Source organism: Coregonus lavaretus, assembly GCF_964263955.1.
Source record: "Coregonus lavaretus genome assembly, chromosome: 21".
Classification (NCBI taxonomy): Eukaryota; Metazoa; Chordata; class Actinopteri; order Salmoniformes; family Salmonidae; genus Coregonus; species Coregonus lavaretus.
Window position 1 is genome coordinate 47,645,244 of NC_140008.1, and position 144,179 is coordinate 47,789,422.

Here is a 144,179-nt window from a genome sequence, read left to right on the forward strand (position 1 = left end):
GCATCCTGTTTCCATTGACAATCCTTGAGATGTTTCTACAACTTGATTGGAGTCCACCTGTGGTAAATTCAATTGATTGGACATGAGTTGGAAAGGCTCACACCTGTCTATATAAGGTCCCACAGTTGACAGTGCATGTCAGAGCAGGATTGTGTCGAGGCACAGCTATGGGGAAGGGTACCAAAACATTTCTGCAGCATTGAAGGTCCCCAAGAACACAGTGGTCTCAGTCATTCTTTAATGGAAGAAGTTTGGAACCACCAAGACTCTTCCTAGAGCTGGCATGCCGCCCAAATTGAGCAATCGGGGGGAAGGGCCTTGGTCAGGGAGGTGACCAAGAACCTGATGGTCACTGACAGAGCTCCAGAGTTCCGTCTGTGGAGATGGGAAAACCTTCCAGAAGGACAACCATCTCTTCAGCACTCCACCAATCAGCCTTTATGGTAGAGTGGCCACTCTACAGTAAAAGGCATGGGACAGCCCGCTTGGAGTTAGCCAAAAGGGACATAAAGGACTCTGATCATGAGAAACAAGATTATCTGGTCTTAAAAACCTGTTTTTGCTTTTTCATTATGGGGTATTGTGTGTAGATTGATGAGGGAAAACAACAATTTAATCAATTTTAGTATAAGGCTGTAACTTAACAAAATGTGGAAAAGGTCAAGGGGTCTGAATACTTTCCGAAGGCACTGTATGTCAGGGCAATGGAGGGAATGTAATGAAATCACCCCTTAAACATAATCATCTCTTCAATGTAAATAATACTATTATGAATGTGGCTAAGCTGAAGCCTTAAAAACACACGCAGATGAATTAATCACGCTTTTTAATCCATCAGATGTAATTCCATAATCTGTTTCTTACTCTTTCAAATGAAGCCAAACTGAATATTTGATTGAATGAGATGAACTTTGATAGTACATAATCTATATTTCTATTTCTTCTATTTCTCATCAATCTTATATTACTGCAGGCTGGCTAGATCTCTGTCACAGCGGGAGACTGGACACATTGACATGCGTTCTGGTAATCCCTCCATGCATAGAGCAGCATACAGTATAGGCGGAAATTTCATCCTACACTCTTAAAAAAAAGTGTTCCAAAAGGATTCTTCGGCTGTCCCCATAGGAGAGCCCTATTTGGTTCCAGGTAGAACCAGTTTGGGTTCCATGGAGAGTTCTACATGGAACCAAAAGTGTTCTAACTGGAACCAAAAAGGGTTCTTCAAAGGGTTCTCCTATGGGGACAGCCGAAGAACCCTTTTAGGTTCTAGATAGCACCTTTTTTTCTAAGAACGTACAGCCATGGCCATAGATCATTGGGTAAGAAACTGAATGGAGAGCATTCTATATTCTATATTCTATATGTTCTCAGTGTTGTGAAGGCTATGTCTCCAAGGTAATTGCACCACCCTGTTGATATTTAGACATGGCGTAGTTAGACTAATTTTGCTTACATACGAAACCCTGGAATATGTGCTAGTTGTTTAATGAGATCCAAGATAACAAAACTGTCCCATTTTAAAGGAGCAAGTCTCCTAAATAATGAAGGTCGGACTCCGACTGAAGGGGGAAAACACATTATATGTTTTTATTTTAATGGTCTCTATGTGAGGGACGCTACATGAGAGGGAGAGATTGAACAATTTTAAAGAGATAGGCTTCAGTGGTACCTAAATGGCTAGTGTAGCTGTTGGGCATGTTGACGGCCCTTTGATGTGGGGCCTAACCAGCTTTAAGCTCAGCTCTATGGATATATGGAGCTTCATGCTGCTTCGCTGCTCTGCCTGACTGATGTGAGGATTCCATTTATAAGAGGGCCACTCAGTCACCAACCTCAACTGTACCTTTTAATTTGAAATTCTGTAATGTCTCCGATGCGGTGACATTAAAGGGATATAGCCCCATTAGTGATATTGTAGAATGTTCTAGAATTGAAATTCAAACATTTATGAATTCGCTTGAATGTCAAACTGTTGGAATGTTGTCATATTTATCAATACGGCCCATAATAGGATCAGATCTTATTTACATGTCAGATCAAAATTGCCAGAGGAGAGCATTAAATATTGAAAACATGGTTTGATGTGTGGTGTTGACTGAAAGCCACTCCATGCCCAGTAAACATAATTATGCCCCCCCCCGAAAAAAATAATAATATATGTTTTTGGGGGAAGGTCCACAAATGGTCAATGCCATGTAATGTCATAGTGGAATAAATCAATAAATAAACAAGTGCCCTGTGCAGCACATCTACAGTTTGCAGCAAATTCATTCATTTGTAACTAATCAGCCTCCAGTGTGCATTTACAGTAACAAGCCTGTGGCATAGTCAGTAGTGCTGCTTGTTACCAGCCGCTGGTTTAGCCCACCAGTGGGGTATACTCTACAAGAGGACAACATAGGGAAGAGATCCAGCACTGTACATGTTAGCACATTTACCTGGGGCGTGTTTTCTCTTGACATAGCAGTTCTACCTAACATTCATTGTTAATATCTCACTATGGTGTGTAGAGCAGCTTCCTATTGTCAAGGGGTTAATTGGTTTGACAACGTGCATTACAGAGGTCACGTTCTTTGTGTTCTGGCATGCAACGGTGTGTTTGTGTGTGCGTGTGTGTGCGTGACATGTTGATGGATGGCACCACACTGACACTGACTATAGTTTTGAAGAGGGTAACAATGCTGTTACATTATTAGTCTAATAGATGGTTAATATGATAAACAATACCATTTAATTTAAGACAAAATATATTCAAAGAGAGCCTTGAGTGACATCTAGTTTGTCCTCAGTAGCAAGATAAGAAATATAAGATATGCAATAGAAGAGCTCCAGTTTTGAAGACTGAGTCTAAGTGATAATATTTTGTATCTTTGCAAATCTAAACCTGTGATAGCAGAGAAACCCAAAATAGGATAGCTACTTTTCTAAACATACCTCAAGTTACGGCTCTTTTTTATTCGCAATAAACTGAAAGGTAGCTACAATAAACGTAGACCCTTATAAAGGTGTCCCTCTGTATATACAAGTATTTCCATTCGACGATGTTCTAATAAATGTATCAAATATCCTGGTATCTCTATGTTTTATATACAGTCTTTGAGTGAGGAACCCAGAGAACAATACAGCTCTTTTAATTGGCCTCTTAACGGGTGCTAAGGAAGTTGGTTTTACAGGACTGCACTTATTCTAAAATGGATTAAATAGTTACATTACATATGCACAGACAATTAGGACTTTAAAGGCAGACTTTGAAAATGTAAACAATATTTAAAATATATATTTTACTGTGATACTTTAATGCTAGCACCCTCATTATCCCATTGAGTTCCTTGGAGTGTCTAGTAGGGGACCGAACACTAACACACTCCCATCAAACCATACACACACCGATGAGCCTAGTGATAACAAATCTTCTGGTATCTAAGTGGTTAACTTAACATGCTCCACACATTTCTATACTGCACAAAAAAATAAACACAACATGTAAAGTGGTGGTCCCATGCTTCATGAGCTGAAATAAAAGATCCCAGAAATATTCCATATGCACATTAGCTTATTTCTCTAAAATGTTGTGCACAAATTTGTTTACATCCCTGTTAGTGAGGATTTCTCCTTTACCAAGAAATCCTGTGGCATATCAAGAAGCTGATTATACAGCACAATTATTACACATGTGCACCTTGTGCTGGGGACAATAAAAGGTCACTCTAAAATGTGCAGTTTTGTCACACAACACTTTTGCCTGAGAATTTTAAGTTAATTTCTCTACCATAAGCTGCCTCCCACAGAGTTCTCACAGAGAATTTGGCAGCATGTCCAACCGGCCTGACAACCCCAGACCACATGTATGGCATTGTGTCGGCGAGCGGTTTGCTGATAACATTGTGAACAGAATGTCCCATGGTGGCGGTGGGGTTATGGGCAGGCATAAGCTACGGACAACGAATACAATTGCATTTGATCTATGACAATTTGAATGCACAGAGATACCGTGATGAGATCCTGAGGCCCATTGTCGTGCCATTCATCCGCCGCCATCACCTCATGTTTCAGTATGATAACGCACAGCCCCATGTCACAAAGATCTGTAAACATTTCCTGGAAACTGAAAATGTCACAGTTCTTATATGGCCTGCACACGCACCAGACATGTCACCCGTTGAGCATGTTTGGGATGCTCTGGATCGACGTGTACGACAGCGTGTTCCAGTTCCCGCCAATACCCAGCAACTCCGTACAGCCATTGAAGAGTGGGACAACATTCCACAAGCCACAATTAACAGCCTGATCAACTCTATGCGAAGGAGATGTGTTGTGCTGCATGAGGAAAATGGTGGTCACACCCGATACTGACTGGTTTTCTGATCCACGCCCCTACTTTCTTTAAAGGTATCTGTAGCCAACAGATGCATATCTGTGTTCCCAGTTATGTGAAATCCATATATTAGGGCCTAATGAATTCATTTCAATTGACTGATTTCCTTATATGTACTGTAACTCAGCAAAATCTTTGAAATTGTTGCATGTTGCATTTATACAGTGCATTCAGAAAGTATTCAGACCCCTTGACTTTTTCCACATTTTGTTACATCACAGCCTTATTCTAAAATTGTTTGGAACCACCAATACTCTTCCTAGAGCTGGCTGCCCAGCCAAACTGAGCAATCAAGGGAGAAGGGCCTTCGTCAGGGAGATGACAAAGAACCCAATGGTCACTCTTATAGAGTTCCAGAGTTCCTCTGTGGAGATGGGAGAATCTTCCAGAAGGACAACCATCTTTGCAGCACTCCACCAATCAGGCCTTTATGGTAGAGTGGCCAAACAGAAGCCACTCCTCAGTAAAAGGCAAATGACAGCCCACTTGGAGTTTGCCAAAAGGCAACTAAAGGACTCTCAGACAATGAGAAACATGGATTCTCTGGTCTGATGAAACCAAGATTGAACTCTTTGGCCTGAATGCCAAGCGTCACGTCTCAAGGAAACCTGGCACCATCCCTACGGTGAAGGATGGTGGTGGCAGCATCATGCTGTGGGGATGTTTTTCAGCGGCAGGGACTGGGAGACTAGTCAGCATCGAGGGAAAGATGAACGGAGCAAAGCACAGAGATATCCTTGATGACAACCTGCTCCAGAGTTCTTAGGATTTCAGACTGGGGCGAAGGTTCACCTTTTAACAGGACAACGACCCTAAGCACACAGCCAAGACAACGCAGGAGTGGCTTCGGGACAAGTCTCTGAATGTCCTTGAGGAGCCCAGCCAGAGCCCGGACTTGAACCCGATCTAACATCTCTTGAGAGACCTGAAAATAGCTGTGCAGCGACGCTCCCCATCTAACCTAACAGAGCTTGAGAGGATCTGCAGAGAAGAATGGGAGAAACTCCCCAAATACAGGTGTGCCAAGCTTGTAGAGTAATACCCAAGAAGACTCAAGGCTGTAATCACTGCCAAAGTTGCTTCAACAAAGTACTGAGTAAAGGATCTGAATACTTATGTAAATGTGATATTTCAGTATATATATTTTCATAAATGTGCAAAAATGTTTTAAAAAAATTGCTTTTGCTTTGTCATTACGGTGTAATGAATACTCAGGGAGAAAAAGGTGTAGATTCACGCGCAGAGCGTGGCAGGTGTTCATTTAACCTTTGCAGAAGGCTGGAGTCGTGGTCACAAGCATTCAATGGTCATACACAGGTAGGCAAACAGGCAGGTGAAACAAAACTAGGACTCAAGGCTATAACTGATTCTCACAAACGAGCTAGGAAAAGGCTTAGTAGAGTCAAAACAAACAATACCTCACAAGGCACAAACAGAAAGAACTGAACTAAATAAGGAGCTGATGAGACCAGGTGAGTAACTAACACAGGTGAAATCAATGAACAAAAATGAAAGACAGGGCTACGTTCAAGAACACAAAGAAACAGGGCTACGTTCAAGAACACAAGTTTGACTAAGAAAATCAATACAGAACCTTACATATGGGTATTGTGTGTAAGTTTGAGAGGGAAAAACTATTTAATCCATTTTAGAATAAGGCTGTAACGTAACAAAATGTGGAAAAAGTCAAGGGGTCTGAATACTTTCCTATTGCACTGTATTTTTGCTCAGTACATTTGATAGAAAAGCAACCTGTTTTAACTAACTGCTCCTACCACTCGTGTTGAAATTAGGAAGCCCTTGGCGTAATTAGATCTACATGTTCATTTGGTATATTAACAGAGGCACACAGTTAAAGGTAGACTCAGCGATATGATGTAGAGTAAACAGCATAGTGGGTCAATTTCCGCAACAACTTAGATGCAGAAAGTAAACAGCATAGTGGGTCAATTTCCGCAACAACTTAGAGCGTTGAAGCTCGAGGCTCAACTTTTCTGCTGTTTTGGTGCCCTGGTTACCATGCTGTAACAGCATGAAGCGAACCCATGCACGTAAGAGCAAAGTCTTGCATCTCGCTCATCTCAATATCTGCGGTGCTGCTCGTGGCAACATAATTTTGAAGAGTCTACATTTAAAGAGTGTTCATAACAATTGTAAATCCGTGCCCTGGAGCCCCTGCACCCAGGCGTTGGATTACATGAGGTCTGTGCTCCCGGACAGCACAGACCATCTGATTGCAGGTCCAGCACGGCCTAATTAATTTTATTAGAAAGTGAATTAAGCAGGAATTAATATTTTGAGTGTCATGTTGCCAATTCATTTCCCTCTTAATTAGCTCAGAGAAGACATGTTGCTTGGGCAATAGAGGACTCTTTAATTATCAGCTTGGATAAATTTGAAAATGGTTATGCCTAAGGGTTGAGTTAATTAAAACCTGCATTATTTTAACTTTAATTAGCTAGCTCCCATCTTTGTTTTGCCTTACCATATGGCCATGTCCTGTAGTCTAATTTACTTAATTAAGCTTATTAGGCTAATAATTGTAATTACTCAATACTGGTAATAGGATGACTGCAACTTTATAGCCAAGTGGTTGTTTTTCATTAAGTTGAAGTGGCAGTTATTTCTGATTGCAGTTGGCAGAGAGAGAGAGAGAGAGAGAGAGAGAGGCATGGCAGAGAAGAGTTAGGGATGGAGAGGGGGATGTGACAGACTGAGATTTTAAGGCTGAAGCCTAATTGCATTCCTTGATAAAAGATAAAAAAACGAGAGAGAAATCACCCGACAACAACATGTCACTAGTCTAGTATCACCACTCTTTTAGAGGAGGAAATCATTTTCTTCAACATCTTTTAGTATTCTGTGTGATCTTGAATTCCATCAGATTAAATGATAAACACTCCTGTTGAAGAGCTTGCTTCTTATTGGCCATGGCTCCTTTCTGACCTGTAATCTATTCCACAGCCATTAATAAGAGTTTATCAGACACAGTTTTGACGTTCCTTGGTGTTATTTTACTCATTCCTCTCTTTGTGCAATGTCTTCCGTGTTGACCATGACCCATACCTTTCCTGCAGTCAAATGACCAAATCGTCCTCTAGTGGCCTCATGGGTGGAATGTATGGTGTCAAATCGTCCTCTAGTGGCCTCATGGGTGGAATGTATGGTGTCAAATCGGCCTCTAAAGTCCACTGAGCGCGAGATGGCACTGTGGAGCAAGATGAACGTCATTGAGCGATCAAACACTTGAGTCGAGAGAGAATAAATGTGGTCGAGCGAGCAGAGGACAGGTGCTGCGAGTGCAGGCCAATGTGGTGCACACAAATTAAACTTAAGAGCTTGCGAGTGGGAATTTGAGCGAGCACAACTGCAGTTCCACACGCAGTAAATTTATTCGAGAGCAGAGATATTTGTTAATCTGAAGAAATACTTAAATACTTGTCAAGACTCAGAAATTACTGCACACTCACAAATACGCCGCATCACCACAAGGATATATTTTCTCCCTCACACCAATTTTCCAGTTTGCTTTCCAAAATCTATTTTGCTCTCGCAACTGCTTAATATAATTTTATAACTGGGAAATTCTACACAACGAACATAGCCTGTAGCATTCTACTGAAACACATTTGGTCAGGTTTTTGGACCAATCACGGGTTGACTGCTGTCTAACTGGATTTTTGGCCACAAAGATGAAAGGGGGTGGTGAAAGATGACTATAATAAAGAGGTAAGTTTGATAGTTCAGTAGAGAAACTAGCTAACCATCTAGCTAGCTAATCAACAATGATTTTAATATTGAAATTGAAGTTATTTGGTTATTTAGTTATATATTATTTGGTTATTTAGTTATTTGGTCTTCTGTTATTAAAGCAGGTTATTGATGAGGCAAGCTAGGGTAGCGTCAGCTAGCAAGGAAGTTAACTAACATTAGCTAGCTAATGTTTAACCATGTGTTTTTTTTATTTTTTTTACATTAACCCCTTTTTCTCTCCAATTGCTAGTCCCTATGGACTCAGGAGAGGCGACGGTCGAGAGCCATGTGTCCTCCAAAACATGACCCTGCTTCTTGACACACTACTCGCCTAACCCGGAAGCCAGCCGCATCAATGTGTCAGAGGAAACACCAACCAACTGGCAACCGAAGTCAGCTTGCAGGCGCTCGGCCCGCGACAAGGAGTCGCTAGAGCGCGATGGGACAAGGAAATCCCGGCCGGCCAAACCCTTACCTGACCCGGACGACACTGGGCCAATTGTGCGCCCCCTCATGGGTCTCCCAGTCATGGCCGGCTGTGACACAGCCTTGGATCGAACCCAGGGCTTTAGTGACGCCTCAAGCACTGTGATGCAGTGCCTTAGACCGCTGCCCAGGAAAGGGCAATTTAAGTGTAGGAAAGGATGATACAATGTCTGTGCCACCAGTAAATACAGGTAGTAGTGTTAATCCACCTGCACAGTCCCTGCAGCCGGACAATTTTCTCATGGCTTCTGGAAAGATATGCTGTCGGCATGTTTAACCGGTGTTGCTCATTCAGCCGATATAAACTTTCAACCGGTTTACCCCACTAAGCAATGAGTCGGAGTCAGAACCGGAGCCTTCTCAGGTCTCTCCTCCATCCGTTATGGGGTCTAAGCCGCCGAAGCCTCCCACTATTACCTCGGACAAATTGAAAACCCCGGTCATTGCCGACTCTATTAACCGCAATGTTAGACTTAAATAGAATCATCCAGCAATCATACATTGTTTACCAGGGGGCAGGGCTACCAACATAAAGGCTAATCTGAAGATGGTGCTGGCGGACGCTAAAACTGGCGAGTGTAGATGGTATAGGGATATTGTTATCCAAGTCAGCACCAACGATGTTAGGATGAAACCGTCAGAGGTCACGAAGTACAACATAACTTCAATGTGTAACTTAGCTAGAAACATGTGTTGGCATCGAGTAATTGTCTCTGGCCCCCTCCCAGTTAGGGGGAGTGATGAGCTCTACAGCAGACTCGCACAACTCAATCGCTGGTGGAAAACTGTTTCCTGCCCCTCCCAAAATATAGAATTTGTAGATAACTGGCCCTCTTTCTGGGACTCCCCCACAAACAGGACCAAGCCTGGCCTGCTGAGGAGTGACGGACTCCATCCAAGCTGGAGGGGTGATCTCATCTTATCTATCAACATAGACAGGGCTCTAACTCCTCTAGCTCCACAATGAGGGTGCATGCCAGACAGCAGGCTGTTAGCCAGCTTGCCAGCTTAGTGGAGTCTAAACTTGGTTTTGTACGCCTTAGCAATCTCACTGGAATAAAGACCTCCTCCATTCCTGTCATTATTGAAAGAGATTGTGATAATATCTCACATCGGAAAATAGGACAACTTAATGTTAGATCCCTCACTTCCAAGGCAGTCATAGTCAATGAACTAATCACTGATCATAACCTTGATGTGATTGGCCTGACTGAAACATGGCTCAAGGCTGATGAATTTACTGTGTTAAATGAGGCCTCTCCTCCTGATTACACTAGAGACCATATCCCCTGCGCATCCCGCAAAGGCGGAGGTGTTGCTAACATTTACAAGAAAAAAAAAGACTGCGTTTTCATCATTTGAGCTTCTAGTCATGAAATCTATACAGCCTACTCAATCACTTTTTTTGCTACTGTTTACAGACCTCCTGGGCCGTATACAGCGTTCCTCACTGAGTTCCCTGAATTCCTATCGGACGTCGTAGTCATGGCAGATAATATTCACATTTTTGGTGGCTTTAATATTCACATGGAAAAGTCCACAGACCCACTCCAAAAGGCTTTCGGGCCTTCATCGACTCAGTGGGTTTTGTCCATCATGTCTCTTGACCTACGGATTGCCACAGTTATACCCTGGATCTAGTTTTGTCACGTGGAATAAACACTGTGGATCGAAATGTTTTTCCTCATAGACATGAACTATCGGACCTCCATCTTATTACGTATGCAATCGCAACAAAGAATATGCACAGACCCCAACCAAGGATTATCAAAAGCAGCGCTATAAATTCAGTGGTGGAAAAAGTACCCAATTGCCATACTTGAGTAAAAGTAAAGATACCTTAATAGAAAATGACTCAAGTAAAAGTGAAAGTCACCCAGTAAAATACTACTTGTGTAAAAGTCTAAAAGTATTTTGTTTTAAATATACTTAAGTATCAGAAGTAAATGTAATTTCATAAATATACTTAAGTATCAAAAGTAAAAGTAAACGTTTAAATCATTTCAAATTGCTAATATTAAGCAAACCAGATGGCACAATTGTCTTGTTTTTTCAATTTACGGATAGCCAGGGGCACAGTACAACATGCAGACATAATTTACAAACAAAGCATTTGTGTTTAGTGAGTCCGTCAGACCAGAGGCAGTAGGGATGACCAGGGATGTCCTCTTGTTAAGTGTGTGAATTGGACCATGTTCCTGTCCTGCTAAGCATTCAAAATACTTTTGGGTGTCAAGGAAAATGTATGGAGTAAAAAGTACATTATTTTCTTCAGGAATGGAGTGAAGTAAAAGTAAAATTTTTACTTAAGTACTTTACACCACTGTATACATTATTGGACAACCCAAAGATTCCTAGATGCCTTTCAAGACTTCATTCACCTACCCAAGGACTTCGGAGTACAAAAATATGTTAACCACCTAATCGAGGATCTAAACTTAACCTTGCTTAATACCCAAGCTGCAGTCGCACCTCTGTAGCGCAGCTGGTAGAGCACAGCGCTTGTAACACCAAGGTAGTGGGTTCGATCCCCGGGACCACCCATACATAAAATGTATGCATGCATGACTGTAAGTTGCTTTGGATAAAAGCGTCTGCTAAATGGCATATATTTATTTTTTTTATTTACAAGAAATTAGCTCCCTAGTATACAGAGAATACCCGAGCCCTGAAGCAAACTTCCAGACAATTGAAACAGAAATGACGCTTCACCAAACTGAAAGTTTTCTGACTGTAATTCATGAACTTCTTCTACGAAAATATCATGATCATTAGAAAGCAAATTACGGACTCCTCTTTGAATCTGCATATTTCTCCAAAACTCAGTTGTCCTGAGTCTGCACAGAACTGCCAGGACCTAGCATCAATGGAGACACTCAAGTTTTTTAATCCTTTATCTCTCAACACATTCATGAAAATAGTCATGGCCTCTAAACCTTCCAGCTGCCTTCTGGACCCTATTCCAACTAAACTACTGAAAGAGCTAATTCCTGTTCTTGGCCCTCCTATTTTGAACATAATAAATGGCTCCCTATCCTCTGGAAAATTAAAAAACTATCGGCCTACATCGAATTTCCCATTGCTCTCAATTTTTCATTGCCTTCCTGAAGACAAATAATGTACACAAAGCAATCCAGTCTGGTTTTAGACCCCAAGATAGTACTGACACTGCACTTGTGAAGGTATAAATTACCTTTTAATGACGTCAGACCAAGGCTCTGCATCTGTCCTCGTGCTCCTAGACCTTGGTGCTGCTTTTGACACCATCGGTCACCACATTCTCTTGGAGAGATTGGAAACCCTAATTCGTCTACACGGACAAGTTCTTGCCTTGTTTAGACTTATCTGTCGGAAAGATATCAGTTTGTCTCTGTGGATGGTTTGTCCTCTGACAAATCAATGTTAAGTTTCAGTGTTCCTCAAGGTTCCATTTTAGGACCACTATTGTTTTCACTATCTTGGTGATTTTCGGAAACAGCTGTACATTTCGATGAAACATGGTGAAGCCCCAGAATTTCCTACCCTGGAAGCCTGTGTTTCAGACATAAAGAAGTGGATGGCGGCAAATTGTTCAAATGTTTAGTTTATTTTTACTTTTAAACTCGGACAAAACAGATGCTAGTTCTAGGTCCCAAGAAACAAAGAGATCTGCTGTTTGAGCTGACAATTAATCTTGATGGTTGTACAGTCGTCACAAATACAACTGTGAAGGACCTCAGTGTTACTCTGTACCCTGATCTCATATCAAGAACATTTCAAGGGCAGCTTTTTTCCATCTTCGTAACATTGCAAAAATAAGAAACTTTTTGTCCAAAAATTATGCAGAAATCTAATCCATGCTTTTGTCACTTCTAGATTAGATTACTGCAATGCTCTACTCTCCGGCTACCTGGATAAAGCACTAAATAAACTTCAATTAGTGCTAAATACAGCTGCTAGAATCTTGACTAGAACCAAAAATTTGAACACATTACTCCAGTGCTAGTATCTCTACACTGGATTCCTGTTAAGGCTAGGGCTGATTTCAAGGTTTAACTGACTAACCTAAAAATAATGACATGGACTTGCTCCTACCTATCTCTCTGATTTGGTCCTGCCATACATACCTACACGTACGCTACGGTCACAAGACTTAGGCCTCCTTCTTGTCCAAAGAATGTCTAAGCAAAAAGCTGGAGGCAGGGCTTTCTCCTATAGAGCTAAATTTGTATGGAATGGTCTGCCTATCCATGTGAGAGACGCAGACTTGGTCTCGACCTTTACGTCTTTACTGAATACTCATCTCTTCAGTAGGTCCTATGATTGAGTGTAGTCTGGCCCAGGGGTGCGAAGATGAATGGTAAGGCACTGGAGTGACGAACCACCCTTGCTGTCTCTGCCTGGCCGGCTCCCCTCTCTCCACTGGGATTCTCTGCCTCTGACACTATTACGGTGGATGAATCACTGGTTTTCTAGTGCTCTCCCATGCCGTCCCTAGGAGGGGTGTGTCTCGTCATGCCAGGCTTTTTTCGCTATACTCAATTTGAGTGGGTTGAGTCACAGACATGATCTTCCTGTCCTGTTTTGCGCCCCCTCGTGATAGTGCGGTGGAGGAGATCTTCGTGGGCTATACTCAGCCTTGTCTCAGGGTAGGGCCCCGTGTAGCTCAGTTGGTAGAGCATGGTGCTTGCAACCCCAGGGTTGTGGGTTCGATTCCCACGGGGGGCCAGTATGAAAAATGTATGCACTCACTAACTGTAAGTCGCTCTGGATAAGAGCGTCTGCTAAATGACTAAAATGGTAGTAAGTTGGTGGTCTGTTGATATCCCTCTTGTGGTGTGGGGGCTGTGCTTTGGCAAAGTGGGTGTGTCCCCTGTCTCGGGCCTCAGTATCTATGCTGTAAAAGTCTATGTGCCGGTGAGCTAGGGTCAATCTGTCCTATCTGGTGTAATTATCCTGTCTCATCTGGTGTCCTGTGTGAACTTTAAAAAAAAAATATTATGCCATTTAGCAGACGCTTTTATCCAAAGCGACTTACAGTCATGCGTGCATACATTTTTTTTTGTATATGAAGCATTCTCCCATCTCTCTCTCCCCTCCCGGAGGACCTGAGTTCTAGGACCATGCCTCAGGACTACCTGACCTGATGACTACTGGCTGTCCCTGTCCCCAGTCCATCTGGTTGTGCTGCGGATCCAGTTTCTGCTGTTTTACCTGTGGCTATGGAACTCTGACCTGTTCACCAGACGTACTACCTTGTCGTGCTGCTGCTCCAGTTTCAACTGTTCTGCCTGCGGCTATAGAACCCTGACCTGTTCACGGGATGTGCCACCTTGTCCCGGACCTGCTGTTTTCGACCTTCTCCCTCTCTCTCTCTCACTCGCTCTCTCTCCCTCTCTACCGCACCTGCTGTCTCGACCTCTGTATGCTCGGCCATGAAAAGCCAACTGACATTTACTCTTGAGGTGCTGACCTGTTGCACCTTCTACAACCACTGTCATTATTATTTGACCCTGCTGGCCATCTATTAATGTTTGAACATTTTGAAGAACGATCTGGCCGTAATGGTCATGTACTCTTATATTTTCCACCCAGCACAGCCAGAAGAGGACTGGCCACCCCTCAGAGCCTGGTCTCTCTAGGTTTCTTCCTAGGTTCCTGCTTTTCTAGGGAGTTTTCCTAGCCACGGTTTCTACATCTGCATTGCTTACTGTTTGGGGTTTAGGTGTGGATGGAGCAGGGGTATGAGTGAGGGTCAGCCTGGATGTGGGTCTCTGTGGGCTTGGAGGGTAGAGGGGGAGAGCAGCTGTGCATCAGGCTGATGTTCTGAGTACAGACTCTGCCCTTTAAAAAGAGCAAGGCCTAGCTGACAGATGCCGGGGCGAAACGCAATAATGAAATAATACTGGGAGACATCATGTCCATGGTTTCCATCATTGTTAAAAGATTTTGGTATCGGAGTACCCCCGTTTAAGTAATTAGTTTCTGTGTATAATCCTATTGGGCACAATTAAATTAAACCAACTGTTCATTTCAGTTTCGAGCCTATAAATAACTGTTTGTCATGTTCATGGCGCAGTGTGTGTGCGTCCATGCATGTGTGTGTGTGTGTGCGTGTCTGTGTGTGTGTGTGTCTCATCTGATTAAAGGGGAAGCACTTAATAATTCTAAGTGAAAAAGGTGACCTTGCTAGTCAGGTGACCTCAGTATTCTGCCACACATATGGCCCTGGCTGCCAAACGCAATATAAGTAATGTCTGTCCCTAACCTATTTTCACTGGCCATATCCAGAAGAGGCCACTCTCTGCAAATTGTTTTGGACAAATGTTGATGTGTAGCACAATGGCCAACGTGTGGTGAACCAACAACCCACCTTTGTTTACATTGTCAAGAGTTGTTACCATGGCTAGAGTCATGGTTACTGAGATGAAAAGAGATATCTGTCTTCTCTGTTGTCATGAGACCTTGGCTATGTTCGAAATGGCACCCTATGCCCTTTATTGTGCACTACTTTTAACTAGGGGCCTTTTCATAAGTAGTGCACTATATAGGGAATAGGGTGCCCATTTGGGCCACAACCCAGACTAGTTAGTTCGTCACCAGAGGGCCAGAGGGCCTCACTGCAGTGTCTGATCCAGGGTCACGGCCAACATCCTAAGGGGAGGGGCCTCCAGCCTTCTCATAACTGTACTGCAGGCTCACAGTGCAATGTGACACTGGTCACCCCTTGCTCTGTACACCCTGGTCACCCTATTCCGTAACTAGTGCACTACTTTCGACCAGAGCCCTATACGTGTAAATCTCATGGGGTAGAGAAGAATACTGAGGGCCTGGGGCAAGGACTAGGCTACCTTCTAAATGGACATACAGGGATATAATGGTTATTGGCCAGTTTGATTTAAGTCCATCTGTGTGGAAATTACAAAAATGGCTATATTTAGTGATACTTTATATTAACCTATTTTGGGGTGAACTAGCTATCCTTTTAATGCAGACGGACATTCCATTTAACCATGACAATATTGTGTATATTAGCACATCTGAAAAAGGCTCTGTTTGATAATAACAGGTAAACCTCTTAGAATGGCATGTTGTGATAAATATCCATTTATGATCTATTGTATGAGAATTGGTTGTGGGGGAGGGGGTTTGAATTTACTGGTAGGTGATGATACATCTGAAACATACCACTTTTTATCTCTCATCTGTTACCAGTAAAACACATAACAGTGAGGGAATACAGTGTGCTTTATATTTCAATATATCAATGAAGGCTAATTATTTATTGTAGTCGATGATTTCTGGTAGTTAAAATAAGTCAAAGATCTTTATAAAATTAAGCCTTGGGCTTGCTGACATTGGCCTGTATGGTCTTGTCACAGCCATTGTTTTTTCTTTTACACGTCTCAGTGCCAATTCCGGTTGAGGTGCAGTACTATATATTGTCAGACCACACCCCCTAACCTACTCACCCCTCACTCCCTAACCCAGGCCAGAAGATCTCAGTGAGTAGAGGCTTAATAGATTAGGTGACAGAAGGGGACCAGCCAGCGCAGAGCAGAGAAGCAGCGAGGAGCATCTGCTCAATGGCCATCTCCCCACCATCTCTCCGCTACAACCCGAGCCACCATCTCCAGAGGAACTAGGGATGGTGCCTCCTCTGTCTTAACAAGGCTCCTTGCTAATTTGAACCACCCCCCCCCCCCTCCCCCCTCCACACACACACACACACACACACACACACACAATTTGGGCGGCTAATTAGGGCAATGCATTTATTTATGACTGCGCTCATTAAACAGGGAGAAGGAGATGAGATGTCCATCTGTCGCTCCAACACCACAATGCTCCCCTACAAAACACACTCCCTGTGAGGTCATCAGTCCTCCTCAAGCTGTCTCAGGTCACAGACTTTAAGCCGTAGTGACACACATATACAGTATAATGTGTCCCAGATGGCACTGAAAAATAGGTGCCTCCAACAGTTGTAAGGGGAAATATTCAGCAGGAGGCAGGCAGCTAGAGGTGTAAATGGTGGCTGAATTTATTCACACAGCACTGGTGTTTCCTAGATGACGGTGATATTTACAAATACAGTGCATTCGGAAAGTATTCAGGCCCCTTGAATTCTTCCACATTTTGTGACGTTACAGCCTTATTCTGAAATTGATTAAATTGTTTTTTTTCCTAATCAATATACACACAATACCCCATAATGACAAAGCAAAAACTGGTTTATAGAATTTTTTTCAACAACAAAATAAATAAATTAAATATAATATTTACATAAGTATTCAGACCCTTTACTCAGTACATTATTGAAGCACCTTTGGCAGCGATTACAGACTAGAGTCTTCTTGGGTATGACGCTACAAGCTTGGCACACCTGTATTTGGGGAGTTTCTTCCATTCTTCTCTGCAGATCCTCTCAAGCTCTGTCAGGTTGGATGGGGAGCGTCGCTGAACAGCTATTTTCAGGTCTCTCCAGAGAGTGGCTACGCCACTCAAGGACATTAGGAGACTTGTCCCGGTGCGGTCTGCGTTGGGCAGACCGCACCACTCTCTGGAGAACCCAGCGGTTTCGGGCGCTGCAGTTGCCATACCAGGCGGCGATACAGCCCGACAGGATGCTCTCAATTGTACATCTGTAAAAGGTTGTGAGGGTTTTGTAACATGGAGGGTACTTCCTTCACATGGAATCTCTTAAACACTATAATGAAATGATTAGAAAAACTTTTAGCAAGCTGGGCCCAGGAATTTAGACAGGGTGAAGTTGTGGAATCCAAAGAGAGATGAGTGCTTCTCTTGGGTACGTGGCTCCAAGGTGCAGGAGTGTGTGTGTGTGTGTGTGTGTGTGTGTGTGTGTGTGTGTGTGTGTGTGTGTGTGTGCACATGCGTGTGTGTGTGTGTGTGTCATAGGTGGCACCACAGGTTAAAAAGTGGTGTGGCAAAATCTGTACGTCTTTTCTGGGGCCTGGAGTTTTTCTGATCTCTCGGTCCTATTCGTAGGCTATGACAAAATATTATTATTATGCTATAATTATAGGGCTGGGTTTTTTCTTGTCGGGTCATATGAAATAGAAAACACTCCTGACCTAAGGTGGATAAAACCCTTCCAAAGTACCACAAACCTTATTATTCATTCTGAATCAGATATCAAAAGAGCAAGATACAACAATTTCAATGGACAACATACTCTGTAGTTTAGTGAACTACTATAGCAGGGCTGAACGTTATGCAAAGAATGGTTAAAATGTCTTTACACATTAAATTTACTCTATACACACACAATTTTAAGCAGTGGACTATGAAAAAAAAGACAGACAGGTTTCAATGTAGAAAATATTTTAATTGTATGTTAATTTTATGTGTAAGTCATATAACCATTAACCTTGTGTTGTTGGCCTGGTCTTCATCTGGACCACCAGAGGTTGGTTCCCTGGCACTCACTGTAGGAACTGATTGCCTGTAAAATCCATATAGTCAATCATTACTGTAAATAAACTCCTTTCAACATTTTCATTTAAAATAATATCCCCCTTTTCATGAAGTGGATTTTATTGAATGTCACTCATTCTATTGCACTTTATTCTAACCAAACCTGCATTACCAGATCATATGATGTCCTCCGGATCTGATGAAACCTGTTTATAGCTTTGTTTGTTGTCTGTGTTCTATGTTCTGTGTTTTGCATTGTTTTTACTGTGGCTTGCGAAAGCAGCCACACTTTAAATATTGTACGATATATTTCTGACTTATAGTTCTTATTATTCTTTACAAAGCTACTCTTGTACCGTTTAACCTAGAAACGGCAATCAAACTTTAGAATGTGCAGACTGGTCTGGAATAGTGTGCTTGTATACAACTTTTTGATAGTATTTATATATTTTAAACTATTAAACTTTTATTAAACTTATTAAACTTTAGCCACTTTCATGGGATTTCTTCAAAATTCTAAAGCTTCCATTGTGACATCATGACTTCAAACATTACATTCACTGTCCCAGCACTAGACAAAAACTTAGATGGTATGACATGTTGGTCTACTCCTCTGCTATTCAAATCTGGAATCAGAACAGAATGATCTGCAATCAATAAAAAGTTACAACTGTTTGTCAGAGTTTAAAGTGACGAAAAGTAGCTAGCTAATGCCAGCTAAGAACTTTCTTGTGTCTCCTCATTGAGCAGCCCAAACGGAGCCGTTGCCATGGATAACAATACATTTTAATGGCAAAAAAAATTGCCATTGTCTATAATGGTAAATATATTCTAAGACCTACTGTAGCTCCTCTTTCACAATTTAAGCTATCAATTCCAAACCAACGTTGAGATCTTCAGACCTACTTAGATTGCTTGTCAAAATAAAAAAATTCTATATGTGCCCACATTAGCATAAAATAACCCACCAACAGTAACTCTTGAACCGTTCAAGCTAGAGACACCATACCAACTTTCACATGATCAAGCTATCCTATCCACTTCCACAAAAATTATTTCAAAGAGCTGAGGCAAGTTACAAAATATTTCTTCATGGAACATTTCCGTCTCGTTATTATTATTATTATTATTATTATTATTATTATTATTATTATTATTATTATCATTATTATTATTATTATTTGTATTATTTTTGCGCCTTAGGTGTGAGAAAAGATCTTTAGAAATTAAATTAATTATTATTATATCAGTAGGTGTCACTATGCACTAGCTAGTCAAAAAATACTGATGTCCTGACGGCCCCTGTCTCTGTATTTGTGAAAGTTATGGTGGTTCTAAAATTCATAAATTCTCTCTTTCTGCATTAGCCATCCATCTGTTATGGTTGGACACGTGTTCATATTTTCTGTGTAGACTGCTCTATGGCAGAATTTGTAGATTTTCTATTTCTAAGACAGTGATATTTGCTCTGCAAACATTTGTGAATAACCACCAGCAGTGGAAATCAAATAATATGACAACATTACAGGACTAACAAACTGGCTGACTAACCTTTTCAGGAACTTCAGTATCCCTTGTTCTTGTGTAGCAGCAGCAGATCTTTTCATCTTCTTTATCCTGTGCCAAACACATTTATTCAGTGAGTCTAAAATATGTTACGTATTTGCAATACATGCAAAATGTTACAAATTTGCAAAATGTTATAATATGTTACGAATTCCAATTTGTTGTGGCTAACGTTAGCAAGGTGGCTAGGTAGCTAACACTAACATTAGCTAGCTCCAGGGGTTAGGGGTTAAGGTTAGGGTTAAGGTTAGGAGTTAGGGTTAAGGCTAGGGGAAGGGTTAGCTAAAATGGTTAAGGTTAGGGTTAGGGGAAGGGTTAGATAACATGCTAAGTAGTAGCAAGTATTTGCAAAGTTGCTAATTAGCAAAAATTCTAAAATTGTCTGTGATTAAATTCGAACACCCCACCTTTGGCTTGCTAGACGTTCGCGTTATAAGCGTTATAAGCATTCCTTTTGTTTTTGCCTTAAGTAACTTTCTATCTTATGTAACCATACCAAACATAACATAGCATACTAATTTCAGTGTCCCGGATTTACGTTTACTATGTTACATCTAGTCTATGAGACCAGTCTGCCAGATTAGTGACCAGAAGCACTTGTTAATTTTCTCCGGTTTTGCCTGCAAAAACAGAGTAGCCTACCTAAATGAATATTATCCGTATGAAGTACTGTTTAGCAATCTGATATGGACGCATCTTTTCCACAACAATAGGATGGTGATTTCATTGATAATTTCCATATTTCAGATATGCCCAGTTTGGGTGGGTTATAATTATATACCTCAGTGGTACTGACTATATGTCTGAAGATAGTTGTAACATCATGCTACCTTCAATACATGGGATAAAGATGTAACATATTTGGACAAATAAATTATGGAAAGATGTAACATATTTGGACAAATAAATTATGATATTTGGGTCCCTGCTTTAAATGACGTGCAGCTTATAAAGCCTTCATAATGCCTTCATATACACTACATGAATGTGTTACAAATCATCTATAACCGTATGTCATGCTTTATAAAGGCTTCATAAATGTGGCATAACTCTGTGACATAATCACCTATGTCAAATGTGACATAACTCTCTTTGTCAAATTTAACATTAACCTGTGCTTTATAAAGGCTGGCAAAAGCACCGCTTAATAAAGGCCTTATGAATAATTTTAAATTGAGGCTTCACAAAGCATTTATAACCCTGTCATGCATCTTGGTAGAGCATTACAACACCAGGATATTGGGTTCGATTCCCGGGACCACCCATAAGTAAAAAATTATTCACGCATGACTGTAAATCGCTTTGGATAAAAGTGTCTGCTAAATTTGATATATTAGATTAGATTTCACTAAAACACTTATAGGATGGCCCAACCTTTTTCCCTCTTCAGTGCATAGTCAATATTCGACCTGACCTCAACTTTCCCCAAAATGCTGTGCCGCAGGATGACACACACTCTAAAGTGCAGTCATGCACAGCAAAACACCTTGGTAGGGACTTTTAAAATCTGTTTATATGTTTTGCATACTTCAGTTTTTTTCCCAAATTCAGTTTTCTTCGTTTTGTTTTTCCATGTTTCGGATGTACAATCTTTTTTCTAGATTAAACCAGTTTCTTCGCACTATTTGTTATAGAAAAACAACAAAATTGGATTTTCTGTGTTCACAACAATGCTTGAACCACACCAGAGGATGACTTTTGAGGTCTGGGAAAAATTGAATAAACTTTTGAATGTAGTTGGCCTTTAATTCAGTGAGCATGCCCTGCACTGTTGTTTGGTTAGCGGGTTTTCTGTAGGTCAGTAAGCGCACATGTGATGTGATTCGGCCTCCAATGGAATGGGTGGAGTAAAAGGACAGCAACACTCCATATTATTCAGAGCCCCATGAAATGACACCATTTACAGTGCATTCGGAAAGTATTTGGACCCCTTGACTTTTTCCACATTTTGTTACGTTACAGACTTATTCTAAAATTGATTAAATTGTTATCTTTCCTCATCAATCTACACACAATACACCATAATGACAAAGCAAAACTGGTTTTTAGAAATGTTTGCAAATGTATTAAAAATAAAAAACGGAAATATCACGTTTACATAAGCATGCAGACCTTTTCCTCAGTACTTTGTTGAAGCAGCTTTGGCAGCAATTACAGCCTTGAATCTTCTTGGGTATGACACTACAAGCTTGGCACGCCTGTATTTGGGGAGTTTCTCACATTCTTCTATGCAGATCCTCTGAAGCTCTGTCAGGTTGGATGGGGAGCGTCGCTGAACAGCTATTTTCAGGTCTCTCCAGAGAGTGGCTGAGCCACTCAAGGACATTAGGAGACTTGTCCCGAAGCCACTCCTATGTTGTCCTGGTTGTGTGTTTATGGTCGTTGTCCTGTTGGACCTTCACCCCAGACTGAGGTCCTGAGCACTCTGGAGCAGGTTTTCATCAAAGATCTCTCTGTACTTTACTCCGTTCATCTTTCCCTAGATCCTGAATTGTCTCCCAGTCCCAGCCGCTGAAAAACATCCCCACAGCATGATGCTGCCACCAGCATGCTTCACTGTAGGGATGGTGCCAGGTTTCCTCCAGACGTGACACTTGGCATTCAGGCCAAAGTGTTCAATCTTGGTTTCATCAGATCAAATAATCTTATTTCTCATGGTCTGAGAGTCCTTTAGGTGCCTTTTGGCAAACTCCATGCGGGCTGTCATGTGCCTTTTTCTGAGTAGTGGCTTCCGTCTGGCCACTCTAAAATAAAGGCCTGATTGGTGGAGTGCTGCAGAGATGGTTGTTCTTCTGGAAGGTTCTCCCATATCCACAGAAGAACACTGGAGCTCTGTCAGAGTGACCATCGGGTTTTTGGTCACCTCCCAGACCATGGCCCTTCTACCCCTATTGCTCAGTTTCGGCCAGGCGGCCAGCTATAGGAAGAGTCTTGGTGGTTCAAAACTGCTTCCATTTAAGAATGACGCCGGTCTACTGAGCCACAGGTCTGAGCGCACTTTCTCGGCAACACCGGAATGGAAACCCAACGCACCCTAATCACCTCCAGCGTACCTGCACCTCATCATCTCATCACCTCCCCTATATAGCCCTGGACTGTTCAGTGTTGTGTTGTGTGTGATTATTAGTGTCATGTCGTGTACTCGCTCTTTATTGTTCTCTTGCGCAGTGTTAAGTAAACCTTTACATTGTTGATTCCTGCGTCTGCATCCTACCTCTTCGTATCCTCAGTACTCGTCACAGAATCACACACCTCACGAAGATGGATGCAGCAGGTAATCCTCCTGGAGTTTCCCAGTGCTTCGACCAGCACCAGCAGCAGATTGCCCAGCTGAACGCCTCCATGCAGGAAGTGCTCCAAACGCTGCATAAACTGACCATCGCTCCGGTTCCACCTCAGGTAGCGGTGAGTGCACCCAGTCCACCTCCTCCCGTGCTATCACCAACGTCTGAGGGACCACTCGCCCTGCCGGAGCGCTATGACGGGAAAACAACGAAATGTAGAGTCTTTCTGCTACAGGTTTCACTGTATCTGGCACATCAGTGTGGGGCATCTCTATTGGACCAAGCCAGGATAGCGCTGGTGATTTCGCTATTGAAAGGAAAGGCGCTGGATTGGGCCACGGTAGTCTGGAAAAGGAGGTGAGGCCGTGGCACTTCCCTACTCCACCTTCCTCGATCGGTTCAGGACGGTGTTCGATCATCCCATGGAGGGAAAGGACGGGGTTGAGCATCTCCTCTGGCTACAACAGGGAGAGGAGGCCGCGTTCGAGTACACCCTTAGCTTTCGCACGCATGGACCTTGATAACCTCAGAGGGGAACCTTACCAATAGGGAGCTGGTCTCTGAATAGGGGTTGCCCACCGTGCCACTGCCTTCTCCGTTACACGTCACCTCGCTGGACAATAAACCACTTGAATAAGGCACCATTACGCACATCACTCTCCCCATCACCATCACCATTCCCATACTACCGGAGCACCACGAGAAGCTGTCCATCCACATCGTCACGTCACCCCTTCACCGGATCGTCTTCGGATTGCCCTGGCTCAGACTACACAACCCCACCATCAATTGGATCACCAAGAGGATCACAGCCTGGTCCCCCTCATGCCGGAGGACCTGCCTGCCGGTGGTTTGTTGTTCCACGTCAGTGGAGAGTCTGGAGTCCGCCCTCCAGCCCAACATTCCACGTGAGTATGCAGATCTCTCTGATGTCTTCTCTGCCTCCAAGGCTAAGTGTCTCCCTCCTCACAGGCCCTGGGACTGTGCCGTTGACCTGCTGGAGGGACTACACCCCCCGAAGAGTCGCATTTACTCCCTTTCCATAGCGGAGACTGAGGCCATGGAGAAGTATGTGGCGGAGACCCTGAAACAGAGGTTCATCAGATGCTCTACCTCTCCTGCCTCCACCAGCTTCTTCTTCGTGGCCAAAAAAGATGGAGGACTGAGGCCGTGCATTGACTACCGGGGGCTGAACGCAGTCGCTAGCAAGTACTGGTACCCCCTCCCTCTGGTTCCGTCGGCCATCGAGCAGCTGCGAGGGGCACATTACTTTACCAAGTTGGACCTGAGGAGTGCCTACAACCTGATTTGAATCTGGGAAGGAGACGAGTGGAAGACGGCATTCAGCATACCTCATACTGCGTCATGCCCTACTGCCTCGCCAATGCACCTTCCGTGTTCCAGTCCTTCGTCAATGACGTGTTCCGAGACATGCTGAGTAGACAGGTAGTGGTGTATATCGACAATATCCTGATCTACTCGGCTACGGTCGAGGAGGATGTCAGGGACATCCGAGCGGTCCTACTCCGCCTCCAGGAACATATCCTGTTGGTGAAGGGGGAGAAATGTGAATTCCACCAACAGGCCATCTCCTTCCTGGGATACAGGATCAGTCCTCAGGGGGTGTTCATGGAAAGAGTGAAGACGGACACCGTCAGGTCATGGCCAGTCCCCACCACCAACAAGGGCATACAGAACTTCCTGGGCTTTGCAAATTTCTACCGGCATTTCATCAGGTCCTTCAGCTCCATTGCCACCCCGCTCACCTTTCTCCTTGAGGGTGGGCCTCAGAAGCTGGCCTGGAACCCTGAGGCTGATGCTGCCTTGAAGAGGCTGAAGGAGAAGTTCACCACAGCACCCCTCCTAAAACACCCAGATCCAGCTCGTCCTTTCATCCTGGAGGTGGACGCATCTGAGGAGGGCTTGAGTGGGGTCCTCTCCCAGTGGCAAGGTAAGCCAGAAAAATGTATCCCTGTGCCTTTTTCTCTAAAAAGCTTAACCCCGCAGAGAGGAACTATGGAGTTGGAGACAGGGAGCTGTTGGTGGTGGTCCTTGCTCTGGAGGAATGGAGACACTGGCTGGAGGGCGCAGTCCATCCATTCCGGATTCTCACTGACCACCGGAATTTGGAGCACATACGGGCAGTGAAACGGATGAACTCTCGTCAAGCCAGGTGGGCCCAATTTCTTACTCGCTTTCAGTTTATTCTGTCCTACTGTCCAGGATCCCAGAACGTGAAAGCCGATGCACTCTCCAGGATGCACCATACCGAAGAAAGGAAGGATCTGGGGGGTCCTATCCTGCCTCCGTCTCTCATCGTGGCACCTGTCGTTTGGGATGTGGACGAAGACATCCGCCTGGATGTTCCAACGTCTAGTGGAAAGCCTTCCCAGAAGAGTGGAGGCTGTTATATCAGCAAAGGGGAGACCAACTCCATATTACTGCCCATGATTTTGGAATGAGATGTTCGACGAGTAGGTGACCACATACTTTTGGTCATGTAACGTATAAGAAAGCTCTATAGCTCTATATTTTTACCCATATTTAACCTATTTTTTGGCACTAAAGTGCTTCCATAAAAAGTATACTTTAATAAAACAATGTAACTGTTACTGGGTTACCTTCAGACGAGTGTTGTGTGTTCGTGAGAGTCTCACCTTTCGATGGTGGGGTCATATTAGTGTGTAGCCCAAACCGTTCAGATGCTACAGATAAAAGTTGGCACATCGGCGGTACCAACTTCAAACGAGTCCCGTGACGCTTGTGAGGGACCTAGCAAAACGGAAAACACCATTAAGTTTGTGAATGTCTCGTCTTTCCATAGAGGGCTCATAATAGCTTGCAGCCCAAACTTTTCGGACGCTACAGATGTTTTTGTGAGATGGATGTCTCCTGGTCTGACAAACACTGCTGTACCTCTGCCACCTTCCACCGTATATGCGGAATGCTGACACGGCGGATGAGGTGGATTGAAATGCAGCCCATGCAAAAAAATCTAGCTTAAACAGACGGAATTTGATGACAATTTATTTTGTGCGAATTCAATTTCCGCGGGTGGGTTTTAAGAAACTTTATGTTGGTGTTTCCTTTATTTTGGCAGTTACCTGTACAAATCATTAAGGACACATTCCTAATATTGAGTTGCCTGCAATTCGTATGGCATGGACTACAAGGTGTCGAAAGCGTTCCACAGGGATGCTAGCCCATGTTGACTCCAATGCTTCCCAATCCTGGATGTCCTTTGTGTGGTGGACCATTCTTGATACACATGGGAAACTGATGAGTATGAAAAACCCAACCCAGCAGCGTTGCAGTTCTTGACACAAACCAGTGCGCCTGGCAACTACTACCATACCCTGTTCAAAGGCACTTAAATATTTTGTCTTGCCCATTCACCCCCTGAATGGCACACATACACAATCCATGTCTCAATTGTCTTAAGGCTTAAACATCCTTCTTTAACCTGTCTCATCCCCTTCATCTACACTGATTTAAGTGGATTTAACAAGTGACATCAATAAGGGATCATAGCTTTCACCTGGATTCACCTTGTCAGTCTATGTCATACAAAGAGCAGGTGTCCTTAATGTTTTGTACACTCAGTGTGTATTTAACTATGTGACACATTACTCACTGGCAACACTTTCCCCACACAAAATGCTTATTAGGTAATGAGCATATTTTCCCTCCTTTATATTTTGTTCCTTTTCAGTAAGGGAAACTGAAATTATGATATCTTATAAAACATTGCAATCTATGAGTGGGAAAAGTTTTGTTATTGAGTGCACAAACCTCTACGAACCACAAGAGAACAAGTCTTCATCTTAACAGCCATACCATTCTATATCAGTATGGCTGAATTACATAAAACAGTTGGTGACCTTTGGTGTTCTTATGGAAGGTTTAGCCCTCTGTTCAGAGGTGGCAGGCCCACTCTCTGGTGGCTTTGCCCTTTGTTGCCCACTTCCATATGGCATCCTTTCCCTAGGGGAGCTTTAGTGCTTCAGAGTGCCCATAAGCTCAGTATTCACAGTTTGATGAAGTTATCCAAGACAGTTATGCCAGGACGGCTGGTAGGGTATTGTTTCTCTCCCACTCTGACTGCCCCCTCTCTTGCAGGGCACCAGGCAAGGATGCCCTTATGGCCCCCATATCTTTCAGGCCCAAATCCAAAGATGTGTACACTTAGCTCAGACTCTTGTGTAAATGCATTGATGTCAATGAAAGATTTGTGTGGAAACTCAAGTTACTCACGCCGATCTCAACTTAGTATCAAAGCCTTAGCACTAGACAATATCTACACAGCTCCAAAAGCACACAGGTGCTAGGTAGCTATCTTTCAAGGCCAATATCACCTCATACAGTATTACAGTAGTAATATTAACTCTTTCCTACTTCCCCCATTTGAGATGGTATCAACCCCAACCCACTCCCACTTTGAGTTATTTTTCTGATTCGTGTGTGTGTTTGTGCATGCCTGCGTGAGTGAGCGTGTTCGTTTGTTTCTCTCTCTCTGTGTGTGTGTGTGTGTGTGTGTGTGTGTGTGTGTGTGTTTGTGTGGTTTCTCCAAAGAAGTCGGCAGCAGAGAGACAATGCTTTCACCGGCCGTCACTCCGACTGGTTCAGCACTTAAGAAGAGACTCTGAGTGTTGTAGAGTGGTTTAGGACGCTTAATGCATTATTATTGTTACGACAATGTTACACAGAACGGTCCAAGGGGGAAAATGGACCAGAAATGCTTTTCAACAGTCCAGTCGGAGAAAATGTAAAGCTAAATATAGATAGCTTTATGGCCATTCTGTATGAGGACAGTGCTATAGCTTGCTATATCAATGTAGCACTTTATAAAGTATGATGTCCATCTAAAGAAGACATGTAGTAACAATGTAGTGACATTATTGTCAGCATTGCCTTATTTCAAAGTTTGATCGCTTATATAATTTCCTTTCACACCTACAATTAAATTATTCTGTTGTAATTACAATTAAATGTGCACACGCATTAATACTTTATACACTATATATATTGTATAATGTAATGTACTGTATAGCAGCATAGATTTCCAGAATTTGCTTACAATGTCATTAATATTTGATACTGCTGTCAACAGCATGAGAAACCTCCAAAAAGGTTATTCAATGATTGGTTCTCCTTTGTGAAGAGGGTGGTAGAAAGTACATGGGAGTAGGGTGTCCCATGTGAAGGGGAGGTGTCACTCTTTTTTTGTTATTAGGAAAAATAATGCGGTATCCGGTAAAATGCCTGCTACTTCGAGTACATGAGTGCCTCAAGGGAAAGAAAGAACACGAGAGAAGGAATGGGTTGATGGGGTGGGGGTTGCTTTCAATGTCATCGTATTACGAGTGCATTTACACAACGAAGGAAGGACAAGCTATGAGAATAGTGAGCCTCTCATCATCGTCAGAAGGTACTAGGCCCAAACCTTTTAACAGCAGAAAGCCACGATGTCTCCCCCTTCTTTCCCTAAGCGCCTCACAGGCAGCACTAGAGTTCACAACCCTCATAATGGAGGGGGTAGTGTTACCTTCTACTTTAGGGCAAACGGGATTAATTGTCTTACCAATATTTGCATGTCCCTCTCCGTGTTATTGAACACCGTGCTAAGTAATTGAGCACCAGTCACTGAGCAGAGGCACTATTTCAAGTTGTTTGCAGTCGCAGATGCCTTGGAGGGTGGCAGGTAGCTTAGTGAGTAAGAGCGTTGTGCCAGTAACCGAAAGGTCGCTGGTTCTAATCCCCGAGCCGACTAGGTGAAAAATCTGTCGATGTGCCCTTAAGCAAGGCACTTAACCCTAAAATTCTCCTGTAAGTCGCTCTGGATAAGAGCGTCTGCTAAATGACTTAAATGTAAAATGAGGGCTGTTGAAACAGGACAATTACTAAGCAGGTTTCACCCTGTAATAGACATCTTAAAGGGTTAAAACGGAATGCAACGGAGGAGGGACTGGGTTTGTTACTCAGTAGATATGGTGTACTGTATACCACCACCAAACACATAGAGTACAGTCTCTGGTGTAGTGCATACCACCAAAAACATAAGGGCCTGGTAAAAACTGGGAATACAGGGAATAGGGTGCCATGTCTAAAGGAGCCAAATACAGACATCCCAAGGCTGAGACCTTGATTAGTGTTTAACTCATTGAAGACTAAGACCTCTCTGGTTTGGTCTGGTCTGATCTGGTCTGCAGACAGACTTACAGTGCCTTGAGAAAGTATTCACACCCCTTGACCTTTTCCACATTTTGTTATTTTACAGCCTGAATTTAAAATGGATTAAATTGAGATTTGTTGGTCACTGGCCTACACACAATACCCCATAATGTCAAAGTGGAATTATGTTTTTTGACATTTTTACAAATTAATTTAAAATGAAAAGCTGAAATGTCTTGAGTCAATAAGTATTCAACCCCTTTGTTATGGCAAGCCTAAATTAATTCAGGAGTAAAAATGTGCTTAGCAAGTCACATAGTGAGTTATGGACTCACTCTGTGTGCAATAGTAGTGTTTAACATGATTTTTGAATAACTATCCCATCTCCGTACCCCACACATGCAATTATCTGTAAGTTCCCTTAGTCAAGCACTGAATTTCAAACACAGATTCAACCACAAAGACCAGGGAGGTTTTCCAATGCCTCGCAAAGAAGGAAACCTATTGGTAGATGGTTAAAAAAAAAGCAGACATTGAATATCTCTTTCAGCATGGTGAAGTTAATAATTACACTTTGGATGGTGTATCAATACACCCAGTCATTACAAAGATACAGGCGTCTTTCCGAACTCAGTTGCCAGAGAGGAAGGAAAACACTCAGGGATTTCACCATGAGGCCGATGGTGACTTTAAAACAGTTACAGAGTTTAATGGCTGTGATAGGAGAAAACTGAGGATGGATCATCAACATTGTAGTTACTCCACAATACTAACCTAATTGACAGAGTGAAAAGAAAGAAGCCTGTTAGGAATACCGTTTTCAGGATAAAAATAAACAAAATGGAGCTAAGCACAGGCAAAATCCTTGAGGAAAACCTTGTTCAGTCCGCTTTCCATCAGACACTGGCAGATGAATTCACCTTTCAGCAGGACAATAGCCTAAAACACAAGGCCAAATCTACTCTGGAGTTGCTTACCAAGAAGACAATGAATGTTGCTGAGAGGCCAAGTTACAGTTTTGACTTAAATCTACTTGAAAATCTATGGCAAGACCTGAAAAAGGTTGTCTAGCAATGACCAACAACCAATTTGACAGAGTTTGAAGAATTGTTGCACAGTCCAGGTGTGGAAAGCGCTTAGAGACTTACCCAGAAAGACTCAGAGCTGTAATCGCTGCCAAAGTTGCTTCTACAAAGTATTGACTAATCGGTGTGAATACTTATGTAAATGAGATATTTCTGTATTTCATTTTCAATCAATTTGCCAACATTTCTAAATACATGTTTTCACTTTGTTATTACAGGGTATTGTGTGTAGATGGGTGACAGAAAAAAAAAATTATTTATTCATTTTTGAATTCAGGCTGTAATACAACAAAATGTGGAAGAAGTCAACTAATAAGTCTGAAGGCACTGCATGTGTTTAACACAGTTTAATAAGGAGGTGGATGAAAAGACAATCGTCAACTAGTTGAATTATTGAGTATATATTTTATGGCTATATTACGGGCAGCGTAAGGAAGTAACACTTTCCAGAGACCTGCTTTTTTTTCCTTCAGTAGAAGTACCACAGACCATTCTAGCCAGCTGGCTTTCAGCATATTAATGACAGCGCAGGGTTTAGTTGCTCTGTAATTTTTGTCATTTAGCAGACATTCTTATCCAGAGCGACTTACATGAGCAATTAGGGTTAAGTGCCTTGCTTAAGGGCACATCGACAGATTTTTTCAACCTAGTCGGCTGGGGGATTAGAACCAGCGACCTTTCGGTTACTGGCACAACGCTCTTACCCACTAAGCCACCTGCCGTACTGTCAACATCCCTTAATTTACTAGTTTCACTTGATCACCTTATTGTCACCTAGTTGAATTGTCCAATTAGTCTTTAGAAGATGCTTTATTCTATTCAAACCGCTGTCATTATGTTTTTTTTCTTGAAGTTTGTAACCCACATACATAAAACACAAAATACTATTCTTCAATTGAGCTTAGTGTTAATTTACAAAGCTTTATGTCATTCAAAAGACTTTGTATCACTTTTTTTTCTTTATGGCACCAATAAAGCTTTGTTTCAATTAAAAGGCCTCTGCTAAATGATGATGTCACAATATGACAAAACTACACTCACCTACTGTACTACCAGTGTGCCCCCATTACCAGAGTCCCTATTGGCAGAGAGGAGCTCAAGTTTGAGAGCAAAGTGATTCCACTGAGGCAGACATGGAATTTAATTGTGTTCTATTGTTGTGGGTGAGATCCATTAGGCTTCTCGCTGGTATGGCACATGAAAGCCCTGTCCCGGCATATCGATTACGTGCACATGAATGACATCTGAAAAACCTGACATTGGAGATAGGGGTGAAACTGAGCACATGGCTCAGAGTGTCATTGTTAAATGTGTTCAGATTAATGGCCTGTATGAACAGTAATTTATTAAACCATACAGTAGGTTTACACACAGAGAGATATACTGTAGGCTTACACACAAAGATACATTCCAATGCAGAGTGGCTCACTGTCTTGATGTACCTTCTGGGGATGGGAATCGTCATCATCTGATCTTTACAAAGACTAGTAAAAAATTGTTTTCTGCAGACTATAATTTAAAACAACACTAAAATAATTGAAAGCAGAAATACAGTGGTACAAATGATTGATAATATGTCACTGAATCACCCTGACTCGGCATGTCTGTAGATTTTGACTTGCCAGATACCCCATGACCAGTTTGCGACCTCTCCAGCTTTAAATGATGTTCAGTTTATAAAGGCATCATAAAGCCTTCATAATGCCTTCATAAGCACTACATAAATGTGTTACAAAGCATCTATAACCATATGTCATGCTTTATAAAGGGTTCATAAATGTGGCATAACTGTGTGACATAATCACCAATGTCAAATGTGACATATTCCACTATGTCGAATATGATATAAACATGTGCTTTATAAAGGGTGACATGTTGTGCTGAAGGATGGCATACGCTTTAAAGTGATGTCATGTTAGTCACATTACACTTAATCTCATTCCCAGACACTTCTGCCCAAATGCGCGGAAGGTCTGGTGGACCAACGCATCAAACTTGGCTTTCATTAGTTAGGGTTAGGTTTAAAATCACATTTTAAGAAGATAAATTGTGGAAATGGGCAGGGTTTAGCAATAATTATGACTTTTTGACTGTGTTAAGTACTGATGTTGACAAATACTTTACTCAGTAAGGTTACTCCTACAGAATTATATGGTCACTCCAATTAAGGCCAACTTTGAATGGTTGATATTCCAGGCTTATATGTGCTGTGTGTGCAATAGCCTGGGGACGACGTTACACCAAGAAACGCTTACCTTGATGAAATCCCCCAACCTAAAGAAATTGAAAGTTGCTTTCTTCTGTAACCAAGTTCCTCAGTACACAAACACGCACACAACAAAAATGAGCCATATCGCGAGGTGCTGGGCCTAGTTAGGTCTTTGACACATTCACCCACTCCCACACTGAAAGATCAGCCACGAAATATTGCCACCATTGTAACAGGTTGTAATCAAGCCCTGGTCTCCAGCATGGGAAGAGAAGAGGAATACCTGGTGGGGTAGTCGCAGATTGGACTACTCCAAATCATCTTGGTTCTGACATACAGACAACGCAAGCTTGCAGGTCTATCAACCCATTTAAATACCTCTCTCACCCTACAGTAACCTGTGGATCATGAGAGAACCTTCATAAATCAGCAGAACGTAAATAACCTATTTATTGACACTTTTATGCAGTATCCTGTAATACTTAGTTTGAAGTGAGACACCTTCGGTCATTCATAACACTTCTATAAAAACTCTATATCGCATGACGCTGTACTTAATTTGAAATCAGACCCCTTTTGTCATTTATAAGACATACATAAATGCCTTGTATCATATGATGCTGTACTTATTGTAAAGTCAGACACTGTTGGTCATTCATAAAACTTGCACAAAGGCTTAATGATGTAAACACAAATGTATTAACACTTATTATCACCAACAGTTAAAACAAATGAACATTAAAGGCATGTTTAAATCATACATTTCCTTTTATTTGTCCATTTTTAAAACAATACAAATACATGAAGTTTCAAAAAGTTCAGCAATGCAATTACATTGAACATTACACAGGACTGTGGATAGTGCAGCTTGTCCCTGAGCTGTCGGACAAATAGTTATTGCGTCTTCCTGCTGGAGGTACTGCATCTTGGTTCCAACCTTAAAAGTAACAACAAAGAAAGTTAGCAGGTCTGTTAGGAAATGCCTTTGGCATTTATTTCTGTGCTGCGCCAGAAACTCTAAATGGGAAGATGGGAAACTCCATTCAATTCACATCATTATATTCCTCTTTCATTTACAAATCTCATGACGTGGGGGGATTTGTATTTAGCTGAGCCTGCTAGCTAGCTACATTTCGGCTAGCTAGCAATTGCTGTGAAGTCACCAAAATTAAACTACATGACCAAAAGTATTTGGACACCTGCTCGTCGAACATCTCATTCCAAAATCATGGGCATTAATATGGAGTTGGTCCCCCTTTTGCTGCTATAACAGCCTTCACTCTTCTGGGAAGGCTTTCCACTAGATGTTGGAACATTGCTGAGGGGACTTACTTCCATTCAGCCACAAGAGCATTAGTGAGGTTGGGCACTGATGTTGGGCGAGTAGGCCTTGCTCGCAGTTGGCGTTCCAATTCATCTCAAAGGTGTTCGAAGGGGTTGAGGTCAGGGCTCTGTGCAGGCCAATCAAGTTCTTCCACACCGATCTTGACAAACAATTTCTGTATGGACCTTGCTTTGTGCACAAGGGCATTGTCATGCTGAAACAAGAAAGGGCCTTCCCCAAACTGTTGCCACAAAGTTGGAAGCATGGAATTGTCCAGAATGTCATCGTTTGCTGTAGTGTTAAGATTTCCCTTCACTGGAACCAAGGGGCCAAGCCCGAACCATGAAAAACAGCCCCAGACCATTATTCCTCATCCACCAAACTTTACAGTTGGCACCATGCAGTGGGGCAGGTAGCGTTCTCCTGGCATCCGCCAAACCCAGATTCGTCCGTCGGACTGCCAGATGGTGAAGTGCATTCATCACTCCAGAGAACTCGTTTCCACTGCTCCAGAGTCCAATGGCGGCGAGCTTTACACCACTCCAGCCTACGTTTGGCATTGCGCATGGTGAACTTAGTCTCATGGGCGGCTGCTCGGCCATGGAAACCCATTTCATGAAGCTCCCAACGAACAGTTCTTGTGCTGACGTCGCTTCCAGACGCAGTTTTGTACTCGGTAGTGAGTGTTGCAACCGATGACAGACGTTTTTACGCGGTACGGGCTTCAGCACTCGGCAGTCTCGTTCTGTGAGCTTGTGTGGTCTACTACTTCGCGGCTGAGCCGTTGTTGCTCCTAGATGTTTCCACTTCACAATAACAACACTTACAGTTGACCGGGAAGCTCTAGCAGGGCAGAACTTTGATGAACTGACTTGTTGGAAAGCTGGCATCCTATGACGGTGCCACATTCAGTAAGGCCATTCTACTGCAAATGTTTGTCTATAGAGATTGCATGGCTGTGTGCTCGATTTTATACACCTTTCAGTAACGTGTGTGGCTGAAATAGCCGAATCAGCTAATAGGAAGGGGTGTCCATATACTTTTGTATATGTAGTGTATTTGTAATACCAATCGAGGTAGCTACAGTATGTAATCAAACTCAACACTTAACTACCACAAACTAATTTCAATTACAATAAAGTTTAACTTACTTTTTTTTCGCTGTCCAGTGGCAGCACAAGTGGGGCATTTGATTTGTGAACTCATCACATGATCAGCGTCTCGTCAGCAATACAAAAAAAGTACTTCTGGTTCACGGAATTTCTGAAATTTTCGAAATAAAAGTCCCCCACGTAATAGTAGAAAAGTGTCGATAACGATTCACGATAAATGAAAAATTATTGTTTTTACATTAACAACGATTCATATTTGTTCATATTTAAATGACATTTGCATTACATTTGGGTTTTGAAACATGTTCCAAGGTCAAATAAATGCCCCCAATGTGAGGCACTGTATAATGGAGTACATATTGGCTTAGAGCAATAACTATTCTGGGTGCTGCAGTAAAAGTATTGTAGGGAATACTCAGTAGGGTCTGTTGAATATATGGAGTCATTTCATGGGGCTCTGAATAATATGGAATGTTTCTGGCCTTTTACTCCACCCATTCTATAGGCGGCCGAGTCACATCACATGTGCGCTTACTGCACTACAGAAAACCCACTAACCAAACAAGAGTGCAAGGCATGCTCACTGAATTAAAGGGCAACTACACTCTAAAACCAAAGTTTCTTAGATTTGTACCACACCTCAAATGTCATCCCCTGATGTGGTTTAATCATTGTTGTGAACACAGAAAATCCAATTTTGTTGTTTTTCTATTAAAAGTGTGAAAAAAACAGAACTAGGCAAAAAATATAAATGGATTTTAAAAGGCCCTACCAATGTTTTTTTTCCTGTGCATGACTGCAGTTTAGAGTGTGTGTCATCCTGCAGCACAGCATTTTGAGGGAAATTGAAGGTCAGGTCCAATAATATTATTGACCATGCACCCAAGAGGGAAAGATGTTGGGCCATCCTAGAAATGTTAAAGTGAAATATAACATAATATATTACATTTAGCAGACACTTTTATCCAAAGAGACTTATAATCATGCTTGAATACATTTTTATGTTTGGGTGGTCCTGGGAATCAAAGCCAATATCCTGACGTTGCAATGCTCTACCAAGATGCGTGACAGGGTTAAAAATGCTTTGTGAAGCCTGCATTTAATATGATTCATAAGGCCTTTATTAAATGGCGCTTATGCCACCCTTTATAAAGCACATGTGTATGTCATATTTGACATAGTGGGTTATGTCACATTTGACATTGGTGGTTATGTCACACAGTTATGCCACATTTATTAACCCTTTATATAAAGCATTAAATACAGTTATAGATTATTTGCAACACATTTATTTAGTGTTTATGAAGGCTTTATGAAGTGGGACCAAATAACCACTAACTGTATAACTGACTCACTTGCTCAGCAAGTAAAATGGGAACTCGAATGACACCATGGGTAAATATTGTGTTCTTGCCTAACCTCCAACAAAACTCCAACAACTCCTGGTTTGAGTCAAGACTGGCCTCCTCTATGTTTTATTGCAATTGAAAGTACAGGCGTTCTGTTAAATCAATGTCTGAGAGAGCTTGAAACAGGGGTGATTTAGATTTTGGATGCTTTTCAGTGAGAAGGAAAGACAACATTGCTACACCTGTTCTAACAACATATTTCATAAAGGAAAACATGTTTTTAGCATTTGACTGCAAGTGGCAAACCATTATATGTGATAGAGGTCAGTTCAGTTTTTCTCTGAGTTCACCTAGATTTCTGCAACGTAGATTGTGTGGGAGTGAGAGAGAGAGAGAGAGAGAGAGAGAGAGAGAGAGAGAGAGAGAGAGAGAGAGAGAGAGAGAGAGAGAGAGAGAGAGAGAGAGAGAGAGAGAGAGAGAGAGAGAGAGAGAGAGAGAGAGAGAGAGAGAGAGAGAGAGAGAAAGAATACGAGAGAAAACAGAGAGAGAGAATCAAAATTCCGAGACAGAATAAAAAATACCTAAAGCCAGTTTTGAAAAAGGGCCTCTTTCATTACTTCAATTACTTATTTGACTATTTTGGTAACTGAAGTCACATCCTTATACCCCGAGGCTAGACGACTGGCACCAGTGTGAATGTACTAGCTGTGACTGTCACTGTCTGGACAGTAGGAATGCGTCCCAAATGGCACCCTATTTTCTTAATAGTGCACTACTGACTCAAAGCCCTATGGGCCCTGGTCAAAAGCACTATATAGGGAATAGGGTGCAATTTGGGACACAACAACTGTGGATAAGCATGGCAGCATGTTGGCCATTACTGGGCTCCTTCCTTCCTCAGACACATTAGGTCTTACAATGACTTCAAACACCATTTTTTTGCAAATAGCCCATTCAATTTGTGCCCGCCAAGGACAGACACCTTTCCCTCTCCATTCCCTCTCTCACTTTCTCTCTGTCTTGGCAGTAATTGAATCTTCAAAGGGACATTTTCCTCCACTTCCACCAGGCATTAGGGTTGATGAATAGAAAATGTTCATTTGATCAGGAAAGAGATAAAATACATGGTTATCCATTTTCAGTTCATTTAGATGCTCCTCGTCATCAGAACAGCTAATTGCTATGCTGGAAACTACTACTGCTTTTTTCAATATTACTAATGTGAGCAGTTACATAATGAAGAACTAGCATGAAAGAGAGGAGTACCTGGATGCTGAATGAGATTCAATGTAGTTATTACCCCCTTGCTTTTGGACTGAAAGGAGGGTTGCTAAAATAAATTAGCTTTGGAAATGTAATCAAATAACAAAAAGGATGACAATAATGGATCAATTATAGTGTAATACGAAATGTAATCCCCCTAGACATATAGTAAATTGAAGGACTAAAACACAAAACGAATAAAGTATACTGTGTGTACAGAAGTTCAAGCCAATTTCAGTCATTTTCATCACTGGCAAACTGCCAGGAGTAAAATGTTATCAGCTATTAATGAAGTTGGACACGGCATGGGTAAAATAAAGTGAATAACTGCCAGCAGGAAGTTGAAGAAACTTTTCTTTATCTTAATTTTTTGTATTAATGAAATACACCATACTGGAGCAAATGACTTATAGGGTTGGTGAAAATCTCTACATTGCTAACTATGAGTATCTTTATTTTGTTTAGCTATGGGTCCCGGTTTGTTTTGAGAGGAGAGGAATAGGGGTTAAGAACAAAACACATTGTGCCGACAAACGGATAAAAGCAGCGGATGGCCGTCCTATCGCCTCTGACCAGAACATCGGTCATCATTTCCTTTTCATTTTCCGACGATTCTACATGTTGAATCGCTACCGTTCATCAACACCCAGCAGGTGATTGCTAACAAACTGCGGCCACCCACTGCTTTTAGCCGTTGGTCAGCACGGTGTGTCTCGTCCTTTAGGCTGTGTGTCAGGAGTAGAATGTGCTGTAGCCATGTCGGGACAGAAACATTTACAGGCAGAAATACATGGTAGTTTTACAAATACACCAAGAGTGCTCATCATGATTTTTGTTTTCCACAAATAAGCCACGGATACTTCTTAACCCAGTCTTCTTTTATATACCACTGAAATCGAAACACATTCCCTTAAAATATGGAACGAGGAAATACCCATGTTGTAAGTAAAGGAGGATATAAAAGAAACATAGGAACAAACAAATAAAAAGGAGACAGTAGTTTCTTTCCCCAATACTTTTTTAAAAACAAATGTGATGCTGTCTACAGATTTGAAAAACAACTGCAACTTGATTAGCTTAATTTGTATTTTCCTCTCTCTCTCTCTATCTCTATTTTTGTCCATCCGTCCTCAGCTCAGTTCCTCTTCTCATCTTTCTTTATGTCCCTCCAGTTCTGATAAAGTCACTTTTTAGTCCAGGGTCAGAATCACATCTCAGGCGCATCATGTGCACAAGGGTATCCGCCCGTAAAGGGGAGTAGGGGTGGGGGCTCGGGTGAGTATTGTTCTGAGAGAAGCAGTGGTATTGGTAGATTGAAGAGGTTGCCTGGGGGCTCAGGTAAGAGTCTGGGGGCCTGGAAAGCACGGGGGCCTGGGGGCAGGGCCAGAGGGGCAGGATGGTGATCTGAAAAAGTCTTGGGTGACAATGGCTGAGGGCAAAATGAAGGCACGCGACATGCTTCTTGCACACCTCCCTCCTAACACACCTGAGGGACAGGAACAAAGAGAGAAGAAATGTTAGAAGTTGCGAAATGTTGCAATAGGGCATAATAATGAGTATCTTTGACAGTCAAACTAGCTTTAAAAAAATTTAACCGATTGAAAAGATTTGAACAGTTTACCTGAAAAGTAAACTGTTACATGACAACAACAATAAAGTCAATATTCACTCCTCCTGTCTGTCTGATATCGCAAACAGAAGCAACGTTTCAAAATCGCTTTTGCCAGCTCCTTTAAAGCATGAGCTTAATTTATTGATCAGTGAGGCTTTATGAGCCATCTGCTACCGTATGTCCTCTGCATTAACTTTGAAGCACATTTATAAAGTATGTTTTTCCTTATAATTCTAACAACGGTCCTAAAAGAGAAAACGTAATCAGCTAAAAATTATTCCAGTAAATTCAATGTGTCCGTCACAGGACTTGAAACTGGTGTGAAAGCGGGCAACCCAACTTCCTTCATGAGCAATCTTTTGGAAGAACTGTTCAGGCAGGAGAAGCTGGGTCCACTCTGCAACTGCTCTCGCTCTATGATCGTACGGATCTACAGTTTTGAAGTTAAGCAGCAAATTGTTCGCCTTGCAGCGGAATCCGGGGGTCTGACCTATGCAGGGAAGAGGATCAGCATCTACACAGACTTGATTGCCGAACTGCTAAAACAGAGGGAGACGAACAATGAGTTGAGATCAGCTACGCAAGCTAAACCTGAGAAGCAGCTTCATCCACCCAGCAAAACTCATCTTGACCTTCCAGAACACAACACACACATTTTCCGTTGCCAAGGAAGCTCAATACTTCTTCGATAAGCACATCAAACCCAACACACAAGGGGACAAGCCGACAGATGGAACCCCATGAGTGGCTCATTATTCAGGTATGTTATCCATGCACAATCATGTAGCCTAGCCTATGGCTATGATGTTGCCCTCAGCATAAGACAATGATGAGGACACCCCTCATGTTTGGGTACAAGGAACAATATTGCTATTATTGCTGAGCATTGAACTTGTTATAATTATGTTGCCTACGGTCCAGGACATTTACACAGTGATTACTCCATGCCAATTAATGAACAATGGACAATATATGGAGGTGTCATATGTACTCTGACTGTTTTCTTGTGTGGCTCAATGTGGGCTAAATATGGCAAAATAAGTTGGTAGCTATCCCCCTACACATTTTTGTTTCATTTGGGCTACAACTACACAATTTCTTTTTTTGCTTTTGTTTGCTTTTTCTTCCTGTTGATTGCTGTCCCCCTCTGTTTATGCTACTGAATATATCGCACAGGGAGGACTTGCGCTACAGGCAATGATGAACTGTTATATAAGATCTAGAGTATATACTTAACTTTTTGCACATACCCTCTTCTTTTGTTAGTAGCTAGTATAGAGCACTTAAAGGAAAGCACATTTTGATTTAAGGTCATTTAAAGCATAGTGCGATTAATAAATGAAGGTAATGGATTAAGGGCTATTGGTTCTACAGTTATCCTATTTCTGATGGTTTAGGCATTAGGCATATCTGTCATATCTTTGTTTTCATTCTCAGTCTTTTTCCTCATTACCAACCCTTACTCATCAAGTCTGCTAACTTAATTGTAAAGGTCTGAATTCGTTACTTATTTTGTTTTACTTTATTCTTATTATATTTTAATACCTTAAGACCAAAAATATGCTGCTTAAGAGACTCCATATGTAAGGCTGACACTCGTCATTATGCTACAACCCTGTAATGATTGTGCAGGGTGGGGGGAACCGGGGAATAGGGGCTGGGGGCTAGGGAGGAGGAGGGAGGCTGGGGAAAGGGGGTAGGGAAGTGGGGTGGCAGGGAATAGTTTATAGAGAGAGTCTTCTGGGTGGGGAGTGACCAATGCGTGGGTTTCCCTGTGGGTCCTGCTTTTTCTTTTACATCAACACTAACAATAACAATTACAGTTTAGAAAAAACTATTGAATACTATTCTCTCGTGGAATTTGAAAGCCCTTAATAGTCCTATCAAATGTTCCAGCTGTCTTTATATTCTAGCAAGAAACTATATTGATATAACAATGCTCCAAGAAACACACCTGTTCCAAAAGGACGCACATTGAACAGAGAACCATTTTTACAAACTGGCTGCTTTTTCATCAGCCCCAAAACAAAACAAAGGGTGTAATCCTAATCATACATAAGAAACTCCAAATCCCCAGCCTTGATGAAGGCGAAGACCAATAATGCAGAATCCCTTTCCTTAAATGTATCCATAATGGGAAGAAAATTGCCATTATTAATGTGTATGATCCAAATTCATATGATCCTACGTTTTTTGATTCTCTGAACAGCATATTGTTAGAATTAACTGAATTCCAACTGGTTATTGGAACAGACAGAACGCCATTCTGGACATGCGGGACAAATCTAATAAGACCAACTACAATCCACAGGCAACCAAGGCTCTCCAACATTTACTCTCGGATTACCACCTCATCAATGCCTGGCAAACTCATAACCCTAAAGCAAAATAATACACTTTCTATTCAAACAGGCACAAAACATTTGTAGATAAAAGAAGGAAGGGATGCGCTGCTGCTAAGGCACACAATAGTGGGTCTTTGTAGAAAGAAGGTGCTCTTTGGTGAAAGTGGTGAATTGGACATCAAAAAGAAAGGAGGACCAAGGCACTCTTCCTGTAATTAATTAAAATGCCTTTATTTGTATGGCATATTCAATGGAAACAAAGATTTAAAATGTTCCAATCAACCCTGATTTGAAGAGGGAGTGGTTACAGAATTCATTGGACAACCCCTAGTAAACAATACTATACATAAAAAAGTGAAATAGATATGTTATTAAAATGCAAATCAAGGCTAGACGCATTAGAACCACGAGAAAATACAGATATTCTAGCCTTGAATAGGACTGGGCAAATTGGTGAGAGTTGAGAGCCATATATTTTAGAGTACACTAGATCACAGCAAACATGGACCACAGCAGTCCAAAAATAGCAGAGGGCAATAAAGCAATATGCCCACTAGATGACAGCAAAGGTATTTTTTGAAGGTTGTACTGATTATGATGAGCTAATGCTAAGCTATTTGTCAGCAATGTGTGGCGCCATGTTTGCTGACATCATACAATGCATTCTGCTTGTCACGTAAGCGTCTGTCAGACCAAATATGTTATAACAAAACGAGGTGAAGGAATGGTTCACTCGGTTGACTTATGGTGTTTTCAAGACAATTGGGAACTCTGAAAAATACGAGGTCAAATCATGACGTCAGTGATCTTCAGGTCGGAAAGTCGGAGCTCTAGAAAGAAGCCGGAGTTCCCTTGTTGGAATTCCAAGTTGGATGACCGTTCAAAAATAATTTTCCCAGAAGGACCTCGTTTTTTCTTGAGTTCCCAGTTGTCTTGAAAGCACTGAAGTCTGAGATTTCCCAGTTCCCGGTTGTTTTGAATGCAGCATCAGATTGTAACTATGCTACGTCAGGGTTGCCAGCTCAGACCCCCCTTTCCAGGGGTTTTATTTAGCGTATAAACTTCTCCTGTGTTTGCCCCCCCCATCCAAAGCAGAATACCTTTAATACAGTTAATGAAATGCTTGACTAAATACTATGTTTTAGAAGCTGTGTCAACAAGATACTTTTTCTGTGCAATATTTCTGCAACGGTTGCGCTGGTTGCATTTAAAAGAACCCCTGGGTTTGTGGTCTAGCCAAGTCTTTTGAGTCACCAGGAAGGTAGCTGTCGACTAATTTGTCATTTAGGGTAGGACATCTATTAAAGCTTATGACTGGTGGCTCTGAGAAGACATAGTAGCATATCACTTTGGATGATTCCCCAATTGTTTTTAATGATTATTTCTGTCAAGTTGTCCGGCCATTGTTCCTGTGTCTTTCAGGACCTGACTGCTATACCCCCTGCTCAATTCAGCAGATTTGACACAGTAGTCTGTTCCCTGATCACAAATTCTGCAGACTCTTTGGAATTGGCCATTTGGGGTGGAAACCGTCTCCATGAATGACATTCCCATCTGTAGGCTTCCTAAAGATTGATGTGTGCAAACAGCCTTTCTCATTTCTACTGATGTCAAGGTCAAAAAAATTAATGTTATCCTTGCTGTACTCCATAATTAGTTTGATGTTAGGGTCATAAGTACAATGGCGCCGGAGGGGACGGCTGCCGTTTTACGGACTCCTAACCAACTGTGCTATTTCGTGTGTTTTTTCGCATTGTTTGTAACTTATTTTGTACATAATGTTGCTGCTACCGTCTCTTATGACCGAAAAGAGCTTCTGGATTTCAGAACGGCGATTACTCACCTCAATGGCGATTACTCACACTCTCCGAACCAGTGACACAAGCCTACCAGACGAGCTAAATTACTTCTATGCTCGCTTTGAGGCAAGTAACACTGAAACATGCATGAGAGCATCAGCTGTTCCGGACGACTGTGTGATCACGCTCTCCGTAGCCGATGTGAGCAAGACCTTTAAACAGCTCAACATTCACAAGGCGGATTACCAGGACGTGTACTCAGAGCATGATCGGACCAACTGGCAAGTGTCTTCACTGACATTTTCAACCTCTCCCTTACCGAGTCTGTAATACCTACATGTTTCAAGCAGACCACCATAGTCCCTGTGCCCAAGAACACTAAAGTAACCTGCCTAAATGACTACCAACCCGTAGCACTCACGTCGATAGCCATGAAGTGCTTTGAAAGGCTGGTCATGGCTCACATCAACACCATCATCCCGGAAACCCTAGACCCTCTCCAATTCGCATACCGCCCCATCAGATCCACAGATGACACAATCTCAATCGCACTCCACAGTGCCCTTTCCCACCTGGACAAAAGGAACACTTATGGGAGAATGCTGTTCATTGACTACAGCTCAGCGTTCAACACCATAGTACCCACAAAGCTCATCACTAAGCTAAGGACCCTGGGACTAAACACCTCCCTCTGCAACTGGATTCTGGACTTCCTGAAGGGCCACCTACAGGTGGTAAGGGAACGCAACAACACATCTGCCACGCTGATCCTCAACACGGGGGCCCCTCAGGGGTGCATGCTTAGTCCCCTCCTGTACTCCGTGTTCACCCACGACTGCGTGGCCAAGCATGACTCCAACACCATCATTAAGTTTGGTGATGACACAATGGTGGTAGGCCTGATCACCGACAATGATGAGACAGCCTATAGGGAGGAGGTCAGAGACCTGGCAGTGGGGTGCCAGGATAACAAACTCTCCCTCAACGTGAGCAAGACAAAGGAGATGATCGTGGACTACAGGAAAAGGAGGGCCGAACACGCCCCCATTCACATCGATGGGGCTGTAATGGAGTGGATCGAGAGTTTCAAGTTCCTTGGTGTCCACATCACCAACAAACTATCATGGTCCAAACACACTAAGAAAGTCGTGAAATGGGCACGACAATGCCTTTTCCCCCTCAGGAGATTTGGCATGGGTCCCCAGTTCCTCAAAAAGTTATATAGCTGCACCATCGAGAGCATCCTGACCGGTTGCATCACCGCCTGGTATGGCAACTGCTCGGCATCCGACCGTAAGGCTCTACAGAGGGTAGTGCGTACAGCTCAGTACTATGTACTAGGCGGTGTCAGAGGAAGGCCCAAAAAATTGTCAAAGACTCTAGTCACCCAAGTCATAGACTGTTCTCTCTGCTACTGCACGGCAAGCGGTACCGAAGTCTAGGTCCAAAAGGCTCTTTAACACCTTCTACCCCCAAGTCATAAGACTGCTGAATAATTAATCAAATGGCTACCCAAACTATTTACATTGACCCCCCCACCCATTTGTTTTTAAACTGCTACTACTCACTGTTTATTATCTATGCATAGTCACTTTACCCCTACCTACATGTACAAATTACCTCGACTAACCTGTACCCCCGCACATTGACTCTGTACCTGTACCCCCTGTATATAGCCCCATTATTGTGATTATTATTATTATTATTAATAATTTTTTGTTACTTTAGTTTATTTAGTAAATATTTTCTTAAGTCTATTTCTTCAACTGCATTGTTGGTTAAGGGCTTGTAAGTAAGCATTTCACGGTAAGGTCTACACCTGTTGTATTCAGAGCATGTGACAAAAACAATTTGATATTACTTTATTTGATTTAATGCTGTTAAGGTATTGGTGGAAGGAAATAAGTTCATCTTCTGAGCCAGACCAGAACAGGCAAACATCATCAATATAGTGTCCCCACCATATAATCCTGTAAAAGAACTGGTTTTTAGAAGGATCCAAAATGAAGTAATTTCCAGTGTAGGAAGGGCTGTAGCAAGCTCCCATGGCACATCCTTTGACTTGTTTAAAGATACGGCCCTGGAAGACATATATGTTATTATTATTAAGAGCCCATTCATTCAGTGAGACAATTAATTATGTGGGAGGCATCTCAGTCTCAGGCCGAGTACTCAAGAAATGGTGCATTGCTGGTGGTGTATAGAGACTCCACATCCATTGTAACTAAAAATGAAGTGGTGCAAATGTTGTTCAGTTATTTAATTTTGTTCAACACATCTGTGGTGTCTTCAAGATAGGATGGGAGTGATGGCAGAAAAGGCTTAATAAGTAATCAATGTACTTGGAGATGGGTTCTGTCAGGCTTTCATTACCACTAATGCCTGGGGGGTTTTCAAGATTATTGTGGACTTTTGGAAGAAGATAATAAGAAGCCATACGTGGATTGAAAATAAATGTCAACTCATTATCTGAAATGTAGCCATTCTCCTTAGCTTCTGTGAGGATCCCTTTCAATTCAGGTTTGAGGTCCTCTGTAGGGTTGAAGGTAAGAGATTGGTAGAATTCAGCATTGTCTAATTGATGGTAGGCTTCTGTCACATATTTGTTCTTACCCCACACTACTGTAGTGCGACCTTTGTCTGCTTTTTAAACAACAATCTGTCCATTTCTGGACAAGGATTCAATTGCATTGTTCTCTGTCTTAGAAAGGATACGTCACATTTCGTTAGAGTCACTTTTACCCTTAAACAGATTCTCCACATCAAAATTCACCTTCTAGGCAAATGTGTTTAGTAAGGCATTCTGCGAAGTGGACTTGTGCTCAAAAGCAGTTTTTGAGGGCACAGAAACTGATGACCTGAAACACTGGTGTCTGTAGTTGGAAAGGTGTTCTGCTTGTACCAGGCCTTCAAATGTAGATTTCTGTGGAAACTAAATAGGTCAATCTTTGTGTAGAAATCATTAGTTGAGTATGTGGGGGCAAAGGACAGTCCTTTCAGACAAGACCCTTACAAAATCATCAGAAAGGTGTTCTCCCATCTCTCGATGCAGAAAAAGCTTTTGAGAGAATGGTCATTACTTTGTCGGTTTTGGAACATATTGGCTCCAATTTCATTAATATGATTAAAATACATTATGCCAATCCCTCAGTCATAGTAATAACAGGCAATTCCTTCTCTGTTCTGTTCAGACAAGGCGATCCCATCTCACCTCTGCTATTTTTATTGTCTATGGAGCCCCTGGCCCAGGCAATTCAACAATCGAAATTAATTCTACAGATGACGTTATCTCATTAAAAAAATGCATCTCAAACGCTTTGAAGTTCATAGACAAATTCAGCTCCATCTCAAGTTATAAAATAAATCTAACCAAATCTGCCCTACTGCCTCTCAAGACCCCGTTGGAGGACTCCATCTATACTTATGGAATCCCGATCGTTTCTCATTTTTAATATTTGGGAATAGATATACAGTATTTCCTTCCTTGGATAAAACCATTGCCAGAAATTTTTACAGATAGTTAGTCCCCTGTAGCACAGTTGGTAGAGCATGGCGCTTGCAACGCCAGGGTTGTGAGTTCGTTTCCCACGGGGGGCCAGTGTGTAAAATGTATGCACTCACTAACTGTAAGTCGCTCTGGATAAGAACGTCTGCTAAATGACGTAAATGTAAAGCTCAAATCAATTCAACCTGACCTCAGTAGATGGACTAACATCCTAGTTGCTTTAACCGGCAGAATATCTATATTTAAATGCTTCTCTTGTCTCCCCCTTCTGGCTATGGGATAAAATCCATAGTGCATTTTCTAAATTTATATGACAAGGTAAGTGATCCCGAATAAAATTAACAAACTTACAAAGAGGGAAAGATGTAGGAGCACTATCCGTACCAATCTTTAAATTGTATTTCCAGGCACTAGCATTTCAAACCATCCTAAATTGGTTTAGACATGGTTATTCTGCCCCCTTGCTGACTATAGAGAGAAATATGGCATCTCATATTGCCCTGGAAGAGGTGGTGTTCACTGATATATCCCTTAAACAATGTAAGCTACGCTTTGCTCCTATTATTGCTCACACAATCTCTACCTGGCGCAAAATTTTACATCAATGTAACTGGGAAACAAAATGGCATGCCCATACTCCAATATTTCCCAATAATGCCTTGCGATTTGGAGGGCGGTCTTTTGCATCCCCCCAATGGTCCAAATGACAAGCAAGCCTAGTTGCTAGGGGGGTGGGAGGGGGTGGAAAACATTATTTCCAGGTGGGGCGTGGGAGGTGGGTGGTTGGAGGGATTTTTTTTTTGATTTTTTTTTTATTGTTATTTTTTGGCTTTGTGTTGTGATCATGGTGATCAATGCTTTGTATTTGTGTACCTTTTGTAAATTATTATTATTATTTTTGAGTGGCAGCCCATGGGTGGAATACGAGCTAAAAATTTTCAATTATATGAATTTCTGTATTGTGAATGTAGCCCCCACAACAAGAAAATAAAAAAATGAATAAAGATTCAGTCAGGCCAATGGACAGTCAGAGCGATTTATATACACATTAGATGGGACCGCTATTTGTTCTTATTTTTTACGCTGTGTTTTGGAACATTTCTCTGATTCTACAGTGTGTTGTGCTGTTGAAACTGCTGGAAGAGTTACAACGACTGTGATTACTGTAATTGTGTTTTGCAAAACTAAAGAGGAGGACGAGGAGAGCTTCTAGCACTGCAACCCATTAGGAAACGTTGCAATGCACTTGAGTGCATTCCAATACGGGAAAATAATATAAATAATCCACATCCAATAAAGTGCCTCCTCAGCAAGATCATTTTAAGCATTTCATTTTAAGGAGATTCAAGGAGATTACACAAACTCTCTTTAAACAATGTAGCTGGTGTGTGTGTGTGTGTGTGTGTGTGTGTGTGCGTATGTGTTAATAATTCTCTCTCCTCTACTATAATTAAAAACACCGGAGCCAATATTCAGATTGAATTTTAGCATGAATGATTCAGCTGTTTTCACTAGAATTGATGTTTGTGCATAAATAATATTTATTGCACCCTGCGTGGTGAGAGAGCCATGTCAGTGGAGGGGTGAGAGTGAGGCTTAAACAGACATTTAAAATTAAGCTAGATAATGCAAAGGCTTTCAATTTGAATGTGAGGTGCTCTTAGTGCTGATTTGTAAAAGTTACGAAGCCCTACAAGGCCTCGTGATGGAGTGAGAGGGGAGGAATGAAGGGAGGAGAAGAGGGCTTAATGGAGTTCTCTCTCTCTCATCTCCTCCATTCTCTCTCTCTCTCTTGCAGCACCCCTCAAGGTGAAATACATGCTCCTAGTCCCAACAATATCACTCCTTTTTCAGTATGACTCAGATGTACTCAGAGCACAACTCCTCCCTCTACTGAACAAACATGCATGCACACACACACAAACAAACACCCCTACTATCTCATCAGAGACAGACAGATGAAGCACTATTAACGTAGTGTTATGAGAGTCCAGGCAACCATATGATCACCCACTGGCATGGCAGACAGAGGGAGTGAATAAACTAATGTTATACTAATGTTTATTATATAACATTAAACTAATGTTATTATGTGTGTGTGGTGCAGTGGAGTAAATGAGTGGTCTGATCGACAGTGATTGGCTTCAGCTGGAGGGGAGATACAATCCTTAACCAGGACGAGCGTAAAATAGCCAAACAGGAACTTTAGTAACACTTCTTATAAACATCCTCTTCATAATGCATTCTAATTGCATTTATAAGCACCTATGTCATGGCTTATAATGCATTATGAAGGGGGAATTATTCATAGGAAGTGTCACAGGAACTTTTTCCTCATCATCCGCTTCCTATTTGCTTTTACTTATTTCTTTCATTTGATTGTCTGTTGCGATTTTAAATGCACTTTGACTAAAGGTTGATTTGATTTGATCCACAAACAGCATCATATGTGTAATATGGTATAATGCTTTATATTGTTATAAGTATGTATAAGCGTGGACCCTGCCTTCACATCTCAGGCCTGGTACTAACTGTAATAACTCAATGCAGTCCGACTGCCACTCATCATGACTGAAAAGTCAAATGTGCTCCAACCACGAATGATGGAAAAATCTATCGCCCTGTCCAACATTTTTTATAATCTTTGGTCAATAAGATGTATTATCTATTGCAGTGCTGCTTGCAGTAAAGAGTCAATTAATCAATCTTGTCAATACATAATCATCACTATACAAAACGTTGCGAGAGAAATTAAGGGTGTGTTGTTGTTTTTTGTAGCTACCTGCAACCACGCCCCTTGTTGACTGGTGTTAGGCTTGCTTAGACGTTGTCTCACTTCAAGTTACAAATCCGCTTCTGACTGAATGAAATCACTATTTTCCTCTGGCCCTAGATCCGAGATCTACAGGTATTCAGCACACACTGGAAAACAGTGGTTATTGTTTCTGAATAGTCTATGTAGATACTATACTGTATGTAACTAGTTACAGTGCATTCGGAAAGTATTCAGAACCCTTGACTTTTTCCACATTTTGTTAAGTTACAGCCTTGTTCTAAAATGGATTAAATTGATTTTGTCCTCATCAATCTACACACAATACCCCATAATGACAAAGCAAAAACAGGTTTGTTAGACATTTTAAAAAACAAAACAAAACAAAAACTGAAATATCACATTTACATAAGTATTCAGACCTTTTACTCAGTACTATGTTGAAGCACCTTTGGCAACAATTACAGCCTTGAGTTTTCTTGGGTATGACGCTACAAGCATGGCACACCTGAATTTGGCGAGTTCTCCCATTCTTCTCTGCAGATCCTCTCAAGCTCTGTCAGGTTGGATGGGGAGCTTCGCTGCACAGCTATTTTCAGGTCTCTTCAGTGATGTTCGATCGGGTTCAAGTCCGGGCTCTGGCTGGGCCACTCAAGAACATTCAGAGACTTGTCCCGAAGCCACTCCTGCGTTGTCTTGGCTGTGTGCTTAGGGTCATTGTCCTGTTGGAAGGTGAACCTTCGCTCCAGTCTGAGGTCCTGTGCGCTCTGGAGCAGGTTTTCATCAAAATCAAATCAAATCAAATTGTATTTGCCATATGCGCCCGAATACAACAGGTGTAGACCTTACAGTGAAATGCTTACTTACAAGCCCTTAACCAACAATGCAGTTTTAAGAAAAATCAAGGATCTCTCTGTACTTAACTCCATTCATCTTTCCCTTGATCCTGACTTGTCTCCCAGTCCCTGCCGCTGAAAAACATCCCCACAGCATGATGCTGCCACCACCAAGCTTCACCGTAGGGATGGTGCCAGGTTTCCTCCAGACGTGACACTTGGCATTCAGGCTCTCATGGTCTGAGAGTCCTTTAGGTGCCTTTTGGCAAACCCCAAGTGGGCTGTCAGGTGCGTTTTACTGAGGAGTGGCTTCTGTCTGGCCACTCTACCATAAAGGTCTTCACTGTCAACTGTGGAACCTTATATAGACAGGTGTGTGCCTTTCCAAATCATGTCCAATCAATTGAATTTACCACAAGTGGACTCCAATCAAGTTGTAGAAACATCTCAAGGATGATCAATGGAAACTGGATGCACCTGAGCTCAATTTCGAATCTCATAGCAAAGGGTCTGAATCCTTATGTAAATAAGGTATTTAATGTTTTATTTTTTTATACATTTGCAAAGATTTCTAAAAACCTGTTTTCGCTTTGTCATTATGGGGTATGGTGTGTAGATTAATGAGTTTTTATTTTATTTTTTATCCATTTTAGAATAAGGTTGTAATGTAACAAAATGTGGAAAAAGGGAAGGGGACTGAATAATTTACGAATGCACTGTACATACAGTTGTTCTTTTCATTTGTATCTTTATTTCCCATCTCAATCTAAATGTCTATCTAAAGATGCTGAGTTTTATTCTGTTTCAATCAAAAATCATTAAGAAGGCTACAACCTCAAGCGGTCAAGCTAAACAAGTTGTCATTAATTAGCTGACAAACAGAAAGTTTTGTTAGATATGTTTCAAGCCTGACGAAGACCTTCAGGTCAAAACGTTGTACTCAATAAACTGCGGAAACATTCAACAGTGATCTATCTTTGTTTCTCTCAGGTTTCAGGAGTGACAGGTGTCTCTCCAGTTTGAGAACCATTGGCCTACAACCTCCAGTGCTCAAGCTAGAAACACAGATGTCGTTCATTAGCTGATAGAGAGTTAGTTTAGGTAGGTTTCAAGCCTGACGAAGACCTTCAATAAGTGCATTCAACTGTGTGCCAGTATTGTTATTTTTCATTTCTATTTCATTGACAAGTGTCTCCTTCAGTACATACCTTCTGGTCGGGCAGTAGTGGGTTCGTCTGCAGTGAACTCAAATGCCCATTGATGAGTGCTGTGGGTCTGTCGTGTTCACAGAACAGACTGCCGTTGATATAGTGGAACCTGTCGCCTGGGACCAGCCGGTTCCGACAGGTAGAACACGTGAAACACTGTGGGGGAACAAAGAGAGAGAGAGAACATGAATACACTGTGGGAGAGAGAGAGAGAGAGAGAGAGAGAGAGAGAGAGAGAGAGAGAGAGAGAGAGAGAGAGAGAGAGAGAGAGAGAGAGAGAGAGAGAGAGAGAGAGAGAGAGAGAGAGAGAGAGAGAGAGAGAGAGATAGATAAATAGAGAGAGAGAGAGAGAGAGAGGTGAAAACACTGGGACATAGACACGCTCACACACACAAAAGCACACACTAAGACGTCAGACGAGAAAACAACCACACCGACAACAAAATGTACAAGTGAAAGTTATTATGGTAAAGCTCATTTCACTTTTTATCCAAATTACCCATAAATAAGTCATTATGTGGTGTTTAATTAATAAAGGTTGTCTTGCGCAACACTATCAAAACAAGACTATGTGCTAAACAGCTCCTAAAGTGTTGTAAACAAATCCTTAAAAGCTTTCATAACATGTAACCTAGCACACAAATTATTCACCTAGTAAAATTAATTATACAGTTATAAATAAGCCCTAAAGTTAGCTATTACCAAGTAATTAGAACTATGTTTATTGCTTAAAGTGCTAATGCTGATATTGTGTATCTTTTACTGGTGTGATTTCTAACAGGACATTATGTGAGGTCAGGGTCGTTTTCATTAGGTACCAAACGGAAGAAAACGGTCAGAAACAAGGAGGGACTACCTATGATTTATCCAATAAGAAATTATACTTTACAACTTTGTGCATGCCCTAATGAACAGGACCCTGGTTAGGTGGTCCTCTGTAGCTCAGCTGGTAGAGCACGGCGCTTGTAACGCCAAGGTAGTGGGTTCGATCCCCGGGACCACCCATACACAAAAACAATATATAATAATGTATGCACGCATGACTGTAAGTCGCTTTGGATAAAAGCATCTGCTAAATGGCATAGTATTATTATTTGAGGAAGTTAAAGGTCAGAGGTTAGAGAAAGGGCTCACCTTGAGATGGTACACCTGGCCTTGTGCCCTCATGACCAGTTCACTGGCGGGAATGGACTGACCACAAGCACTGCACGCCCCACTGTTCCCAAATAACCTATAGGAGAAGAGAATAAATACATTAGAAATGCATATAGAAATATAACCATTAACATCAACTGTACTATTCAAATCCGTATTACTCCATGCATAGATCTAAGGCCTACTGTAGTTGGTGGGGAAAAGAAGGAGTGTACAATTTCCATATGAAATGCAATACTTTCATTTAGCACTGTAATCTGTTGGAGAGATACTACAAAGAGCATATTATCAATATACAGAGTACAATGTTGCAATAAAATATTTGTGACCATGTTTTCCTGTGGGTATTGATATTTATCCCCACTATGAAATTATCAAAAAACGGACTTTGCTTTAAATGACTTCAATCCCAAGCTTATGGAAATGGCAATGATGCCCACACACACAACAAAATTGATATTTTTGATATGAGGGGAATATAAAATCATAGCAATACCAGGAAACCAAATGAAACTGGTAGTCTGCCTGCCTGCCTGCTCTCCAAAAGCTTCTAGCGACTGAACTACGTATTACCTTTCACTGCAAATTGTTTTGCTACCTAATAATAACTAGGAACATAAGAAATCAGGGCCTAAGAGGATTTGATTGTACATCTAGGCGGAGACATAGTGCTTTTGCCATTAGGACTCGGGTAGAATGCTCTGTCAGTAGTGCGGTTTCCATTAGAAACCTGTAGCTACTGGGGTGATATATAACGTACATGGGTTAACCTTTTCAATCATGGTGTCAACACTTTAGATTTGCTTCTGCTCACCTCTTTCGTCCCTAAACTTCTCTCTCCCATTTTCCTTTTTTTTCTCTCTCTCCCTCTCACTCTCCCTCTCTTGCCTCTTGATAATGAAATGCTTGCTCCAGCTTTCCGTCTATCAGCCTTCTGAATCCACAATTAAGATTACTTCATCTCGCCGAGCAACAAACTGAATTAAATTTCGATTTCAGCGGAAAGTAATTTACTGGGATCTGGCCCTATTTGTCATCATATCTCACAAGGGTGTTTGCTCTACCACTGCACTTTTCCTATGCAATCAAATAAGACCAGAGCATCTGACTTGCTCGGGAGAGGGGAGGAGAGGGAGAGAGAGGAGGGAGAGAGGAGAGGAGAGGAGAGGAGAGGAGAGGAGAGGAGAGGAGAGGAGAGGAGAGGAGAGGAGAGGAGAGGAGAGGAGAGGAGAGGAGAGGAGGAAAGAGAGAGGAATAGAGGGAAATGGTTACCATTGGTGAAGACAAAGATGTTCGGCCTAAACTGCAGATGAGGAATAAAGAAAATAAATGTGTTTGTTTTTTCTAAACACATTTTTTCGTGTGGCTCAGTTGGTAAAGCATGGTGCTTGCAGCGCCAGGGTTATGGGTTCCATTCCCACGGGGGACCAGTATGAAATAGTATGTACTCACTACTGTAAGTCGCTCTGGATAAGAGCATCTGCTAAATTACTAAAATGTAAAGAAGTAGCCTGAAATAATATTGTTTATAAGGAATATTCTTAGCAAGGGAACCGTTTTAATACAGGTGTATAGCAAACCTTGTCACGATCGTCTGAAGGATTGGACCAATGCGCAGCGTTGCGAGTGAACATGATGACTTTATTAATCCAAAGAAACCACGAAAAACAACAAAAGACGATACGTGAAGTTCTATACTGAAACACACTAACAACAACACAGAAACAATAACCCACAAAACAAAGGTGAAAACACACAGAATATATATGGCTCCCAATCAGAGATAACGAGCCGACAGCTGACACTCGTTACCTCCGATTGGGAGTCATCGACCAATCACCACATGACACAAACAAAATGAAACTCACCCATACCACACACCACCAAATGAAATACACCCAAACACAAGAAAATGAACAACCCTGGCTCAATATAAACGTCCATAGAGCCAGAGTGTTACAGTACCCCCCCCTAAAGGTGCGAACTCCGGGCGCACCAACATCAGGACTAGGGGAGGGTCTGGGTGGGCGTCTGTCCATGGTGGCGGCTCTGGCCCCGGTCGTGATCCCCACCCCACCACAGTCACAACCTGCTTTGGTAGCCTCCTCCCAATGACCACCCTCCACCTAACCCCACCTGGACTAAGGGGCAACCCCGGACTAAGGGGCAGCATCGGCCTAAGGGGCAGCACCGGGATAAGGGGCAGCACCGGGATAAGGGGCAGCACCGGGACAAGGGGCAGCACCGGACTACGGGGCAGTACCGGACTAAAGGGCAGTACAGAACTAAGGGGCAGCCCCGGGCTAAGGGGCAGTACCGGACTACGGGGCAGCACCGGGCTAAGGGGCGGCACCGGACTCAGGGGCAGCACCGGACTAAGGGGCAGCACCGGGCTAAAGGGCAGCACCGGACTAAGGGGCAGCACCGGACTAAGGGGCAGTACCGGACTACGGGGAAGCACCGGGCTAAGGGGCGGCACCGGACTCAGGGGCAGCACCGGACTAAGGGGCAGTACCAGGCTGAATGGCGGATCCCGGCTGGTCGGCTCTGTCGGATCCCGGCTGGACGGCTCTGGCGGATCCCGGCTGGACGGCTCTGGCGGATCCCGGCTGGACGGCTCTGGCGGATCCCGGCTGGACGGCTCTGGCGGATCCCGGCTGGACGGCTCTGGCGGATCCCGGCTGGACGGCTCTGGCGGATCCCGGTTGGACGGCTCTGGCGGATCCCGGCTGGACGGCTCTGGCGGATCCCGGCTGGACGGCTCTGGCGGATCCCGGCGGGACGGCTCTGGCGGATCCAGGCTGGACGGCTCTGGCGGATCCCGGCGGGACGGCTCTGGCGGATCCAGGCTGGACGGCTCTGGCGGATCCTGGCTGGACGGCTCTGGCGGACCCTGGCTGGACGGCTCTGGCGGATCCTGGCTGGACGGCTCTGGCGGATCCTTGCTGGACGGCTCTGGCGGATCCTGGCTGGACGGCTCTGGCGGATCCTGGCTAGACGGCTCTGGCGGATCCTGGCTGGACGGCTCTGGCGGATCCTGGCTGGACGGCTCTGGCGGATCCTGGCTGGACGGCTCTGGCGGATCCTGGCGGGACGGCTCTGGCGGATCCAGGCGGGACGGCTCTGGCAGATCCTGGCGGGACGGCTCTGGCGGATCCAGGCTGGACGGCTCTGGCGGATCCTGGCTGGACGGCTCTGGCGGATCCTGGCTGGACGGCTCTGGCGGATCCTGGCTGGACGGCTCTGGCGGATCCTGGCTGGACGGCTCTGGCGGATCCTGGCTGGACGGCTCTGGCGGATACTGGCTGGCTGACGGATCTGGCTGCTCATGGCTGGCTGACGGATCTGGCTGCTCATGGCTGGCTGACGGATCTGGCTGCTCATGGCTGGCTGACGGATCTGGCTGCTCATGGCTGGCTGACGGATCTGGCTGCTCATGGCTGGCTGACGGACCTGGCTGCTCATGGCGGGCTGACGGATCTGGCTGCTCATGGCTGGCTGACGGATCTGGCTGCTCATGGCTGGCTGACGGATCTGGCTGCTCATGGCTGGCTGACGGATCTGGCTGCTCATGGCTGGCTGACGGGTCTGGCTGCTCATGGCTGGCTGACGGGTCTGGCTGCTCATGGCTGGCTGACGGATCTAGCTGCTCATGGCTGGCTGACGGATCTGGCTGCTCATGGCTGGCTGACGGATCTGGCTGCTCATGGCTGGCTGACGGATCTGGCTGCTCATGGCTGGCTGACGGATCTGGCTGCTCATGGCTGGCTGACGGATCTGGCTGCTCATGGCTGGCTGACGGATCTGGCTGCTCATGGCTGGCTGACGGATCTGGCTGCTCATAGCTGGCTGATGGTGCTGGCTGGGAGACTGGCGGTGGAGGCGGACCCCAGCCTCGGATTGCAGTCAACATCTCCAGCAGGGCGGCTCCCATCTGCAGGAGCTGCTCTTCCTGGTCCCGAACCCGAGCTTCCAGTCTAGTATGGGCTGCGTCGGCTCCTGCTGATTCCATAGCAGATGTATGATTCTGTCTGGCGGAAGGCTCTAGCGGCTCCTGTCTGGCGGAAGGCTCTGAAGGCTCATGGCAGACGGACGGCTTTGCAGGCTCAGTACAGACGGGCGGCTTAAGCAGCGCTTGGCAAACGGGCAGTTCAGACGCCATAGGGCCGACGGGCAGTTCAGGCGCCGTTGGGCAGACGGCAGACTCTGGCCGACTGGTAACGCACCCCGTAGGATTCGTGCGTGGAGCAGGAACAGGCCGGGCTGGGCTGGCGACGCGCACCTTATCCCTGGTGCGAGTGGCCGGAACAGGCCGGGCCGGGCTGGCGACGCACATCGTGGACCTGGTGCGTGGAGTAGGAACAGACCGGTCCGTACCGGGAACACCCACCACTGGCCTTAACTGGGGATCAAGAACGGACCGGACCAGACTGGGAACACACTTCAGTCTCTCATGCCGTGCCACAACAACTTCCCTCCCTCTACTCGCCAATGGCTCCCGTAATCCGATAGCCTTTTCTCCAGCTCTACCTGTGGCAGCCTCCTGCTGCCCAGCTGCCCAAGCCATGTGCCCCCCCCAAAAAATTTCTTGGGGTTGCCTCTCTTCCACGGGCTTCCAGCCTCGCCTTCGCGCTGCCTCCTCGTACCACCTCCTCTCGGCTTTGGCTGCCTCCAGCTCTTCACGAGGGAGGCGATATTCTCCCGGTTGTGCCCAAGGATCCTTTCCGTCCAATAACTCTTCCCATGTCCAGACCTTAGGAGGCGTCCATAACTCCTGTGTAGGTAGGTCCTGTTGCCGCTTGTTACGCTGCTTGGTCCTTTTGTGGTGGGTTATTCTGTCACGATCGTCTGAAGGATTGGACCAATGCGCAGCGTTGCGAGTGAACATGATGACTTTATTAATCCAAAGAAACCACGAAAAACAACAAAAGACGATACGTGAAGTTCTATACTGAAACACACTAACAACAACACAGAAACAATAACCCACAAAACAAAGGTGAAAACACACAGAATATATATGGCTCCCAATCAGAGATAACGAGCCGACAGCTGACACTCGTTACCTCCGATTGGGAGTCATCGACCAATCACCACATGACACAAACAAAATGAAACTCACCCATACCACACACCACCAAATGAAATACACCCAAACACAAGAAAATGAACAACCCTGGCTCAATATAAACGTCCATAGAGCCAGAGTGTTACAAACCTATTGCCTACAAACAAACATTTGAGTGGACAAATAACACACAAGTAATGTAAGAGTAGCTTGGTCTCATACCTGTTTCAGCTGTCCCCTCTCTGACTGACTTTAGTCTGTGAAGTTGTTGTTAAATGTATTGACATGGAGTGACAGAGAGTTCATTGTAAAGTGAGCCGCTAAAATTGCTTTCAATAGGAAGCTAAAGAAACAAATTTGGTCTTTGCATCAATTGGAAGTGCTCAATCAAAACTCCAAAAACGAATTAGCTGGAAGACTGTTGTAACAACACTTCTGCCATTTCAGAGCCTTAGCTGGGGTAGACACGGTGTGTGTCTTGAGAGAGGTGAGGGAGATTAATGTTTTTGTTTTAACACTACAGAGAAGCACAATAGGACTGTCCCCGACCAAAAAAAATCTTGGTTGACTGAAAGTCGTCTGTTCTTTTGACCAATCGATTGGTCAATATTTTTAAACACATATTTTTTCATATATAGACACCCTATGTGTTTTAATAAAATCAACTATATGCATTGAGCTTGTCTGACACATTAAGCTTACTGTTTGATGAAATAAGACACAAATGCCTCAAGAGGGAGCCAGAGATCCCACTCCTACTGGCTTTCGTAGATTCTGCCATTACTCCTCTGAAGTTGCCGGTAATAGGCTACACGAGGAGTCGGCAACCTTTCTCATGTGGAATACCAATTTATCTTACAATTTCTACCGATCTGCGTGCCAGTTATGGTTTTCATATGCACATTTTTGTGCAACAGTTTAAGTTCATTTATAATAACGTCTTCATATCTCAAAATCATTGTCATGTGGTTAATCAAAATTCTATCCAAATCTAAATGAAAATTATACAAACCTAAAAAGTAACTTCTATTGCCATTGCCAACTACGTAAAAATTGCCTACATAAAGCCAAAAAATAAAAACATTACAGCCTGCAGGTAGCAAATATCCTGATAAAAATAAATATCCTATAAATCACATTGGCTACACATGGTTTGTCTGCAACGAACTTGAAACATTGTATCAATTATTAACTGGGTCCGGCCCGAAGCTTGTGCTAGTGAACTTGCAACATTGTATAAAATATTCCCGTGCCAGTGAGCTCGGGACAGACACAGCTGTAGGGTATTTGTGAAAGGGATAAGAAGCAGTGCTTGACTTAGGCAGGAGCTCACCAGAGCTGAGTATCAGCACCTCAAATGTTCTACTGCTTGAGCTCATGTTCCTCTTATAGAATATTAGCTCAAAAATATTGTGGAGCTCCTGAGTACCAGAACCTATTTCCGTCCAAGTCACGCACTGATAAGAACTAATCAGGTAGGCCTATTTTATGACATTTCCACTGGATCAGAGCATGACATTTTTCCCTTTCACGCTATGGTTATCGAGATTTTTCAAATACATTGAGGAACTAGTGTAATTCTCAATGGATGTAAAAACAGACTTTGTGAAGCTCCACAGCTCATTAGTGGTGGTGCTTTAAGCCAATCAGAAATACCATCAGATCCCCAAATGGGCACATTTAGTCTATATGCCTACATTTGCGCACAGGCCAGGTAGCCTCTAGGCTTACTTCTATGCGTGCGCATCCTTACTCAACATTGACAGGAGCGCACCAAACAAAAGACAATTACAAAAATGACAAAACTTGTAAATGGAATTAAATAAACCAAAACGTGTTATTCACATGTGTAGAGTAGGTTGTGCGCTCTGCAAACAACGTGGCCACTCCGACAATGAGAACGGTAAGACTGGAATAATAATATTGAAAGCATTAACAGAAATTACTGTAACCAAAGTAACAAACATTGTAGATTAGGAATTAATGGTAAATGTACTACTGGTGATATATGTAATGGGGAATTGATATACACTAACAATCAAACGCAAACAGTTCACACAATGAAGCTATGAAACAATGAATGTTCACAAATTGGCAGGAGAGAGTGCATTCTGGAGAGAGAAGTGCATTGTGCATCTGGTCGCATGGTCAATCCGACGAGCACTCACGGTGATATGGCCTCAGCAGAAATCAGGGCATTCATACTTCTTGTGCTTTGCTGAGCAGTGCAGAGCTGTTGTAAAGGAAGTTGTCAAGGAAGTGAGTTTGGGTTTATACAGGATTAACCGCCCCCACCTACCGTCAACCAATCATGTCAATGAGGAGCTATACAGAGCCCTCCACATTGTTAAAACATTTGGGAGGCACATGGCGATGTGGTAGGGAGCTCGATTTGGCCTCTGCATGACTCTGGAGGCTTTGCAATTGCATCACACTCTCCAAATGGAGCTTCCAAACACAATTTCGGATCAAGTATGAATTTGCTTTTAGTCTAGATCTCCGCAATGGATTAGTTCACTGAAATGAGCGCAGAAAGAGTTCAGACCCCTTGACTTTTTCCACATTTTGTTACGTTACAGCCTTATTCTGAAATTGATTAAATAGTTTTTTTCCCTCATGAATCTATTCACAATAATGACAAAGCAAAAACAAGTTTTTAGACATTTTTGCAAATGTATCACAAATAAAAACTGAAAAATGTAATTTACATAAGTATTCAGACCCTTTACTCAGTACTTTGTTGAAGCACTTTTGTCAGTGATTACGGCCTCGAGTCTTCTTGGGTATGATGGTACAGCTTGGCTCACCTGTATTTGGGGAGTTTCTCCCATTCTTCTTTGTAGATCCTCTCAAGCTCTGTCAGGTTGGATGGGGAGCTTCGCTGCACAGCTATTTTCAGGTCTCTCCAGAGATCTTCGATCGGGTTCAAGTCCGGGCTCTGGCTGGGCCACTCAAGGACATTCAGAGACTTGTCCCGAAGCCACTCCTGCATTGTCTTAGCTGTGTGCTTAGGGTTGTTGTCCTGTTGGAAGGTGAACCTTTGCCCCAGTCTGAGGCCCTGAGTGCTCTGAAGCAGGTTTTCATCAAGGATCTCTCTGTACTTTGCTCCATTCATCTTTCCCTCGATCGTGACTAGTCTCTCAGTCCCTGCAGCTGAAAAACATCCCCACAGCATGATGCTGCCACCACCATGCTTCACCTTAGGGATGGTGCCAGGTTTCCTCCAGACGTGACGCTTGACATTCAGGCCAAGAGTTCAATCTTGGTTTCATCAGACCAGAGAATCTTATTTCTCATGGTCTGAGAGTCCTTTAGGTGCCTTTTGGCAAACTCCAAGCGGGCTGTCATGTGCCTTTTACTGAGGAGTGGCTTCAGTCTCACAACTCTACCATAAAGGCCTGATTGGTAGAGTGCTGCAGAGATGGTTGTCCTTCTGGAAGGTTCTCCCATGTCCACAGAGGAACTCTGGAGTTCTGTCAGAGTGACTATCGGGTTCTTGTTCACCTCCCTGACCAAGGCCCTTCTCCCCCGATTGCTCAGTTTGGCCAGGCGGCCAGCTCTAGGAAGAGTCTTGGTGGTTCCAAACTTCTTCCATTTAAGAATGATGGAGGCCACTGTGTTCTTGGGTACCTTCAATGCTGGATACATTTTTTGGTACCCTTCCCCAGATCTGTGCCTCGACACAATCCTGTGTCAGAGCTCTACGGACAATTCCTTCGACCTCATGGCTTTGTTTTTCTTTGACATGCACTGTCAACTGTGGAACCTTATATAGACAGGTGTGTGCCTTTCCAAATAATGTCCAATCAATTGAATTTACCACAGGTGGACTCCAATCAAGTTGTAGAAACATCTCAATGATGATCAATGGAAACAGGATGCACCTGAACTCAATTTCGAGTCTTTACTTACGTAAATAAGGTATTTCTGTATTTTGAAAAATTGAAATTCCTGTTTTTGCTTTGTCATTATGGGGTTTTGTTTGTAGATTGATGAGAAAAATATAATTTAATCAATTTTAGAATAAGGCTGTAACATAACAAAATGTGGAAAAAGGGAAGGGGTCTGAATACTTTGGAAATGCACTGTATATACAGTAACAGTCAAAGGTTTGGACACACCTACTCATTCAAGGGTTTTTCTTTATTTTTACTATTTTCTACATTGTAGAATAATAGGGAAGACATCAAAACTATGAAATAACACATATGGAATAATTTAGCAAAAAGTGTTAAACAAATCAGAATATATTTTATATTCATGAGAGCCAGTTTCATCAAAGCGCTTGATGGTTTTTGCGTCTGCACTTGAAGAATCTTTCAAAATTCTTGAAATTTTCCGGATTGACTGACCTTCATGTCTTAAAGGAATAATGGACTGTCATTTCTCTTCGCTTATTTGAGCTGTTCTTGCCATAATATGGACAAGGTCTTTTACCAAATAGGGCTATCTTCTGTATACCACCCCTACCTTGTCACAACACAACTGATTGGCTCAAACGCATTAAGAAGGAATTAAATTGCACAAATTAACTTTTAAGAAGGCACACCTGTTAAATTAAATGCATTCCAGGTGACTACCTCATGAAGCTGGTTGATAGAATGACAAGAGTGTGCAAAGCTGTCATCAAGGCAAAGGGTGGCTATTTGAAGAATCTCAAATATGAAATATATTTTGATTTGTTTAACACTTTTTGGTTACAACATGTTTCCATATGTGTTATTTCATAGTTTTGATGTCTTCACTATTATTCTACAATGTAGAAAATAGTAAAAATAAAGGAAAACCCTGGAATGAGTAGGTGTGTCCAAACTTTTGATTGGTACTGTATATCTGTTACTGCTCGACTAAAACATATTGGTTGCCTATTGACAAAACAATCGACCAGTCAACTAATTGGAGTCAGCCCTAAAGCACAATTACAGTGGTTCCTCATTTAAAGGTTGCATAAAAATGCAGTATGCAACTTTTAACCAACAGAGGGCATCTTTGAACTCATCTACTCCATCTACTACATAATTAGATCACTGTAGTTTGAGATTATACATTCCCTTTTACTGATGAAAATAACTTGATTAATATTATGTTTTTTCTATTCCAAGAAAAACAAAAATGCATTTTACAGTAGCCTACTGTCATGACTGTCCTGTGTGAGGATCCAAGGGCTCAGATCAGCTTGGCAATGGCTGACAATAACCAGACCCTCTCTCATCCACAGAAGAGGGGAGGGGGGCACTGGGCCGGTTTTGACACCTCATACTCTTTCTTAAATTAGGCAGGGGGGAAACAGTCAACGTATTAATTCATAACCTCTTATCATATCATCCTGAACAGTTGTAACCTTATTGAATCCGCAAAAACCCCAGCTTTACTTATGATTCAGCACTACACAAATTGGTTTAATCATTTATTTACTAGCTAACTAAATATTAACACACACACTTAATACAGTGGCTTGTGAAAGTATTCACCCCCCTTGGCATTTTTCCTATTTTGTTGCCTTACAACCTGGAATTAAAATTGATTCTTTGGGGGGTTTGTATCATTTGATTTACACAACATGCCTACCACTTTGAAGATGCAAAATATTTTTTTATTGTGAAACAAACAAGAAATAAGAGAAAAAAACAGATCTCCCCCCCCCCCCCCCATCCACAAACCCCCAAAGTCAATACTTCGTACAGCCACCTTTTGCAGCAATTACAGCTGCAAGTCTCTTAGGGTATGTCTCCATTAGCTTGGCACATCTAGCCACTGGGATTTTTGCCCATTCTTCAAGACAAAACTGCTCCAGCTCCTTCAAGTTGGATGGGTTCCGCTGGTGTACAGCAATCTTTAAGTTATACCACAGATTCTCAATTGGATTGAGGTCTGGACTTTGACTAGGCCATTCCAAGACATTTAAATGTTTCCCCTTAAACCACTCAAGTGTTGCTTTAGCTGTATGCTTAGGGTCATTGTCCTGCTGGAAGGTGAACCTCCGTCCCAGTCTCAAATCTCTGGAAGACTGAAACAGGTTTCCCTCAGATATAGCGTTTTCCTTGATGGCTAAAAAGCTCAATTTTTGTCTCATCTGACCAGAGTACCTTCTTCCATATGTTTGTGGAGGCTCCCACATGGCCTTTGGCGAACACCAAACGTGTTATTTTTGTCTTTAAGCAATGGCTTTTTTATGGCCACTCTTCTGTAAAGCCCAGCTCTGTGGAGTGTACGGCTTAAAGTGGTCCTATAGACAGATACTCCAATCTCCGCTGTGGGCTTTGCAGCGCCTTCAGGGTTATCTTTGGTCTCTTTGTTGCCTCTCTGATTAATGCCCTCCTTGCCTGGTCCGTGAGTTTTAGTAGGCGGCCATCTCTTGGCAGGTTTGTTGTGGTGCCATATTCTTTCCCTTTTTTAATAATGGATTTAATGGTGGTCTGTGGGATGTTCAAAGTTTCTGATAACTTTTTATAACCCAACCCTGATCTGTACTTCTCCACAACTCTTTCCCTGACCTGTTTGGAGAGCTCCTTAGTCTTCATGGTGCTGCTTGCTTGGTGGTGCCCCTTGCTTAGTGGTGTTGCAGACTCTGGGGCCTATTTTGTGTATGTCCATTACATGAAATCCAAATAAAAATCTATTTAAATTACAGGTTGTAATGCAGCAAAATAGGAAAAACGCCAAGGGGGATGAATACTTTTGCAAGGCACTATAGTATGAAAAATAATACATCTTAGATTTCATTTTATAATGTAATACGCTATGAACAACCTAATCATAACAAATGGGGGAATAGGGCTTGAATGCTTTTTCTCGATAATCTACATACACTTGCAATTGACATGCTATAAGATTTCAGCTGCCTTAACACTGTAATCATTTTTTATATAATTAGTGGTCAGGGAAAGTCCAACTCATTTCCTGGTGCACTGCTCTTATTCATTGCTATCTCTATCCCCCTGTGAACATACCACTGAGTTGATTAATCACTCAACTGATTTATCACAATCTCAGTTTTCATCTAACATAAAGTGTGTCCATCTGTGGTGAACACAAAGTGGTTTTTTATCACATCTTCAAATAGTGTTTTAGTTTTTTAAATAAAATTCAATATGTGTTTGTCATAGAATGATACTTCCTATCGCAGCAGTTGAATCTCAACTTTGCAGCGCTGTGCAGCTTGGGTACCTGTAATGTAGTTTCGCCACTAATTGATGGACAGTCCGATCAGCGAATGAACATTAAGGCAGGACTCCCGAGCCTCCATTGGCTGTGGACATGTAACCCGATGGCCCAGAGTAATTAGAGTCCAACTGTTTTGAAGCAGGCAAGCTGGGCTTTTAGAGGAAACTTCTTCAAAGGGAATCTTTCTGGATCTACAGACTCAACACACTATCTCTTCTTGGCCTAAATGCCCAAGCTACTGTGTTGTTTTTTTTTTACCCTGAATATTGTGTATATATACAGTACCAGTCAAAAGTTTGGACACACCTACTCAGTCAAGGGTTTTCTCAACGGAGAAGTAAAGACAGTGTTACAAATTAGTAATACAAAGTAAACAACAACCTACAAATACACCAGATATACACTACCGGTCAAAAGTTTTAGAACACCTACTCATTCAAGGGTTTTTCTTTGTTTTGACTATTTTCTACATTGTAGAATAATAGTGAATACATCAAAACTATGAAATAACACATATGGAATCATGTAGTACCTAAAAAAGTGTTACACTTTTTCAAAATATATTTTATATTTTAGAATCTTCAAAGTAGTCATCCTTTGCCTTGATGACAGCTTTTCACACTCTTGGCATTCTCACAACCAGCTTCATCATATGCTGAGCACTTGTTGGCTGCTTTTCCTTCACTCTGCGGTCCAACTCATCCCAAACCATCTCAATTGGGTTGAGGTTGGGTGATTGTGGAGGCCAGGTCATCTGATGCAGCACTCCATCACTCTCCTTCTTTATCAAATAGCCCTTACACAGCCTGGAGGTGCGTTGGGTGATTGTCCTGTTGAAAAACAAATGATAGTCCCACTAAGCACAAACCAGATGGGATGGTGTATCGCTGCAGAATGCTGTGGTAGCCATGCTAGTTAAGTGTGCCTTGAATTCTAAATATATCACTGACAGTGTCACCAGCAAAGCAACCCCACACCATAAAACCTCCTCCTCCATGCTTCACGGTGGGAACCACACATGCAGAGATCATCAGTTCACCTACTCTGCGTCTCACAAAGACACGGCGGTTGGAACCAAAAATCTCAAATTTGGACTAGTCTAATGTCCATTGCTCTTCCATTGCTGTGGCGGTCCTCATGAGAGCCCGTTTCATCATAGCGCTTGATGGTTTTTGCGACTGCACTTGAAAAAGTTCTTGAAATTTTCCGGATTGACTGACGTTCATGTCTTAAAGTAATGATGGACTGTCATTTCTCTTTGTTTATTTGAGCTGTTCACAGAGTGTTTGCGGTATATCTCTGTCTGTGACTGATTGGAGATGGGTATCATCTCAGGTCAGGCGCGTCTCACATTAGGCATTATGTGATCCATTTTCATTCATGCGCCCCCATCAATCTAGGTAGTGGAGCAGTTTTCACATAAGCTTTATTAATAAACGAGATATACACTATATATACAAAAGTATGTGGACGCCCCTTTAAATTAGTGGATTCGGCATTGGCAGTAGAATGGCCTTTCTTCCCTGCTAGAGCTGCCCCGGTCAACTGTAAGTGCTGTTATTGTGAAGTGGAAACTTCTAGGAGCAACAACGGCTCAGCCGCAAAGTGGTAGGCCACAGAACTGGACTGCCAAGTGCTGAAGCGTGTAACGTGTAAAAATCGTCTTGCCCGCTTGCATCACTCACTACCAAGTTCCAAACTGCCTCTGAAGCAACGTCAGCACAATAACTGTTCGTTGGTAGCTTCATGAAATGGGTTTTCATGGCCGAGCAGCTGCACACAAGCCTAAGATCACCATGCGCAATGCCAAGCGTCGGCTGGAGTGGTGTAATGATCGCCACCATTGGACTCTGAAATAGTGCTAATGTGTTTTCTGGAGTGATGAATCACGTTTGGCGGGTGCCAGGAGAACGCTACCTGCCCGAATGCATAGTGCCAACTGTAAGGTTTGGTGGAGGAGGAATAATGGTCTGGGCTGTTTTTCATGGTTCGGGCTAGGCCCCTTGGTTCCAGTTAAGGGAAATCTTAACGCCACAGCATTCAATGACATTCTAGACGATTCTTTGCATCCAACTTTGTGGCAACAGTTTGGGGAAAGCCCTTTCCTTTTTCAGCATGACAGTACCCCCGTGAACAAAGTGTTGTCCATACAGAAATGGTAGGTCGAGATTGTTGTGGAAGAACTTGACTTGCCTGCACAGGGCCCTGACCTCAACCTTTGGGATGAATTGGAACGCCGACTATGAGCCAGGCCTAATCGCCCAACCTCACTAATGGAACCAAGTCCCCGCAGCAATGTTCCAACATCTAGTGGAAAGTCTTTCCAGAAGAGTGGAGGCTGTTAGAGCAGCAAAGGGGGGACCAACTCCATTTTAATGCCCAGGATTTTGGAATGAGATGTTCGACGAGCAGGTGTCCACATACTTTCGGTCATGTAGTGTAACTCCATTATTTATACAGCAAGGGCAATTTAGTAATCCATTACTAAATAAACCAATAATAAAATTCCTTTCTCTCTCTCTTTCATGCTCCCCCTCCCACTATCTCCATCTCTCTCTTTCTGTCACTCTCTTTCACTCTCCCTCCTCTCTCTCTCAAAAGCCAATTTGGTTAATTAAATGTTTTGTTTGCAATGTGGCTCTCATTCATGGTGCGGACACGTCATTGGAAGCTCCGCGGAGCAGAGCTAGAGACCGGATGGGAGCCCGAGAGCAGATGTCATTAGATAAAACCCATCAGGACTAAAGCAAAATGGAGGGGGACTCTAATTAAAGCCTTTAATTGTGTGGACTCACTGTCAGATGTTTATTTTTTCTCTCCTTATCTCTCCTCAGATCACAGGCTAGTCTAGTGCAGAGCGAGCCTGGGTCTCCATCCCAAATGGCACCCCATTCCCTATATAGTGTACTACTTTTGATCAGGGCCCATAGGGCTCTGGCGCTACTTTTGACCAAAGTAGTGCACTATATAAGGAATAGGGTCCTGTCGCTCCTCTCTTCCACCTAGCTCTCATTATATTACAAGTAGAAAGGTGTATCCACTTTTCCCTCCCTCCCTCCCTTTTTTAATTAGGTTGTAGTCCCATTATGAATGGAGTTTCCCATTGACTTGATCCTTGTTGAGCTGGATGGGGAGAGGAGAGGCACAGGCACTCATCATCCCTGGAGGTTTGGTTAAGGTGTATACTGTATAGTGTGTAGTGTATAGTGTGTCGTGTATAGTGTGTAGCATGTTCATGTCCATCTGCCTGTGTTGATGGCAGCATTTTTAGGCTCAAATGTTTGGATCATTAAATTATTGTAATTGATCATAATGTGCACATACACACCAAATATGGTAATGTGTAAAATTAATGAAAACTACAATCAAAAGAATAGAAGAAAAACAAAAGGACATCACAATGTACTGCCGCATTTTACAGTTCCTTTCTGATATTCTATTTCTTATGATCTAACTGTCACTTTACGTGGAAAATATATAAAATATCTCACTACAATCAATTTTTCTTCAAAATAAAAAAAATGATATGTTTAGAGTTGAGATGAAAATTCATTAAGATTAGCAACAGGCTCTAATGTTTCAAAAACAAATACAGTGCCTTGAGAAAGTATTCACAACCTTTGACCTTGGTTGTGTTACAGCCTCAATTTAAAATGGATTAAATTGAGATTTTGTTTCACTGGCCTACACACAATACCCCATAATGTCAAAGTGGAATTATTTTTGTTGAACTTTTGACAAAGTAATTAAACATTAAAAGCTGAAACATCTTGAGTCAATAAGTTTTCAACCTCTATGTTATGGCAAGCCTTAATAAGTTTAGGAGTAAAAATGTGCTTAACAAACCACATTATGCATTGCATGGACTCACTCTGTGTGCAATAATAGTATTGAACATGATTTTTGAATGACTACGTCATCTCTGTACCCCACACATACAATAATCTGCAAGGTCCCTCAGTCGAGCACTGAATTTCAAACTCAGATTCAACCACAAAGACCAGGGAGGATTTCCAATGCCTCGCAAAGAAGGACACCTACTGGTATATGGGTAATAAATAAATAAAATACATTGAATATCCCTTTGAGCATGGTGAAGTTATTAACCTCTTAAGGATCGGACCCTTTTTTTCAATTTTCGCCAAAAATGACATACCCAAATCTAACTGCCTGTAGCTCAGGACCTGAAGCGAGGATATGCATATTCTTGATACCATTTGAAAATAAATACTTTGAAGTTTGTGGAAATGTAAAATGAATGTAGGAGAATATAACACATTAAATCTGGTAAAAGATAATACAAACAAAAAAATATGCGTTTTTCAAATCTTTCAAATGCAAGAGAAAGGCCACAATATAATATTGCCGTTTAGGCAGTGTGTGTGCAAAGTTTCAGATTGATCCAGTGAAGCATTGCAATACTGGACTTTTTGTCTGCCCAAATGTGGCGAATTGGTCAATTGATACATTTTCAAGTACATAACTATAGAGAACATACATAAATTATATGCTAATACAAAATGTAAGTTTACACAGTCCCAGGAATGTCATACATGGATCATTAGCTTATACACTAACTTTCACACATCTAGATGGCCGGGCGGGGTGGGTGTGGAGCCAGAGACAGCATGGGTTCAAACTGTAGAACGCAGTTCCTACATTTGATTTTATCAAACAAAGCGATGCTACATTTTATGTCTGGGACCCTTAGGATGACAAATCAGAGCAAGATTACTGAATGTAAGTGCACATTTGTGACTTGTTTTGGTAATCAGTGGCTGTATTAAAGGGGGAGTGGTTTCTCCTCTCCTAGGCAATCAGCAATTAGTACAGGGAGGTGTGTTCTTCACCTCTGCTAGGCAATTAGCAATTAGTGTTAGTACTTCAGTCTCCCCTGGTTTTTCAGCTGCAGTTGTAAGCGGCGGTCGTGTATGTGGCGGTCTCGTCGGCAAAACTAAGACGGTTCTGCCAAGTTCTTCTGCCGAGTTCTTTGAGGAAGGCTCCACACACCACTCTCTCACTTAAGTATTTTACGTAATTATTTTCTGATCTTATTTTGCTCTATTGTAGCTTTGGCAACGACAGTTGAAGTCGGAAGTTTACATACACCATAGCCAAATACATTTAAACTCAGTTTTTCACAATTCCTGACATAAAATCCCAGTAAAAATTCCCTGTCTTAGGTCAGTTAGGATCACCACTTTATTTTAAGAATGTGAAATGTCAGAATAATAGTAGAGAAAATTATTTATTTCAGATTTTATTTATTTCATCACATTCCCAGTGGGTCAGAAGTTTACATACACTCAACTAGTATTTGGTATCATTGCCTTTTAATTGTTTAACTTGGGTCAAACGTGTTGGGTAGCCTTCCACAAGCTTCCCACAATACATTGGGTGAATTTTGGCCCATTCCTCCTGACAGAGCTGGAGTAACTGAATCAGGTTTGTAGGCCTCCTTGCTCGCACACGCTTTTTCAGTTCTGCCCACACATTTTCTATAGGATTGAGGTCAGGGCTTTGTGATGGCCACTCCAATACCTTGACTTTGTTGTCCTTAAGCCATTTTGCCACAACTTTGGAAATATGCTTGGGGTCATTGTACATTTGGAAGACCCATTTGCGACCAAGCTTTAACTTCCTGACTGAGGTCTTGAGATGTTGCTTCAATATATCCACATAATTTTCCTTCCTCATGATGCCATCTATTTTTTGAAGTGCCCCAGTCCCTCCTGCAGCAAAGCACCCGCGCAGCATGAGCTGCCACCCCCGTGCTTCACGACTGGGATGGTGTTCTTCGGCTTGCAAGCGCCCCCCTTTTTCCTCCAAACATAACGACGGTCATTATGGCCAAACAGTTCTATTTTTGTTTCATCAGACCAGAGGACATTTCTCCAAAAAGTACGATATTCGTCCCCATGTGCAGTTGCAAACCGTAGTCTGTTTTTTTTTATGGTGGTTTGGAGCAGTGGCTTCTTCCTTGCTGAGTGGCCTTTCAGGTTATGTTGATATAGGACTCGTTTTACTGTGGATATAGATACTTTTGTACCTGTTTCCTCCAGCATCTTCACAAGGTCGTTTGCTGTTGTTCTGGGATTGATTTGCACTTTTCGCACCAAAGTACGTTAATCTCTAGGAGACAGAACGTGTCTCCTTCCTGAGCGGTATGACGGCTGCGTGGTCCCATAGTGTTTATACTTGCGTACTATTGTTTGTCCAGATGAAGGTGGTACCTTCAGGCATTTGGAAATTGCTCCCAAGGATGAACCAGATTTGTGGAGGTCTACAACGTTTTTTCTGAGGTCTTGGCTGATTTCTTTTGATTTTCCCATGATGTCAAGCAAAGAGGCACTGAAGGTAGTCCTTGAAATACATCCACAGGTACACCTCCAATTGACTCAAATGATGTCAATTAGCCTATCAGAAGCTTCTAAAGCCATGACCTCATTTTCTGGAATTTTCCAAGCAGTTTAAAGGCACAGTCAACTTAGTGTATGTAAACTTCTGACCCACTGGAATTGTGATACAGTGAATTATAAGTGAAATAATCTGTCTGTAAACAATTGTTGGAAAAATTACTTGTGTCATGCACAAAGTAGATGTCCTAACCGACTTGCCAAAACTATAGTTTGTTAACAAGACATTTGTGGAGTGGTTGAAAAACCAGTTATAATGACTCCAACCTAAGTGTATGTAAACTTCCGACTTCAACTGTATGTGTGTTGATTTTCTATACCTGTGTCATGACTCTCCCTGGGTGAGGATCAAAGGCCTCATATGAGCAAGACAATGGCCGACAACAACCAGCCCATCTTACCCACGGGGGGGCTTTGCCGGTCTTGACACCTTAATACTGCCATAAATTAGAGATAGGAAAAGCTATATCTGGCCCCGTAGTATGGTAAAAGGAATGTCCTTTGTTTCAGAGACTTTTGCTCGCCAAAACTTCAAGATCCAACAATGAACATGAGGACAATATATTTCAACCTCTAAATAATAATAAGCCACTTAGCAGATGCTTTTATCCAAAGCGACTTACAGTCATGCGTGCATGCATTTTTACGTATGGGTGGTCCCGGGGATCGAACCCACTACCCTGGCATTACAAGCGCCATGCTCTACCAATTGAGCTACAGAGGACCAATGTTGGGAATGATGAGAAATGGAAAATGAATGACTAGTTTGTGATGTCATGAACATTTTTATAAAGGTGTTATAATGAAAACATTGTGACTTGAAGAGCTTTTACACTGTGGATATCAGGTATACATCCTTTACATTGGGTAGAAAATATCAAGGAGGAAGACATTGTTTCCGTGAAGATAGGAATGTGATTTTAGCTTTCTAACAAAATCATAGTGATAATAATACTTTTGCCTCGTAACTAGCCACGCCCGAGGGAGCTCAGAGAGCGTGTCAGTATGACGGAAACGCCCCTCTTTACCATAGTGCATGAAAGACTGAGATAATAATTATCAGAGGAGACTAGACGAACCTCAAGCTGCAGCTTTTGTCCATATTGGTCCCGACCCTGAAAATCAACAGGAGGTGAAGACGACAAAGTTGCCTCCACTAACAATCAATGTTACGGCTGAGTAGCTGTTCTAAGTACTGTATCTAAGAAGGTGAATTTAAGTGGGACCATCCTGTTACTCTCTTCAAACCGTTGTCTACTACACTGCTCTCATCACCCCACAGGGGTCATCGATTAGCCGTCCTCAGAAGACCACTTCCAGAACGAGTGAAAGTAAACAGACGACTAAGAAGAAGGACATTGTCCACACTAGGTCACAATCTGAGCCTTACAGCTGAGCCTTACATCTAAAAGGCCATCCGAAAAGAGAAGGCTCAATCGACCCTTCCCACGAAGGCCTGGGTCCAACAGAGACGACTAAGACAAACACGTAAATACATGCATTACTTCTTACCAAACGGGCGGCAGTTCTGGCAAAGTATTAGGATTACTATGAGTTTAGGTCCATGTGTATCCAAGTGTTTCTCTCTCTAACTCTAACTCGCCATCTTTTGTAACAAGTGTCATATTGTGTTAGTCTGCTAGGGACCCGTTTTCATTGTGTTCAGTTTCTAATCCCTACCTATACTGTGTTTGTATCTTGTGTTATCATTTTTAATTAGTTAGTAAATAAATAATGAAATAGATTTGTGTGGTACGGAATGATCAGTAAGACCCGGATTCGTGCAGACTTAAAGAGCCTACAACTTTCAGAATGAGACTGATATGAAGCAAATTATTAATAAATGACTGTTAAATTATAAGAGATATCAAGACATCTTTAGAGTTAATTCGGGAAACTGTAACTCGTTAAACAACTTTTCCCGTGGTGCCACAAATTCCTAATGAGTTAATTGTTACATTATTAATTTAATCTAGTAATAATTAAACATAGTAGGTAATTATTTGATAAATAATAGTCATCACAATAATGAAAGGCACGTCACAACACCTGTTTGCTCCTCTTCCTGTAGGCTTTATAGACGCTCCCCACCCCTTGGCTGCAACCCTTCTAATATAGTGTACCCTGTGCGCACAACCCATGTGGAATTCCGGGTCTCTGGCAAACTTTGGAACTGCCGATCTGCGGTCAAGAAAGCCGACTTCATCCCTTTTTGGCCCTGACGGAGACATGGATCACCCCAGAGAACACTGCTACTCCAGCTGCTCTCTCTTCATCTGACTATATTTTCTCTCATAGTCCAAGAGCATCTGGTCATCGCGGTGGTGGCACAGGGCTATTTTTTCCCTCACCTGTCCATCTCCTCATTTCAATTCCATGCTGTCACTTGTCCACTCAAGCTTAACATTGTAGCCCACCAAGTGCCCTTGGAGAGTTCCTAAATGAGTTTGACACCTCATTTCCTGATGATGGCTGACCGCTCTTCGTATTTGGTGATTTCAACCTCCGAACATCTGCTTTCGATGCATTTTTTTCTAACTCTCTCTTTCCCCTCCTTGTCTCTTGACCTCATCCATTTCCAATCCCCTCCAACTCACAAGGCCGGCAATATGCTTGACCTCATCTTTACTAGAGGCTGTTCGCCTACTAATCTCACTGCAACCCCTCCAGGTCTCTGATCACTACTTTGTTTGGTCCCACTTTAAATGATGTTCAGCTTAGAAAGGCTTCATAAAGCCTTCATAATGCCTTCATAACCACTAAATATGTGTTACAAAGTATCTATAACCATATGTCATGTTTTATAAAGGGTTCATAAATGTGACATAACTGTGTGACATAATCAACCATGTCAAATGTGACATAACCCACTATGTCAAATATGATATAAACGTGCTATATAAAGGGTGACATGTTGGGTCGAAGGATTGGAATACGCTCTAAAATGAAATCAAGTTAGTTACACCTAATCTCGTTCCCAGACACTAATGTCCAAATATGCGGAAGGCCTGGTGGACCAACGCATCAAACTTGGCCTTGATTAGTTAGGTTTAAAATAAAATTGTAAGAAGATAAATTGTGGAAATGGGCAGGGTTTAGCCATAATTATGACTTTTTTACTGTGTTAATTAGTGACGATTACAAATACTTTACTAAGTAAGGCCACTCCTATAGAATTCTATAGTCACTCCCACTAAGGGCTTTGAATGGTTGATATCCCAGGCTTATATGTGACTCGTTTCAGGAAATAGGCGTATTTCGCGTGTCACTGCTTCACAGGAGAGCCATTATTGAACAAACTTTATCACAATGAGTTTTTGGGCAGAAATGCTGTGTGACATACGCCTAGTAACAAACTTGTATGCATCTGTAAATACGAATAAAATTGTTAAATTATGAGCCTAATTATGAGGCTAGCCTTCCCGCTAGCCATGATTGGCTGACATGAGTGGGCTGGACATGCCGAGAGATCGAGTTTTGAAATCAGTGGAATTAGAGTATGTCAACTAAGGAGATGGAGAGAACACCTGTCTCCGGATTACATATTGAAACTAAGGGCAACCATGGCATCCGTGACAGAGAGGGAGAAGCATCCATCCACGTATATGGGTAAGATAGTCTAGCTAGCTACATTTTCAGATATTACACGTTTCAAATTTTCTCAAAGTTGTTTTCATTTCAAGTTAAAGTGTACTGTTAGCTAGCTAGCTAACATTGGCTGGCTGGCTTGCTAGCTAACATTACATTACATGTATGATCTGTGTAGTAATATTATTTGTACATCAGAGCCATTTGCTTTGCTAGTTATTGCCTAATGTTAGCTAGCTAACATTGAACCTGGTTGGTTAGCTACCTACAGATTCATGCAGGGTAGTAACATCATGAGCTGGGATTATGGTTCATTGTTTTGCTAGCTACATGTCTTAACAAAAGACTCCACTATGCAAGTAACCATTTCAATACAATGTTCATGATGTCAAATTGACAATTGTTGATAGACGTAGCTGGTAAATTCGCTCTGGCTATCTAGTCCGATTTCAGAGCACTCGTCTGAGTGTGCCAGAGCGTAGAACAACTGACTAATTTATGAACGCTCAACAGCCGTTGAATATGGCCGGTGTCAGTAAACATTGGCAAAAAAGCGTAATTAAATTGTTGCCAGCAGCACAGTTGCAGTCACCAACGCTCTGGATAACATAAAAACAGCCTAACCAGCTCTGCTAGGGCGAGTAAAATGGTCAGTGAGCTGTTCTCTCATTTGTGTCTGGAAGTAGTTAGATAGTTAGCTTGGGTGCTTGACTGCTGTTGTTAGGACAGAACCTTCGGATCAACCCTACTACTCGGCCAGAGCATCCAGTGTGCGCTCCGGGAGCGAAACGCTCTGAATTTATGAACGGACAATCTGATAACGCTCTGAGTTTATGGGCAGGGCTATATCTTAAGATGGTTTGAACGATGCTGAATGGGTGTAGACAAAGAAGAGCTCTCCAGTGGGTGTACCAAAACATTCAAAGGCCATTTTCTCAAAAGTGAGGTTAGAAGTTAATCAACATTCAAAGCAGAATTACTTTCCCATTGTTCCTCAACTGTAGTGTGTGATACTTTTTTTATCCAATGTAAAAAACACAATTTCGAATTTTGCTACATAAGGTCGAGCCGGTCGGTCACACATGTGTGCAATTGCCTGGGGACAACTTTACACCAAGAAACACCTTGATGAAAGCCCCCAACCTTAATAAATTGAAAGTGGCTTTCCTCTGGAACCAAGTTACATGTTCCTCATTACACAAACACGCACAACAAAAACAAGCCATACCATGTGGTGTTGGGCCCATCAGGTCTTTGACACATTCACCCACTCCCCCACTGAAAGATCAGCCACAAAATGCTGGCACCATTGTAACAGGTTGTAATCAAGCCCTGGTCTCCAGCATTGGAACAGAGGAGGAATACCTGGTGGGTGGTCTCAGGTTGGACTACTTCATCATTTTGGATCTGACACACACATGCAAGCTTTGCAGGTTCATGAACCCATTTAAATTCCTCACACACCCAACAGTAACATGTGGATCATGAAAGAACCTTCATAAATCAGTAGAACATGAATAACCTATTTATTGACACTTTATGTAGTGTCCTGTAATACGTAGTTTGAAGTGAGACGCATTCGGTCATTCATAACACATCCATAAAGACTCTATATCACATGATGCTATACTTAATTTAAAGTCAGACACCTTTGGTCATCCATAACACATACATAAAGGCTTAATGGCGTAAACACAAACGCATTAACACTTATGGAATTATCACTAACAGCTAAAACAAATAAACATTAAAGACATGTTTAAACAATAAATTTCCTTTTATTTGAACATTTTTAAAACAATACAAATACATTACGTTTTAAAAAGTTCAACAATGCAATTACATTGAACATTACACAGGACTGTGGATAGTGTAGCTTGTCCATGAGCTGTCGGACGAATGGTTCCGGCATCTTCCTGCTGGAGGTACTACATGTTGGTTCCAACCTTAAAAGTAACAACAAATAAAGTTAGCAGGTCTGTTAGGAAATTCCTTTGTAACACCATCTGGATAAGGGCATTTATGTGCTGCGCTAGAAACTCTAAATGGGGAGATGGGAAACTAAATTTGATTAGTATTATTATATTCCTCTTTCATGTACAAATCTCATGACATGACTATTAAATGTGGATGTATCTAAGGGGATTTTTATTTAGCTGAGCCTGTTAGCAATCTAAATTTTGTCTAGCTAGCAATTGCTGTGAAGTCACCAATTATTTGAAATACCGACAGGTAGCTACAGTATGTAATCGAACTTAACAAAGTCCGGCATTCATAGCGAAGCTGATACCGCCCGCTAGGTAGAGGGGGCGTGCCCACAAACGTGAATAATGGCGTTGCTACTTCGAACGACCAGCACACAGTAATCTCAGAACATCTCTAGGCAATATTTTTTTTTACATTTGTTTTTCAGTAATGTTTGTCATCAAGCCTGTGTGGTGTTCTGTGCCTGGCTATGCTTAGGGCTGTTGCAGTGACCGTATTACTGCCACACCGGCAATCATGAGTCATGACACAGTAAAATTCCACAGGCACTCTGGACATGCTTTGGTAGTACCCAATTTGCTAATGACCATCAGGTCCTAATGGCCTGGTACTCAGGGCTCTATTGTCCCTCTAACCACTCTGATGTCAATGCAAATGCAATCGAAAATCACATCAAACACTCATCAAGAAAACAGTAGGCCTATCATACTTTTAAAACTCACCTTACTGTGATGATCAATTTGAAGAATGAAGTTCAACAGCAGGTTGAAACAGTGTAAAACATAGTTGTTGTGTATGTTGTTTCAAAGCCTAACACAATGAAATGGACAGTGCTTTCTTAGGTGATAATTGCATAATGCATATAGAGCTTATGAATATGAATAGGTTTATAAGCCCAACCCCCAAAAAAAGCAACCTGAATTAAAATTATGATTGTGCCCTTATACAATACATAGCCTATTGCATATTACGCATGGCAGAAAAACATAAAACAAAACTGATTTAAGATGTCTTTGGGACATAATTGGTCTAGCCTATACTCCAAAATTAAACAAATGTGAATAATCGCCTTTGAGTGTAGACTGCATTATTATGCATACTAGATGGACTGGTTACCTTATGCTATGCTCCAAAATTGATATTCTTGAGTCTGGGAGAAAACGTATATCACTAGGCGAAGCTGTTGGTTAATTGATTGTGCAGAGTGGCTTACAGTTAGCCTACAACTAGTGAATTTGTATTTGATTTTGAAAAGCCTAGTAATAGGGAATTATTTAATATTTTCATAATTAATTGTGTGACACATTACCTTTTAGCTATACAGAATATCTCACCACCATGCGTTTCCATCTCCTCCTCTCTCTCCTTTATTCCTTTCTCGAGCGCGCAGACGGGCTGTCAACAGTTTAGTAAAATATGTTTTCTTGTGAAAACATGTTACTATCGATGTTCGCGAACAGATTTCACTTGGTTTCCCAAATTAAGCACTGGGTAACTGCAAGAACAAGGTTGGAGAGCCCATGGCATACAGAGTTTGGGCGGAATATCACCTGTCAGGTAGCAAGAGCATGCTCCTCAAACAGTGGTTGATGCGTGGAGTGAAGTAAGTGTTCCTATATTTGATTCTCAGCTGCTCATATTAAGCACATGAGCCGCTATAAAACCAAAGTACCCTACAAAACAGACCCGGCAGGAAAGCACTTGGCCTCCATTCACTATTTGAGTGCATACAGATGACATGTCTTTTTTCCCCTTTCCCTGGTCCTGCCCATTTGATAATGGGCCATTCTAAATCAAAAACGAATTTTACATATTAGTAAAGACAAGATTAAATAGAGAATAGTCTAATTGGTGAAAATATGATCACTTGATGAGAGAACAGCTGTGCAGCCTGAGGCAACGAACAGAGCGCAAGCCTTTTTTGCTACTTTCTCAAATCATCATTAGTCTATAGCCGCATCATGCAGCCCATATATGTTTTGATTTCTAAGACATTCTAAGGTTTGTATCATTCACAACTAAAACTCTAAATCTAGCCTATAGGACCTGTTTCAAATGATCACTTTCACGCTCAACATAGCCACTTCATATGCGCACTCGCTCTGTAATGGTAAAAATATCCTTTCTATTTTATTCAGCTAAGTAACATTTATAATTTTTCTTACTATAAAATCATATAAAATAATGGCACAGGACTTATAAGCATATCTTGTCAGCTAAACAAACAAGTCTACAGCCTATAGCATGGAGCATAGCCAGATAACATAGGCCTACAGTAGTCCAACTCATATTCTGTTCTTCTGAAATACATTTTCTTCATATCATGATGTTTCTTTAGACCTGACTAAAATAAATAATGGATTTATTGTGATGGTGTAGAATTGATTTATTATACTTTTTTAAATGTAGATGTTCCAAAGGCGAGCATCAGCGGCTTGTATGTGTGGAAGCCTGGAGATAATGAACGTGTTTATGTTAGTTAGCTTGCTAACATTACAGTCCTGTATTGAACTCTGAAAGCCATCAGCTAAATCATATAGCTATCTTTTGTTATACACACTGTCAATCAATTTAGCTTATGCCATGGTACTTGTAGTCACTGCTAGACTGGTAGCTACCTTCAGCACAGTAAACATGTTTGTTCATTCTATCCTTGACTGACGTTAGCTAACGTAAGCTAGCTAATGTTACTCTTATTTGGTATCTCAATTTGGTAGCCATCTATTCCACCCTTGTCTGGAAAACACTCTGTTACTAAAAATAGAATTATCGATATAGCTAACTCACTCTCTGTTTGTGTGTTGGTAGCAATGATGAATATGTATAAATTGTCTATGGTTGGTTAGTTGGTACTCAGTCAGCCTCAGCTGGCTAGCAATCTTGCTGCCAATTTAGTGATACTAGTTAGCTAACAACAAGCTGACAATATTGACATGTCCATGTTAGGTATGCTTAACTAGCCAGTCTAATAGAGATCAATACAATTAGTGGGGTGATTAAATTGTGTATTGTTCTGTATTTTGTTGTAGGTGGTACAGAATCTGATTCCACCAACATGCGCTTCCAACCTCTAGCTCTGCACAAGGTGAAGGTAAGTTGGCCAAAATATTTACAAGCTGACAGCTAAGACAGCTCAATTTACAGTAAGAATGGTATAAACATAAATTGGGTAGTCTTTGAAGGGTTTGTGTTATGGGGTTACAGGTGGTTAGAGGTAGCCTTAGGACCACAGATTACCTTCCAGAAAATGTAATCAATTTAGTCTACCCCTCTTCTTTTTTACCTTTTCTTTTTGTAAAACTCAAGTTATCTGGATTCATTCAACAGTGCCCTGCTAAAAAAAACAAGAAAAAAAAAGCGGGGGCATTTTGTTATGAGGGAGCGGACACATCTTGCGGATATGGAGCATAATAAGATTGAGGGACAGAAACCAGCAAGGGACACTGAAAGGTATAAAATCAAGACTAAAAGAGTAATGACACAACCACATCATTCTTCTCTCTGCAGATTCTCAAAACACAATACAAAATTCCCCTGCAAAGGGCTACTATTGACAAGAATGGTCTGTCAAATTCAATGGGCTGGGGGAGGTTTACAGACAAACCCTTGAGATGAGGAAGGCGTTTTCTGTTGTGCAGGGTTGTGCTTAGACAGTAAATGTATTGTTGTGTTTGAGCGAGATTGAGGAGAAATGGCACCTCAATGACTGATCTTTTCTCTCAAAAGCAGATCCCAATGTCCCCTCATTGTCCCTAAACAATACACTAGCTGTCCCATTCGGTTGATACCTTTACCATCAAAGGCGTGTTGCCCTACGTCCCTTCCACAAAAAGTGTAAAATGCTAACACCACAACCATGTCTTACCAGGAGACATTCATTACCAGCAAATCTTCTGCAAGAGGACCAAACAGTTGGTGGTTAAGAAGCCCTACACCACTTTTGGCAGAGTCTTATCTAGCTGTCCGTTCACCGCAGACAGGACAAGCCCATCGCCATGAGCACAAAGAGTCTCAGCTTCCCCAGCCCACCATGCCAAACATAATTGCCAGTGTACCAAAGCCGGATAAAGGACTATGGCTGCGTTTACACAGGCAGCCCAATTTACCAAAAGATTTTTGCCGACATCTTGTCTATTTCAGGTCTTCTCTCATTGATCGAGACAGGTGGGTGTCCACCAATGGTGCTGCTTGTCATGATGACAGAGACCTGTCTCGATCAATGAGTGTGAAGACTTGAAATAGACACGATGGCGGCGCACATATTGTTGGATAACTTTATGTAGCAAATTTTTTTATTATTTTAATAACCGAGCATTTTCTAAATTCAAACTGACCCCCTGGAACTGGTAGACATTTTATGAGACTCCTGTTTCCCCGAATCGAGGGCGAAGATGGCATCGCTAAGGTTGGTCGAAAATTCTCTGTGCTACACCAAACAGTACCTATCCTGTAACTCCCAGTAATGGATACCAAAAATCTTTGGTTAAATCACATTATCTGGTGTAACAATCTGTAGCTAATAGAACTGGTGATCAGCAGATGATGGGAGAGGTGGTCATGATGAAATTGCTCATCCAAAGGGAATATTGTAAAGCTGTGGGAGTGTTGTCATGATCAAACTGCTATTCAGCTCCTCATGAGTCATCTGCTTGAAATCCAGTATAATGTGCCGTGACGTGACTTACTTTAATGGATGACTGTTATTTATCGAATCACCTAACTATGTTTAATTGTCACTCGAATAAATTAATAATGTAACAATTAACTAATTAGGAATATGGGACACTACGGAAGAAGTTGTTTAATGAGTTGCCATCTCCCGAATTAAACTCTTAGAAGATATATGTTATACATAATTGATAACAGTCACGTATTAAATAATTACCTCTTATCAGTCTCATTCTGAACGTCGCATAATCCTTGAACCTGCAAGAACCCTAACCTTAATGTTGAATCAACAATACACAAATGGCTTAATTATTTATTTACTAACTAACTAAATAATAACACAATATATACACACACACACACACACACAGGTTATTGATTACTAACGTAATACAATGAAAACAGGTCCCTAGTGGACTGGACTAACATTAGCATGAATGATTGGGTTGAAGGAGGGTCAGAGTGGAAGGGAGAGACAGAGATTCAAACTATCGTAGTTACTTTGGAAACTACGCTCACAGTAATCATAATACTTATGCAACCTAATAATGCTCATTCGGATTAGAAATGCAGCATGTATTTATGTGTTGCTGTCCTCGATAGTTGAGTTGATGATGTAGGACGCTGGTTTGCCCACCAGAGATCTCAATGTCCTTGGTAGAGTTTCTGGTCGTAGTGTTGGTTAGAATGGATACTTCAGATGTACCAGCGGTTGTCTGAGAGGGATGGTCGTCTATCTCGTGTGTTTAGTGAAAGTTCTCTAGATGACTATTCATGCCAGCTGCAGACTGAAATGATAAGGTCTAGTGCATTGTCTTCTTCTTCAACTTGTGTAGAGGTTGAGAGTTTCATAGTTTCTCCATTTCAAACGTCTCACGTTTTCCGGTCTTTCTAGTCTAACCATTTTGTAACATGTAGCTTCAGCTTCACGCTTCTTGGTCTTGTAGAGTGTCAACCATTTTAAGCCGTAGGGCTTACTGGTCTGGTAGGAATTCAACCATTTGCAAAGTTTGGCTCACGCTCACGTCTGCTGGTCATGAGATGAATTTCGTCACGAGGCTTTTTATGCACTCGGGGCAAAAGGGGCGTTCCATCATGTTTGTGCTCATCTGGGCGTGGCCACTGACTGAGAACAAATCAATATGGAAAACAATGTAATCTAGAATGCTAAAATCACATTGTTAAAAGTATTATTTATTGTTATACAACAAATTGATGCAAACCTCATAACTGGGAAGTGTACACCCCCCCCCCCCCTCCAGAGATACAGTTATGTTGTTCTACTGTCTTTACTGACATCACAACATAGTAACGCATATGACATGATTGTTCTTTAAGTCCCCACCAACCATTTCCCACATACTTTTAAGTAGGAATGTTGTTTCATTATCCACTTTTGGATGTTGGAGTTTTTGGCGGGAAGACTTCCTTTGTTAACAAAGGGGTCCTTTCTCCCAATACTTCATGGCAAGGAAGAGAAAGTCTCTGCAATGAATTTACGACCGGTCATAAAACTGGCCCACAGGAAAGGGGGTGTTCAAACCTTTGCCTAGCAGGAATCTTTGATCCTCAGCCCATGAGGGCAAGTCATGACAAATGTCTAATCCCTCGAGAGGGATATAGTTCATAGGATACAGTTCTGCTACAATGGCACAAAGGAATTATGTTTCTGTATCTAGAATCCACTCCAGGAAGAAGCCCAGGCACCACACGATATAATCTGTAAGAAAAAGAAGACGAAGGAAATGGTACTCTATTGTACAGTTTGAACAACATTTGAACCGTGCAAGCATAACATCAACACTAGGGTAGACTAGTTGAACATGCATACATGTGCACAGGCATAGAGATTAAATTTACAACAATATGTAGCCTAATAGAAATAAATTAACTAGCCCTCTCAAAGCACTTCATGATGACATAAGTGAGTGCTACGGGGCGATAGTCATTTAGTTCAGTTACCTCCACTTTCTTGGGTACAGGAACAATGGTGGACATCTTGAAGCAAGTGGGGACAGCAGACTGGGATAGGGTGAGATGTAATATGTCCATAAGTACTCCAGCCAGCTGGTCTGCGCATGCTCTGAGGACGCGGCTAGGAATGCCGTCTGGGTCGGCAGCCTCACAGAAAATGAGAGCTCACTGTGTTACCCTCAAAGCGGGCGAAGAAGGTATTTAGCTTGTCCGGGAGCAAGACGTCAGTATCCGTGTTTATAAAAGACTAAAATGTTGATACAAATACCTGTCATTGAAATGACAGTCATTTCTGGAGTATTAGGTTTCTACAATTGTCCTATTGAGAAGCATTACATTGAAAATGTTACACTGCCTCTTTAAGAACAGCAAGTTTGTTAGTTACAACATGGAAGAGAATAGATCAGTCATTAATGAATTGCTATAATCATTGATATCCTGAAGAATCTATCCCTTTTCCTTTATTTCTGTGCCCCCAAATGTTCGGATATAGCTTACTAGTTAGTTACCAGGTTGTTTACCTAATGAAGTAAAATAACTGAACAAGGTGTAAACGAATGGCCTGCGTGTAGTTTTAGAATGGCCCGCAACATGGTTTATGAATGTAAAATGCGACCTGCAGTGCTATTTACAGAACATTTCAGAAAATATTGTGTTACAGCCTGAATTCAAAATTGATTTTTCTCACCCATCTACACCCAACACCCCATTATGACAAAGAGAAAATATGTTTTTAGAAATAATTAAATACAGAAATATCTCATTTTATATAAATATTCACATCCCTGAGTCAATACTTTGTAGAAGCACCTTTGGCAGCGATTACAGCAGTGAGTCTTTATGGGTAAGTCTCTAAGAGCTTTCCACACCTGGATTGTGCAACATTTGCCCATTTACTCTTTTGAAAATTCTTTCAGGTCTTGCCAAAGATTTTCAAGTAGATTTAAGTCAAAACTGTATCTCGACCACTCAGGAACATTCACTGTCTTCTTGGTAAGTGTAACGAAGACTCTGTGAGTCGAGAAGCAGGTGCAGGTGAAACATTTAATAAAACAGCAAACATTGAACGAGACAACATAGCAGTAGCGTCTACTCTAAACCACAGGAATATAATCAATAACGCCTAGGGAAGGAACCGAAGGGAGTGACATATTTAGGGGAGGTAATCAGGAAGGTTATTGAGTCCAGGTGAGTCTCATAATACAGCGCAGGTGCGCGTAACGATGGTGGCAGGTGGGCGTAATGAACAGTCAACGGTGACCTCGAGCACTGGAGAGGGGGAGCGGGAGTAGATGTGACAGTAAGCAACTCCAGTGTAGATTTAGCCTTGTTTTTTAGGTTATTGTCCTGCTGAAAGCTGAATTCGTCTCCCAGTGTCTGTTGGAAAGCAGACTGAACCAGGTTTTCCTCTAAGATTTTGCCTGTGCTTAGCTCCATTCTGTTTATTTTTTTATTCAGAAAAACTCCCCAGTACTCAGTAAAGTGTTTTATTGGATTTTCCCCAAACATAACACTTTGTATTCAGGAAAAAAAACATTTATTTCAGTATTATTTTACTGCCTTGTTACAAACAGGATGCATGTTTTGGAATATGTTTATTCTGTACAGGCTTCCTTCTTTTCACCCTGTCAATTAGGGTAGTATTGTGGAGTAACTACAATGTTGTTGATCCATCCTCAGTTTTCTCCTATCACAGCCATTCAACTCTTTAACTGTTTTAAAGTCCCCATAGGCATAATGGTGAAATCCCGTAACAGCTTCCTTCCTCTCCGGCAACTGAGTTAGGAAGGACGCCTGTATCTTTGTAGTGACTGTGTGTATTGATACACCATCCAAAGTGTAATTATTAACTGCACCATGCTCAAAGGGATATTCAATGTCTGCTTTTTTTATACCCATCTACCAATAGGTGCCCTTCTTTGTGAGGCATTGGAAAACCTCCCTGGTCTTCTGTGTTTGAAATGTACTGCCTGACTAAGGGACCATACAGATAATTGTATGTGTGGGGTACAGAGATGAGGTAGTCCTTCAAAAATCATGTTAAATACTATTATTGCACACAGAGTGAATCCATGCAACTTATTAGGTGACTTATTAAGCACATTTCGACTCCTGAACTTATTAAGGCTTGCCATAACAAATTGGTTGAATACGTATTGACTCAAGACAGTTCAGCTTTTCATTTTTTATGAATTTGTAAACATTTCGAAAAAACATACATCCACTTTGACATTACTGTGTGTAGGTCAGTGACAAAAAAAATCTAAATGTAATTCATTTTAAATTCAGGCTGTAACACAACAAAATGTGGAAAAAGTCAAGGGTGTGAATACTTTCTGAAGGCACTGTATGAAACATAAGCGGCCACTGAGGGCCCCCGGCTGCTTAACAACAAAAAAATAAGTTGGGGTCTCAACTTACTGTTAGTTAAGATAGTAGAATACACAATGTGCAATTTCGAAATTTGGTAGTGCATCAGCAGTTTTTCTCTTATGTCAGTCACTGACAGTCACTCAATTAGCCCATGTCAGCTAACAGTTTATAGATTGCTAGATAAGGTAGTCTAGCCAGCTCTCTAAACCTTGTAGTAATCATGGTCGAAATACTGACCGGGCACGCAAGGCATGTGCCCAGAGGCCCTGACCTCCAGGGGGCCCCCATTGATTTTGTTAGTCACTCTCACCCAGATATCATATGAACATGACATAAGTCATGGCAAAATATGTAGAATTGCAATAAATCTGCTTTAAAACTGCAATAGTTTCTCTTCATCCGATGGCAAATTTGTAGAATTGCATTAAGGGCGGCAGGTAGCCTTGAAGTTAAGGGCATTGGGCCGGTAACCGGAAGGCTGCTGCTTCGAATCTCCGAAGTGCCCTTGAGCAAAGCACTTAACCCTAATTGTACCTGTAAATTGTTCTGGATAAGAGCGTCTGGTAATTCAAATAGTTTTAAAACTGAAAATATTCTCTCTGCCCCTTGAATATTTTTAGTAGAATTGCAGAAAAGTTGCTTTAAAACTGCACTACAATGTTTTGCACGTGAGGTGGGGCAGCCATTCCCCCCACCAAATGTTGCTTAGGGCCCCCAAAATGCTGGAAATAGCCCAGTGGCCTGCCAATCTGCCATAGGAAGAAAAAGCGTTGCGCTGGTAATATGTGTCATATTTTGAACTGTTTGTGCTAGAAACAAGTAATGGTACAACCATGATACTAGCGAATATGGGCTTGATATTTTTTTCTAGGCCACTCGGAAACAACGATAGACCGATGCCTAAACATTACAACAGTTATTATGTGTGATTCTTTTTCAAAGCGCACTGGTGCTCGCAAATAAAAATTCCAGGTTGCACAGCAAAATATTTTGGAGCATATGTGAACAAAATGGTCGCACTTTAGAGCCATGCCTGTAACCTTGCACGAGGGCAGATCTGTACTACACAATACAAACACGAAAACCGCCAAAAACACACAAACAGACAAAAACGAACACATACATTGGCTTGCGAAAGTATTCACCCCCTTGGCATTTCTCCTATTTTGTTGCCTTACAACCTGGAATTAAAATGGATTTTTTGGGTGTTTGTATCATTTGATTTACACAACATCCCTACCACTTTGAAGATGCAAAATATTTTTTCTTGTGAAATAAACAAGAAATAAGACAAAAAACCTGAACACTTGAGCGTGCATACAGTGAGGGAAAAAAGTATTTGATCCCCTGCTGATTTTGTACGTTTGCCCACTGACAAAGACATGATCAGTCTATAATTTTAATGGTAGGTTTATTTGAACAGTGAGAGACAGAATAACAACAAAAAAATCCACAAAAACGCATGTCAAAAATGTTATAAATTGATTTGCATTTTAATGAGGGAAATAAGTATTTGACCCCTTTGCAAAACATGACTTAGTACTTGGTGGCAAAACCCTTGTTGGCAATCACAGAGGTCAGACGTTTCTTGTAGTTGGCCACCAGGTTTGCACACATCTCAGGAGGGATTTTGTTCTACTCCTCTTTGCAGATCTTCTCCAAGTCATTAAGGTTTCGAGGCTGATGTTTGGCAACTCGAACCTTCAGCTCCCTCCACAGATTTTCTATGGGATTAAGGTCTGGAGACTGGCTAGGCCACTCCAGGACCTTAATGTGCTTCTTCTTGAGCCACTCCTTTGTTGCCTTGGCCGTGTGTTTTGGGTCATTGTCATGCTGGAATGCCCATCCACAACCCATTTTCAATGCCCTGGCTGAGGGAAGGAGGTTCTCACCCAAGATTTGACGGTATATGGCCCCGTCCATCGTCCCTTTGATGCAGTGAAGTTGTCCTGTCCCCTTAGCAGAAAAACACCCCCAAAGCATAATGTTTCCACTTCCATGTTTGATGGTGGGGATAGTGTTCTTGGGGTCATAAGCAGCATTCCTCCTCCTCCAAACACGGCGAGTTGAGTTGATGCCAAAGACCTCGATTTTGGTCTCATCTGACCACAACACTTTCACCCAGTTCTCCTCTGAATCATTCAGATGTTCATTGGCAAACTTCAGACGGGCCTGTATATGTGCTTTCTTGAGCAGGGGGACCTTGCGGGCGCTGCAGGATTTCAGTCCTTCACGGCGTAGTGTGTTACCAATTGTTTTCTTGGTGACTATGGTCCCAGCTGCCTGGAGATCATTGACAAGATCCTCCTGTGTAGTTCTGGGCTGATTCCTCACCATTCTCATGATCATTGCAAATCCACGAGGTGAGATCTTGCATGGAGCCCCAGGCCGAGGGAGATTGACAGTTATTTTGTGTTTCTTCCATTTGCGAATAATCGCACCAACTGTTGTCACCTTCTCACCAAGCTGCTTGGCGATGGTCTTGTAGCCCATTCCAGCCTTGTGTAGGTCTACAATCTTGTCCCTGACATCCTTAGAGAGCTCTTTGGTCTTGGCCATGGTGGAGAGTTTGGAATCTGATTGATTGATTGCTTCTGTGGACAGGTTTCTTTTATACAGGTAACAAGCTGAGATTTAAGAGTGTGCTCCTAATCTCAGCTCGTTACCTGTATAAAAGACACCTGGGAGCCAGAAATCTTTCTGATTGAGAGGGGGTCAAATACTTATTTCCCTCATTAAAATGCAAATCAATTTATAACATTTTTGACATGCGTTTTTCTGGATTTTTTGTTGTTATTCTGTCTCTCATTGTTCAAATAAACCTACCATTAAAATTATAGACTGATCATTTCTTTGTCAGTGGGCAAACGTACAAAATCAGCAGGGGATCAAATACTTTTTTCACTCACTGTAACTATTCACCCCCCAAAGTCAATACATTGTAGAGTCACCTTTTGCAGCAATTACAGCTGCAAGTCTCTTGGGGTATGTCTCTATAAACTTGGCACATCTAGCCACTGGGATTTTTGCCCATTCTTCAAGGCAAAACTGCTCCAGCTCCTTCAAGTTGGATGGGTTCCGCTGGTGTACAGCAATCTTTAAGTCATACCACAGATTCTAAATTGGATTGAGGTCTGGGCTTTGACTAGGCCATTCCAAGACATTTAAATGTTTCCCCTTAAACCACTCGAGTGTTGCTTTAGCAGTATGCTTAGGGTTATTGTCCTGCTGGAAGGTGAACCACCATCCCAGTCTCAAATCTCTGGAAGACTGAAACAGGTTTCCCTCAAGTATTTCCTTCTATTTATCGCCATCCATCATTCCTTCAATTCTGACCAGGTTCCCAGTCACTGCCGATGGAAAAACATCCCCACAGCATGATGCTGCCAGCACAATGGTGCGATGGTGTTTTCGGGGTGATGAGAGGTGTTGGGTTTGCGCCAGACGTAGCGTTTTCCTTGATGGCCAAAAAGCTCAATTTTAGTCTCATCTGACCAGAGTACCTTCTTCCATATGTTTGGGGAGTCTCCCACATGCCTTTTGGCAAACACCAAACATGTTTGCTTATTTTTTTCTTTAAGCAATGGCTTTTTTCTGGCCACTCTTCCGTAAAGCCCAGCTCTGTGGAGTGTACGGATTAAAGTGGTCCTATGGACAGATACTCTGATATCTGCTGTGGAGGTTTGCAGCTCCTTCAGGGTTATCTTTGGTCTCTTTGTTGCCTCTGATTAATGCCCTCCTTGCCTGGTCCGTGAGTTTTGGTGGGCAGCCCTCTCTTGGCAGGTTTGTTGTGGTGCCATATTCTTTCCATTTTATAATAAAGGATTTAATGGTGCTCCGTGGGATGTTCAAAGTTTCTGATATTTTTTTATAACACAACCCTGATTTGTACTTCTCCACAACTTTGTCCCTGACATTTTTGGAGAGCTCTTTGGTCTTTATGGTGCCGCTTGCTCTGTGGTGCCCCTTGCTTAGTGGTGTTGCAGACTCTGGAGCATTTCAGAACAGGTGTGTATATGTGTGTATATATATATATATATATATATATATATATATATATATACTGAGATCATGTGACAGATTTACATTTACATTTACATTTAAGTCATTTAGCAGACGCTCTTATCCAGAGCGACTTACAAATTGGTGCATTCACCCTATAGCCAGTGGGTTAACCACTTTACAATATATATATATATATATATATATTTTTTTTTTTTTTTGGGGGGGTAGAAGGATTACTTCATCCTATCCCAGGTATTCCTTAAAGAGGTGGGGTTTCAAATGTCTCCGGAAGGTGGTGAGTGACTCCGCTGTCCTGGCGTCGTGAGGGAGCTTGTTCCACCATTGGGGTGCCAGAGCAGCGAACAATGGCACTTGTGACACTTAGATTGTACACAGGTGGACTTTATTTAACTAATTATGTGACTTCTGAAGGTATTTGGTTGCACCAGATCTTATTTAGGAGCTTCATAGCAAAGGGGGTGAATTCATATGCACACACTCCTTTTCCGTTATTTATTTTTTAGATTTTTTGGAAATAAGTTATTATTTTATTTCACTTCACAAATTTGGACTATTTTTTCGATGTCCATTACATGAAATCCAAATAAAAATCTAATTAAATTACAGGTTGTAATGCAACAAAATAGGAAAAACGCCAAGGGGGATGATTACTTTTGCAAGGCACTGTACACACAAACACCCACACACGTTTCCTGTATGCACCCTTGCTACACAACCCTAACCCGACAGTCTCACCTGATGTAGTCGTTTCTGCAGAGGATCATGCCCCTCTTAGTGTAACAGGAGGTGCCTATCTCCCCCAGCTGAGCCTGGCAGCAGGAGCACTTGAGGCATCGGCTGTGCCAGTAGCTGTCCATGGTGTAGAGGAGGAAGCGGTCAGAGATTTTCCCCCCGCAGCCTGCACACCTCTTCCAGTACAGGGACCCTGCTCCTACCAGAGGGGGCTGGCTGCTGCCTCCAGGGTTCACCATCGTCCCTTGTGAAGAAACAACAAATGAATGAAGAAGGATGTTTACATGAGATGTAATAAATATAATACATGCTGCTTTTGTTGTATATATTATAAAGTAATTATGTCTCGGGCTCGCGAGTGGCGCAGCGGTCTAAGGCACTGCATCTCAGTGCTCCCTGGTTCGATTCCAGGCTGTATCACAACCGGCCATGATTGGGAATCCCATAGGGCGGCGCACAATTGGCCCAGCGTCTTCCGGGTTTGGCAGGTGTAGGCCGTCATTGTAAATAGGAATTTGTTCTTAACTGACTTGCCTAGTTAAATAAAGGTTAAATAAAAATATATAAAAAGTATGGAGCTGGGTTTCTTATTTTCTATTTCAACAAAATGGTTCTAAACACTAATACCTATATATTGATTTTAAATGAACTTATAGCTAAAGGTCAGGTCTCATCTAAATGCTGTTCCTTCAACCATTCCATGGTCCTTTTTTGATGTGATGAATGTGTATTCACTGATAACACCAAGGGCCAGTAGAACAATTAGAGCAGAGATGAAATGGTTGCCTTTTGTTGGGCCGTCTTAATGGCTTTAAGACACCACGCTATTCTTCACACTTGTCAATGTTCTCTTTCTATGAGAAAATGGTGGTCTGCCTCTGCTTGTTATAGCAGATGGAAGATTGAGTGAACACAGAAATGCTAATAATTGAAAAGCCATAAAAGTTGTATGAGGGTTGCCTAACTCTGTATGCATGGACCCAATGGATTTGTCTAGCATATGTTGACTTTACTGAGACACTCAATCAATCTACTGATATCATATGCTATTATGGATTAATGCATTCATGTTCTGAGTGCACTATACAGACTATCACTACTTTCCTACGTGTGATAATCTACAGTTGAAGTCGGAAGTTTACATACAACTTAACCAAATACATTTAAACTCAGTTTTTCACAATTCCTGACATTTAATCCTAGTAAAACTTCCCTGTCTTAGGTGAGTTAGGATCACCACTTTATTTTAAGAATGTGAAATGTCAGGTTAATATTAGAGAGAATGATTTATTTCAGCTTTTATTTCTTTCATCACATTCCCAGTGGGTCAGAAGTTTACATACACTCAATTAGTATTTGGAAGCATTGCCTTTAAATTGTTTAACTTGGGTCAAATGTTTCGGGTAGCCTTCCACAAGCTTCCCACAATAAATTGGGTGAATTTTGGCCCATTCCTCCAGACAGAGCTGGTGTAACTGAGTCAGGTTTGTTTGCCTCCTTGCTCGCACACGCCTTTTCAGTTCTGTCCACAAATGTTCAATAGGATTGAGGTCAGGGCTTTGTGATGGCCACTCCAATACCTTGACTTTGTTGTCCTTAAGCCATTTTGCCACAACTTTGGAAGTATGATTGGGTTCATTGTATATTTTGAAGACCCATTTGCGACCAAGCTAAGCTTTAACTTCCTGACTGATGTCTTGAAATGTTGCTTCAATATATCCACATCATTTTCCTTCCTCATGATGCCATCTATTTTGTGAAGTGCACCAGTCCCTCCTGCAGCAAAGCACCCACAGAGCATGATGCTGCCACCCCCGTGCTTCACGGTTGGGATGGTGTTCTTCAGCTTGCAAGTGACCCCCTTTTTCCTCCAAACATAACGATGGTCATTATGGCCAAACAGTTCTATTTTTGTATCATCAGACCGGAGGACATTTCTCCAAATAGTGCGATCTTTGACCCCATATGCAGTTGCAAACCGTAGTCTGGCTTTTATATTGCGGTTTTGGAGCAATGGCTTCTTCCTTGCTGAGCGGCCTTTCAAGTTATGTCGATATAGGACTCGTTTTACTGTGGATATAGATACTTTTGTACCTGTTTCCTCCAGCATCTTCACAAGGTCCTTTGCTGTTGTTCTGGGATTTATTTGCACTTTTCACACCAAAGCTGCAATGCTTTTATTCAAGCAGATCAAAAACTTATATACCCATACAGAAAAGTAATATATGGCCATATATTGCCTTATATGTCGAAGAACGTGACACATATGACCATATATTTTAATAATATATAAATATCACATCCCCCATACATGTATTCTCATCATGCAAAATGTACTAAGAACATTCGTTTTTAAATTTTTTTGTACAATGCATTCATTGCTTTGAAATGTATTCCAGAAACATTATTTTTTACATAGCATATACAGTGCATTCGGAAAGTATTCAGACCCCTTGAATATTTCCATATTTTGTTACGTTTAATTCTAAAATTGATTAAATAAATAAAAATCCTCCTCAATCTACAGTGTCTTGCAAAAATATTCATCCCCCTTGGCGTTTTTCCTATTTTGTTGCATCACAACCTGTAATTTAAATGGATTTTGATTTTGAAATAGTCAAAATTGGTGAAGTGAAATGAAACAGAGGTGCGTGCATATGTATGTATCCCTTTGCTATGAAACCCCTAAATAAGATATGGTGCAACCAATTACCTTCAGAAGTCACATAATTAGTTAAATAAAGTCCACCTGTGTGCAATCTAAGTGTCACATGATCTGTCACATGATCTCAGTATATATACACCTGTTCTGAAAGGCCCCTGAGTCTGCAACACAACTAAGCAAGGGGCACCACCAAGCCAGCGGCACCATGAAGACCAAGGAGCTCTCCAAACTGGTCAGGGACAAAGTTATGGAGAAGTACAGATCAGGGTTGGGTTCTAAAAAAATATCAGGAACTTTTAACATCCCACGGAGCACCATTAAATCCATTATTAAAAATGGAATGAATATGGCACCACAACAAACCTACCAAGAGAGGGCCGCCCACCAAAACTCACGGACCAGGCAAGGATGGCATTAATCAGAAAGGCAACTAAGATACCAAAGATAACCCTGAAGGAGCTGCAAAGCTCCACAGTGGAGATTGGAGTATCTGTCCATAGGACCACTTTAAGCCTACACTCCACAGAGCTGGGCTTTACAGAAGAGTGGCCAGAAAAAAATAAAAATAAGCAAACACGTTTGGTGTTTGCCAAAAGGCATGTGGGAGACTCCCCAAACATATGGAAGAAGGTACTCTGGTCAGATGAGAATAAAATTGAGCTTTTTGGCCATCAAGGAAAACGCTATGTCTGGCGCAAGCCCAACACCTCTCATCACCCCGAGAACACCATCCCCACAGTGAAGCATGGTGGTGGCAGCATCATGCTGTGGGGATGTTTTTCAATGGCAGGGACTGGAAAACTGGTCAGAATTTAAGGAATGATGAATGGCGATAAATACAGGAAAATTCTTGAGGGAAACCTTTTTCAGTCTTCCAGAGATTTGAGACTCGGACGGATGTTCACCTTCCAGCAGGACAATGACCCTAAGCATACTGCAAAAGCAACACTCGAGTGGTTTAAGGGGAAACATTTAAATGTCTTGGAATGGCCTAGTCAAAACCCAGACCTCAATCCAATTGAGCGGAACTCATCCAACTTGAAGGAGCTGGAGCAGTTTTGCCTTGAAGAATTTTCAAAAATCCCAGTGGCTAGATGTGCCAAGCCTATAGAGATATACCCCAAGAGACTTGCAGCTGTAATTGCTGCAAAAGGTGGCTCTACAAAGTATTGACTTTGGGGGGGTGAATAGTTATGCACGCTCAAGTTTTCTGTTTTTTTTGTCTTATTTCTTGTTTGTTTCACAAGAAAAAACATTTTGCATATTCAAGGTGGTAGGCATATTGTGTAAATCAAATGATACAAACACCCAAAAAAATCCATTTTAATTCCAGGTTGTAACGCAACAAAATAGGAAAAATGCCAAGGGGGGTGAATACTTTCGCAAGTCACTGTATGATGTACTGTTTTATCTTTTGTTTTATATGTAATTTAAGTGCCTTAATGTGTTTGGACCGCAGGAAGAGTAGCTGTTGCCTTGGCAGCAGCCAATGGGGATCCCTAATAAATACAAATACAAACTTAATAGGATTAGTGCATTTGATTTCCCTAAACCATTTGAGTAGCACATTTTCATGTTTTAGTAAGTTTAAAGTTGCACTATGCAGAAATCGCTCCGCCATTTCCTGGTTGCTAAAACTCTAATAGTTCTCCTAATTTCAGTTTATATGACACAATAAACTAGAATAGAATAGGGAATCATTGTACCACCTAAACTGCTGTGAAATATATTTTCCTTAACCACAAATATTGTTGTTTCAGCTGTTTGAAGCTGGTGTACAAAGTAAGAGATGCAAAAACAAAACTTTAGAATGGGAAGCATAGAAATAACGCACATAAAACAGATCTACTGCTTCTTAGACTTGCTTTCAAGTAGAATGAAAGATCTATACCTAACATTTCTATGTGAATTTGGTCAGGTTGCCCAAAAAGTTACATATTGCCACTTTAACTCATGTGTATGTAAGTCAACTTCACTCAAAAGGGTTATGTTAGAATAACATTGTATATTTAAGTAAAGTCGACAAGATATGTTAAGTACACTTAACGCAATTATTCAAGTAAAGTCAACACTATTATTTAAATTAGCTTCACTCAATAGTATTATGTTACATTTAAGTTGTTTACTCAAGTACTGTTAACAAGAACACTTGTTGTGCTTACTCAAACATTGACAGTACAGTATAGTCAAATGATTCATTTTTCAAACTCACATGGTTCAATGCATTTGGTTTCCTCAAACCATTTGACTGTACAGTGTGATTATCATTGAATATTCAATTAGATTATGAATGTTATATAAAATCACACATAAAGCACAAATGAAAAGTACCCTTCTGTTTTAGTGGAACATGTCACATTCAATTGGAACTATACCTTCATTATTATCAGGTATAACATACATTGTAAACATCATAATAAAGTGACATGATACAACACATTCAGTTCATTCAATAACAATAATAAAACACACCCACCTCGTTTATCCCTTTTCAGAGTAATGGTTGAAACGGATGTCTGGTCGATTTTTTAAAAATGGTATGGGCAACTAGGGCTAAGCTTGGGCTACTGTGTACAAATAAATTGTACAAGCAGTCCAGAAAACTAGGCTATTGCAGAGATTATAGTGATCAGTCTATGAATCAAACGACTAAAGTGAGATTCCTCCAACGGTCCCTGTGATCGCGATCCCAGTCCTCATAAATAGGCAGCTGTGACGGTGACTGCTGGCAATTGTAAAACGAAGTAAGGCAAATGGAGCTTTCAGATAGTATTTCCACTGATGCCGTCCCGTTCCGCCTTCCCTCTTGAGGCCAGTCCAGTGCAGGAGGATATGCTTTACGCATGCAATAATTTCCACAGAAGAGCAGGGCGCTGAGTTTGTAATGATGCACACACAAGATTTCTGCGGAAGTACTCGTCTGTCTTTTTCTCTCTTTCTCTCTCTCCTGCTCTGTGAACACCGCTACTTCGTACCCAATGGGCGCCTGCTCTATATGTACAGAATGAACATTCCAAATCAAGTCTAGTTGGATGATGTAAGCAAAAATAGGCGAAAATACTTGTCCTCTCTCTCTCTCTCTCTCTCTCTCTCTCTCTTCTGCTCTGTGAACACTGCTACACCGCTACTTCGCACGCAATGGGCGCCTGCTCGACATATACAGAATGAACATTACAAATCAAGTCTAGTTGGATGGCGTAAGCCACTCCGCAGCAAATCTCCACGCGGTACATTCAAGCGGAACCACAAATCCACCCAATCATAAGAACGTGGAATTGACTTGGACACGGAGTAAAGGAAGTAAAATACAGCTGAATGAACTATACAGCCTACTCGAGGAGGATACGTCTTGTACACCGCAGGTCGAGGAAGAGAGACTCATCTTTGCTCTGAAAACGATAACGTTACTGCCCCTAATGGGGTCTTAAAAAGCCTCACAGTAGGCCTGTGTTATGAGGCAATGGCTTTAGGAAATGAATCCTCCAAAAATGGTGCAAAAGAACAGCAACATCTCAATACGCAAAGTCATTACGCACAACATTACGCACAACATTCTGGTCTGCTTGGTAACACTTTGTTTACTATAAGTTGCTCTTATACATGTGTAGGAATACATTAATTACACTGGTAACACCAGTAGGCTATATCAACATGGGATTACATAGTGCTTTAGTAAGTGCATTATAACTGAATTCTTGAAGAATAAATATAACTTGTGTATGCCTTATTAGTCTTGTATCGATTTCTTGGACTGTCCTTGTATCCATAGCTCCATCTATGAACTTTAAAAAAAGAAAAGGATTAAGCAGTTGAAATTACAGATTGTGTCTTTCTCTTAAAATGTCACAAAAATAGTGGAATTCTACCCTCGTTTAGGTTTTGTATACTGTCGTCACCGAGAGGTCAGTAGCTTACATACACTTGCATAGTGGCGCCATCGTCTGTCAATGAAAGTAACTACACTCCCTACAGTTCACAAAATGCAATATGCTACAAGTGTACTATTAATATAATGTATGTATGTATGTATGTATGTATGTATGTATGTATATATATATATATATATATATATATATATATATATATATATAATTAATATAAATATAGCATGATACTTTTCTTTCTCTCGTGATAAATGTGCTAGATCTAATACTCCTTATGATTTATAAGCAGTAGTGTTTTTCTTTATAACACATTTGTCAGACATCTGTGAGCTTGTGGTGTCTTTAAAAGAGCTATAAGGAATGTTTTTAGTGAAACTAGAAGTTACACTATGAAGACCAGTGTTGTGTTTGACATTCAACATAAGCTTCGATAGGCCTTTGCATGACAAAACAGCATTCTAATAGACTGGATACCACTGGCTTTATTAACCAGGCATCAGATCCTCTATTATTACACTTTAATAGTTTAATTGTCCAGGATCCAAGAAGATTGGTACCATATCAGGCGCATTTCCCATCAGTAAAGTCAGACAATGCTATTCCACCTCTAGAGGGTTGAGTCCTATTCTCCTGGCATTCTCATCACACCACCCTCTCACTCACTAGAACAAAACAACTGGAGATGGCTCAAAGAATGTCTTTCCTGCCAAGGAATTATAAATGTATCTCAACTATTAAAACAGGAATGACAATTGTTTGAATGGGAGAGCAGGGCCTCATTGGAACAGCTTTGTTTGTTCAATAGGCTGCTTATTAATGAGCTTTTCATAAATGCATGGGCAAGAAAATATAATTTTTTCTTAATTTTTTATTTTTCAGTCTCTTTTGCAGTATGATTGTGGCATACGAAATATGAAGGAGAGGAGCGGGATGGCGAAAGAAAATTATACTTTTCAATTCTCATTACATCCTTCTCTTACCTTACCTTACCTTACCTTTCGCTGTGGCTGGCAATGCGACATTCTTATCGTAAATATCATCGTAGCCACTAGCCTGTAGGCACTAACTCTTCAACAATGACAGGAACTTCTCTTCAAAAACATATTACACTATTGAATAATGCAACCAAACCATATTACATTCTTGAATAATGCAACATTTCACAAGCATGTACAGTATTTGCAGACAATTCATGGGCTTATTTTCTAATCTCTAGGCTACACTCATAACATTTTAGCTTTAAGACAAAAGCAGAGATGTTTTTTAGTATTTTTTTCATACTGTAAATTGTTTATTGAAAACAAAAGTCAGAAAAAAATATTTAAGAAAAATAGAGTTGAATTGAGAAGGATATTTATATTGAATACAAACCTAACAAATATATAAACATTTGAACATATAAATAAACGACTAATGCAGGTAAGTGCATATTTGTATATTAAACACGTTCAGTGATTTTTATTCTAAGATTGATTTTGATGCTCTTTTACAAAATATTTGTTGTCATCAAATGCATAGATTAGCAATTTCTACTACATTGTAAAACTGTTTTTCATTTCCGTCATTTGAAAAAAATATGTTAAAATACAAAGAAATAGAAAACATGTTATGTTAAAAAAATAAATATAGATATATATATATATATATATTATTATAATTACTTTTGAAACACTATTATTACCTACAGTGTGACTCTTCATATTGATTTTAAAGCCAATAAGAATTGATCAAAGTATTGGCAATGACGGAAAGGCAATACTGTTCGGTCCTGACTTATGTACAGTGAAATATTGCAGTAGCAGTAGTAGTAAATTACACTGATGTCTAATATTAAGGTAGTCTCGAGGTATTGCTCGCCTGAGGTAGAGTACCTCATGATAAGCTGTACACCACACTATCTACCAAGATAATTGTCATTTATATTTTTCGTAGCTGTCTATTTATCACCACAAACTGACGCGAGCACTAAGAACGCACTCAATGAGATTTATAAGGCCATAAGCAAACAAGAAAATGCTCATCCAGAAAAGGCGCTCCTAGTGGCTGGGGACTTTAACGCAGGCAAATTTGAATCCATTTTACCTAATTTCTACCAGCATGTCACATGTGCAACCAGAGGGAAAAAAAACTCTAGACCACCTTTAATCCACATACAGAGACACATACAAAGCTCTCCTTCGCCCTCCATTTGGAAAATCTGACCACAATTCTACCCTCCTGATTCCTGCTTACAAGCAAAAAGTACAGCAGGAAATACCAGTGACTTGCTCAATATGGAAGTGGTCAGATGACTGTTTTGCTAGAATAGACTGGAATATGTTACGTGATTCATCCAATGGCATTGAGGAGTATACCACCTCAGTCACCGGCTTCATCAATAAGTGCATTGACGACGTCGTCCCCACAGTGACAGTACGCACATATCCCAACCAGAAGCCATGGATTACAGGCAACATCCGCACCGAGCTAAAGGCTAGAGCTGCCGCTTTCAAGGAGCGGGACACTAATCCGGAAGCTTAGAAGAAATCCCACCATACCCTCAGATGAACCATCAAACAGGCAAAGCATCAATACAGGACTAAGATTGAATCCTACTACACTGTCTCTGACACTCGTCGGATGTGGCAGGGCTTGCAAACTATTACGGAATACAAAGGGAAACCCAGCCGCGAGCTGCCCAGTGATGAGAGCCTACCAGACGGGCTAAATGCCTTTTATGCTCGCTTCAAGGCAAGCAACACTGAAGCATGCATGAGAGCACCAGTTGTTCCGGACAACTGTGTGATCACACTCTTCGTAGCCGATGTGAGCAAGACCTTTAAACAGGTCAACATTGACAAGGCCGCTTGGCCAGACGGATTACCAGGACGTGTACTCAGAGCATGCGTGGACCAACTGGCAAGTGTCTTCAATGACATTTTCAACCTCTCCCTGACCGAGTCTGTAATACCTACATGTTTCAAGCAGACCACCATAGTTCCTGTGCCCAAGAAAGCGAAGGTAACCTGCTTAAATTACTACCGCCCCGTAGAACTCACATTGGTAGCCATGAAGTGCTTTGAAATGCTGTTCATGGGTCACATCAACACCATCATTCCGGAAACCCTAGACCCACTCCAATTCGCATACCGCCCCAACAGATCCACAGATAAAGCAATCTCAATTGCACTCCACACTGCCCTATGTGAGAATGTTGTTCATTGACTACAGCTCAGCGTTCAACACCAAAGTGCCCACAAAGCTCATCACTAACCTAAGGACCCTGGGACTAAATACCTCCCTCTGCAACTGGATCCTGGACTTCCTGACGGGCCGCCCCCTGGTGGTAAGGGTAGGCAACAACACATCTGTCACGCTGATCCTCAACACGGGGGCCCCTCAGGGGTGCATGCTTAGGCCCCTCCTGTACTCACTGTTCACCCATGACTGCGTGGCCAAGCACGACTACAACACCATCATTAAGTTTGCTGACGACACAACGGTGGTAGGCCTGATCACCGACAATGATGAGACAGCCAATAGGGAGGAGGTCAGAGACCTGGCAGTGTGGTGCCAGGAGAACAACCTCTCCCTCAACGTGAGCAAGACAAAGGAGCTGATCATGGACTACAGGAAAAGGAGGGCCGAACACGCCCTCATTCACTTCGACGCGGCTGTAGTGGAGCGGGTCAAGAGGTTCAAGTTTCTTGGTGTCCACATCACCAACAAACTATCATGGTCCAAAAGGCACCAAGAAAGACGTAAAGAGGGCATGACAATGCCTTTTCCCCCTCAGGAGACTGAAAATATTTGGCATGGGTCCCCAGATCCTCAAAAGGTTCTACAGCTGCACCCCTGAGAGCATCCTGACCATTTGCATCACCGCCTGTTATGGCAACTGCTCGGCACCTGACCGTAAGGCGATACAGAGGGTAGTGTGTACAGCCCAGTACATCTCTGTGGCCAACTTTCCTGCCATCCAGGACCTATATACAGTTGAAGTTGGAAGTTTACATACACTTAGGTTGGAGTAATTAAAACTTGTTTTTCAACCACTCCACAAAATGTCCAACAATTGTTAAAAGAGAGATTATTTCACTTATAATTCACTGTATCACAATTCCAGTGGGTCAGAAGTTTACATACACTAAGTTTACTGTGCCTTTAAACAGCTTTGAACATTCCAGAAAATGATGTCATGGCTTTAGATGCTTCTGATAGGCTAATTGACATAATTTGAGTCAATTGGAGGTGTACCTGTGGATGTATTTCAAGGCCTAACTTCAAACTCAGTGCCTCTTTGCTTGACATCATGGGAAAATCAAAAGCTTAAGGTCCACTCAGGCTCCAAAACTGGCATAAAAAGACAGACTACGGGTTGCAACTGCACATGGGGACAAAGATTGTTCTTTTTGGAGAAATGTCCTCTGGTCTGATGAAACAAACCCCTGACCTCAATCCTATAGAACATTTGTGGGCCGAACTGAGAAAGCGTGTGCGAGCAAGGAGGCCTACAAACCTTACACCAGCTCTGTCAGGAGGAATGGGCCAAAATTCACCCAACTTATTGTGGGAATCTTGTGGAAGGCTACCCGAAACGTTTTACCCAAGTTAAACAATTTAAAGGCAATGCTACCAAATACTAATTGAGTGTTTGTAAACTTCTGACCCACTGGGAATGTGATGAAAGAAACAAATGCTGAAATAAATCATTCCCTCTACTATTATTCTGACATTTCACATTCTTAAAATAAAGTGGTGATCCTAACTGACCTAAGACAGGGAATCTTTACTAGGATTAAATATCAGGAATTGTGAAAAACTGAGTTTAAATGTATTTGGCTAAGGTGTATGTAAACTTCCGACTTCAACTGTACTAGGCGGTGTCAGAGCAAGGCCGAAAAAATTGTCAAAGATTCCAGTCACCCAAGTCATAGACTGTTCTCTCTGCTACCGCACGGCAAGCAGTACCCGAGCGCCTAGTCTAGGTCCAAAAGGCTCCTTAACAGCTTGTACCCCCAAGCCATAAGACTGCTGAACAATTAATCAAATGGCCACCCGGACTATTTGCATTGACTACAGAGGATTGTGTGTGTTGTATTTTTAGTGGCCAGCACACTTCAGGCTGCCAGTATTGTAGTCTTAATAATAATAATAATATGCCATTTAGCAGACGCTTTTATCCAAAGCGACTTACAGTCATGCGTGCATACATTTTTTTGTTTTGTGTATGGGTGGTCCCAGGGATCGAACCCACTACCTTGGCGTTACAAGGACCGTACTCTACCAGCTGAGCTACAGAGGACCATGAGACAGCTCTCAGAGCCGACAGTTTTTATAGTGCCTGAGGTGGAGACTGTCTGAGAGGAGCATTGTGGAGCTTTCATATGGTCTCTGTAGTGCTCAAACATCAACAGAACATAATTTTACGCCAGCACCATGAAGAACATTTCACTCCCATTCCTCTTCACCACTACCTGGGAAGGAAAATATCCAAATTAATGTTTGTATAAACAAATATTTTCATTACAAACAGAGAGCTGTCACATTACTATTCAAATGCTTTTTGTATAAACAGCTGGGATTACTTTACCAAGTTGATTTAATTTCAAAACATTCTCTCCCTTTTGATATTCAGTTGTAAATATGTAGATTTCTTGTGCAGAGCAGTGGTGTATAGGCAACGCTCCCCTCTTGTCATGCCCTGGCTCTGGGGACTCTTTAATGTTGAGCCAGGGTGTTAGTTTCTATGTTTAGTTTTCAAGGTTTATGTTCTAGATCTTGTGGATCTATGTTGGCCAGGGTGGTTCCCAATCAGAGGCAGCTGATTCTCGTTGTCTCTGATTGGGACCCATACTTAGGCAGCCTGTTTGGCACAGTTAATTGTGGGATCTTGTTCCGTAAGGTTTGTTTTGGATTAACCTAGGACTTCACGTATCGTTTGGTTTATTGTTTTGTTTGTGTGTGTACTAAATAAAAGATGTACGCATATCACGCTGCGCCTTGGTCCGCTCATTACGACGATCGTGAAAGAAGATCCCACCAAAGAAGGACCAAGCAGCGTGTTCAGGAGCAAACGCCGGGTAAGGAACTGGAGAAGTTGGCAATGTCCCAGGTGGGCGAATGGTGGTCTTGGGAGGACATGTTCGCGGGCAAAGGGCCATGGGCAAAAGTTAAAGCCCTGGCATGAGAGGAGGTACGGCGCCAACCGTGCCGTCGTCAGACAGGCGAGAGGCGTACCCCAATAATTTTTTTTGGGGGGCACACGGCATGGACGACAGGGCTGCTGGAGGCAGCTACAGGGCGAGTTTGTGGACTAGAAGAGGAGGCCACCAGGTTACGGGGGCCATTGGTCATGAGGGGGAAGGAGAGTGTAGAGGCACGGCGAGAGGTACTGGGGTGTGTTACCAGTCCGGTCCGGCCCGTTCCTGATCCTCGCACAAGGCCAGTGGTGTGTTTTCCCAGTACGGTCCGGCCTGATCCTGTCCCTCGCACCAAGCCTGTGGTGCGCGTCGCCAGCCCGGCCCGGCCTGTTCCTTCCCCTCGCACCAAGGCAGTGGTGCGCGTCGCCAGCCCGGCCCGGCCTGTTCCTGCCCCTCGCACCAAGCCTGTGGTGCGCGTCGCCAGCCCGGCCCGGCCTGTTCCTGCCCCTCGCACCAAGCCTGTGGTGCACGTCGCCAGCCCGGCCCGGCCTGTTCCTGCCCCTCGCACCAAGCCTGTTGTGCACGTCGCCAGCCCGGCCCGGCCCGTACCTGCTCCCCGCACCAAGAAAGTGCGCGTCGCCAGCCCGGCCCGGCCTGTTCCTGCCCCTCGCACCAAGCCTGGGGTGCGTGTCGCCAGCCCGGCCCGGCCTGTTCCTGCCCCTCGCACCAAGCCTGTGGTGCGCGCCGCCAGCCCGGCCCGGCCTGTTCCTGCCCCTCGCACCAAGCCTGTGGTGCGCGTCGCCAGCCCGGCCCGGTCTGTTCCTACCCCTCGCACCAAGCCTGTGGTGCGCGTTGCCAGCCCGGCCCGTTCCTGCTCCCCGCACCAAGCCAGTGGTGCGCGTCGCCAGCCTGGTTCGGCCCGTTCCTTCTCCCCGCACCAAGCCAGTGGTGCGCGTCGTCAGCCCGGTCCGGCCCGTTCCTGCTCCCCGCACCAAGCCAGTGGTGCGCGTCGTCAGCCCGGTCCGGCCCATTCCTGCTCCCCGCACCAAGCCAGTGGTGCGTGTCGTCAGCCCGGTCCGGCCCGTTCCTGCTCCCCGCACCAAGCCAGTGGTGCGTGTCGTCAGCCCAGTCCGGGCCGTTCCTGCTCCCCGCACCAAGACAGTGGTGCGCGTCGTCAGCCCGGTCCGACCCGTTCCTGCTCCCCGCACCAAGCCAGTGGTGCGCGTCGTCAGCCCGGTCCGGCCCGTTCCTGCTCCCCGCACCAAGCCAGTGGTGCGTGTCGTCAGCCCGGTCCGGGCCGTTCCTGCTCCCCGCACCAAGACAGTGGTGCGCGTCGTCAGCCCGGTCCGGCCCGTTCCCGCTCCCCGCACCAAGCCAGTGGTGCGCGTCGTCAGTCCGGCACGGTCCGTGCCTGTTCCACCTGTGCCTGGTCCGGCACCGGTCAGCTGCTCCACGCCGGAGCCAGAGCAATCTGCTCCACCGGTGTTAAGTCCAGCTCCGGTCAGCAGGGCCAGACCACGAGGGCGAGAGAGAGAGGGGTGGTCACGCCCGGAGCCGGATCCGCCTCCGAGGCGGAATGCCCACCCGGCCCCTCCCCTGTGGTGTTTGGTTGGCGGGGTCGCAGTCCGCGCCTTTGGGGGGGGGGGGGGTACTGTCACGCCCTGGCTCTGGGGACTCTTTAATTTTGAGCCATGGTGTTAGTTTCTATGTTTAGTTTTCTAGGTTTATGTTCTAGATCTTGTGGATCTATGTTGGCCAGGGTGGTTCCCAATCAGAGGCAGCTGATTCTGGTTGTCTCTGATTGGGAACCATACTTAGGCAGCCTGTTTGGCACAGTTAATTGTGGGATCTTGTTCCGTAAGGTTTGTTTTGGATTAACCTAGGACTTCACGTATCGTTTGGTTTATTGTTTTGTTCGTGTGTGTACTAAATAAAAGATGTACGCATATCACGCTGCGCGTTGGTCCGCTCATTACGACGATCGTGACACCTCTGTAGGGCTGGCTCAACAATTGTATAATCGTGTAACCAACAATTATGGACGATAGCCGTGAACTAAAAAACATAATAGTCATAATCGTCCTACTACTGTGTAGTAGATAGTTTACCCAATAGCAGTTTTTCATTTTTACATTAAGGGTAAAGTTAGTAATCATTTTACAAGCAGAATGGCACGGTTGGGAGGAAAAGCTTCATTTGTGTTGTTTTTTAGACTGGGGTGACACCAAAGCTGTGTTGTATTCATTAGGAATGTCGTAGCTCATTTTCAAAGATGTATTATGGTACATTACAAGGTCAAAACATGTTTCAACAAAAATGACAATAACCGTGGCCATTTGCATGACGATTAATCGTTACCCAAAATGTAATAATTGTCACAGCCTTTGCTCCCGTTACATGTGAAACTCCTTCTCACTGTTTCTCCCACTTCGCCGGTCTCCCCACTTTTTTAAAATGTATTTTTATTAAAACAACAATACAATAAAATAAAAAACTATACAATACAAAGACAGTACGAAAGGCTGCTCCCATCAATGGGTACTCTGGTCAGTTGGTGCGCTCGTCCCCACCTGCCCCGAGACGCCCAAAGAGATTTTCTAAGGGCGGAAAGGACCAAGCCCTGCCCGATGCCCGGGCGGGCATGGAAGCGAGTGTGCCCATAACCACCAGGACCAGCACACACACAGCTCACATTGTGAAACCAGAACATAAATAACTAAACGCAAAACATATAATAATCACACCCCAACCCTCACCCCGATTGGAGAACCTCAAACATTTATATTATGCATGTGTGTATTTATTCCCACACTCATTAATTCTAACCTTCAGACAGCCACAGATCAACCCATCTTTCCCAGTAGATCATCTTTCTACCATTTCCTCTTGCAATACATCCCTCCATTCTAACATGGAGTCTCACTAAGGACTTACACATCCCCATCTGCAACATTTCTGCTGAAATGTCCCCGAAAATAAACATTTTACCCAAGAGCACAATTATATTTCCTATTGACTGACTGTGGTCCAAATCCCCCAACAATACAGTTTGCAGGTCCCTGATATTATGACATCACAATCATTCCTGGACCTGACTCCAAAAACAAGCCACCGATGGACAGTACCAAAAGAGATGCTCTATTGATTCTGTTTGCACGTGGCAGAGTCTGCACAGGGCTGACTGTTCAATAACCCATATACTGAACATTCTTTTTGTAGCTTCGATTTTATATAAATGCTTAAATTGATAAGAACAGATTGATGCATCAATTCTAACACATCTTATCCTTCACAGGAGATGTTACTCCAGCTTTAGCTAATGCTCTCTTCATCTCCGTCAACGTAAAAGGGGCATTCAATTAATCCCCCACCATCTCTCTCTGATCCAGAAGCCCCGGATGTTCTCCTCTGACCCTCTCTCTACCATGCTGCCCCTCTTCTGTCAGATTATTTGGTCTGTGCACCTTCACAAATATCTAGGCTAGCATCTCTGCCTTCTCCACATATCACACTGCAACAGTCTCCCCACTTTTCAGCACAGGGAGATCCCAATCGTCTGACCCCCCTCATCCTCTTAATCATCCCCCATACCTCTCCCACAGGAGTGGTCCTGCCTATGTTTCCACAGAACCGGCGCCAACACTCCCTCTTAGCTGTCCTAATGGTCCTCCTTGCTACTGCTTGTGCTTGTTTATACTGTATCAGGTGCTGGTAAATATGGGACCTTTTCAATATTCTGAAAGCCCTGTTGCTACTCTTGACAGCTTCTCTACACTCTTCAGTCCACCAGGGAACTGCATTACTCCTTCTCCCCCCTGTACCCATAGGAATCACCTGCCTTGCGGCCCCTACTATTTCTTCTCTTACTCCATAACTCCCCGCTTTCCCAAATATCCATCTCCTCAATCCATTTCCTGCTGAATCTTCCACCCTCATTCCTACAGTACACATGATAGGATAGTGATCACTACCCCCTGAAGATTCCTCCCAAACCTCCCAACTACATCTGCCTGCCATTGAACTTCAGATCAGAGTAAGATCCAGAGCAGATTCATTTCCAGTTACTGGGTCAATCCTGGTTCCCCGGCCATCATTAAGACAAAAAAAATAACATTCTCATCCAGTAGTTCCACGAACACTTGCCCATTTACATCAGTCCATGACCCTCACCAGAGCGTACAATGATTATTAATATCCCCACACCACATTACCTGTCTTCTATCTCAACCTTCTATACTCCCAAGGGCCATCAAGTAATGGCCTATTTATTGCCTTACCTCCATAACTTGCTACATTTGAACACACTGTATATATATTTTCTGTTGTATTTTTGACTTTATGTTTTGTTTTACCCCATATGTAACTCTGTGTTTTTATCGCACTGCTTTGCTTTATCTTGGCCAGGTCGCAGTTGTAAATGAGAACTTGTTCTCAACTGGCATACCTGGTTAAATAAAGGTGAAATAAAAAAATAAAAAATAAATAAACTAGTATCTTGCACAGGTTGTAAATGTTCACTATTACCATATTCCCCCCTCCCAACCACAACTCTACCACTACATACTCCTGTTCAACTTCCTCTCCCACATGCCTATATGGGATACCCCCGCTTTATAAAGGTAGCACAACCTCCACCTGCCGCCCTATCTCTATGGCCTGCAACATAACCTTGTATTACAAAATCTAGAGTAGGTTTAAGCCATGTCTCCTGGAGACATATCACATCAGGTTTGGCTGGTAACTTTTTGAACTCTTGCCAATTAGCCATCAAACTTCTGGCATGCCACTGGAGGATTAACACCACTATGCAAATTATCCAATACATGGCTGGACTGATGCTCAATCTTATTGAGGTCATCCTGTACATTTTCCCATGTCAGTCCTGTGATCCCAAGATACTTCACTGTCTGCTCCACTGTGATCTGTATCTTCTTAGTCTTAAATTGTACTTTTTCTGTGCAATTGATTGCAGCTGTCACAAATGTAACAACCTTCCTCATGTCTACTTCCAGTCTTGTGTTCTCCCCCATTCTACTTTCTACATCACACCCAACCTGCATCTCAATCTGCCCTGGAATACCTGCTCTTCTAGGTGCCCTGCTTGTTTTTGCGTGAACTGCCTTCTGCATATGAGATTTTACGCTCACTCCTCACCTGCTGCACATCCACCTGTCTTCTCGTCACTGCACAACCCCCATATGTCACACTATGGGCACTTTAACTGGACCCCGTCTCCACATTCTCCATATGCATGTTCCCTGCCACACTTCGCACATCTCCTTTTGCCTTTACACACTGCCGCCACATGCCCAAATCTTTGACAGTTATAGCAACGCAATGGTTTCGGAACAGAAGCTCGCACATAGCTCGCACATAGGAACACAATCATAACTTTTTCTGGCAATACCAGATCCTCAAAGTTTAGTAGCACTGAGAGGCTAGCCACCTTCTTCCCATCTTGTGTCATCTGGAGGCGCATTGCCTCAATAAAAGAGCCTCCCTTCAAGTGGTCCTCTATTTCTTTCATGTTAACAATTTCTGGAACTCCTATAATAACTTGCCTCACCCACTGCCGTCCGGGTTTGATCCGGCATGCTACTATCAACCCCACGTTTGCCTGCTTTAGTTTGAGCACCTTCTCATGCTGTTTAGCATTGATACACACCACCACCAAACTTTCATCATAAAAAACTTTAGCAGACACAACCGCTCCTACTTTACTCTCCAAATCCCTAGTCAACACGATCGGACTCACCGCCGTGACTCCACCCGCGTCCTTAAATTTCACTAACATGTTGAACTCCACTTCTCTCCGTATAACAATGCAAACCGGACCTCCCTAATCACTACTCTCCTCCTACAAAACCTGCAAAGGCTACTCAGGCTTCTTCTTCTTCTTACCCCCATTATTCTACCTCCACCTTTTTCCTCTCTACCACTACACTCCATCCGTCCTCCTCAACTCCTAACACCCCTACCTTTCCATCAATCTCTGCTCCAGTCACAGCGCAGCAGATTCTACTAAGCTATATGGAATTGTTTTTAGAAGGTCATACCAAGGATTATTTAGCTATTTGATTTTGAATTTTAAGACCCCTTGAAGTATTCCAAACTAATATGTAAAAATTATTTGAGGAAAAATTTAATTTGGCCTTACTGCTAATAGCCTATGCAAACGCATTGAATAACAGATTCACTACATGGACCAACAGATAGTCCCCCCCAAAAAAATCTAAAGGAAATGTGTTCTGAAGTGTCTGTCCTATATCTGTGTCTGTCCTATATATATTATATACTGTGTACAAAAGTATGTGGACACCCCTTCAAATGAGTGGATTCGGCTATTTCAGCAACACCCTTGCTGACAGGTGTGTAAAATTGAGCACAGCCATGCAATCTCCATAGACAAACACTGACAGTAGAATGGCATTACTGAAGAGCTCAGTGACTTTCATGGTGAAACGTCATAGGATGCTACCTTTCCAACAAGTCAGTTCGTCACATTTCTGCCCTGCTAGAGCTGCACAGGTCAACTGTAAGTGCTGTTATTGTGAAGTGGAAACATCTAGAAGCAACAAAGGCTCAGCCGCGAAGTGGTAGGCCACACAAGCTCACAGAATGGGACCGCCGAGTGCTGAAGCTCGTAGCACCTAAAAATCTTCTGTCCTTGGTTGAAACACTCACTAACGAGTTCCAAACTGCGTCTGGAAGCAACGTCAGCACAATAACTATTTGTTGGGAGCTTCATGAAATGGGTTTCCATGACTGAGCAGCCGCACACAAGCCTAACATCACTATATGCAATGCCAAGCGCCAGCTGGAGTGGTGTAACGCTCGCCACCATTGGACTCTGGAGCATTGGAAACGTGTTGTCTGTAGTGATGAATCACGCTTCACCATCTGGCAGTCCGACGGACGAATCTGGGCTTGGCGGATTTCATGAGAACGCTTCCTGTCCCAATGCATAGTGCAAACTGTAAAGTTTGGTGGAGGAGGAATAATGGTCTGGGGCTGTTTTTCATGATTCGGGCTTGGCCTCTTAGTTCCAGTGAAGGGAAATTTTAACGCTACAGCATACAATGACATTCTAGACAATTCTGTGCTTCCAACTTTGTGGCAACAGTTTGGGGAAGGCCCTTTCCTGTTTCAGCATGACAATGCCCCCGTGCACAAAGCGAGGTCCATACAGAAATGGTTTGTCGAGATCAGTGTGGAAGAACTTGACTGGCCTGCACAGAGCCCTGACCTCAACCCCATCGAACACCTTTGGGATGAATTGGAACGCTGACTGCGAGCCAGGCATAATTGCCCAACATCAGTGGCCAAGCTCACTAATACACTTGAGGCTGAATGGAAGCAAGTCCCCACAGCAATGTTCCAACATCTAGTGAAAAGCCTTCCCAGAAGAGATTTCCGCAGGGGCGTGGACATCGACTAATAAAGGAAATCTGCAAAACGGAAAATGATACCAAAATTCTATCAACACATCTCCTGTGCTACACGCCCATCACAAACTCTTGATCATTTCTACTCTCCCTTACAGGATGGCTACATTGCCCTGCCCCGCCCTCCCAGATCACACCTCCATTCTGCTCCTCCCCAGCTATAGGCATAAACTTAAACAGGAAGCACCTGTGGTAAGGACTGTTCAACGTTGGTCTGACCAATCGGAATCTATTCATCAAGATTGTTTTGATCACGTGGACTGTGAAATCAGACCAGAGATATCTTGTTTTTCATGATCTGAGAGTCCTTTAGGTGCCTTTCGGCAAACTCCAAATGTGCTGTTATCTGCCTTTTACTGAGGAGTGGCTTCTGTCTGGCCAGTCTACCACAAAGGCCTGATTGGTGGAGTGCTGCAGAGATGTTTGGCCTTCTGGAAGGTTCTCCCATCTCCACAGACGAACTGTGGAGCTCTGTCAGAGTGACCATCGGGTTCTTGGTCACCTCCCTGACCAAGCCCTTCTCCCCCGATTGCTCAGTTTGGCCGGGTGGCCAGCTCTAGGAAGCGTCTTGGTTGTTCAAAACTTCTTCCATTTAAGAATGATGTAGGCCACTGTGTTCTTGGGGACCTTCAATGCTGCAGACATATTTTGGTACCTTTCTCCACATCTGTGCTTTGACACAATCTTGTCTCTGAGCTCCACGGCCAATTCCCTTGACCTCATGGCTTGGTTTTTGCTCTGACATACACACGTGTGTGCCTTTCCAAATGCATGTCCAATCAATTGAATTTACCATAGGTAAAATCAAGTTGTAGAAACCTCTCAAGGATGATCAATGGAAATAGATTGCGCCTGAGCTCAATTTTGAGTCTCATAGCAACGTTTCTGAATACTTATGTAAATAAGGTATCCGTTTTTTATTTTTAATACATTTCCCCAAAAATGTAAATCTGTTGTCGCTTTGTCATTATGGGGTATTGTGTGTAGATATTTATTTTTGTAATCAATTTTAGAATAAGGCTGTAAAGTAGCAACATGTGGTAAAAGTCCAGGGGTCTGAATATTTTCTGAATGCACTGTAATTATCTGAAAATGGAGAGACACTGATCGCTGGCTCCATCAAAATGCCCAGCCCATAAAGAGCAGAGGACAGGGGGCTGAATGAGGGAGACAGCACTGCATAGATGTGGAGGACGGTCAGAGGCCCAGCCGGGCACAGGTGTAGAGGTCACAGAAAGAGGCCCAACCGGGCATGAGTGTCGAGGGCACGGACAGAGACCCAGCCAAGCACAGGTGTCGAGAGCACGGACAGAGGCCCAGCTGGTGGAGTAGCCCGTACAGGAGGGGAGGACTGATGCGGCTAGAGGTGTGGACTGGATGCTGAATGGCAGGGTGGGACCTCCAGGTACTCCTTGAAAGTCATCACTCTTCGTCGATGCCACCAAATACCCAGCATAACACAGAGCATTTTAAGCCACCCACTTGAAGGTCAGCTGCTTGTAAAGGCTGAACAGTCTCTCGTGTTGACCCAGCAGGTTTTCCTTGTTGCTGGGTTGCCACCTCCGAGCAGTACAGCCCTCCTGGCTGAATTTATCAGGAGACATAGCCCTGGTGCACTCTCTTTTAGAACTGTGTGTATTTTGCGTTTGTGAAATTATTTTGATGCGATATGAAAGTAGAGGGAATTATGTTCCTAGAACCATACCGCAATTGAGAATCGATTTAGATGGCGTATTTGGCTGTTTTGGCTTCCAGCGCCAATTCAACTTTAAACAGAACATGTAAGGTCCTTGGACTATAATCAGTAACGTTAGGCTCCTTTAGTCCATTATTGGGCTACATCTCAACAGTGCAGTGAAATATCAAAAATAAAAGTAACAACAATAACACAATAAGGTAAGGGGTAAACAAATATTAAAAATGTATAAAAGTAGGAGTAAAACTAGCAGTAACGTATGTACTGTGAAATGTGCTATGTCAACAAGTAGATAAAGTGAGCAGGACAAATAAATAGTAATAAATAATAGCAGCAGTGATGGGAGTGAGTGAATGTGTTTTTGAGGGTCCCTGGCTCGAGCCCAGGTTGGGGCAAGGAGAGGGACGGAAGCAATACTGTTACAGGGAGTCAGTGGAAACGGTCTCTTAAGGTGCAGGGGAACAGCAGGTTGTGCAGGTGGACAGCTAGGCTTTTCAACAGTCTTATGGCCTGGTGGTGGATGCACTGTTACCGTCTGCCAGACGGAAGCGGAGAGAACAGGCCATGGCTGAAGTCCTTGGTGATCTTCCGGGGTACGGTGCAGCTGCCTTTACAGGCGTGATGCAAGCCAGACAGGATGCTCTCAATGGTGCATCTGTAGAAGCTGGTGTCTTTCAGGACAAGGCTCCCATCTGGCAACATTTTGAAGATGGGTCGCTCCATGTCTGCTATGGAAATAAGGGGGAAAGTTTGTAATGATGAGTATAAGATGTCAAATGTAATCACAGTGAGCAGATTGGATGTGTAGATGGAACATTAAATGAATAGTGTCTAACTTTTTACCTAACATCTCAACTTGCTCAGCACATTAGTACACACACAAGCATAAGCAAGTACATGTTTATTCAATATCAACTGCTAGCTAGCCACAGTAATGTTTGTTAAATAGTTTCATGTTGGCTAGCTGGATGTGACAAAACATATGCCTACTATAAAATCACTGTTTATGATTTCAGCCTAGTATGGAAATCTTGGGGCTGACCTTAGACTATTTTGACAACCTGTCAAAACACACAGCTAGCTACTGCTACTGTAAGTACTGTAGCTAGCTAGCTAAATCCTTAGCCAACGGTACTAAAGTGATGTAGCCTAATGCACTGATCTTACATGCTCATGCTCAATCAGTACAACATTCAAAAAAGTATTTTATACACATCATATGTGTCCATTACAATCTATGCAAGATTCAGAATGCATGGTTTGTCACCAGTACTTGAAAACATGTGAATAAAACAGTAAATACATTATGATCCATACATTCATACTGTGTGCTACAGCAGAAACAACAACACGATATACAGAAAATAAGCCACTTACTTAGATAGGAACGCACACATGTCCAAAGTCGAATTTGTAAGGAAAACCACCATGAAGGCAATGCGGGCGCCAACCAGAAGATGTGCTGGGGGAAAACGTTTGTGCAAGGCCTGTTCTGACTAGAGATGCGCAATGTCTTCATACTTGATCTGGGGAAACACTAGGGAAGTGCTTGGGCTCTCATCGAAGCGAGAAGTTTGTCTGGCACAGTAAACATAAATTGTCCGCAACAGTGAAATGGGCTACTTCTTATATGAATTAACGAAGAGGCGGAACACACCTCAATTCAAACTGTTGTTAGAAAATAACTTGAAATTGACAAGTTAAAACAAAGCTTATAGATAATTAGCAGGCAGCGTTCCTTGGTTTGAGGGCAGTGCAGGTTAACTGTCCTGTTGAGTAACAATCACATTTTGGAACAGTGAGAAACTCTGACATCACACGCATAAAAAACTCATGCAGGGGCAACGGTTAGAGATATTTGGAACTCACACGTGAAAAAGTTAATAAAATGTTCATGGTAGAGATGCAGAGGAGAGATGCTCCTCTTCTAGTTCTCGCCAATTCCATGGTGCTGTTCTCATTGGTCAATTCTTGGTTACTTCTTGGTTGCACTGGCGTCTCGGATTGGTTGGCGAGTGCAGTTCTTGGTTGCATACCGCAATATGATTGGTTGTCGTAACCAGACATTTCCTTGATTCACCGTTGTCAGGGGAAGCCACACAGGACCAGGTACAAAGCAATGCAACTTCTCCAGCATGTACTAGGCTACATTATTTCTATTACAGTGTTTACTTTATTACTGTGATTGAAAAAAATAAACGCCAATTTATCTTAATGGAACTCATGATCCTGTTATAGTCATTGTGCTCGTAAACAGTGACCTCATTCCACTAATGACAGTTGGCCTGACTGCTAGCCGTGTAGCCATTGAACCCGCTGGACTCTTTCTGGACTTCCGTGGACCATGGCAGAGACTCATATTTGGATCTCAATATTACACTCTTGACCATAGGGAGACCCAGCTTTTCCAAGCTAATTCCTCTGTGTGATTCTAACTGCTGCTCCATAATACAAACAGAGCAGAGCAGGGTCGTGTTCATTAGTCACACAATTTTGAATTTGTCTCATAACAAACGCTTGCTTTCATTTAGCTATGGTGTGCCCTAATGAACATGACCCAGAGGCAGCCTGACTGACTACCTTCTTCACCGGTGCTAACGGGGACAGGACCTTAAAGCGCCTGGCCAAAGGGGATCATTATGTGTAGCTTACTACTTGCCTTAAACTGTGTCCTGCAAATGTGGCAATGTGGCCTGCTAAAATGGAAGGGTAAAACTGAAGCCCACACGTCCGAGGCACTAGGCCAAGGAAAACTCAAACACTCCTGCTGTTTGGTCTATACTTAGTCCCTAGCCCAGAAATAGAGATTGATTACAACATGTTCTGATGTGGAAGCCTCCTGTCATTGTGACCATCAGAACTCAAACACACACATTCTGGTCACTTATACGTCACTAATTAAAGCTAATGTAAAGAGTTGAGGGACAGACAAGGATAGGATACAGAACATTTAGAAACATTCTACAATGAAGTACAGAGGAAAATAATCCACCCCATACATGAAAGGATATACACTCATAAATGGAAGGTTATTACCAATTGCAGTAAAAATTGAATAATACAGTCCATACAGACTGATTGATGCCTGAAGGTATTAAATCAGCCCATTTGCTATAATAACAGGACAACAATGGCATCCTGCGTCAGAGAGAAAGATGGGTGTATAGCTGTGAGAAATCCAAATCAATATGGAGGAAGAAAATCGACTGAAAATAAAGAGTTTTAAAGAAAAGATAGACATCAAGGCCATCTCCATCAGTTCCATGCAGAAGAAGCACATCTCACTCAAAATTAAAATCTTTATGCTTTATTTATTGTATTTAAGTTAAAATAATGACGTTTCCACCACCTATGGCCTTCATCAGAATGTACAGTAGTCCAACCATGATGGTCATCACAGGACTGTGAATACAACAGGAAAGAGGGTTGACCCTGATCAGGCAACACTAATTAGATATCTGAATTGTAGTCTGACCTTGGTGGAAGACACTGTACACTACTCTCTCTATCTCTCCCTTCCTCTCTCTCTCTCTCTCTCATTTACTCTCTCTTCATCTTTTACCTCTCTCTTTCTCTCTCCTCCACTCTCTATCTCTCTCTCTCTATCAGTTGACTGGGCTGAGTACACATAGGCAAGTGTCAGCATGGGCATGTTCTCCTGGAGGGTATAAGAGAGAAATGCAATCAGCAATTTAATTGTGTCCATTGTGAAGCGGTGCTGATGAGCTTTGCAGATCATGGAATAAATGATTTATCCCCCCCACCCTCCTCAGCGCTCATTGTTGCCTCCTCTTTGTGCTGCTCCAGTGCTACACAGACACAGGTTGAAGGCCGAGATCACTCGCTGCCTTTCACAGATACAAATGTTCTAATAAGTGTGTGAATACAGAGCTGTCTCCCCCCTCTTCCTCCATTCCCCTCCTCCTCTCCCCTTTCCTTCGCTATGGTCCTCTTTGTCAGCTACATTCCATGAGGTGAACATGAGTCCACTCCAATGACTGACATCTGCATCCCAAATGGCACCCTATTCCCTATATAGTGCATTACTTTTGACCAGACCCCTATTGGCCTAGGTCAAAAGTAATGCACTTTATAGGGACTAGGGTGCCATTTGGGATCACAGCATGTGAGCGGAGGTGACACCGCTCCATGTCCTTTCCAACCACTCTGCTAAAAACCGCTCACTGAAAAAAAGACTGCCGGTCCAAATTCGCTCCATTTATTAAAATCACAATTTAACCAACACCCATCTATTTTTGTGACTACCTGGACCTACCAATGGTTTTTTAAACCATATGGATTTGAATGAAAAGTATTTGAATAAACATGAAAAGGTGAATGTAAGAAGAGAACATCATTTCAAATAGGTTAGATGTCATATTAATGTAGCGGGTGATTTGGACGGAGTCAGGCGCATGAGGTGTAAATCACAGAATAATGGTTCATTCGGCCAATACAGCGGTTCGCAGCAATGCGTAAAACAACTACAGTGTGACTTAACGGCGCGCTGGGGAAAACAAAACACACGGGTGAATATCCCGGCGATAAAGTACATAATGCTCCACCGACCTATCGACACCTCCACATGGAAACAATCACACACAAAGACATGGGGGGTAGAGGGAATACTTATACAGGGACTGATGAGGGGATATGAACCAGGTGTGTGTAATAAACAAGACAAAACAAATGGAATGATGAGAAGAGGAGCGGCAGTGGCTAGAAGGCCGGTGACGACGAACGCCGAAGCCTGCCCGAACAAGGAGAGGAGGCAGTTTCGGAGGAAGTCGTGACAATTAAACTGCATATAAACACTCTAAATACGTCAGGGAGCCTAAGAAGGAACAAAAATGAATTATTTAGGCTATATTATTTCAATTATTTCAAGACTATTGTGAAGCATTTGCGAGTGCGACACAATAGGCTCGTAGGGACATAAAGGGCTCAGCATTTAAACAACATTTTGTTGTATTAAATCATTATAGTCTATAAATAGAGCATATAGGCTGTGACTTACTTAGAATTAAATACAAATTAAACGAAAAATGACTTATTAGTGCCTTTGAATTCATTTTTAGCAACACGATTTTGGCCAGTCTGTTCAGGCTCATGCGAGCAGAGAATATCCTCTCCACATTTGCAGAGCCACTGGGGATGCTAACCATCCTTTTGGCCACTCTTGCCAGGCTGGGCAGAGGTGCAAAGTTCTATTTTTATTTTTCTATAGGTAGGCCTAAAGGTTTTTAGGCAAAATAACCCAATCAAAACGGAAAGCTCCTTGAACATGGGAATATGCCAGGCCTATTGGGACAAAATCAATGATGGCCTATTGTATAGATAATAGAACGAAAATTAACAAAAAGTTTAAGAGATCTGATTTTTTCTTTATAAATACTTAGCAACAATGACACACTTAGTTATCTACCCACCTCGTTCCTTTCTTTTAGCATGTGCATGTAGTAAGTACACGATCATGCTTTTGGGATACGTGTGTTTTCAGATTCCACAATGATTCTTTAGTTGTGGACACTACATCACTGCACTCCCTCTCTTGCTCTTGGTCCTCATCTTTGTAAGTCACCTTGATTTAGCACCTGTGTGCTTTATCAGTTTCTTTATGAAAATATTTAGCGAACTCCATGACATTAGCTAAAGCAAGGGGCTATAGCAGCACACAAGTAGACTAATGAATGCTGGGGCGGGCATGCCCTGAGCTTGTGAAGTGAGCGCTACTGGAGCACTACTGGAGCGAAATTGGAGCAGGCGAGCAATCCATCACTCTCCTTCTTGGTAAAATAACCCTTACACAGCCTTGGTTGTGTGTTGGGTAAATGTCCTGTTGAAAAACCAATGATAGTCCCACTAAGCCCAAGCCAGATGGGATGGCGGATCGCTGCAGAATGCTGTGGTAGCCATGCTGGTTAAGTGTGCCTTGAATTCTAAATAAATCACAGACAGTGTCACCAGCAAAGCACCCCCACAACATAACACCTCCTCCTCCATGCTTTACGGTGGGGAATATACATGCGGAGATCATCCGTTCACCCACACCGCGTCTCACAAAGACAAGGCGGTTGGAACCAAAAATTTCCAATTTGGACTCCAGACCAAAGGACACATTTCCACCGGTCTAATGTCCATTGCTCGTGTTTCTTGGCCCAAGCAAGTCTCTTCTTATTATTGGTGTCCTTTAGTAGTGGTTTCTTTGCAGCAATTCAACCATGAAGGCCTGAGTCACACAGTCTCCTCTGAACAGTTGATGTTGAGATGTGTCTGTTTCTTGAACTCTGTGAATAATTATTTTGTGCTGCAATTTCTGAGGCTGGTAACTCTAATGAACTTATCCTCTGCAGCAGAGGTAACTCTGGGTCTTCCATTCCCGTGGCGGTCCTCATGAGAGCCAGTTTCATCATAGCACTTTGTGACACTCTGGCTCTATGGACGTTTATATTGAGCCAGGGTTGTTCATTTTCATGTGTTTGGGTGTATTTCATTTGGTGCTTTTGGGGATGGGTGAGTTTCATTTTGTTTGTGTCATGTGGTGATTGGTCGATGACTCCCAATCGGAGGTAACGAGTGTCAGCTGTCGGCTCGTTATCTCTGATTGGGAGCCATATATATTCTGTATGTTTTCTCCTTTGTGTTGTGGGTTATTGTTTCTTTGTTGCTGTTAGTCGTATTTCAGTTTAGAACTTCACGTATCGTCATTTGTTGTTTTCTTCGTGGTTGCTTTAAGTTAATAAAGTCATCATGTTCACTCGCAACGCTGCGCATTGGTCTCCTCCTTCAGACGATCGTGACAGAATAACCCACCACAAGAGGACCAAGCGGCGTAACAAGCGGCAACAGGACCTACCTACGCAGGATTTATGGAAGCCTCCTAAGGACTTTTGGACATGGGAGGAGATTCGGGCTGGAAAGGGTCCTTGGGCACAACCGGAGGAATATCACCGCCCTCGTGAAGAGCTGGAGGCAGCTGCAGCCGAGAGGAGGTGGTATGAGGAGGAATATCACCGCCCTCGTGAAGAGCTGGAGGCAGCTGCAGCCGAGAGGAGGTGGTATGAAGAGGAAGCGCGGAGTCGAGGCTGGAAGCCCGTGGTTACTCCCCCAAAAATTTTTTTGGGGGGGCACATGGCTTGGGCGCCTGGGCAGCAGGAGGCTGCCACAGGTAGAGCTGGAGAGAAGGCTATCGGATTACGGGAGCCATTGGCGAGTAGAGGGAGGGAAGTTGTTGTGGCACGGCATGAGAGACTGAAGTGTGTTCCCAGTCTGGTCCGGTCCGTTCTTGATCCCCAGTTAAGGCCAGTGGTGGGTGTTCCCGGTACGGACCGGTCTGTTCCTACTCCACGCACCAGGTCCACGATGTGCGTCGCCAGCCCGGCCCGGCCTGTTCCGGCCACTCGCACCAGGGATAAGGTGCGCGTCGCCAGCCCAGCCCGGCCTGTTCCTGCTCCACGCACGAATCCTACGGGGTGCGTCACCAGTCGGCCAGAGTCTGCCGTCTGCCCAACGGCGCCTGAACTGGCCGTCTGCCCAACGGCGCCTGAACTGCCTGTCGGCCCTATGGCGTCTGAACTGCCCGTCTGTCAAGCGCTGCATAAGCCGCCCGTCTGTACTGAGCCTGCAAAGCCGCCCGTCTGCCATGAGCCTTCAGAGCCGTCCGCCAGACAGGAGCCGCTAGTGCCTTCCGCCAGACAGGAGCCGCTAGAGCCTTCCGCCAGACAGAATCATACACCTGCTATGGAATCAGCAGGAGCCGACGCAGCCCATATCAGACTGGAAGCTCAGGTTCGGAACCAGAAAGAGCAGCTCCTGCAGATGGGAGCCGCCCTGCTGGAGGTGATGACTGCAATCCGAGGCTGGGGTCCGCCTCCACCGCCAGCCTCCCAGCCAGCACCATCAGCCAGCCATGAGCAGCCAGATCTGTCAACCAGCCATGAGCAGCCAGACCCGTCAGCCAGCCATGAGCAGCCAGACCCGTCAGCCAGCCATGAGCAGCCAGATCCGTCAGCCAGCCATGAGCAGCCAGACCCGTCAGCCAGCCATGAGCAGCCAGATCTGTCAGCCAGCCATGAGCAGCCAGACCCGTCAGCCAGCCATGAGCAGCCAGACCCGTCAGCCAGCCATGAGCAGCCAGATCCGTCAGCCAGCCATGAGCAGCCAGACCCGTCAGCCAGCCATGAGCAGCCAGATCCGTCAGCCAGCCATGAGCAGCCAGATCCGTCAGCCAGCCATGAGCAGCCAGATCCGTCAGCCAGCCATGAGCAGCCAGATCCGTCAGCCAGCCATGAGCAGCCAGACCCGTCAGCCAGCCATGAGCAGCCAGATCCGTCAGCCAGCCATGAGCAGCCAGATCCGTCAGCCAGCCATGAGCAGCCAGACCCGTCAGCCAGCCATGAGCAGCCAGATCCGTCAGCCAGCCATGAGCAGCCAGATCCGTCAGCCAGCCATGAGCAGCCAGATCCGTCAGCCAGCCATGAGCAGCCAGATCCGTCAGCCAGCCATGAGCAGCCAGATCCGTCAGCCAGCCATGAGCAGCCAGATCCGTCAGCCCGCCAGGATCCGCCAGAGCCGTCCAGCCAGGATCCGCCAGAGCCGTCCAGCCAGGATCCGCCAGAGCTGTCCAGCCAGGATCTGCCAGAGCCGTCCAGCCAGGATCCGCCAGAGCCGTCCAGCCAGGATCCGCCAGAGCCGTCCAGCCAGGATCCGCCAGAGCCGTCCAGCCAGGATCCGCCAGAGCCGTCCAGCCAGGATCCGCCAGAGCCGTCCAGCCAGGATCCGCCAGAGCCGTCCCGCCTGGATCCGCCAGAGCCGTCCCGCCTGGATCCGCCAGAGCCGTCCAGCCTGGATCCGCCAGAGCCGTCCAGCCTGGATCCGCCAGAGCCGTCTCGCCAGGATCCGCCAGAGCCGTCCCGCCAGGATCCGCCAGAGCCAGCCAGCCAGGATCCGCCATCTAGTCAGGTACTGCCCCTTAGCCCGGTGCTGCCCCTTAGTCCGGTGCTGCCCTTTAGCCCGGTGCTGCCCCTTAGTCCGGTGCTGCCCCTGAGTCCGGTACTGCCCCTTAGCCCGGTGCTGCCCCTTAGTCCTGTACTGCCCTTTAGTCCGGTACTGCCCTTTAGTCCGGTGCTGTCCCTTAGCCCGGTGCTGTCCCTTAGCCCGGTGCTGTCCCTTAGCCCGGTGCTGCCCCTTATCCCGGTGCTGCCCCTTATCCCGGTGCTGCCCCTTAGGCCGATGCTGCCCCTTAGTCCGGGGTTGCCCCTTAGTCCAGGTGGGGTTAGGTGGAGGGTGGTCATTAGGAGGAGGCTACCGAAGCAGGTTGTGACTGTGGTGGGGTGGGGATCACGACCGGGGCCAGAGCCGCCACCATGGACAGACGCCCACCCAGACCCTCCCCTAGTCCTGATGTTGGTGCGCCCGGAGTTCGCACCTTTAGGGGGGGGTACTGTGACACTCTGGCTCTATGGACGTTTATATTGAGCCAGGGTTGTTCATTTTCATGTGTTTGGGTGTATTTCATTTGGTGCTTTTGGGGATGGGTGAGTTTCATTTTGTTTGTGTCATGTGGTGATTGGTCGATGACTCCCAATCGGAGGTAACGAGTGTCAGCTGTCGGCTCGTTATCTCTGATTGGGAGCCATATATATTCTGTATGTTTTCTCCTTTGTGTTGTGGGTTATTGTTTCTTTGTTGCTGTTAGTCGTATTTCAGTTTAGAACTTCACGTATCGTCATTTGTTGTTTTCTTCGTGGTTGCTTTAAGTTAATAAAGTCATCATGTTCACTCGCAACGCTGCGCATTGGTCTCCTCCTTCAGACGATCGTGACACACTTGATGGTTTTTGCAACTGTACTTGAAGAAAATTCAAAGTTCTTGACATTTTCCTTGCTGACTGACCATGTGGTCCTCTGTAGCTCAATTGGTAGAGCATGGCGCTTGTAACGCCAGGGTAGTGGGTTTGATTCCCGGGACCACCCATACGTAAAAGCGTCTGCTAAATGGCATATTATTATTATTATTATTATTATGTCTTAAAGTAATGATGGAATGTCGTTTATCTTTGCTTATTTGAGCTGCTCTTGCCATAAATGGACTTGGGCTATCTTCTGTATATTTACATTTGACATATTAGTCATTTTAGCAGAAGCTCTCGTCCAGAGCGACTTACAGTTAGTGAGTGCATACATGTTCATACTGGCCCCCCGTGGGGAACGAACCCACAACCCTGGCGTTGCAAGCGCCATGCTCTACCAACTGAGCTACAGGGGACCCCCCCGACTACCTCATGAAGCTGGTTGAGAGAATGCCAAGAGTGTGCAAAGCTGTCATCAAGGCAAAGGGTGGCTATTTGAAGAATCTCAAATATAAAATATATTGCGATTTGTTTATAAAAAATGTGGTTACTACATGATTCCATGTGTGTTATTTCATAGTTTTGATGTATTCACTATTATTCTACAATGTAGAAAATAGTAAAAATAAAGAAAAACCCTTGAATGAGTAGGTGTTCTAAAACTTTTGACCGGTACTGTACATTCCTTTCATTTCATGATATTACTGTGTAGGACCAGTATTTGATAATAATAATAATAATATAATATGCCATTTAGCAGACGCTTTTATCCAAAGCAACTTACAGTCATGTGTGCATACATTTTTACGTATGGGTGGTCCCGGGGATCAAACCCACTACCCTGGCGTTACAAGCGCCATGCTCTACCAATTGAGCTACAGAGAATGAGAGCAAATTATTCTATATTCTATTCAATACATGATTGCCTACGAGGACCTATGTGACCACTCTTGATGATTTAGGAAGGACATGTATTACACCAAGGAAAGTAAGTACAGTAGGGTAGAGTACTGACTCATTTATCTGAATGGTTTATCGGAAGATTTTCCATTGAAGCACTTCTTGTTTAAAACCCCTAGGCTGTGCTGCTGTCTTTTTCAGTCTGGAGTGCTGAAGTAAATTCTTTCATCACCATGAGAGGAGAGTAGATCTTAGTTTAGCAAGAAGTTGTCCTGTTTTCATAAATTACTTGTCTCCAGTAGGCTAAGTTACCCTCTAACGGCACATATGGAATGTTTTTCAGCTTAAAATAAACTCTCAGAAGTTGCCCTTGTTGCTGTGAATAAAGAATAGCACAGTTAGCCAGCCCCCTAACTAACAGATGAGGCAAATGTTGTGGTCATGTCCAAAAGGACACCACCGCCACCCAGTATCTCTGTCTCATATGGAGGCCACAGTGCTGCAATGCAGACTCCCTGTTTACACACTGATGGCAGGGGGACCTCTGTGTCACACCATCTTGGCCTACTTGTTATGTACTCACTGTAAGTTCCAGTACTCTGTAACCATGCCTGGCCTGCTTTGCTTGTGTTGCACACTTCTGGAGGCCACTTGCTTCCCTGACAACTGGCAACAAAGGGGCCATTGAGTAGAGTAGAGGAGAGTTGGCGGTCCGGGGCTTTGATGGGTAATCTGCATGCGTTTGAGGAGCGAAACCGGAGCTGTGTTAAAGGAAACAGGTGCAACTAATTACAATAATTCCTTTCCTCTTGCTTTCTCTCTTTATTGTTCTTTTTTTTTATCGCCTTTACTCTGTCAGCGTAAGGTCTTTCATGGAGGCCGATTGAATTCCTCCATGCACGGAAGGGGATATTGTCTGCACCCTGCACATGTTGAACTAACATAACAGAGAGGGTGCAGTCTCATTCACAACCCAGACATCAAAGGTGTGAGTTGAAAGTAAGCCATGGGAATAACGGGAAGTAAAAGGACATTTTAACATCATGAATGAACAGTATTGAAATGTAAAACACAGCTTACCTTTCCTAGAATTAACAAACGTGTCTTTTTTTTTTACCCTTGGCTCCTTAACATAGAGGTCCGACTGATACACCATGAATGACTGTGACACGTCCTCTTACAGGTTCTTCTTCCTTTCACAACTAAGAGGAAATACCCAGGTTTGTTTTTACTACAGTGTTGTGAAGTGATTATTTCAAGCCCCTGCATGTGGAACAAAGTAAATCAACGTAAGAAATTGTCAAACAGCACCCCTCTGGTCATTTCCATGTAAAAGGACCCATGAGCACCAACAATTGAAGTTCATGGGAGCATGTCAAATCTGGCGTCAAATGAAAGCTGAGTCAATACTTTTGAGACAATTTGCTAGTAGATGTTTTCTAAGACCACTTTTCCATTAGTTTGACCAGAAATCAAACCCTTTACGTATTCCTAATATTTACATTAGAAAATGGTTGGAAAATGTACAGTATCAGTCAAAAGTTTGGACACACCTACTCATTCAAATGTTTTTCTTTATTTGTACTATTTTCTACATTGTATAATAATAGTGAAGAAATCAAAACTATGAAATAACACACATGGAATCATGTAGTAACGACAAAAAGGGTTAAACAAATCATAATATATGTTATATTTTAGATTCTTCAAAGTAGCCACCTCCAGGCTGTGTAAGGGCTATTTGACCAAGAAGGAGAGTGATGGAGTTCTTCATCAGATGACCTGGCCTCCACAACCCCCCGACCTCAACCCAATTGAGATGGTTTGGGATGAGTTGGACCGCAGAGTGAAGGAAAAGCAGCCAACAAGTGCTCAGAATATGTGGGAACACCATCAAGACTGTTGGAAAAGCATTCCAGGTGAAGCTGGTTGAGGGAATGCCAAGAGTGTGCAAAGCTGTCATCAAGGCAAAGGGTGGCTATTTGAAGAATCTCAAATATAAAATATTTTTTGATTTGTTTAACACTTTTTTGGTTAGGACATGATTCCATGTGTGTTATTTCATAGTTTTGATGTCTTCACTATTATTCTACAATATAAAAATAGTAATAATAAAGAAAAACGCTTGAATGAGTAGGTGTTTCCAAACTTTTGACTGGTACTGCATATACACTACCAGTTCGATCCCGGGCTGTGTCACAGCAGGCCACGACCGGAAGACCCATGAGGTGGCGCACAATTAGACCAGCATCGTCCGGGTTCGGGGAGGGTTTGGCCGGCCGGTATGTCCTTGTCTCATCGTGCTCTAGCGACTCCTGTGGCGGGCCCGGGAGCATGTATGGTGTTTCTTCTGACACATTGGTGCAGCTGGCTTCACGGTTGAGCAGTGTGTTGAGAAGCAGTGCGGCTTGGCAGGGTCGTGTTTCAGAGGACGCATGCCTCTCCCGAGTCTGTACGGGAGTTGCAGCAATGGGACAAGACTGTAATTACCAATTGGATATCACCAACAAAAAAAAAGTGTTTGCCTTTTTCTGCAGATTATATTTCTAAGCATCGATTTGTCTGTGACTAACAATGTTAGATGTTGAACATAGATAAAGTTACTAAGATAGTTAGCTAGCTATGTTAGGTAGCTATGTTAACTTTTGAACATTAATAACCAGCCCCCCTAAGATATAGCTAGAGCTAGGTAAGGCCTTCAGTCATTGTAACCAAAGATTTCTAGCTATTCCCTTTTTATGTGTTGTGTATCGTTAACGTTGTAGATAGCTAGCCATGTTAGCTACACTACTGTTAGCTAGTTAGTTGTCATTGACCTAACGTTAACTAGCTAACTAGACACTTGCTAAAAAACTTTAATGAGCAAGCCATCCTTCATGACCTGGCCTCTGTAAATTGGTATAGAATCAGCTTGATCCCCTCTGTCGAAGACACTTGGACCTTATTTTTTAATATTTTCAGTGATATTAACAAACACGCCCCCATAAAGAAAACAAGAATTAAAAACAGGTTCAGCCCCTGGTTCGACCGTGATCTGGCAGAATTACTCCACTTGAAGAATACCATTTGGCGAAAGGCTAAGCACACGCATACTCAGGTTGACTGGCTCTCGTTCAGGCAAATGACAAATAAGTGCACTCAGGCTATCCGGAAGGCCAAAGTTAGTTACTTTAAGGAGCAGTTCTCTCTCTGTGGGTCTAACCCCAAGAAGTTCTGGAAAACGGTTAAAGACCTGGAGAATACACCCTCCTCCTCACAGCTGCCCATGTCTCTTAATGTTGATGATGTGGTTGTTACTGACAAGGAGCACATGGCTGAGCTCTTTAATCACCACTTCATTAAGTCAGGATTCCTATTTGACTCAGCCATGCCTCATTGCCCGTCAAAAGTTTCCTCATCTCCCACCCCTTCTAATGCGACTAGCCCCAATGCTCCTCCCTCCTTTTCCCCTGCCCTGCTACAAACTTGACCCCAAAAAACCATCTGGGTCATATGGTTTAGATTATTTATTCTTTAAGGTTGCAGCCCCTATCATTGCAAAGCCTATCTCTGACCTTTTTAAACCTGTCTCTCCTCTCTGGGGAGGTTCCCATTGCTTGGAAGGCAGCCACGGTGCATCCTTTATTTAAAGGGGGAGATCAAGCGATTCCAAGATGGCATAGCAGTGCGGTCGTTTATTATGTTGTGTCCTCGTGTAAATAGCCTGTTTTCTTTTGTGTCTTTTTTTGTATATTTCTCTATCTCACTTTCCATCCTTAACTAAATATACTTTCCTGCAACCCGCCTCACCCAATGTGGAACGGATTATATTATTTCTTCATACCTTTTATCAAGAACCTACGGCTGAAACTAGCCAGCTAGCCAGCTAACTAGCTACTTGCTATTAGCCACCGTTAGCGGTCTTCACCGCCGTCCATGGCCTGCACTACCTACCAGCCAGCTCTAGCCTGGACAATTATCGGCCAGTCTGCACATGTGCTATCGAACCAGAGCATTTGGGATTTGCTGCCGGAATCACTGAATCACTGGACCTTAACACCGGATCATCTCAACTAGCTAGCTGCAACCAAATGGATGTTGTTGTTGGCTAATCACCACTTGTCCCAAAGCTAGCACCAGTTAGCCTTGAGCTAGCCTCGAGCCAGGCCCATCTCCCGGCTATCCACCTCTCTGTCAACCGTACGGGAGCTCCTAGTGTTGACACGGAGCCCCGCCGATCCATCACGAATGGTCTGCCGACGTAATCGTCTGATGTGGTTTCAACAGGCTTCCCGTTGCGACGACCACGAAGATCCATCTGCTAGCACCGGCCTGCTAGCACGCACAATCAACAGCCGTGCCTCCTGCTCGCCTGTGCTGTAGCAGCCTACGAACTGCTCCCGGACTTACCTGTTGATGTCCACTGGACCTTATGATCACTCAACTACACATCTGATGCCCGCTGGACTGTTCCTTTACACGGCACCCCATCCTGTTTATCTGTTTAGCCTCAGCCCAAACTTTCGTCGCCATTACCAGTTGTTTTCTTAGCCCTCTCGAATACCACCTGTGATTGCGTTATGCCTCTCTCCCTTGTCAATATGCCTAGCCTATTGCTGTTTGGGTTAGTGGTTATTGTACTATTTCACTGTAAAGCCCCCAGTCCCGATCAACCTGCCTCAGATAGCTTCTTTGTCCTACCCCACATACAAGCGGAGACCGGCTCAATCGGTACCTCCAGTGATGCTATCTCTTTCAACGTTACCCAATGCTTAGGTGTACCTCCACTGTACTCATATCCTTCCATATCCTTGTCTGTACATAATGCCCTGAATCTATTCTACAACGCCCGGAAATCTGCCCTGTTTATTCTCTGTATCCAACGCACTAGAAGACCAGTTCTTAAAGCCTTTAGCCGTATACTTATTCTATTCCTCCTCTGTTCCTCTGGTGATGTAGAGGTTAACCCAGGGCCTGTAGCCCCCAGTATCACTCCTACTCCCCAGGCGCTATCATTTGTTGACTTCTGTAACCGTAAAAGCCTTGGTTTCTTGCATGTTAACATCAGAAGCCTCCTCCCCAAGTTTCAGTTATTCATTACTTTAGCACACTCTGCGAACCCTGATGTCCGAGCAGTGTCTGAATCCTGGCTTAGAAAGGCCACTAACAATTCAGAAATGTCCATCCCGAACTACAACATTTTCTGTCTAGATAGAACTGCCAAAGGGGGCGGAGTTGCAATCTACTGTAGAGATAGCCTGCAGAGCTCTGTCATACTATCCAGGTCTGTGCCCAAACAGTTTCAGCTTCTACTTCTAAAAATCCACTTTTCCAGAAATAAGTCTCTCACTGTTGCCGCTTGCTGCAGACCCCCTCAGCACCCAGTTGTGCCCTGGACACCATATGTGAATTGCTTGCCCCCCATCTATCCTCAGAGTTCGTACTGCTTGGTGACCTAAACTGGGATATGCTCAACACCCCGGCCGTCCAACAATCTAAACTAGATGCCCTCAATCTCACACAAATTATCAAGGAACCTACCAGGTACAACCCTTAATCCGTAAACATGGGCACCCTCATAGATATCATCCTGACTAATTTACCCTCTAAATACACCTCTGCTGTCTTCAACCAGGATCTCAGCGATCACTGCCTCATTGCCTGAGTCCGTAAGGGGTCCGCGGTCAAACGACCACCCCTCATCATTGTCAAACGCTCCCTAAAACACTTCAGCGAGCAGGCCTTTCTAATTGACCTGGCCCGGGTATCCTGGATGGATATTGACCTCATTCCGTTAGTAGAGGATGCCTGGATGTTCTTCCAAAGTGCTTTCCTCTCCATCTTAAATAAGCAAGCCCCATTCAAAAAACTCAGAACTAAGAACAGATATAGCCCCTGGTTCACCCCAGACTTGACTGCACTTGACCAGCACAAAAACATCCTTTGGCGTACTGCATTAGCATCGAACAGCACCCGCGATATGCAACTTTTCAGGGAAGTCAGGAACCAATATACACAATCAGTTAGGAAAGCAAAGGCTAGCTTTTTCAAACAGAAATGTGTATACTATAGCACCAACTCCAAAAAGTTTTGGGACACTGTAAAGTCCATGGAAAATAAGAGCAGATCCTCCCAACTGCCCACTGCACTGAGGCTAGGAAACACTGTCACCACCGATAAATCTACAATAATCGAGAATTTCAACAAGCATTTTGCTACGGCTGGCCATGCTTTCCACCTGGCTACCACTACCCCAGCCACCAGCTCTGCACCCTCCGCTGCAACTTCTCCAACGCCCCCCCCCCCCCCCCCCCCCGCTTCTCCTTCACACAAATTCAGACAGCTGAGGTTCTGAAAGAGCTGAAAAATCTGGACCCCTACAAATCCGCTGGGCTAGACAATCTGGACCCTTTCTTTCTAAAATTGCCGCAACCCCTATTACTAGCCTGTTCAACCTCTCTTTCGTAACGTCTGAGATCCCCAGAGATTGGAAAGCTGTCGCGGTCATCCCCCTCTTCAAAGGGGGTGACACTCTAGATCCAAAATATTACAGACCTATATCCATCCTGCCCTGCCTTTCGAAAGTATTTGAAAGCCAAGTTAACAAACAGATCACCGACCATTTCGAATCCCACCGTACCTTCTTCGCTATGCAATCTGGTTTCTGAGCTGGTCATGGGTGCACCTCAGCCACGCTCAAGGTCCTAAACGATATTATAACCGCGATCAGTACTGCGCAGCCATCTTCATCGACCTGGCCAAGGCTTTCGACTCTGTCAACCATTGTATTCTTATCGGCAGACTAAATAGCCTTGGTTTCCCTAATGACTGCCTCGCCTGGTTCACCAATTACTTCTCAGATAGAGTTCAATGTGTCAAAACGGAGGGCCTGTTCTCTGGACCTCTGGCAGTCTCTATGGGGGTGCCACAGGGTTCAATTCTCGGGCCGACTCTATTCTCTGTGTATATCAATGATGTCGCTCTTGCTGCTGGTGACGCTCGGATCCACCTCTATGTGGACGACACCATTTTGTATACATCTGGCCCTTCATTGGACACTGTGTTAACAAACCTCCAAACAAGCTTCAACACCATACAACACTCCTTCCGTAGCCTCCAACTGCTCTTAAACACTATTAAAACTAAACGCATGCTCTTCAACAAATGCTGCTTGCACCCGCCCGCCCGACTAGAATCACTACTCTTGGTGGTTCTGACTTAGAATATGTGGACAACTACAAATACCTAGGTGTCTGGTTAGACTGTAAACTCTCCTTCCAGACTCACATTAAGCATCTCCAATCAAAAAGTTAGAACTAGAATCGGCTTCCTATTTCACAACAAAGCCTCCTTCACTCATGCTGCCAAACATGCCCTCGTAAAACTGACTATCCTACCGTTCCTTGACTTCAGCGATGTCATTTACAAAATAGCCTCCAACACTCTACTCAGCAAATTGGATGTAGTCTATCACAGTGCCATCCGTTTTGTCTCCAAAGCCCCATATACTACCTACCATTGTGACCTGTACGCTCGTGTTGGCTGGCCCTCACTACATATTTGTCACCAAACCCACTGGCTCCAGGTTATCTATAAATCACTGCTAGGCAAATCCCTGTCTTATCTTAGCTCACTGGTCACCACAGCAACACCCACCCGTAGTCTGCCCTCCAGCAGGTATATCTCACTGGTCATCCCCAAAGCCAACACCTCCTTTGGCCGCCATTCCTTCCAGTGACTGGAACGAACTGCAAAAATCTCTGAAGCTGGAGACACTTATCTTCATCACTAACTTTAAGCGTCAATTGTCAGAGCAGCTTACCGATCACTGCACCTGTACACAGCCATTCTGAAATTAGCCCACCCAACTACCTCATCCCCATATTGTTATTTATTTTGCTAATTTTGCACCCCAGTATCTCTATTTGCGCATTACCTTTTGCACATCTATCATTTCAGTGTTAATACGAAATTGTAACTTTTTTTTGCACTATGGCCTATTTATTGCCTTACCTCCATATCTTACTACATTCGCACACACTGTATATATATTTTCTGTTGTATTTTTGACTTTATGTTTTGTTTACCCCATATGTAACCATATGTAACTCTGTGTTGTTGTTTTTATCGCACTGCTTTGCTTTATCTTGGCCAGGTCGCAGTTGTAAATGAGAACTAGTTCTCAACTGGCTTACCTGGTTAAATAAAGGTTAAATATATAAAAAATATAAAAAATACACTGTATTTCTGATCAATTTGATGTTATTTTAATGGACAAAAAATTGCTTTTCTTTCGAAAACAAGGACATTTCTAGTGACCCCAAACTTTTGAACGGTAGTGTTTGTGTTTTGGCTTTTCAACCTCTGCCATATCGTGGATTCAGAGCTATCTATCTAATAGAACACAAATAGTTTTCTTTAATGGAAACTTCTCTAATGTCAAACATGTAAAGTGTGGTGTACCACAGGGCAGCTCTCTAGGCCCTCTAGTCTTTTCTATTTTTACCAATGACCTGCCACTGACATTAAACAAAGCATGTGTGTCCATGTATGTTGATGATTCAACCATATACACATCAGCAACCACAGGTAATGAAGTCACTGAAACACTTAACAAAGAATTGCAGTCTGTTCTGGAATGGGTGGCCACTAATAAACTGGTCCTGAACACTGAAAACTAAGAGCATTGTATTTGGTGCAAATCATTCCCTAAGTTCTAGACCTCAGCTGAATCTGGTAATGAATGGTGTGGCTGTTCAACAAGTTGAGGATACGAAATTACTTGCCGTTACCTTGTATTGTAAACTATCATAGTCAAATCACATAGATTCAATGGTTGTAAAGATGGGGAGAGGTCAGTCCGTAATAAAGAGATGCTCTGCTTTATTGACACCACACTCCAAAAAGCAAGTTCTGCAGGCTCTAGTTTGTCTAATCTTGATTATTGTCCAGTCGTGTGGTCCAGTGCTGCAAGGAAAGACCTAGTTAAGCTGCAGCTGGCCCAAAACAGAGCGGCACGTCTTGCTCTTCATTGTAATCAGAGGGCTGATATAATTACTATGCATGCCAGTCTCTCTTGGCTAAGAGTTGAGGAGAGACTGACTGCATCACCTCTTCTTTTTATAAGAAACAATGTGTTGGAAATCCCAAATTGTTTGCATAGTCAACTTACACACAGCTCTGACACACACATTTACCCCACCAGACATGCCACCAGGGGTCTTTTCACAGTCCACAAATCCAGAACAAATTCAAGAAAGCATACAGTATTGTATAGAGCCATCTGTTCTTGAGCTCTCTTGTCTATTAATGTTCTGTATTATGTCATGTTTCATGTTTTGTGTGGATCCCAGGAAGAATAGCTGCTGCTAATGGGGATCCTAATAAAATACCAAACACCAATACCAATGTTGTGCTGCTATTTTTATTGACTAGGCCAAAGCTTTTGATACGGTAGACCATTCCATTCTTGTGGGCCGGCTAAGGATTATTGTAAGGAGTATTGGTGTCTCTGAGGGGTCTTTGGACTGGTTTGCTAACTACCTCTCTCAAAGAGTGCAGTGTATAAAGTCAGAACATCTGCTGTCTCAGCCACTGCCTGTCACCAAGGGAGTACCCCAAGGCTCAATCATTGGCCCCACGCTCTTCTCAACTTACATCAACAACATAGCTCAGGCAGTAGGACGCTCTCTCATCCATTTATATGCAGATGATACAGTCTTACACTCACCTGACCCCTCCCCGGATTTTGTGTTAAACGCTCTACAACAAAGCTTTCTCTGCCCTTAACCTTATTCTGAACACCTCCAAAACAAAGGTCATGTGGTTTGGTGAGAAGAATGCTGCTCTCCCCACCGGTGTGATTACTACCTCTGAGGGTTTAGAGCTTGAGGTTGTCACCTCATACAAGTTCTTGGGAGTATGGCTAGACAGTACACTGTCCTTCTCTCAGCACATATCAAAGCTGCAGGCTAAGGTTACATCTAGAATTGGTTTCCTCTATCATAATCGCTCCTCTTTCATCCCAGTTGCCAAACTAACCCTGATTCAGATGACCATCCCACCCGTGCTAGGTTACGGAGACGTAATTTATAGATCGGTAGGTCAGGGTGCTCTCGAGCGGCTAGATGTTCTTTACCATTCGGCCATCAGATTTGCTACCAATGCTCCTTATAGGACACATCACTGCACTCTATACTCCTCTGTAAACTGGTAATCTCTGTATACCCGTCGCAAGACCCACTGGTTGATGCTTATTTACAAAACCCTCTTAGGCCTCACTCCCCCTTATCTGAGATACCTACTGCAGCCCTCATCCTCCAAACAACACCCGTTCTGCCAGTCACATTCTGTTAAAGGTCCCCAAAGCACACACATCCCTGGGTCGCTCCTCTTTTCAGTTCGCTGCAGCTAGCGACTGGAACGAGCTGCAAAAAAACACTCAAACTGGACAGTTTTATCTACATCTCTTCATTCAAAGACTCAATCATGGACACTCTTACTGACAGTTGTGGCTGCTTTGCATGATGTATTGTTGTCTCTACCTTCTTGCGTTTGTGCTGTTGTCTGTGCCCAATAATGTTTGTACCATGTTTTGTGCTGCTACCATGTTGTGCTGCTGCCATGTTGTGTTGCTACCATGTTGTTGTCATGTGGTGTTGCTACCATCCTGTGTTATCATGTATTGCTGCCATGCTATGTTGTTGTCTTAGGTCTCTCTTCATGTAGTGTTGTGGTGGCTCTCTTGTCTTGATGTGTGTTTGTCCTATATTTTTATTTTCAAGCCCAGCCCCTGTCCTCGCAGGAGGCCTTTTGCCTTTTGGTAGGCCATCATTGTAAATAAGAATTTGTTCTTAACTGACTTGCCTAGTTAAATAGAGGTTAAATACAAATAAATAAAAAATAAAGGCCACAGACAACTAACTAGGTAACCATGTTAGCTAGCTGGCTAGCTACAGACTTTCAGCCTTCGGCAATGCGACACGGCTTGCAAGCGTTAGTCCATCAGTCCTCTAGCTGACTCAACTCAACATCACTGCCAGCCGTACCAAAACACCGATCAAGCACATCGGCCCCTGGACTCCAGTCATCAGTGTCACCTCCCCCTACCACCACCACTGAGGAGAATCCTGGCCACTTCTAGAGAACCCCTGTGTTTCGATGTTATCCTGGTCCTACAGGAGAAGCAGAGAATCTTCGCCAATAAGATCTACTTGGCCACGTCCTCCTCCAAGTTCTATGACCTCTTCATCCTGGATGCCTGGTCTGAGGAGGATGTGTTGCCCCCGCGTGCCACTGCTCTGTCCAGCCGTGAGATGCTGAAGCGTGCTGCCAACTTCAAAGTGTGAGATCCCTGACAAGGGTGATGGGGCCAACCATCGGGCCTGCATCAGTGACACATCTAGTTGCACTTACAGGAATCAAATAATTTTTTGGCAAACCCTCATACACAGACACATCTGTGCAAGACTGTTCATGCACACTTATTGTAGACACACTCATAGTATAACACACAATTCATTTTATTTTTAGGGGGTAGATCAGCTTTAATACAGCAGATAGATTGTGGCTACCATCAATGTAACTGTCTGCATAATTTCCAATCCCCCATAAATATATATATATATATAAATATATATATATATATATATATATACAGTGCATTCGGAAAGTATTCACACCTCTTCTAATTTTTCTACATTTTGTTAGGTTATAGCCTTATTCTAAAATGAAATTGTTACGAAGAAAAACATACATAGAAATAAATTCTTATCATGACATCATCCAGGAAAATACAATACATTTTACATTTTACATTTTAGTCATTTAGCAGACGCTCTTATCCAGAGCGACTTACAGTTAGTGAGTGTATACATTATTTATTTTTATTTTTTTTGTCTTTTATTTTTGTATTTTCATAATGATACATGACACATTCTAAGTTACATAGAGATTATAATATAGTCAAATGAATATATCCCATTTAAAATAACTTCAGTCTTCTTCCTCAATGTTCAGTCAGAGGAACACCAAGCTTTTCTCCTTGTCATTAGGGGCGCTATCTGATCGACTCAGGTAGTCTTGTTTCCACATCTTCAATCCTGTAAACCTTACATTCCACGTTATACAGTTCCAACTTAACATTCCCCATTCCTCAATCAACATTATCAATGGACTCTACACTGGAATAAGATGATATAGATAAAGAATTAGTACTCTCCCTCCTCGCATTAATCTTGACTGATACATCTCTAGCTGTAATCACTGGCACGTTAGTAATCGTTTGTACAGATCTCAAAATCAATCCCGAAAAATGGGAAAACAACACCCCATAACTATGGCTACAATTATTACTATGGACACTAGTGGACCTAGAATGCTTGCCATCCATGTTCCTATTGAAATACCACTAAAAAACCTTGAAAAGACTTCAACAGCGTTCAAATTACCATATCCCCCCACAATCTTTGAATTTCTATTCGTACTCTTAATGCCTTCCTGTATGTCTCTAATATTTCCCATAGCTTTAGTTAAATTCCCAAGACCTTCCGATTCTGATGGTATGTACAACATGTATCACCTCCTACAATCGCACACACTCCCCCTTGAGCAGCTGTAATAGCATCCAATGCTATGCAATTATCAATTGCATATTGTCTAATGAGTGCCATCTCAGACCCAATAGCTTGAAAACCCATGACTGTTTCATTAGCCACTCCAGCAACATCATGACGTGTCAATGCAATGAGATAATGATTGTAATATTGTAATTCCATATTCCCAAAAATAATCTTAAACTAACTGAGTACGTGTAAATATTCTAAAATCTTGAGGTACTGCGTTGTATCTAGTAGCCAAATCAATCGGATCTGAATTCTTTAAATGTACATAACCCATAAGTTCTGAAGTCTCCCTTCTAAATCATCCCGTAATGTTTGTATTGACAAATTCAACAGGTTGAACCACATAGAGAAGGTCATTTAAAGTACACACTCCACACATTCCCCTGAATAGTGGAGGAAGAGTAGTCCATATATTATTTCCACAACACCCAAAAAAAAAGAGGAATCGGTAGTGTTCCCACTTTTGAAATGCAATATTTTCCCCTCATATCCTTAAACATAATGAGACATTGAGAAGTGCTCAAAAATCCAATATCTATTGCTGAAAACTCTTCCCTCTGTCTTCCCTTTACGCACACATCAAATATAGATGATGCATTTACCATAGCTGATACTTTAGTCGGTACAATTGATAAATCACTAGGTACTTGAATTACATGTTTATTATAGAAAATCGGACATCTAGTAACGGTTGGAAAATGTTCCGGAATCGTAAATATGGTTGAATGAACCTTATGCAAATCTATACCATTCTCCTGTCTTACAGAGATGTTAGAATGAATAACATACTGAGACATCTTATGAAGAATCCCATGATTCTTGATGATCATGTTATTGGTTTTGCCTATGTAAATGTTATTCGGCAAAATGATCGGTCTGACTGATTTTGATCCCATTGCAGGATGGGTGTTCAATACATACTGATAAGCAAGAATGCATAGTGTTGGAAATCCTTCTGACCCCTGAAGTGGGACCGCCCAATAAGGAAGTAAATCCTCAGTCGATTTGGGAATTAGTGAACACACATAACATGCATTTTGAGTCAATTTTCTAACTTTCTGCTTAAGAGTTTTGTACCACAAATTAGACACTATGGGGTGAATAGAATTTACTTGTGAATCAATATTCTCATAGATAATAGCTTCCTCCTTCTCTACCAACTCAGCATTCTTATCCTCAGGTAAAGTCGCTGGCCATGTAATTGGAGCATCTATACCCCCAAATACCACTTTCCTCTGTATCCAATAAGGGGTGCAAACACCTTGCCAATATTGTGGAAGGTAGGTATGTAAGTGATCTCCACAATACCATACCATGCAATCAGTTGCTGGCCATGGTACATTTTTATCCAAAAAAATAATTTTATCTGGACATCCCTGTGTAATCCCCATTTTGTACAGAATTGTATGACTAGCTATCGACGTCACGCAGGTTAGAGGTACAACTTTCTGTTTAGTCCTAAATGCCACTGGTTGCATACTTGCATAAGCTTGCAAATCTCTCTGAACCAAAAATGTTGGTGTCAACCCTTTCCATAACTCATTACAATATTCTACGGTTGGTGTGTTAGCACCTGTTGCCGCTAATGACATTATAAGTATTAATACTTCCTCTCCTTCAACAGATTAATATTCAACCTTAACCCCTATTCATTCCTTACTTAGAACTACAAAAGTAACATTATTAACATAAAAAGGCTTACTCCCTGTAGCTCTGAGAGGATAATATAAACAACGCATGTCATCCTCAGATACAGGAACGTGTTCCATTACCTCCATTTCTATGTAGACGTCAGGCTGACTAACCTGTCTATGTGTACGCTCATGGTGCTGTCCATGGTCGCTAAGTCTCATGCCTATATTTGTTGTCCTATATTCATCCTTTAAACTTCCATTCTCATTGTCAGAGTCGCTGGACTCGGCATTGTCAATAACCATCTTCTCCCTCTGCTTAGAATTATCAATCACTAGCCCCCCTGAGATAACATCTGTCAGAGTTATAAGGCCTATGATAAATGTCACTGATGCAATATCTCCACTCATCCTTCCTAGGAGTTTGCATCTCGTCATGGTTTTCTCCATGACTCCTCCAGAAACTCCCTCCTTTCTATCCACCACCACCTAGGTATGATAAAAGAAAAACAAATACAAACAAAGAAATGATAATGAATATAAGAATAACACAACACTATAATGATAATCGAATCCTATACATATATCCTCTCAATTTAATTCCTTCCCCAATGCCTCCAAATTGGTGTCTTCTTCGTAGGTGCACCTTTAAGCCTGGATGCATGTATCCACTGCGGTTGACCTTTGACCTTAACTGCTGTACGTATTACCAGAACAACCTGCGTTGGACATCCTGTCACGCCCTGACCTATAGAACTCTAGTTTGTTGAGTCAGGGTGTGGAAATCTATGTTAGAGATTATATGTTTAAGTTCTAGTTTCTCTGTGTCTGGGCGGGTATGATTCCCAATCAGAGGCAGCTGTCGCTCGTTGTCTCTGATTGGGGATCATACTTAGGTAGCCCATTGCCTACTGTATATTGTGGGATCTTGTTCCGTATTAGGCTTGTATGTGTATAGACGGAGGACTTCACGTTACGTTGTTTCTTGTTTTGTTGTATGTTTATTTAGTTAAATAAACATGTACGCTTTTCACGCTGCACCTTGGTCCGACCCGTCTCTCAACGATCGTGACACATCCATAACGTTACTCTGCTTGAATAACCACAGGTTTTAAACTTCGTACCAGAACATAATCTCCTGGCTGAAAATGGTGTATCGGTTTCTCCCCTGGTGAAGGAAGGGAATCGATCACCTGTTGAGAATATTTGGAAACAAAAGAAAACAAATGTTGAACATAATTTTGTTTTAATTCCTGTAGCTGTGTTATATCCCCCACTGGATTCTCCTTCATCAACACACCTAGAGGAAAAGTTCTAGCCATCAACACTTCATGAGGAGACAATCCCGTACACGCATTAGGCATTGCTCTTATTGATAAGAGTACTAAAGGTAATGCTTCCAACCAATTCATCCCTCTTGCTAGATGTATTTTCATTAGTTTATCTTTAATCGTTTTATTTGTTCGTTCAACTTGAGCCGAACTCTGCGGACAATAAGGAATGTGAAACGTCCACTTAATGCCTAATGCTGCTGATAGCTGTCTAGTTATTCTGGACGTAAAAGGTGTGCCATTATCTGAATCATTACCAATAGGAATTCCAAACCTGGAAATAAACATGTTCCATTAAACACTTCATTACTGTTTGAGCATTCTCTTTTCTTGTCGCAAATGCTTCTGGCCATTTAGAAAATCTATCCACAATTACCAGAAGATATGAATACCCCTTATATTTTGGCATATGCGTAAAATACATTTTTTATTGCTGAAATGGACCCTCTGGTTTTGGTAAATGTTCCTTTTTAGGTGGATTGAGGCATGGATTACATCTAGCACAAATTAAACATATTTGTATAAATTGTCTAACTTGTTTCTCCAAACCTATCGTAAAAAAACACCTTAATTATATAGCTGTCACGCCCTTGTACCCTACATGTGTTACTCCATGTATATAGGAAATAACAGAATCATAAGCCAACTTTGGTAACGCAATTCTATCATCAATACATTTCCATAAACCTTCTTCATCCTTCTTACAACCCTTAATTTCCCCTAATCTTAATTCATATTCAGTCACTTGGTTCTGAAAATACCTTAAATTATCACACGTGAATGGAGGATCCGCTTGACTAGTTAGCTGTACAGCTATCAGTTCCTTTTCCATCCATGGTGGAAGAGATCCAAACAAAGCTGCATCATGAGCATATTTATCTGCTAAATTATTCCCCCTTGCTATCTCCGAATCTTCCTTATAATGACCTTTACATTTTACAATAGAAATGTTAGCTGGTAACATCATAGCCTCAATTAAACTTTTAACTAAATAGGCATGCTGAATATGTTTCCCTGCAGTCGTCACAAAACCTATTTTTTCCCCATATGTTACTAAAATCATGTGCCACTGAAAAAGCATATTTTGAATCAGTGTATATGGTGATAGTTTTATTCGCAGCATAAATACATGCTCTTGTAAACGCAATTAATTCAGCAGCCTGATCTGAGGAAACTGGTATTTGACATGCTTCAATGCACTTTCCTTCATCATCCACAACTGAAAATCCTGATAATACAGTTCTATCATCTGGTCTCATTGCTGAACCATCACAATACAAAACCATCTCATAAAAATAATATTCACTGTGTGTGAGTAGTGTAATAATAATATTCACTGTGTGTGAGGTGTGTAATATCATTGGATGCGCTAACACAATTGTTTGGGATTTCTCTACCATTAATGCAGCAGCAGCCACTGTCCTCAAACAAGGCGCCATACCTTTAACAATCATTGGTTACATCTTATTATAATAAGCAACAGGTCGCATTCCCTCTCCATCCATTTGAGCCAAAACAGCTGACACAACACAGCCATCGTCTGACACATACAGTGAGGGAAAAAAGTATTTGATCCCCTGCTGATTATGTACGTTTGCCCACTGACAAAGACATGATCAGTCTATAATTTTAATGGTAGGTTTATTTGAACACAGAGACATAATAACAACAAAAAAATCCAGAAAAATGCATGTCAGAAATGTTATAAAGTGATTTGCATTAAATAAGTATTTGACCCCTCTGCAAAACATGACTTAGTACTTGGTGGCAAAACCCTTGTTGGCAATCACAGAGGTCAGATGTTTCTTGTAGTTGGCCACCAGGTTTGCACACATCTCAGGAGGGATTTTGTCCCACTCCTCTTTGCAGATCTTCTCCAAGTCATTAAGGTTTCGAGGCTGACATTTGGCAACTCGAACCGTCAGCTCCCTCCACAGATTTTCTATGGGATAAGGTCTGGAGACTGGCTAGACCACTCCAGGACCTTAATGTGCTTCTTCTTGAGCCACTTCTTTGTTGCCTTGGCCGTGTGTTTTGGGTCATTGTCATGCTGGAATACCCATCCACGACCCATTTTCAATGCCCTGGCTGAGGGAAGGAGGTTCTGATAGAGGAATTTGTTAATGTGACTAAAGTATTACACCCTGAAAATTATAGGTATGTAATAGAATCATAAAACTACAATCTGATAATTTATTAAGTTTAGTTAGAAGAAAAACAAGGGCTTTGGCTTATTTTCAAATCTATGCTAGCAGGAAACAGGATGTGAAACTAGACACTGAAGAACATGTCGCCATTTTAGGTGTCTGTGTAAGATACATATTTGCTCAGCAACAGACTGTTTGGGTCTTAAAAAATAAGTGTGAAATAGACACAGAAAAAGACAACTAGGTTGCTTCTTCAAGCTTATAGAGAAATGTGATAGTTGCCTAAATATGGGCTAGGAGATTTTTCATTGGCCCATTTAGGGGCGTAGTAAAGGTAGAAAAACATTGTGCATTGTATGATTTTCAGAACGCTCTCAATGAATAAAGGCTAACCATTGCAGAATTGGGTCTTTGCTTATTTTATTTAAACTAAGAGATTTACAACCTCTTGGGAAATTTTCAAAGATTTAAGAAGTAGTTGACTTCAACCATTGAGATAACAAAATTCTCGTGACAGGTTCTCACCCAAGATTTGATGGTACATGGCCCCGTCCATCGTCCCTTTGATGCAGTGAAGTTGTAATGTCCCCTTAGCAGAAAAACACACCCAAAGCATAATGTTTCCACCTCCATGTTTGACGGTGGTGATGGTGTTCTTAGGGTCATAGGCAGCATTCCTCTTCCTCCAAACATGGCGAGTTGAGTTGATGCCAAAGAGCTTGATTTTGGTCTCATCTGACCACAACACTTTCACCCAGTTCACCTCTGAATCATTCAGATGTTCATTGGCAAACTTCAGACGGGCATGTATATGTGCTTTCTTGAGCAGGGGGACCTTGCGGGCGCTGCAGGATTTCAGTCCTTCACGGCGTAGTGTGTTACCAATTGTTTTCTTGGTGACTATGGTCCCAGCTGCCTTAAGATCATTGACAAGATCCTCCCGTGTAGTTCTGGGCTGATTCCTCACCGTTCTCATGATCATTGCAACTCCACGAGGTGAGATCTTGCATGGAGCCCCAGGCCGAGGGAGATTAACAGTTATTTTGTGTTTCTTCCGTTTGCTAATAATCACACCAACTGTTGTCACATTCTCACCAAGCTGCTTGGCGATGGTCTTGTAGCCCATTCCAGCCTTGTGTAGGTCTACAATCTTGTCCCTGACATCCTTGGAGAGCTCTTTGGTCTTGGCCATGGTGGAGAGTTTGGAATCTGATTGATTGATTGCTTCTGTGGACAGGTGTCTTTTATACAGGTAACAAACTGAGATTAGGAGCACTCCTAATCTCAGCTCGTTACCTGTATAAAAGACACCTGGGAGCCAGAAATCTTTCTAATTGAGAGGGGGTCAAATACTTATTTCCCTCATTATAATGCAAATCAATTCATTTTTGACATGCATTTTTCTGGATTTTTTTCTCTCACTGTTAAAATAAACCTACCATTAAAATTATAGACTGATCATTTCATTGTCAGTGGGCAAACGTTCAAAAAAGGGCAGGGGATCAAATTCTTTTTTCCCTCACTGTATAGATGGTAGGTCAGATTGTAATCCGGTAAACCCAGTGCTGGAGAATTGCATAAAAGATACTTGATGTGACGAAAAGAGTGTTTAGTTTAATCAATCCACACAATTTCCTCAGGAGCATCCTTCTTCGTTGCACAGCGCAGTATCGAATCATACACTGCGTATTCAGGCAACCAAGGTCTGCAATAATTCACAAGTCCCAAAAAATACAACATTCCAGTCTTATTTCTTGGCCTTTCAATGTCTTTGATCGCTTGCACCCTCTCCGGTGACAAAAATCTACATCCATTGCGTAGTACGTATCCCAGATATTTGACAGGCTCTTTACAAAACTGTAGCTTGGCGAGTGACACTCTGTGACCCCCATTAGCCAGATGGGTGAGTAGTGCTATTGAATCCTTTACACACTCTTCCTCGCATATATAAGCAATCAGTATGTCATCAACGTACTGTAAAAGCATTGAATTGCATGGGAGAGACAATTAAGCCAAGTGCCTATTTACAGCTGAACTATAGACTGCTGCTGAATCAATAAATCACATTGGTAGACGACGCCAAATATATTGTTCCCTTCGAAATGTAAAAGCAAACAACAGCTGTGTGTTTTCATGTACAGGGATGGAGAAATATGCAGAGCATAAATCAACAACAGTATACCATTTAGAATTAGCAGGCAATGCCGTTAATATCGAATTAATATCTGGCACAATCGGAGATATCGGTATTATGGCCTCGTTAATTTTCCTGAAATCCTGTGTAAATCGATATTTCTTACTGCCTGGTTTTAAAATTGGGTTTATAGGTGTATTATTCGGTGACATGCCTTTGTAAACCACCCCTTGTTGTAGTAGACTTTCAATAATTGGACTAATGCCCTCTTCTTTTTCCTTAGATAAAGGATATTGTTTAATAAAGACTGGATACTTATTTGGATTAATCTTTGCCTCATAAGGTGGAACATCAATTAACCCCACATGATTAGCATGTAAGGCCCATAACGAAGACGGTACACCACTTAACACACATGGAGGACATAAAGTTATTACATTGTCCTTGTCTATTCCAATCAATGGTTTAATGTCAATCTGTACATCCTTTACAAAAAAATGCTTTGGCTGCAAACCATAAGACCAGATAATACAACTCTTGTTGGTGATAAAATGTAATATTTATTAAAAGATGTAACCAAAGCATCAATATCGTTAAAATCATTCCTTACTGCACATACTTCTAATAATATTGTGACTTTGGAATCTTTCCATAATAATAACACTTGGTGGAATGTGTACCTCAATGCCCTCTGGTGAACAAAAAATGGTCGCATTAAGTTTACTTAGAAGGTCTCTTCCCACTAAACGCCATTGGAATTGTAGCGCTATACTATAAATTAATGTTGAAAATTAATATCCTCCAAATCAATTTGCAATTTGAGAGACATATGATCAATTTGCGGAGTTCCACTAATTCCGATAGACTGGGCCTTCTGATTACTTTTTACAATAATTGCAAGTGTCCATGTCTCTGTTAAACCTCCTTCTGCCTCCTCTGGAATTACCATTTGAACTCCCTCTCCCTCGATTATTATTATAAGGTACGAATTGTCCATTTGTATGCTGCTGAAATGGTACCAGTTTATCCTGCTCTTTGTATTGGGGAAATTGCATTGCCTGAATTGTAGGTTTCTGCTCATTGAATAATCCTACTGCCTCTAATTCCCTAATCTTTTTTAATAGCTGTAGTGGTCTTATTAAATATA

General features: G+C 42.8%; 1 protein-coding gene across 1 annotated transcript; it reads right to left on the bottom strand.

Moving 5' to 3' along the window:
- Nucleotides 1–38,555: 38,555 nt before the first annotated feature.
- On the bottom strand, nucleotides 38,556–90,864 carry LOC311149177 (LIM domain transcription factor LMO4; the record flags this gene model as incomplete). Its single annotated transcript, XM_084186257.1, has 5 exons — nucleotides 38,556–38,883; nucleotides 39,436–39,548; nucleotides 51,476–51,631; nucleotides 52,610–52,706; nucleotides 90,629–90,864. The coding sequence occupies 5 exons, from the start codon at nucleotides 90,862–90,864 to the stop codon at nucleotides 38,556–38,558; spliced, it is 930 nt and encodes a 309-aa protein (XP_084042383.1).
- Nucleotides 90,865–144,179: the final 53,315 nt, after the last annotated feature.